The 144,179-nt window shown below is 49.0% G+C and overlaps 1 protein-coding gene across 1 annotated transcript; it reads right to left on the bottom strand.

The window, feature by feature from the left end:
- Positions 1-28,495: 28,495 nt before the first annotated feature.
- SYT6 (synaptotagmin 6) lies at positions 28,496-87,138 on the bottom strand. Its single transcript, XM_067558760.1, has 7 exons — positions 87,095-87,138; positions 71,775-72,111; positions 67,009-67,567; positions 39,456-39,576; positions 37,486-37,657; positions 36,610-36,760; positions 28,496-30,033 (listed from the first exon to the last, which is right to left on the bottom strand). Exons 2-7 carry the CDS (start codon positions 71,942-71,944, stop codon positions 29,962-29,964), a joined length of 1,245 nt encoding a protein of 414 aa, XP_067414861.1. The 5' UTR covers positions 71,945-72,111; positions 87,095-87,138; the 3' UTR covers positions 28,496-29,961.
- Positions 87,139-144,179: the final 57,041 nt, after the last annotated feature.

Genomic DNA, 144,179 nt, shown 5'->3' with positions numbered 1-144,179 from the left:
TCACCAGAACTGTCTCCTGGAAGGGGCTCAGCCAGGTCAGGAGATACTGACAAAGATTGGTAACGATCAGAGGAGGCTGAGGGCATGTGTGAGCACAGCAGCTCTTTGTCCAGGGGAAGAAGAGATCTTACTAGCCAAAAGCCATCCGACCCCTTGTGGAGGGGCCTGGCCAGAGGAGTTGCTGGGGGACGCTATATCAGCAGCCAGTCTATAAGCCAAAGGCTGCTCCATCACCATTGTACCATGAAGCATCTTAGAGTGATGTGGCTCAGTGAGGGGTGTTGTTCCAGCAGGGATACGGGAAGGCCAACACCAAACCTGCTTGCCACAAATGACTTAACGGCGTGTGGGAGACGTGAGATCTCCAAGCAGGAGATCACAAGAATTCAAAAATAAAACTGAAGTTTAGAAAAATGGCAAGGAAAATGAGACCCAAGAAAGAGAAATGTTAATACATGAGTTAATTTGCAATGGAAATCATATCTCTGCCCTCCAGGAAGCTTTGACTTGATAAATGTTGTTTTCCTGACCATGACTATCTGGCTCCTATAGTCCTTCTAATCACTTTTCCTTTTTTAAATTTTTTTTTTACCCTGAAACAAAATCACTTGAAGCTTTGAAGCTCAAAGCATCATAACAGGCAAACTCCATGCAGACTGCAGCCTTACAGCTGTGCTCTGGAGTGACTCGAATGCAGGTGATTACTCCTTGCATTTTGCTCTGAATTGCCAACTCTTCCCTTACGCTATTTTTCCAGGAAAGTGACACTTTAAATGAAAAACCAGTTTTATCCCAACTGAGCCAACTCAACATCAGGGTTATCTGCCGTCTCCTGATCCCTTACAGTCTCCATTCAAGCCCTCTCGAGAAATTTAAATGCTCAGCTGGTTACAGCAGAGAGGAAGGAATATAAATTAAATCTAATCAAAAGGGGTCAGAGCCAATAAATACTGTAAAACTTTGCTCTGACTGGGTCTGTGCATTGTATCAGGTTGTTTATTGGTTGGCCATTTCCCCTCTTCCACTGTCTCGAGGCAAACCGGATAATTCCATGACTGTGATTTGAGCTTCAGAACCTTCCACTCACCAGGAAACATAAGATCTTCCTTCACAGGATGCAGAGAAACAAGCAATTTCAGGAAATGGGAACCAGATTAATTAATATCATGTCATCATCTCTATTGCTGCATCTGTGAACTCTTGATTTTAGGAAAGTAAAACACACTGGCTGGGTCACCACAGGACTGACCCCAGCGTCCCTGTGCAGTACAAGAGGTGGGAACTCAGCAGCCAATGCTCTTCTTCTGGGATTCAGATGGGGTTGGACCTACAGGACACCACGGTGATGACCAGATGCCAATCAAGACCCTGACTGTTTGTGGTCATTGAAGACTCCATCACACATGTCACAGAGTTGGGGTGCTAAGTTTGGTGCCACGTGGGCAATTACCTTCTGCCTCCCCGCACCCTGATTTTAATTGAAGATGTCCTCGTGCCCCTGCCTGAAATCCTGCAGTTAGCTTTCCTGGTGCAGATCAGCTGCTCTGATGCTGGTGCAGTCTGCAAGGCCCTGGGGGTGCATGTTTCAAATAATAATGAATAATCATGGGAATTCCTTGGCTGTCTTCAATTTCTGCACGTGAACAACAAAATATTTCATATCTGACAGTTTTTAAACCAGCTCCCTGCAGACTTTTGATCCTTCCAGCCCTCAGTAGGATGTACTGACTGTGCAGCTTTACAGAGACATGAGCTGAAAGAACACCATGCTCTTGGAGGAAAGAAAGCAGTTTTACTAGCAAACCCCAGAGTGCATCCACTGTGGTTAAATTAGCCAGTAGCTGATTGTTCTGTAGGTAAGATGTGCCCATTATTTTTCTTCACTTGGCAGAAATTAATTTTACATGGAGTGAGCCAGATTCTCAGCTGGTGCAAATAGGTGTAGCTCTTCTGGAGTCAGTAGTCACAAATGGTTTGATTGCTCAGCCAATGTAAACACAAATTCTGGATGCCTCTTTATTCAGGCCAGTGAAGAACTGATGCTATTAGGTTCTTTTGGGGCGACAGAGAGGGAATCACATAACCAATGGGGAGCCCATGCTCCACTTCAACACCACACAGCCCCCACCCCATCACCTAACATTTGGGCCAAAATGGTGTCAATCTGACGTTACTACTGACTGCAGAGGTGTCACTCTGGTTTTACACTGGAGTAACAGAACAGAACGTAGCCCTATGTTTTCGCTTTATTGCAGCTCTGCAGGCCGGACAGTCAACACAGAGCTCCCGTTCAGGGAAATGGGCAATTCGGAGCCTTGGTAGTGCAGAGGAACAAGGAGTGGGGAAGCAGAGCACAGGCTGAGATGGGTCCCTGCTAAAACCCATGGGCGCTTCCTCGGAGCCATGGTGTGCAAGATGAGGGATGCTCTCTGCTTTCACAGCCCATGCACCTTGAAAAGAGAGAGCAGCTCAGAAGGGCCTTCTGACACATTAGCGTGATACTAAAAGTGTCTAGTTCTTGCAGATCATCATGGCAATACCCGCCCTGCTCCTCTAGCCTCTGCATGGAGAAGCAGTTTTAAAGCAGCCTTGTAAAGTCATCCAAGAATGAACACGTCTACCTTTGGCGTGAGTCAAGAAGTCCTGCAATGAGGCATTACCTCTCCAGGCTGCTCTCAAATGAACATTAGCAATTGTCATTCTTTGTAGTTTATTTCTTACAAACTGAGCAAGGGTTGGGTTTCCAGTGTAAGCCAGGACCACTCACAGATACTGAACAAGACAGAGACACGAGGGAAATGTCAGACACTCTGAAGGGGGTAATTTAATTTAGAACCAATCTCGGTTTTCATTTGCAAGCGTACACATTCTAGATGAATTATGGTTTTAGAAAAGGACTATTTACATCCTGTGGATTTATAATCGGAGACAAACTAAGTCCTCCTCCGAGCCATCTTCCAGGCAAGCTACAGAATCTGGCAGAAAACCTTCCCCAGAGAGGGAAGGCTGAAGCACAAGTTCTGGAAGAGGAGCTGTGTAAAATGTCCTGAAGATGGTTTTTCATACAGAGGAAAACATGGTATTTCGCCGCCATCAGTTATCCTCTTAGTCGCCGAGCAGTCACAGTGCCCACAAAGGCTGCCCTGCGCACAGACCCGCTATGTCCCTAGCTCTGGGCGATCGGCAGCAGCCAGCCGGGCAGTCTCTGTCGTCTGCTTCGGAAGACTCACAGGGTGTGAGACGCAGACATTCCAGTGGAGATGGTGGCACCCAGACTAGAACAGCCTTTAACCCAGTATCCCTCTAACGAGAGAGTGACCGTCAGTGGGCACAGGCCCCACACACAGCTCCCGCATGACAAACACATGTACATGCATCCTGAGCGGGTAAGTAGAAGAGCCAGTGGAGAGGGTTTGGACCAGTGCTCCTTTGCCAAGAAACTGCTCGCCATTCCCTCAAATACAGCGAGAGGAGGGAAATGCTCATGGAGACCTATCCAGGTCAAATACATGCAGCAAAAAACCAAATGTGTATCAGGCAAACATGTTTTTCTTGTTGCTTATTCAGTATCCAACTGAGACCCAACCCCGGGCAAAAAGAAAATCATGTCTTCCTTGTGAAAAGCAGTGAAGTAGCCAGTTAATCTTCAGCAGTCTGGGGACATAATTGTCTTGTCTGTTATTTCTAGGACGTATAAATTGCCTGCTAGTGCCATCTTGCTGTCTTTGCTCGCACACCCTCAGAAGTTTCTTCAATTACATTCTCCTCCATCATCCATCAGTTCAATAAACTCATGAAGTATTTCATGCCCTGCCACCTAATTACCCTTTTGAGAGAACCAGGAATAACTGGTCCCTTTTATATAAAATTTTAAGCTGAGGTTTATTTCCTTATTTTTGAAGTGAAGAACCCAAAGAGGCAAAATTAACAGAAATGTTAAGCATACGGGAATAATGGCGAGAGATGTGTGTGTGATCTAGTTATGATATTCTGCAGGTCTCTGAAATAATGGGTCTGATTTGGACTAATTAACCTCACTACAACCAATATTCCATGCACACGCACACACACACACACACACACACAGGCATGCACACACAGCTCTGATAAAGCTCCCATCTGGCCGGACGTTCCCTAGTCTATTATGAGTTCCAGAGGGGTAGCTGTGTTAGTCTGTATACAGCAAAAACAACGAGAGTTCTGTAGCACTTTAAAGACTAACAAATTTAATTTCAGTCTACTATGTTTAGCACCCAGCTCACTGGGCCCATGTGCTCCTTCAGCCCCCTGATTCCAAACAGACTCCAGGCCCTGCCCCCAGCCTGAGTTCCTAAGCATGCTCTCAGGGTGCAGATTCTCTGTCTAGTGCCCTCTCATTAGAGATGGAACCCCACAGTCCAGCTGCCCAGCTCCTGGAACCAGTGCTGACCCCTTAGACTTCCCATGACTTAAACACCCACTGTTCCAGAACTCCAGCTCTGAATTTGCAGGGTAACGTTTCAGGGGCACACAACAATGAAAACTGAAAGACAGATAGACGTTTCACAAGCTTCTAAACACCACTGCTCCATACTTAGATAGCACGAGAGAGTCACAGATCTAGACAAAATAATAAACATTTCCTTGCCTCAGTTTCCTCACCAGGATAGTATCTGTTTCTTGGGGCAGCAGCTGACTAACACTACCCCTTTCTCTATGCCACAGAACCTGTGGGGGTTGACTCCTGAGATGTTCTTGGAAGAATAACTTTTCTATGGAAAGTTGTCACTGGTGCTGAAAACAGTGTAAATGCCGAGGTCAGACAGAGAGACTGCTCCCCAGAGATGGCTGCACTTCGGTTGTTCTCTGTACTTCAGTTGTTTGTAAAGCACTTCGGAAAGAAAAAGTGCTATCTAAAAAATATAAAATATCTCCAATTCCCACCTGGGCAGCCCATTGCATGTAGACAGGAAGGGCCTCAATCTAACTTCCTCCTCTGCTCTCTCTGCCCAGGACTCCCTTCCTTTGGCAGATGTACTCTGCTCTAACACAATCTGCAGGGAAGCATTCAGTGCAGAAGTGTCAGAGCTGCTGCATTAGGGGGCTTCATTAGCAAGAACAGCATCCTCGGTCAGTGCCTGGAGCTTCCCTTCACATTGTCCGTCAGAGACCCATGTCCCCTCCCCTGAGATAAACCCACAGCATTCGCTCCTCTGCGCTAAGGCTGTGGATGATTGCTGGGTAATTATTCTTCTGAACGCAGGTGCTGGGTTCCATTTTGTTTTATTTTTTTAACCCTGGATACACTCAGTCCCCAATCATTTGGGTCTTTCTGTTGATTGAGATAGTGTTGCAATTGTATATTATTGATTAGTCTTTGAAACAGCAACATACATCTCCTGGAAATCAGTGACTACTGTAGTTAATAACCAAAGTTCCTGTGACATTAGCAGCCTTTGGCTAGAGACCAGGAAGGTTACCCAAAGACCATTAAGAGCTACATGAAACAATTGATTTTTTATTCCGCTTTGGCTAAGACTCAATGTTCAGCTCCAGCACCCCACCCCCTTGTTTTGGTAGCTCAGAGCTCTTTGTATCATTCATAACTTTCATTGCATCCCTTCAGTCATTTTATCCTTAACTCCACTGAGAGGAACATAGTTTTTGTAGTCAAGGCACTGAAAATGGACCTCTCTGTCCTGGTGCAAAGATAATGGACCTTAAATTCCAACTCTCCCAGAGAAAGCAAATCTTAGCATCAACATTAAATTCTTATCTGAGATATAATTTAAAGAGACTTCCCCCCTGAAATTGGAATTGAACACTCGTTGAAAACACTGGCTGCTGTGTAATCAGTTCAACACAGCCATGGCAGGAAACATGAAGCTAATGCCTTCTGGGTTACGACTGAACCGGCACTTGGGACGACAAGTCCCTCTGCTGAGAACTCTCCTCAAGCAGGGCTGGCTGCGATGAGCCCCCCCTTCCTCCTCCATGAACATGGACTGGCTCGGGACACTACACCACAGGGGTGGTTCTTCGCAGTGCCTCCGGGCCTAGTCTTGCCTTGCTCTCCTTTCCTGGGCAGTGGCTGCAGACCTGTGAGTAAACCAAAGATTTCCACCTGCCAGATATTCACCAATACACGTGGGTGTTTGCATTCATTTTATCCTGGGCGAGTTTTTCCTCACTTTGCCAACGGATAAAGGGTTGGTTTGTTGGGGGAGGGAGGGTTGGCTGGGGAAAGCCAGGTGTAGTCCGGACCATGCCTACTCTTTTCCATTCATCTGCAGGACACCTGGGGGGAATGGACTTTCATGCTAGCAAAATACTTAGAGGGAGAACAAAAACGATTTACCTTTTTTCATAAACATGATTTTTTGGCTGTCTGTGCCAAAGCCTTGTCCCCATCAGACTGATGTCACTAACCACGTCAGAGAGAACAGCAGCAACAGGCCACGCATTGTCAGAGCACCTTCCATCTGAGGATCCCAGCGCTGGCCACAAATGCTAGTTAACTCTCCCATTCCACAGGAGAGAGGGAGATAATTGTCCTCCATGACTGCACCACCTGGGGTCTGAGGGACAGTCACTGCATCAGGGGATTCTGACTCCTCCTGGCCTATGCTGTTAACAGGTGTTCCTAAACTCACAGCCAGTAGGAACCCATCTTGCACTCTCCTCTCATAGCGTGACTGTGGGTAGATTTGTGTTGCATCTGTAATCTGCAGATGATCTTCGCTATATAGCCTGTTACTGATGGTGTTGTCCCCGGTTGGTTGGTTGGTTGGTTGATTCAGCTAAATGACACCACCTGCTGTGGCTTGTTAAAAGTTGTGTGTCGATTTTTGTATTGATTGTTCACAGGTTTAATAATATTACATTTTCAATAGTTCTTGCGAGGCCCCGAGCGCCCTAGCATTCCAAACAACTCTGCTGTCATCGATGAGGGAGGTGGACTGCGGACCTGCTCTCTCTAGCTGGTGGAGACCACGTTCTCTTTCTTCACTTATGTTGTTTGTTGAGCATGGCTGTATTCATACAGATGGAATATGGGGGGCCCAAAGGCGTTAACATAACTCAGTCACTGTCCAACATTAAACAGAGCTGAACAAGAGCTGGCATTCGGTATGCAGAGACAGATGCTTGCTTGGTTACTTGGTTCTAACATCTCCCCAACACCCCACCGGGCAGAGACATCACAGGCTGAGGTTGAGAGGAGTGATTATAAATGTGTTCATCTTATCTTTGGGTAAAAACAAGCCAGTGAAGAGGTGCATTTGAAAGGGATTTGTTCAGGTTCTGTCACTGCCGCAGTCCAATGTGACGGATAAATGTGTGTTTCATATAATTTAATCAAAGGGCTAGATAATCACTCTGTTTTCCGTCAGACTCGAGTGACGAATATGCTTTCCTGGCTGTCTGTAATGGGAGAATGCTTAGAGGATCTCATTATTTGGATCTCTGGTTCATGTGATTACACCAGTCATCTGGTGATTTACTGTAGCTCCAGAGATGATAAATCTCAGCATGAAGAGGCTGAACAACTAATGCTTGGATCCTCTTGAAATGAAGAGGACGCTGCAGAACCCATCTCGAGACACTGAACACTAGACCGGAAGAGCTCTAGCAAAGGCCCTGGAGGAAGTGCAGTGTCCAGACTGGAGGAGCGCCGGTATTAGGTCTAGAAGGGCTGGATTCAGCTCCTGGTGCTGACCCAGATGCAGGGCCGTATTATCCATTAGGCACATTAGGCACAGTGCCTAGGGCCTACGAAACTTTCAGGGCCTACGAACAGAATTTTTATATAATTTTTTATTTTGATTTAAAAAAATATTTATTAATAGCTTAAAATCAAATTAGTTATTTCGGTCGGGGGGCCTACAAAGGCAAGTGTGCCTAGGGCCTACAAAGGTCTTAAAACGGCCCTGCCCAGATGGCCACGGTCTCAGACACACCAGAGGGAACGTTTCCTTGACTGGCCTGTCCAGTGGGGCAAGGTTTCCAGGACTCTTTGATGACAGACCCAGAGGCCCAGCTGGCCCCTCTGACACAGGGCTGGATCCTTGCCCCAGGATGCTGGGCCTTGGCTCAGCTTGGGTGGTTATATGCTGATCTGCCCTGGTGCTGACGGAAACATGCCTTCATCCCAACCTGGTTGTCACCTTCTCCAGATGGCTGGCAGGGGCTCCCCAGGGGTCCCTGAGGAGACTGGACAATGGCTATGTCCCCATTTCATAGCTCTCTGAGGCCAGTGAACCAATGGCCTGGGCGGGCAATGCACCCCTCTGCTCTCCATGAGCAACTGACGCACAGAGTGTTAGAGAGAAGTGGGGGCAGATGTCCGTCAATAACATCAGGTGACAAGAGGGACTGTTCCTCTGTCCTAATGATTGAAACCAAAACCTGCTGCTCATGGACTTCATCAAGCTGGGCTCCCCGGGCATCTGAGCGTATCTGGTGCATCCCTGGCTTTTGCCAGTTTCTGCCGTTACAGTGAAATCTCTGCAGGTGTGAGACGGGTCTCTTCCGCGCTTGTCGGCACCCAGTACAATGGGGCCTCGATCCCAGCTGGGCCCGCTGGATACGGCTGTAAATATTTATTGCTGCTACTAACAGCGGAATCCACCAGTAGTTTACAGCTCACCTCTGAAACCTGACAGAGGTGGAGTGCGTCTGCATGCAGAGTACTGCACATTCCTTCCCAAAAGTGCCCAGGAGTTGTGATGGGTAGTCACACTCTCCCAAGACCCAGTCCTTCTTGTTGCCCCTCTTGTTCTACATGGGAAAGGGGCTATGGGCTGCTCTGACCTCAGTGGGACACTAGTTTTTATACAGCTCATCGGGTGTTGCTAGTTTGTATGCAGAGGACTAGTGTACACAGATAATGGCTGCTTGCTTTTGTTGTGCTATTCTATCTTTTCTCTTCCCCACACGTGTGGGGCGGATTTGACATGGACTAGGATAGGGAGAAGGGGTTCTGAACCACTAAATGTTTTGTGCTACTTTCAGAGACAAACATTTCCTGAGCTATCAAAAAACCTAAAAACTACCTCTTTTCTGCAGGTTTTCTACCCTGCAGCGTGATTGTCATTAATTCTAGGCATGCAGCTTGTATGACATTTCTTTGGTACTTTCCTTAAAATAGAATAAATAAGCAGTCTCCTTTCAGAAAGGTTATGGTATGGGATTTGAGTAATCTTTAGCTGACTTCTGAGCTGACCTGTGATTTGCATATATATGATAAACTCTGCCATGATTCCAGAACAACTCACAGTGAGGTTGATTGGTGCAAAGTTGGACATGTAAGGAATAAATCTCTCTGTCAGTGACACTTCTTTCTAGCAGGCTTTTAAGAATGCAGTAGACATTCTGCTGGTCTACTTGATAAGAAATCATAATGGCTGTTGCTTTATTAATTAATGCGCAATGAGACTGTACTCCAATGTAAAGAGCAGTCTCCAAGCACAGGGGCTATTCTCTGTAAACCTACCCCATCATGCAGATAAACCTTTAAAATCGAAGTCTGTATCTCTGGGCTTGGAGAAGTTCTGATAATTCTTTTAGTTTCCAAAGTGCCTCCAGAATCTACGTTAAGACCTAGACTTGACTGTTCTGGGTGCCGTGGGACAATCTCATTTTTTATCTCATTAATCCCATGGGAGCGTGGCTCCTCGGGAGAATCTGGAACTTGTCTCGACTCACAGATTGTTGTAAATGTGAATTAATTGCCACATCCCCTCCACAAAGGGGTGGACCCCACAGACATCTTAATGACCCATCCCAGATTTGCCTGCCCATCACAAGATTAACTCTTCGTCAAGGAGGCTAATTTGTAACCACACATTATTGGTTCATTTAATCATTCTGGACCTCCATGGCAGCAGTCTGGTCATTGCCATGACTGTCAATGAACAATCTGATGACTCTAGATGAAGTGGGGGAGTGAATGAAGCTATTTTGTATTTGCTATGAAGGGCAGCAGACGCTGCAGATCATGAGAAGTTGCTGTGAAAACTCTGGGCACCAGGTCCAGGAAAATGATATTAGAAGCTCCCTCACCTATTGCATTGTGCAAGAAACACTCAGGTGATACTGCCCATACTAATGGCATCGCTTCGGAAAGACAAGCTCCAGCAAAGGAGGTCAGTGCTTGTTCCCCGCTTGTTTATTGTGAATATAAATGAGCTTGGCTCATGTTTGCAAAATGCAGTTTGGTATTTCCATGTTTTTTACTCTTGGGACTTCTGTGTTGAGGGCGGGAAAGATGCCACTGTTTGTCTGGGCAGAATATGCGCCATCCATTAATTCCCAATGCCAGATTTAAAGCTGCTGCTATTTTTACATGCAGCTTTATGGTGGGGGGCATGATGCTTTGGCCACATTGTGTCCAATGTACATTCACACGGATCAACCTCATTGCAGAGGTGGGAGGAGGCTGCTCGAAGGAGGCTGGCTGCCAGCACACCAGGCTCCCTCATATGGGGAGTAACAGCCACTCATGGCACAATGACAGTCTACACCAGCTGAGGGGCAGCCTGCCCCGGCTGATGCTGCCTTTGTTGTTTTCCACAAACTCGGTGGCGTGGGAGGGCTGAGCTGAACCACTCTCCTTGACTTTCTAGATCTCCTTCACTTGCTTTGGACGGAGGAACGAGGACTGTCTTTTGTCTCTCCCCTGGTTCACTGCTGGGGCCGAAACAGCTATGCAACCACATGTGGAGAGGGAAGAAAAGCGTCATGCCCTAACTCCCCAGCTGTAACTTGTAGTGCAGCACATTGCAGGGTGGCTTCCAAGCTCACTTACGCCAGTGTAACCCCGTTGGCTTTAATGGAGTTCCTCCTGATTGACACAGGTAGACGAGAACAGAATTAGCCCGCAGTCCATCTCATAGCCTTGCCAATGTCAGCATGCCGCAGCGACCCAGAGCTCTAGCTGAAGGCAGTTGCTACAAAGTGGAGGCAGATCCAGGTATGCTGGTCTCAGGGCTGCTCCCCACCACTGTGTTCTGACCATGACTTAGTGGGCATCCTTGGAGGTGGCTTCTTGGCACACGTAGATGTGCAGAGCATGTTGGTGACTCAACTTCTTTGCATTATCTGGGTCTGGTGCGAAAGGCACGGAGCCAGCGGCACACGAGCAGCCCACCCATGAGAGTGCTACCAAGAGGAGTAATTTGGCAGAGTCCATGGCCAACACCTCAGGACCTGAGTCAGTGCAGGTAGCTGGCCAGAGGAGCACAGCAGAACTTTGGTTTGCCAGGCATCCCTGGCATGGCAGGACAGGCAGCCATGGGGGCACTTTCCTACTTTAATCCTCCCACTGGGGCCCAGAGGAGGTGCCCACCAGAACATTGCCTTTCACATCAAGGGCTGGTGTGCAGATTCCCAACCTATGGCAGATACCAGCAGAGGGTGTAACTTTACACCAAGCTCCTGACGTACGTGTGCAAAGCAGCAGGACTCATGAGCTTGCACAGGGAAGGGAACCCAGGATGGTGCCTCAGACACACTTACTTTTTGCACAGCAAAACCTACCAAAGGCTCCCAAGTGATTGGCTACTGTAGTACATTAGCCCTACTGAGATGGGCTCTCTCTTCATCCCTCCAATTACAGTTATAGGTGTGTTTGCCTGAAGGTCCCTAGTTGGTTTTTGGATGGAACATTTCTGCATTCATGTTCTATCCAGTCAATCATTACATTTCAAATGTGAGACATTAATTCTCAGCTGCTTTCAGCTTGTCTGGGCATCCTGCTCCATGTTAATTTGGAGCTGTTCCTGTGTGATTTTTCTAGGTACATTGAGGCAGGGCTTCCAGGTCTCTCTCCTTTTTGGCAGGGAAAATTCTGAGGCCTCTCAGATAAAGGGAAAACACCTTCTTACCAACCAAGCCTCCTATTTGTTTCCTAGTAATACAGCCAGTCCTCAGTCACTAATTTCAATGCATTTGCAAACATGGACAATAACCGGAGGACTGTGCAGTGGGCTGTGCAAACTGTTACTTAGCTGGGAGAAACCATAGCCATTTCTCTGAAGGTGGATTTTTTACAAAGGAAATGTTCTCAACAAGTCCATTTAGAACAAATTTGCACTTTAAAAGTCCATGATGCCAGGGTCTGTGGCACCACCTCTCTCCTGGAATTCATATTTTTGCCAAAATTTTCATTCATTCCGGAAAGTAATTCATTGTTTGGATGAGATGTAAACCCACAAGCCAGCCCCTGGTGGTCAGGAAAGCTGCCCTGGCTCTCTGTCAGAGTGAGCGAATTCAGGCCCTATTGTCTGACCAAATTGTAGACTGGCCAGTTACTTTGTGTGTCCAAACATTCCTCCTGCAGTTTACCTGCTCACACACTCTTCCCTCTCTACCCTAGGCTGTTGCACAGCGTTACTATATGCTGGTCAACAGAGGTGGCAGAACTTCAGCGATGGGTGATGTGAGTCCTGTATACATAGTGCTTGCAATCAATTCACAAAATGCTTTGAGTTCTTTGGCTGGGTGAAAGACACTATTGCAAACTAGTGTGCAAAGAAGAAAGGAACAAATCCATCCACAAATCACCTACCCATTGTTCAGCTATCCCACAGGGGGACAGCTGGATGAGGGCAGGTGATATTGTCCTCTCGCCCATGGTACCAAGGATTAATTACACTGGGAAGGACAGTCACACACCTTTCCTCTTCTCTAGCTCATAACCCACCATGCAAGCTCTTTGTTTCAGGGTGACTGGTGGCGTCTGGGTATATGTTGAGAAGTTGCCACCCGACTCGTGGCAGGTCAATCCCTCTAAAGCTGCAAACAGCATTACCGCTGTGATTGGAAATGGATGGACAACTCCTTCTGATCTCTTGGCCGAGGGTCCCGGATGGCAGAGCCCTGCCCTGCCCAGCCTGCTCCTCGCACTTGATTAGCTTTGTCAGAGGGGAATACAATTATCCCAAAAGCAGGCAGAGTGATGGCAGAGTGATGGCAGACAGGGCACAGCACGTAGTAATAAGAGTCTTCATTAGATACAGATGCGATTACACAACAGCCAAAAGGTCCTGCTGGTTTTCCCAATGATCTTTGCCTAGAAAATCCATTTGTAAACTTCTTCATCAGTCAAGGCCATGTCTGATAGCAGACAAAGCACAAGGTCATCTGGCACAAGGCCCTTCCTAGGAGCTGTGCCTCCAAACACTTGTACACTAGGATCTGAAAAATGCCACAGCCACCTTGCAACAGAACAGGGGAGGAGACAACACACGTTTTCAGTGTGAAAACAGATATGCGCTGAAGAGGCCTGGGGAGGCCATTCCAGATCACAGGAGCTTGGGGGAGAAGGCACTGACATCAGCAGCACTTGTATTTTAGGTATTATTATTTTCTCTCTAACTCTCTGTAGGGAGCAAACCCAGCAGGCTCCCCATGGACACAGCAAGGCGCCCTGCTCCTCTCACCTGCAGCTAAGATAAGCTCATTTCTTATTTCCATACATACTTGTCCCACCATCCCCAAGACCATCACACTGCTGAGTGGGGATGAAATCCAGCCACACTGCAGAACATGGGACCTGGCTGTGGCTGTGCGACCTGCCCTCATTCAAGTGCCTCCTCATCGACACTAAAGCCAATGCAGTTCTCAAGTTGAATAATGGAGTCAGGAGCAGTCACCCTGCAGGCTCTGACCTGGAGTTTGATTCCAGTGTAACTCAGCCACGACCCAGAGTAGAAGTGGGGTCTCTGTAGGGCTCCACCTATTCATATCATCCCTCCCTGCAGGGAGTCAGTGACTGTGCCAAATGGAGTAGCCCTTACACTCAGCAATCACACAGGCCCGGGAGAAGGGAACATTAGCCAACACTAGATGGGGGAAAGTAGCAGTAAACCTTGGAACTGCACTGCCCCTCACCAGCCTTTGCCTCCTTTTCCCTGTGCTAAGTTTGGATATTTATAGAAAACAAATTGGTTCCTGTGCCTTGACTGGGTGCATAGATCCTTAGCAACAAACTGTGTGATTTCGAGCAGCGATGTAGTGGGAATAAGCGCCACCATTTGTAAAACGTATGATGTGGGGGGTGGGGGACCAGTTCACGAACAGAAACCAAGGCTGAATTCAGCAGAATGATTGTGTGCAATGTATTATTGAACCAGTTCTAGCCATGACACTGGGGGTATTCCTTCCACTTCGAAACTGGAACGGAGCTTTGTTATACATTTGTACAGCATTTAGCACAACGGGGCAGGGGTGTCTAGGTGCTACTGCAACACAAATAATATATAATCGTCCCTAACATTCAACTAGACACAGGACCAGGAGCAGGTAGAAGGAAACCCCACTCATTCCTTATTTATTTACAGCCATTTTCTATGGCACTTGCCATGCTAGTACCTGAGCACTTTGCCAGCTTTGATTAATTTGGCACCCCCGCGGCCCTGCAAGGCAAGTATCATTCAGTAGCAGCGTGTTGTAGGTGGGGAAGACGGAGCTACATGATGCTGAAGTGATTTGCCTATCGCGCTGTGAATGAGCAGCAAAGCCAGCAAAAGAACCATCCTATTCCTTAACTACAGGGCATGAATAGCTGCTCCAGCATTGCTTACACACCCTTTGTAGCACAGGTGTGGCAGTGCTGGATGCCAACCAGCACTCAGAACTATGTGCAAAGGCCTTTTCTTTGCTGGGTAACACCCTGTATGAATGCAGCAAACTCCGGTGTTGTGGAGTCTGAGATTTAGACTCGGTGGGCCTGGACCCCACAGGCTACCCTAGAGCTGAGAGTGATGCATGGCAGATATAAGGCACAGTGTCTGGGGCTTTTTGCAGCTCAGGATTCAAGAAGAAGTGGACTAAGCAGTGTACTAATGAAGACTGGAAACAAGGACTGAGGCAGCTGGGAATGCAGCATTTGGAGGAAATCAGCAGAGCAATCACACAACCCAGCTCCGTTTATGAAAAACAGATTAATTTTATCCGAGTGCCACCACCAACTGACTTAATTAAAAAAGAGTCATTAGTGCTCTTCCTCCCTGTCCCTTCTGGCAGCAAGACTCATTTTCTGAAGCGGTTTGAAATGGAAAGACCCTCAATTGCTAATGGGAGATTAGAAATGAGCTCTCTGCAGTGGAAGTAATTAACCACCCTGAAAGTATTTCATATGTGAGCCTGATTACAGGGTCAGGTTCCCTGCATATTGGTTTGCTGCAATGTGCACCTCACTGAGCCCAGAGAGTACAGCGCTAATGTGCTGTGCAGAGGGCTCAGGGTTTCCTCCCTTCCCGGCGCTCACACCCCTCCAAGACTAAGGAGAGAAATGACCCTTAGCGGCCCACCCTGAAGGCTACCCCCAGGCCCAAGTTCTGGGGCCCAGTGGAATCACCCCTGTTTAAAGTTAGTCTGTGAGTCAGGCATGCCGGTCAGCAGGCTGGCATACAGAACAGCTGGCCACAGCATCCACTGCCCCTCTGAGAAAGTGTAGCAGCTTCCTACAGAACCCCAGAGCAAACAGAACCAGCCCAGGCGCTGACACGGCTAAGGCCAATGGCCACTTATCCAGAGGAGACAGGGGATAATTGCCTGTCTGCTGAGAGGGCAGAAGGGAAGGAATTGTTGCACCAGAAACATCTCCCATTGGAGCTCTGGGAAGAGCAGCAGCCAGCTGAAAACCTGCTAACTCCCCTTAGACTTGTTTCCCATGGGATCTCACCTACCAACTTTCTGAGTTTGCAAAGTCTGCCATCTTGAAATCCATTATCATTATTGTGCTGTTTCCCCCCTACAATTCCCTAGAATCATGAACTCTAGCACTTCCACCCAAGATGCCTTCCACCTTTAAATTCTCTTTGAGTTCCTCTCTATATGTCAAAATCAAATCTAGAGCAGCCTCTCCACACAGCTTTCTCCACCTTCAGAAATAAAAAATGGTTTCCAATATATTCCAAGAACTTGTTGGCTAGTCTGTACCCTGCAGTGTTCTTTTCCTAAGAGATGTCTGGTAAGTTGAAGTTCCCCATCACCACCAACTCCAGTGATTTGGGTGATGTTGTTAGTTTTAAAAAAGCCTCATCCACCTCTTCTTTCTGGTTAGGTGATCTGTAGTAGACCCCTACCATGACAATCCTTGTTTTTTACCTCTTTTATCCTTACACAGAGATTTTAAATAAATCTGTCTCCTATTTCCATCTAAAACTCAGTCCAAGTGTCTACATTTTTGGTATATAAAGTAACACACCTCCTCCCTTTTTTCCCTTCCTGAGCCAAACCCTTCTATACCAATATTCCAGTGAAGTGTATTAGCCCAAGTCTCTGTGATGCATGTTATGTGCATGGAAGAGTTCAGAGGGACATACCAAGCATTAGCAAACCCTGTCCCCAATTGTTCTGCATTTGAAATGCTGCCACAGGAGAAGTGATTTGGACGCCCCAACCCTGATGCCAGAGGAAGAGCGCCATTCTACAACCTGATTGTTTTTGTGGCATGGCCAGATGTAAAATTTCAATAAGAACTGCTCCTATGTGCATGGCAGCTCTTTGATGTGCGAAAACCAGTGGAGCTCTCATGGACCACACAGGAATTAATATGTTGCCCATTGTCTCTCTTACAAGTTAGTGTTTGAATGCCATGGCTCAAGTCTCAAGCAGACAGAATGGGGAGATTTACCCTATTGTTTGCCCTGTTCTGGTGTTTAATCCAATCAGAATCCACATCAGTGGGGTAGGCACCACACAAATGCTTGGGAAGAAACAGCCCGTCCCAAAGTGCTCACAATCTAAATAGAGAAGGCAGAGTAATGGGGATACAACACAGAAGCAAAGTGAACCACACAAGCTGTTTGCAGTTCACCCTGTGCCCTGGCTGAATGTTTAACTGCTCCATGGGTCTAGGTCATGATGGTGTTAGAATGAGAGTGCTTCTCAAATCCCTCCTGTCTGTTTCACTACTTGGAGAAATCTTTGTGCATTTCTTTCTAATTTATCCTGGGCCAAAATCACAGCTGGGAATATCAATCTGGCTACCCCATGCACACAGGCTGTTCACACTGCAGCACCAGCAGTTGCAGACCTTAGTTTGGCCTTAAGCATTCACTCTGCACACCAGTTTCCTCCCTGCATCTGTTGTGTGTGTGTGTCTGTTTAGCAGATCTGTCATGGTGCCTCATCCTAAAGAGAAGATTCCCCTTGGCAGCTCACCCACCAGCACCAGGGAGGCTGTCTGCACTTTGCCCAGTCCCTCGGAGCCCTGGGAACAGAGTTACCACAGGCTGCCCCAGGACTCTGGCAGTTGTCAAGTAGCTGCTTGCTCCAGCCTGATAAGGCTATCTATCAGCACACTGTTTCCCACAGGCAGAGCTGCGTGCACTGCAGCTCCCAGCACTGGGGACCCAGTTTGTCCACACAGCTTTAGTTTGAACTCCTCTATTTTCCAGCCCCTCCATAAAGCAGCTCTCTCCACAGCCAGCCCAGTCCAGCAGCAAGACCCCCTGGAGCAGCAAGACACAACATGTACCTTCTGCAGCAAACACTCCCTCAACAAGTGGCATTTCTCACAGAGGCCTTGCAGCTAAAAGCAGGAGCATGGGGCCCATCACTCTTTAGGAAGAAAGCTGTAATGTGTGTTCCTGCCATTTCCCTTCCCTTCCATTCAGACTCCTAGGTGTAAGTGTAAGGGACTGGGACCTAGCCCGGGCCCCCTACACAGCTACAGACCCTTCCACTCCACTTTGCCCAGCACCTGACACTCTCTCTCTCTAGCAGAGGCTTCAGCACAAGAAAGTAACACTGCCTGCCCCTAGGCACACACAGATTACAGACCCCACCCCTGTGACCCTCCCTATATACCTTCTCTTGCAGCCCAACCCTCAAACACTGCACCTGTGTCAGCTTTAACTGCAGCGCCCAGACATTAACCCTTTGCAGCCTGTGCTCCTAACCAGCTCTGCCCCTGCTCTCTAATTCCTGTGATTGTTCCCTGGACACCTTTTCTCTCTTCCCATTTGTGGCAATATTAGCAGAGACTGGACACCCTCTGTTTTTTTTCCTCCTCTAATTACCTCATGTGGGTTCATGTTTCAAGGTCTCCCAATCCACCTCATTAGCAGACTGAAAGGGTTCCTGCCTCATCCTTAATGCCCTTCTTTAGATCCTTAATTAAACAGACCAGTTGGTTGTATTTTCCCTTGCTGGAACTCACCCAGGAGGGGATTCAGCTATTGCAGCCTAACAGCTTTTTAAATATTTAACCCACTTCTAAAAAGAGATTCCTCATTGCTCTTAGAACCCCAGGCAGCCCTGCCCCAGGGAGGAAGCATGCCCTAGCGGATGGATCCTCTGGGTTAGGGGCTCTGTCACTGAACTTCTGCATGAACTTGAACTAGCCTGCCCCTCTGTGCCTCAGTTTCCCCAACTGTAAAAAGGAGTCATGACAGCAACCTGGAGCAGCGCTTACAATGAGAGCATTGTAAAATGCCGTGTGATCTATGGACGAAAAGGCTTGCAAGTGCAGATATTATTGTGTTGTTATTATTAAGGCACTGGATAAGTCCTCATGGTTCCTTCCTCAGCTATTCTGTTCCCTAGCAGAGCGCCCAGGGACACACTCACATTCTGAGTTACAGGCTGTGCTCTTCACGTGCACGGAGTCCAAGCATTACTCTCCCTCCTGCCCACTGCCCCCAGCGCCTCCCCAGTCCATCTGTGTACTACAGCAGCCAAAACGCTGACAGAGTGTGTCTCTGCACACACCATGTCAGGCCACCCAATACTCCTGGCCTCTGCTCCGTGCTCTGCTAGCAAGTGCATTACTGTGACCTCCAGGTTTCCCCTTCCCTTGGGCAGCCCAGGCTGCTACACCAGGTTAATTACACAATATGTTAGCTGCCATCCTGTTACACTGTAGCTAGAAAACAGGGTTTGGAAGTCTGACTCAGACAGCAGTACTGCTCGGGAATCGCACTGTCACTTTACTAGTGGGGGGAACCCAGATAGCTCCTGGGTCACAGGAGAGCTGAGCTTTATTCCTTAGCCCTCACAGATGAGAAGAGCCTTTAGCATCCTTTCTTCCTTGCAAAATTTCAGCCTCCAACTCTCAGCCATTTCTGCTGTGCTAGATACTAAAGAAATGACCAGAATATTTTTCATAAAGGGGAAAGTATCTTCCCCTCTCTTCTCATGCCAACAAAGAGCTAAACCATTTTTGCTCACACTTAAAAAGCTCTTCTGGACAGAGACCAAGTTTGGAATAAGTCAGCCTGGAGAGCGAAAGTTTCAGAAAGTCTGACAGCAGCAGAGATCAGAGGTTTATCATAGAAACGGTCACACCCTTTCACTAAGAGCTGTCCTGGGCCATGGCAGAGATCAGGCTCGAACACCACAGTGACCTTCTGCGAATTCTGTGGGTGGTTGCCACTGTAACAACCGCCAGGTTGCTGGAGAATATGCACCTGTGATTGGGCTTCTGCTCCAGTAGAAATCCATGAGTAACTCTTGCAGAGTTCTGTGCCAGCTTCAGAAACGGCACCGTCCCACCTCAACATGTGCAACGACGCTGATCACACGTGCTCGAATCACAGAAAACATTCTCCTTTTGACCCATTGCCCATCTTGCCTATTTGAAAAGCTTTGCTACAAAATGGAGAGCCATTAATAGGTGCAGCGGATACGGAGACGGCCCATCTGTCCTCCAGCCTTGTGCATAGACAGGCTGGGCTGTAATGGCCAAGCTTTTGTTCATCCAGATCCATCTCTGTCCTCGAGAGGATGTTTATGCTGCTTTCCCTTACAGGCCCATTGCACTCCAGCACCTCTCTTCCGCACCCACCATTCATCTCCCCCTACTCAGCAGCCTGGAGTGCACATGAGAGGTGGCAGGAAATGTGAGACTCAGTCACTACAAGGGGGCTGGAAATCTATTTTCTAATCATAGTTCCAACCCAATCTGACTTCACAATTTTCTCGTAAGTGAAAATCCAGCTGATTTCTTCCCCATTCCCTCCTGCCACAAACCAATTTCAAAATATTTCACTCAGATATTAATCACTCACCGAGTTTCCAGGGTCAGAAGAGCTGCATTTTCCCAGTCGCTTATTCCTGGTCTGAGATTTCCCAGATTTCCCAATTAATTTGCTTTGGAATAGTTGCACAGGTGACATTATGTAAGTGTGGGAATGGTCCCATTGTTGTAGAGAACTTTCCTGCCTCACACACTGCTGGTAGAGTGGGCAAGTGGAAGGATCCGAGTCCTCGCTCCCACTCCCTTTACCCAGAGGCCGGCCTGACCTTGAGGGCTCCCCGTCCTCCCTCCCTTGTGGCAGAGTCCTCATAACCCCAACAAGGCCGGGCCCAGGGTCCCTGCAGGGCTCGACCCCCAATCTTCTCGTGGTCACTTAGCACAGGGGCGAGAGTGTCCCCACTGCGGGGGGCTCTCTCTACCCTGGACGCTTCCCTGACCCACTGATCACTGCACACAGTTAAAAACAAACAAATACAGTGCATTGAACAGCCACCAACTACAAGATAAGGAGAAATGGGGAAGGTTGAAGGAAAACACCTAACGCCGCCCCGTGGGTCTGGGGACCCCACCCAGCGTTTCTGGGTGTGAGGGACGCCCACAGCCTGCGCCTCACACGGCCCAGGCCCCTGCCCAGGCCCCTGGCTGCAAGGATGCTGAGTTGGACACTTGCTCTGGCGGTGGCCACATGCCCCCAGGCGCTGGGGGCAGGGCCCTTCTCCCAGCATCGCCCCCCGTCGGGGTCACAACCCCCTCCCAGTCCGGCCTGCACGGCCTCTGGGCTGGGGGCGTCTCCCTGCACTGCGTCCCCCTCGCTCTCCTCAGCTGCTCACCGCACCCAGCCCCAGACAGCCCCCACCCCAGCTCCGGCCCCGGCCCCACCTCAGCATGGCCGCTGCTCTGCCTCCAGCTCAGCCCCGGGCCTCTCCCAGCACAGCACAGCTCTGCTCTCGGGCTGCTTCTCCCTGGCGCCGGCTGCCTGGCTCTGGGTGCGACTCTCTCCTTAGCGCTGCCCCGCTCTGCCCAGGCAGTTCCCGCTCACTTGGAGGACGGGACCACTGGCCTGTTGACTCACTCATTGGTCTTCCTGCCCTGTCAATCAGGCTGACCTACAGCGTTGGCTGTTCCCCATTGGTCCTGGGGACTGTCAGTCTCAGGCTCCTGATTTCTCTTTGACCTGCCCCCTGTCCGTTGAGAGATGCCAACCAAAAGCCCCACTGCGCTCTGGCCAACAGTCCCCTTACGAAGGGTTGCAGAGGGACACACAGAAATATACGTACTCAGGTTTTGTTATGTAAGAGCTAGGACATAATATAACTAACACGCACAACCTGGAGCCAGCAGCAGGCTGTCCTTACACACTGTAGTATAAACAAGCAATTACGCCAGGATCCAGCGAAGCACCTATGCATGTGCAGAACTGTACGCAGCTCTCAGGACAAGAGGACTGGTGAGGGGCACCACTCCCCTCAGAAGAGAAATTGAAAAGACAGGTTCTTACCTTAGAAAAGGGATGATGAAGAGGGGATGTGGTAAAAGTATATCAAATAATGTGTGGTCTATTGAATGTCAATCATGAACGTCTGTTCTCCATCTCAGAGCAGAGGAACATGGGGCCAGTCAATGAAAACGAAAGGTGGGAAATTCAAAACCAGCAAAAGGAAATACTCTTTCACACAGCATGTGATTAGACTGTGGAACTCATTGCAACATTATGTAACTGAGGCCAAAAATGTAGCAAGAATCAAAGAGACAGTGGGCATTTATAAGCGTAACAATAATATCCAGAGTTATAAGAGTTAATGCAAACAAAGTTATGGAAAGGATAAAAAAACCCTCCTGTTTCAGAGTTTAAACCAATCCCAGACTATTGGGGTACAGGATGAAACCTTTCTGGGGGCAGATTATCCCACATCTGTCTACTGGGGGAGCTCTTGCATCTGCCTCAGAAGCCACCAGTGCCACTTGCAGGGCCAGATTACTGGACTAGATGGCGCAGAGGTCAGCTCCAGTCCGGCAGTTCCGATATTCCTATTGGCTTCAACGGGAAAGCACAAGTATAAAGTGCTTTGCTGGATCAGGGCCTAAAGTCCCAAAATTCCACAAACCTCTCTCACAGCAACTGCCTTTCCCTAGCCCCTGGCATCGCAGGCAGATTTTTCAAGACTTTCCCAAACTGATCTAGACACTAGAAGAACTTTCCCTCACCCAAGGGCCCCAGAATTGTAAGGGGGGAGGAGTGCTCAGGTACTTACCCGACATTAACAAGAGAGCTGCAATGAGTTAGACACCAGAAGACACACGGCAAGGCAGCACTGCAGTTCATCTTTTGTATTTATTGCTTAGGTCTCTCTCAGATAAATGCACAGCATCTTAATTTATTTCTTACGGTCTTTTAAAGCTGCAGAGGCTGCTCTGGCCTCCCTTTGTTTAATTTTCCCAGCTGTGACAGACTAAAATCAGAGATTAAAGGCTTCCTTGCAATGATAACTATAAACGCTTACGACAAGGTTCCCGGCACTAGCACATCTTGGTTGCTGCTGCTTGCAAGAGCATCACAACACAGCCGCTGACCTGGAATCTGTGGCAGATGGAGGAAGATGCCCAGACTCCCTAACTAAAAAGGCCAAGTTATTCAAAAAGGAAAAGAAGATATTGCAGTGAACGAGGTCTTGGTAACCTGATGGGAAGGAGGGTAACTAGCTGATGGGGTACTTGTCAAACAAGTCTGGTGGATGGGGCGAAGCAGTAGATGTGGTATATGGCATCTCTTGACTTTAGTAAGGCTTTTGATACTGGCTCACACGACCGTCTCATAAACACACTAGGGAAATAAATACAACCTAGACGAACCTACGATGAGGTGGGTGCACAACTGGTTGGAAAACTGTTCCCAGAGAGTCGTTATCAATGGTTCACAGTCAAGCTGGAAGAACATAGAGAGGGGGCCCTGCAGGGCTCTGCCCTGGGTGCAGTCCTATTCAATCTCTTCATAAATGATTTGGATAATGGCATAGGAGTACACGTATAACGTCTGAGGATGATACCGAGCTGGGAGGGGTAGCAAGCACGTTGAAGAACAGGATTAGACTTCAAAATGCTCTGGACAAACTGGAGAAATGGTCTGAAGTAAATAGGATACAATTCAATAAGGACAAATGCAAACACTCAGCTTGGGAAGGAACAATCAGTTGCGCACACACAATGCGAAATGGTTGCCCAGGAAGGAGTGTTGCGGAAAAGGGTCTGGGGGCCATAGCGGATCACAAACTAAATAGGCATCAACAGTGTCACACTTACAAACAAAGCGAGCTTCATCCTGGGGTGTGTTAGCAGGAGTGCTGTAAGCAGGACACGAAGTAATTCTGCTCTACGTCATGCGGATTAGGCTGCCTGCTGGCGCTGCTCCCTCGCCGCTGGGACCTGGCTCTCAGTGTCACGGTCAGGCCATCCTTCCTCCCGTCTCTCCCCAGGTTCGTCTGTCTGCTGGGACCGTGGGTTGCCTCTTCTCCCTGCTGCCAGTCGCCGCCTCGGCTGAGGGCACAGCTCCCTGGCAGCGACCACTACCTTCCCATCTGAGCTGCAGGGCCTTGCTTTTATACTTCCTGCCCCACCCCTGCACTTCCTGTGAGGGGGCAGAGCAGTGCTAGCGGCACCCACCAGGGGGCGTTAACCCCCACCCCCGTGCGGGAGGCAGGCCACTCTGCCTCACCACGAGGAGGGTGATCCCTTGTTCTCCTTGTCCACGGAGGACAGGCCAAGCAGCAATGGAAGGAGATTCACGTGGGCCGCTAAGAAGCTTCCTGTCAGGGTAGTTAAGCACTGGACCAAGTCACTTAGGGAGGCTGTGGAGCCGCCATCATTTCAGAGCAGTTAGACAAACACCTGTCAGGGATGGTCTAGCTCATATTTAGTCGTGCCTCGATGCAGGGGCCTGGAGACGACAACCTATCACCGTCCCGTCCAGTCCTACATGTCACACACCAGCTCATTCCATTACGATCACTGGGGCTATGCCAGAGGTACAGAAGCATATGAGATTTGGGCCTGATTCGTGTTTACACTGAGGCCCCTTTATAGAGCTCTGGGGTAATGAGAAAGCAGCTTTCTATTTCGTGGTCTGGAATTCCCATTTTACAATATATTTTGCTTTCTGTGGCTGTGATCTGCTTTTAAAATAGAGTGATTGTCTGAAGATGAACAAAATCCGCTGTCTTCATTTTAAATGGTTCCTTCCACAAAGCACTGGGGAACCTTATCTATAACCCAGTGAGGGGTGCACGAGACCTTTCTCTCCCATGTTTCTGAACCCTAAACTGCCCGTATATGGTGCAAAATAAAAGCAGGGTTGATGGACGACCACATGACAAGTGTGTTATGCACAAACATACAAGCAGGACAAGTATTTAGCTACGCCCAGGAGTGCATCACGATTTCTTTGAGCCTCATTTTGGATAGTTCCACGGGTGCCATTGGTAATTATGCTGTACCTCAGGCTGCACCACTTCACCACTTTTTCTGCCGTCAATCCTGGCTCTGAAAACCAGGAGCTGTGTGAGCCTGTAGGACAGAGATGAATGAGGCTGAGGTCAGGCCGAGGGCCTGGGACTGCTTGACAGGGTTTGTTTATCGTGGTTCTATTACACTGAGTAAAATAAAACTTGGGGCTGCTGGTCAAAGTTTGCAAAGGTGCCAGTGACTGGTACGTGCGCTGTAAAGAGTGACCTCTCCGGTGTGGGCACCAGGCTGAGGGGGCTGACGGAGCAATCCTTAGCCTGAGGACTACTCATCAGAGACTTGATCCAGCTCCCCTTGGCAAGACTCCCAGTGACTTGGCTGGATCAGGCCCATGCGCTGTCCCCTGATTTGAATGGGACCACTTGCATGAGTCAATGCTACTTGGGATGAACTTTGCCCTTGTACAGAGGGTGCCCATTGGCCTATGAACCACTGCAGTCACACCTAAGGCCGGGATTTAAGTGGTGCATGGCCCTGTCCTGCCCCACTGCACAAGGAAAGAAAGAAATGTTTCTGCGTTCCACATGTGCTGGCTCAAGCTGTTCTCAGAGAACGAAAGCTCCTGGTTTCCCTTTGGGAGGAACGAGACAGATTCTGTGCTTGGACGGTATGTGATTTGCTCAGTCGTGTGCTCAGCTCTGTGGCTTGGTTGAGCACAAGAGCTGCTGAACATACAGCAGGTTGATTTCCCCTCACTGAGAGCCATAGCAAAAATGCAGCGGTTAAAATCTGTGGGTGCTGAGCTGTCTGGACTGTGGATTAGTCAGCACCAGGGTGCCAGCATTTCAGCTGACAATCAACCAATAGTGAGAGGAAGTGGATTATCTGTGTGACGCAGGGATTAAAAACAGAAGCTTTATGCCACATCCCACGTCCATTTTGACTAAGTCCCAGCTACTGAGAGCCAGGACTAAACCTCACGGAGCGTAGCGGATGCCCAGGAACCAAGCTGCGAGGACTAAGGAAGACAGGGACTGCGTGAGAGAGACTGATTCACACAGTTTTCAACGACTGCGTCTTACCATCCAGCTGCAATGCGTACCTCCTCCCTGCAGCTGGCCCTGGGGATGGGCGCCCGGGTCTGAGCCCCTGGGTTGACCTAGGTTGAGTGTGAGCTGTCCAGCTGCACTGTTGGGTCCTCTTGGGCGTGGTGCAGCGGGGCCGGCTGGGAGCACAGCCCATGCTGGTTTGGGCGACAGTGACCTAAGCCACGCCACAGGGAATTGTGGGAAAACGTCACTAGCCTGGGCCCAAGGGGAGGGGTTGGGAGCTTGTGGGAAGGCACTGGCGGGCACTCGGCACACGAGCAGGTTAGCCTGCGTCCTCACTGCAGAGGGAGCGGTCACCCGGCTGCATGCCAGCAGACCCTGGACTCTCCCAGCGCACGCGTCCACGTGCAGCAAAAGGGGTTTCCCAACCGTCAGTGCCAGAGGGACACGTAGGCCAGGGGTGGCTAGTGTGCGGCGAGCAGACGCAGGGCCATGGGCCTCAAGCCTTGCAGGCGGCTACAGGGCAGTGTGAACCTGGCCTGTGCACGCAGCAGGGCCATGCCTGTGTGTCAGCAACCCCACTGCAGCACAAATGTGGGCCGCGTCGCCGGCCTGGTCATGCCTGCAGCCTGCACTGAGCAGAGCAGCACCAACGCAGACAAGATGCCAGGGGTTTGGTTTTGGCCGGGGGGGGGGTGTGACGACACAACATGTCTCAGTGGGATGCGGGAGCTGACCTGTCCCCGGGAGGGCCTATGTGTTTGCTGGCCGGAGGTGTGTGGCTAGAAAGGGGTTGTCAGCTGCAGTGCCGTGCAGCGTATGCCCAGCGTTGGGCACCAGCTGCTTAGCAGAGCCGGGGTTTGTTAACCCAGGACGTGGGCGTCCACACGCGTCTGTTACCCCCAGTTGGGCATCGTTGCAGCCTGGGCCATCAGCTACTACAGTGCCTTATGCGCGCCTGCGGCCGCCCACCCAAGGTAGCCACCCACACGGGTTTTACCAGCCAGGTCTGTTTCGGGGGGTGTGTCGCCGGGTGCCCCACGGGAAACAGGCCAGTTACTGTGCTGGGGGGGGGGGGCATAAACCCATGCCAGCTTCAGCGCCTCCGGGGTCGCCCCCTCTCTGCAGGCAGGTTGCAGCACCGCCCAGCCAGGATAGAGCAGAGGGCGCCAGCTGATGGGGAGGGGCCCAGAGAGCCAATGTGACAAAATCGGGGGGAATAGGCGCCTATATAAGAAAAAGCCCCAACTATCAGGCCTGTCCCTATAACATCAGGACCCGCTGCTCCCCCTAGGTAGTGGAGCTGATCTAGTGAGCAATGGGGGCCATGGGGGGACAAGGTGACACAGGGCAGGGCCTTGTGGGAAGAAGTGGGGCAGAGGTGAGGCACTGGGGCACGAGGTGGGGCAGGGCAGGGCGTTGGGGGAAAAGGTGGGGCAGGGCCTTGAGGGGGTCCAGTTACCAGTAAATAGAAAGGGGGCAACCCTATAGCCCAGGCTACCTAGTAACCTCCCAAAATGGGGTTGCTCCAGCCCTTTGTTTGTGGTGCAGTGTGGGACAATTTTACTGCCCCCCAACTTGAACTGGCCAGAGGACAAAGACGTGGCTCATGAGATCCTGTTGGCAGACGCTCAGCACCTGGGTCGATGGGCCAGCAGCTACACTGCAACGCAGTAGGGCTTGAACCCTGAGCTTGACTCAGGCTGAGACTCTCCCTCCTTGGGCGGGGGGCGCGTCCTAGTGTGATTGGTGTGTAGACAGAAGGGGGGTTGGGCTAGCGCCATTGCAATATTGACATCCTCTCCGTGTCCCCAGAGGGCCCATGGGGGACTAACAGCGTGCGTGAGTTGCAGACGAGAAATGTGCTCCCCTGAAAGCACTTTGTAAATTGTAGTGAATCGCAACAGGTTCCTCACCACCTTGTATCCCTCCGAGAATGGCCAGACTGGGTCAGCTCAATGGTCCATCCAGTATCCTGTCTCCCACAGTGGCCAATGCCCAGTGCTTCAGAGGGCATGAACAGTAGAGGGCAATTTATCAACTGGCCCAGCCTCTGCTGGCTAGTCCCAGCTTCTGGCAATCAGCGGCTTAAGGAGCCCTGGAGCATGGGGCTGTATCTCTGACCATCCTGGCTAATAGCCATCGATGGACCCTATCCTTCATGAACTTAGCTCATTCTTTGTCAAACCCCGTTATAATTCTGGCCTTCACAACATCCCCCTGGCAGTGAGTGGCACAGCTTGAGTGTGTGGTGTGTGACATACTTCCTTTTGTTTGTTTGATACTTGCTGACGCCGTTTCTGTAGGTAACCTCTAGCTTTTGTATTATGTGACAGTGTAAACACTGCTCCTCCATTTACTTTTTCTGCACCATTTTTGACTGGCTAGACCTCTATTCTATCCCCCCTTCGTCCATTGCTTGCTAGGAAAAGGGCTGCACTCTCCACCCCGGTTCAGCTCGCCTGGCCTGTGAGTCGCTATTTTAAGCTGTTAAAACCCTTTCCTGTAAGACTGCCCTGGACATGGTCAGAAAGGCTGTTCTGCCCACCGCTGTGGGGTGCTGGAGCAGATGCTGCCCCACAGTGTCCTGCACTCATTGTCACCCCACGTCGGTCTGCACAAGTGCTGCTTCTTGTTCGAAGCAATGCTCAATGGCAGTGGACTGCACAGTAATGTTTTACTGGACCACTGTCTGTGGATGGAAACGACAAGCTGCTGAGCTTACACAGAGTTCCTCTCTCACATTGGGCCAGTGAAAGGTATTACCTCACCCACCTTGTGTCTCTCACATCCTGACACCACCACAGCTGCAACACTGCCAACATCATTGGATGGTCTCCTTTTCAGCATAATGGCTCCCCTCACATTTAATTCATACTGGGGTCTGTGTGTGTGGGTGGTCTGATTGGTATGAACCTCTGGAAATGAACAAAACACGCTCACTGCTTTCACCTGAGGAACGAGCGTTGGGACCAGTAAAACAAGAGTTATAAATCCAATCTTTTATTGAGTTTCTCCTCCTGTATAGAATTAAGATACAAGATCTGGTGAGAGGTTAGGGAGTTGTGCTTCACTGAACAAAGGCTCCCCTCTCAACGAGCAAAGACATACACAAGTGTAGACCAGGCCGCTCAGTCCATCATGATGCAGGGTGGAGGCAGATACATGGTGTGACCTGTTGGAGAACTGAGGTTGACCTGGAAATGGTGATTGGTGGGTTCAGGTGCCTGCAAATGTGAGTGAACATCCAGGTACAGCGGTGACTGGAGAAGAAGGGGAGGGCTGCCTCTGCAGGGAGTTTTGCCTCAATTCCAAAGCAAAAACTGTTTAATATCAATGAAAGCAAACACTAATATATGTAACAATTTAGAGAACAACATCCAAGCAGAAAAGTCTGAGTAAGGCCCTGATTTGCTAAGGAAGCTCAGCGGACTTTGCTGGATTGAGCTGTGGTAACATTTTCTGGGTCATGCAGCCAGTGCAATTAGCAGCCCTTCTTTATTCAGAACACGGACGTTTAGCTGGGTGTGACATTTTAAACACGTTTCTTGTTAAAAGGCGGCTGACAACTCATGGACGACTAAAAAAAAAACCCACAAAAACTTCAAATAAATCTTTTTTTGTGCTCCTTGTATCCTCTCACCCTGTACGACTAGGACTGTTTATCAAGTAGATGTTCGTGTTCATGCAAGAATTTCACCTGCTCCTCTAACCCATTTCCCACCTCATATCAGAACTCTGCTTATGTCAACACAGTCCCCTTCACTCCGCCTCCGACAAGTGCTGTCACAGAGGAATGAGCCGCAGGAGCAGACAGGATCTTAAGTAACTGTGTTCATGCAAGTAGCCCGAGAGAGAATACAAATACAGAAAACACATTGTTCTCCCTGAGGAATCAACAAACCTTTACTGCAGGACAAAAGGAAGGTGGGGTACACACTACACGAACTTTTAAAGGCTCATGAACATTTCTACATGAATAAGAAACCTGTAAACATTGCTGAATTCATAGTCATCACAATAATAAAGGGCTGGTCACATGTCACAAGAAGTCTAAGTTGAGGCTCCTATTTATGCTGTTCCAATCAGTCAGAAAACGCAGCCACATGCTCCTCTCCATGCCCCTTCTCCTGGGTACGTCATTGATGGTTGTAGAAGCTCACAATGTCTCTGCTATCTGTCCAGCCTCCACACATGCGAACGGCTGTCTTGCAGAGCAAGTTTCCAGCTCATGTTTTGTTCCATCTTCCTCCATCTTTCCTGGCAGCAAATCCATGAAACGAAAGCCACAAGAACATCACCTTGGGAGACGTAAGAGACCAATACAAATTTGACCACAAAATGTTTCTTCTGCCTTTCCCTACGTTGGAACAACTAGATCCAGAGTGTCTCGTGCTGCCACGGCCACTCAGCAACAAGTTGTTCAGCCTGTAGGACAAGTGCAAAAGACCTTGCTGTAGTCCCATTCTACTCCGCTGCTTCGGTGGGTCACGGTGTGGGAGGTGGTTTAGGAGACGGGCAGGAGCCTTGGCTGTCGAAGCTTGCTGCTCGGCCTTGCCACTGAGGGGAGAGACAAAGCAGCACACGAGTGTCAGTCAGCTGGAAAGGGACAGTGTGTTCACACACCCGTTCCCTGCCCAGCACCACTGTCTTGCTTTCCACAGGATTCTCGGCAGCTACATAATTAGGCTTATGATTGATTTTTCCATTTCCATCACATGGTCATTAACTCATCTTGGTGGCAGCAACACCTGCCATTCACCCCCGGGGGATTGCCCGTGGAATTTATTTTATTACTTTTGTAATCCTGCACCCCGGTGCTGAGACTGAGAGCATCAGATAAATCATGAAAAAATCAATCACGTCCATGCACCTGAACCAGCAGAGTTTGCTCTCAGTTTGCCCTCCCATTGTTTCCCATTTTAGCATGCAAAGCTAATTCAATCATTCCAGTAAAAAAAACAAACAAATAAATAAATAAAAAGAATGCGACGCCACAGGACCCACCACCTCAGTGCCAGATCCATTTTTTCAAATTGAAAATCAGCTCAGAGTGGGAATGGACAGTTTAGTATGCAGCAAACGCTTTGTTGTGGGAGATGTCAGCCCGTGAAGTTATTAGCAATATGGCTGGGAGCTGTGAGTGTCGTTTAAAGCAGTATCAATTGAGCTTTTGAGGTCTTGCCCCTCTCTCTCATTTTTATTACATCCGAATGACAAACTCCCAAAACACAGTATTTCACATTGCTCCTTCTCCTTTCGCAGCACAGTCCACCCCAAACCAATTCCCGCCTCTTCCGGGCCAGCACAACTGTGCGTGTCAGTAGTAGTGGTCAAAGTGCATGAAATTCACATAGAACAGAATTCTCTAGCTGATTTGTACCAAATCATGACAAATGAACAAATCCAGGCCAAGTTCACAGCAACTGTCTTTGCCACATGGTTCCCTGTTCCAGTCTGAACATGCTACATGAATGTTATGCTGCTTGGGAAGAACGCTCTCGACCATCACCCAGGCACATGAATCACCTGAGCTGTGCTATGGGAAGAGCATGGCCAAGATCCTGGGGAATTCTGAACTTGCCCTGCAGGAGCTGAGAGGTGCAGTTACTCAGTTAAATTCTAGAGGAACTGCTCCCCCAGCCCAGCGTAAAACCTTGCAAGCGGCTACATTTACTGCCGCAGAGGTAAACAAATGAGGTTCCGTACCTGGTTGTGGATCTCATGTTTACATGATGTCATTCCAGCTTTGGATCTGGATGGTCGGATTCCAGCAAAGTGGGTGGGAAGTGTCCAGTGTGAGGAACACCGTCTGATCACACCCACTGGGCTGCAAGACTTCACTCCTATTCATTCTTTTCCTCCTTCCCACTTCAGAAAAACCAGTGCTGGCTTTGGACAAGGCTTCTCATAGTGAAAAGTGACTCATCAGGCAAGATGCTGGGAAGATGATGGTGACCACAGACAGGGATGAGCAACCAGAGAGAGATGCTCAAAGATATCCTGGTTTCATTTAAATGTCATTAACAAAAAAGCAGAGGGCTGCAGGTGAGACATCAGTGCTGCATAGGGCTTGAGAAGCTCTTTGCACAGGGGTGAATTGCTCTGAACCCCCATGTGCTCTGCAATGGGCAAAATCCATCTGCCAGGGATGATTTGATTTGCTAACTCACAGATTTTCAACACAGCAAGTGCCTGGCCAGACAGTAAGGTCTCCAGTCAGTGCTAAGCATGCCACAGGGCAATGTGCGCTGGACGTGCCCCATCTTGGGTCAGCTGTCTTTGCGGTGTATAGGGAACACTCATATTAATGTAAAGCTAGCATTGCACTGACAGCAGCAGACTTGTTTTCATGACTTACCTGTACAAATATTCATTTTGGGGAGGCAAGAGACAGAATTGGAGGCTTAGGGGTTGTAGTTTACGCTTTTTCCTCAAAGAGAACACAGTTTTAATTTCCAAAGCAACCCATTACACAGCTTTGTATTTAGCACAATGGGTATTTAATCAAGGGTCAGCAGAAAGTATTGTCTTATCAAATACAAACGGTGTGTCTCAGACCTAGGATACCTTAAGGTAACCAAGTCATTCCTCAGCTCCACTGCCAACTCTGCCAGTCTGTTCACTACAACCTAAGCTCCAGTGGAAAGTGTGATGCAGATGTAATCTCAATGATATTACTACCAAACATCAGAAACTACTGCAGAATAGCTCTCCGTAGAGGTTAGGATGTGCGCATTGCAGCGTTTCTCCTGCGTTCACAATAACAACGTTATCTCTTCTTAACAGTGAAGGATGCTCTAGTGAGACAGGGTCAAAAGACCTGTGTGTCTTGAGAAACCGGAGGATATTTTCCCTTCTCTTATTTAGAAAAGTGAGCCATTCATTCTGTAGCAACAGTCAGGAAAATGTCAGTTCTTGGAGGGTCAGACATACTCAAAAGACTAAAAGGAGATTGCTCGTCTTTAAAGAGATGAAGGTCAGTGATCTTTCATTATGGGTTTGATCCTGCTTCTGGTGACTTTTTTCCAGAGAAATATTTTAAACAAATAAATGCCCAAGTGTTGAATGTTGAAACTGCCTCAGAATATTGGAGACACATTTTATAAGTGGGCTGATGATGTTATTCGGTGATCCCAGATGGAGCTCTCTCCTTTCCTACGTAAGAGACAAATCTTGACTTTTCACTGTTCCCTTTAATGTTCATAAAAGTTCACGAATTTAAAACCCCTTCCTGTAAACAGGTTACTTAAAACCTCGACTGACTGCTGTGCTGCAGTTTTTGAGGGAGACAGCAAAGCATGAGGAAGGAGTGGCTGACGCACATCTAATACTTCAAAAGGAAACTCTTCAGATGCGAAGTGGTCCTAGCAAAAGTGGGTCAGAGTGTTGGTTCTTTAGCCAGGTGCTGAGGATTTGAAGGAAGCATGTGTTGCACACCAATTAGTGCAAGGCACGCGCAAGCACCATTCCTGGTTCTAGTGCTAGCCCTATTAAGTTGGTGTGTGAATGTGAACAAGCCCCTTAATCGGTCTGTGCTCAGCCAAAGAAAGGGGGATATCATTTCCTTACCTGAGAGGGTCCTGTAATTAACTGATTTGAAAGGGCCTTGAGATCCTTAGATGAAAATAAGCAAAGAAGTGCAAGCGTCTCCCTTGCTGGCAGCCAAACAAGAAGTGGATAGTGCTGTGGGTGTTGGCAAAGGTTCATTGAGGAGCATTGGGATGAAGGAGGGGAAAGGAAAGCAAAGGTCTTGGCTCATGCAGACTCAGGCCTGATTCACCATTCTACTACTCCGCTGCACGTCCAGACCTGCAGGGACACATCTGTGTGGAGCTGCTGCTATGGCAATTGGAATTGGGCCGTGTGTGACACAGTTGCTGCTTGTTGAATAGTCAGAAAATGACACCTGGAAGGCAGGAAGTGCCTTCAAGGGGACTCCAGGTTTTACACAATCCCTGTGAGATTGCCACTGGAAACCATGTAGCAGTGTTGTGTCTGGGAACAGACACCAGCAACGGGCAACAGCCTTGGAGAAGAAACCTGGGTGAGGGACTAATGCATTTTAGTAATGAAAGATTCCTTCCTAGCAGGAAAATGTTTTTCTGATTATTTATTTGAGGTCTGTGATCTCATTCAAGTGATAGGCGCACCTTTTAGATGGATTTCTGAAAAAACCAACCCCTCCCCCTACAAAATAGGGGCTAGTTGAGTGCAGGTAGAAAATGTAAACGTATTAGCAAGAAATTCTGCACTGCCCAGAAAAAGAGGGGCTTCTTCAATTTACACATCAGCAGTCAAACTGGGCAGGAAGATGAGAGGGCCAGAAGCTTTAATCTGCAGAGGTGGGTAGAAAATAAAGAACTGAATGCTATAAATCCCTTCAAATTCCCTCAGGCTGACACTTTCAATGGTTTGTTCTCAATTCAGATCACTTTAAAATGAGAATTCAAACTGGTTTTTGTTGCTTTTGACTTAAGCTCCAGGTCTGAATTTGGAAAGGAGCTGTCACATGACAGATTATTCCATTCCTTACTGAAGTTAATATTCTTCATCAGAGGGGACAGAACTGTGGGGCAGAGAAAAGGGAACTTACGACTTTCATGCTCTTGTGGAAGCTTCTGAATAGTGAAATGTACCTGAATAGCTGGTCATTATTCTTCCCCACAACAGTGCAAAGGAAACTCATCCAACACTAGAGGACAGGAGGGCGAGACAGCAGCTGCTTTATTGTGACTGTTCACAATGCCCAGGTGTTCTCACCAAAGGGTGTTATAATGCAAGCGAGGACATAGCACAAGGACAAGAATTCACAACCCAAACAAATGCCTGTGTCTTAAGAAGTCTGACCAGAGACCGGATCTCTCAGCTTTGCTAAGACTGTACAATGAGGAGACCAGTCACTCAGCTCTGCTGGTGGAAGGTTGAGCTGCCCACGATCTATCTGAAGAGGCAGATGATGTCAGGCTCTGGAAATGGGTTACCTACCACTTATAGGAGAAGACCTTTCATTTGCCACCCACCTTGTTTTCTATTAACTGTGGAGGTATGTGAAGAGCATAGTGGGTGATGCCCAACACTACACTGCACAGTCATACACGGGATCAGCAAGGAGTGGGAGGAGATGGTGTGCAGGGAAGCAGAAGCTAAGGATAACAACTTGCCACCAGAATGCATCAAGAGATTTTTCTAGCATTTGAAAACCCTTATTCCTCTGCTTTCCACAGTGAAGCCTGTCCTTCTGACCTCTTGAGAATCCTTGGTAGTAAAGTGATCGGCAGATACAGCGGGGGGGGGCGCGCGGCATCGGAGCTCTTTTTATGCTCTAGAGGGAGATCAATCAAAGACATCTTGACCCTAAACTCTTACAAGACTATATTTACTTCAAGAAAACCACCAAATCCATTTCCCCAGTAATTGCTGGTTGGGACTCTGGTGGGTAGGTTTTGGGTTGGGTTTTACTATTTGTTTCTAGAGGCGCTCAGGTACACAAAAGAGTTGCAGAGAGGAGGGCTAAAAATAGACACACAAGTGAAAGGGACCATTTGCTTGCTGGCGAGATGCACTGGGTTGTGGCAGAAATACAGGACTCAATGATGCTGGGCTTATCTAATTGTCCCCCGGATCTGCCCAGCAGCAGGATGAAATGATGCATCTGATTTTTGTTTTCAACAATTGGGTGCCCAGCAGTGGAATTTAATTTCCATTTTAAAAGGGGTGTCGTTTTCTTTGAATTTCACAGTAAAGATCTGAATTTTTCCTCATTTGTCATCAGAAATTTTATAGGCACTGAGCCTTGAAACTGCAACCCGGCTCTTAAATATAATGGAATAAAATTATGCAAACTACCAAGTGGAGAAATGATTCTATCCTCCTGTGTCAGATGCGAGAGCTGGAATCAGGTGCTGTGTGTTTGCTACTGATACTGCAGAGGTTACGCTTCCTGGCTAATGGATCACTGAATACTGCATATTTATCCTGAAACTTGCAACCACTAAATCCCAGCCCTAGCAGTACAGCAATAACTCATATGTTGCCTGCCAGTACAGACAGGAAACAGAGGCTGTGTGACATGCCACTGTTTTAGCATGAGCAGTATATTTAAAAGTACTCCCAAAGTCATTGCTGTTGTCAAAGCAGACTTGGGGTCTGATTCTAGGCTGACTTACACTAAGTTTATACTATTGATTTCACAGTAGTTACTGCTGATTTACTGGATTCAGAAGTGCCTGGGTTATAGTGGAGAGCAGGCTTCAAAGGAGACATACTGGTTCAGACCACTGCTGGGATCCATGGAATCCAGCAGAGCTCAGTACCGGACACGTCCGAGGAAAACAAAACGTTCCTTATAACGCACCTAGCCATTGGCAAAGTCAAGTCTGAAGGACAATGCTTTCCTGGCCCCAGCCAGATGTTATTGCCCTTACGGCTTTAGCTGGCACAGCTATGAATGCTGGCTTTATTTATCACTGCTAATGTGCTACTGATGCGCATGGCACTGTACAGGCAGATGACCGTACCTCTGCCCCCAGGAATTTACCATCTAAATTAGACACATAGCAAAAGAGACCATGAGGCTGTGTGAGGAAAGGGGAGAAAATGGAGAGCAAGGAAAAGTGAAACGTTGTGGATGGTCAAGAAGCTGTCCAGCATGTTTAAGTCCCATCACCAGTCAGACTGAGTGATAGAAAGATGTAGTGAAACTTTTTCCTCTCAAGGTGTTTAGAACAGTTACACTTTTCTGTCTGCTTTCTCTAAAAGGCTATGAGGATGAGTCAACAGAAAAGTCTTTTAGGTGAAAAAGTGAAGACCAGAAACCTGTGGTGTCCCTTCCGGATCACAACAGTGTTCCCTTTTTCGGACTACTCTCACTGGCAGATTAAAAAAAGAAAACCACCACAACATAAATCTGATCTGTAAATGCCATCCCTTTTCACTCTTGCTTTCAAGCCCAAGGAACTATTTCAAGCCAGGGCAGAGATGTTTGTTCTCTTGGGTCCATCTCTGGTGAAAAGCTCCATTCAGCTCATCTTAGACATTCCCAAAGTGAGAGTAGAAGCTTTTTGAAATCCTTGGAGCAGCTCAGTCATGTATGGCACATGCACTCAAAGGAAGGAAGGAACTGACTTCACACACCTCTTTGAAGGATTTCTTTACCTCCACCAATGGGTGCCAGTGTGCGATCGGTTTGCGAGGATATGCCAGCATCTCATTCCAGTGGTCTCTGCCCAGTCCCTCAGCATTGATTCCCACACGGCAAACTCCAATGATTTCATTATGGCCAACTCTAAAAGGCAATGGAAAAAGGGGTGCAATTATCTCGACTAGAAACAAGGCACGCACCCATATTCGTGCGTGCATACGTTGTCTATACAGGCATGCTGCTTAAGTGTGCATTGGAAATTTTATATGGACCGATGAGACAATAAAATATTGTCTTTTACAATGTGTGCATGCAGTTCCCAGCACAATGGGAGCCTGATCTCAGCTGGGCCTCTGGGAGTTACCAAAATACACATACAAAAATCATGCTGATCATTTTATCCAAGCCTAAGTCCGTTGGGATTCTCCTATATGAAGATTCCCAATGGACTTGTGTTCTCATAACCCGGGGGTGTGAGAATAAGTGCTTGGGGCTCAATAATACAGCAATACTTCATATATTGACTGCGCCACTTCAGGGAAAGTGGTTTGCCTCCTAAGAAGGATGATGGCTCAAAATGAAATGCCCCCCAGTCTTCTGCAGGCATGGGGCATGTTCTACGCAGTCAAGAAAAAAAATGACTTGAAAGCTAAGGATCAGGCCTATTGTACTCATGTTCCTAGCAGCATGTATATTTAATGCTGTGGATATCTAAGACAGACACTTTGCAATGCATCATTATAGGACTCATGTGGACGCAAACCAGTTGTGTAATCTAAACAGCAATACCAAAGATGTGAAATGGAGCAAGAAAACCCGGGCTGAATGGGATTTTCCTTTTTTCCTGCTCTCCAGAAACTCCCACCTACCTATCATAATCCATAACCGAGATAAGCAGGCTAACTTGATCCATGTTCTCTGGGGGAATGTCGAAGATTATTGCCTCATTGTAGGTAGGATTAAGCGTGTTTTTCTTTATGGTGGTTTTCTTCTTTTTCAGCCTCCGCCCATCACAAAGCAGAGACACCTTGACATATGGATCTGAAGAAGAGGAGAAGGAAATGTTCATGGAGGATCATTTTGAGATACAAGGATGTAAATGCAATGCATACATCACCTCTGTGGAATGTTTATAACAGGCCATTCCATGCAGCTCATTTATTAAGGAACTTCACCCTTTCATCCTACCCTGAAATATTCCATTTCCCCCTGGCACAATGGAGCTGTACAGTTCTGATTGGGGCCATTGGCACTACAGCGACATAACAATGCCAACAGGAAAGGGAGGTGTCAAAATCACAGGTATTAACGTATTGTAAGTTACTGCTGCCCTGGGATACCCTCCACATCTACTTTTAAGGAAACACACATATGATCTTGTAGAATTGCTCTCTCTTAATTCCCTCTTGCCTCACACCTACTTTATAGTCAATTTGCACTGGGGTAAATGCTGACCCAAAGTTCAGGGCAGTGAAAAAATCATGTCCACATCAGTCAGTTCTCCAGTCTGGTGTGAAAGGCTGCCGGTATGCAAGAAGGCTCCATCTCAAACAAACAAGCCTCCATCAGGAGAAGTTCATAGAGACCAGCAACATTCTGGGTCTCACTTGAATTGAATCTGCAAATCCATTTGACATATAGAACAACCCCAGAACATTTTCTGAAGCAAAACTACAACTTTTTGAATATTTGCAGAATAGAGTAAAAATGTAATACAGCAACCTTGGAGATCAAAATATGGAGTGGACCTTACCGTAAAGAGATCCCTTGTTGCCATAGCTATTTCCGTGCCAATACAGTATACTATCTATAGCTCAAAGCAGGTACTCAGAACGCAGTCTAATTAGATAAAGCAAAGTGCCTTTGCATCTTAGCCAAAATGGTACGATTTCTCCGAGCAGCCCCCTCAGCTCTCGGAAAGTTTGCATGACTTGAACATACAGTCTGTTGTCCAAGCAGTATATCTGCATTTTGAGGAAATGAACATCAGTCGCATAAAGGGTCTGACAGCAAAAAGTGGAGTTTAAAGCCCTTTTTCCCAGTGCAAAAGGGTAGGGAAAAGAAGAGGAGTTCGGATAGCTGTACCTCACTTGCTTGAGCAGTGGCTGATTTTGGCAGAGCGCCTCTCCGTTCTGAGCACAGCTTGGTTGCTATGTAGACTGCTGGGGAAATCCGAATGCATTTGGAAGTGCCAGTAAACATACAGCATGTTACTGCAGAGCTACTAAGCTGTCTTCCACCTGACACTTTGATTCTCCGACATTTTGAACTGCAGCAAGCTCCATTTGAGCAGAAGTGCTGTCTGCTCGGTGATCTTTTCAGTTATTGTTACTGTCTACTAAGAGGTTTGCCAGCAAAATTCAGATCACCTTCTTACCCTAAGGTCTATAGGAAAGTGTTTTCATGTTAAACTCTAGTATTTGTGCAGGGGGAGTTCCCAAGCAGCATTTCAGTCTTTGGAACGATGAAACACTGTCACACTGGAATGCTGGGTGCAGGGCTTGGAGAAGCATTCCCATTCACACAGGATCCAGGTGACTGTGCTCATCATGGGTCAGATCACGGAGGCAAAACTGGCTAGATTCTGGCAGCAAGGGGCTAGCAGAGATGTCCCTTGGCAGAGGGAATGCCCTCACCGGCATAATGCCTGCACCAGTCCCCATCCCCCTGTGTACAAGGAGCACTGAAGGAAGCTGGAGGCATGGAGGGGCATGTCAGAACACCAATCCACCCGGAGCCCACGGCTCCAACTGAGCTGGGAAGGCAACCACACAGCAAGCTGCTGGGAGGGGGAAGGAAAAGGGAATGTAAAACTGTTTCTGAGCAATCACGCAGGTACCTGAGTAGCCAGTAATGTCCATAGCTTTCAGATTTCTGCATTTAATGACGGTTAAGGTGAGGCGACCTGCAGTTGGCAAATAACAAAGGGAAAACATGATCTCTCCCAGGTCCACGCTTTCCTGTAAGAAACGAGAGGACACAGAGTGTCAGAGGTGCGTAAGAGCCAATGTCTGTGCTTTGCATTTGCTGCCTCTTTTACTGATTTTTCCTCTTTCACTCGGCAGAACTGCTTCATTTCTCTCTCCCCCGAGAAATGGACTTCTGGGGAATGCATTCAGAATGCTAGCTGGGCACTTGAATGGGATAGCATGGACTACAACGTCTCCTGTGCTCTGTGGTGAAGAGCTGTTGGCCTAGGTTGGAATCAGAGCAGGAAGCAGACTGGTTTCGTTTTCACAAGAAACCTCGGTTGACCAGAGAATATTTGTAAATAGTGAAGACTTCCCCAAGTTTCTCTAACTCACTAATATGTGAAGGGCAAGGCAGATACCATGATGTCCAATAACAATGCTTCAGTAGAAGGTCTCTCTGGATAGCAGGCAAAGACTTGGGCAGTTAGTCTGAATACTGGGCAAAGGTTTTTCCTCTATGAACCAGTTTGTATCAGTTAATAAAATACAGTGATGGAAGCAAAGGGGCCAACCATTCTCCCCACCCCTTAGACCTTGACACTGATTTTGAGTCTCTCGGTGAGTCATCTAATCTTATCGCTGTAGAGAGACCTGCCCAGACCTAGCTTTTCCACAGCCATTTGAAGGAGGTTTGCTAGACGGCCTCTACTTGGCGCTGGAACCTTCCCTTTCTTCAGACCCCTCCTTACACACCTGACCTGCCAACTCATTCCATCATTTATGGAGGGTGATGAGCCAGGACCCCCTGGACTCCCACAGAAGGGGCCTGGGGGGAGTTGAGATGCAGAGGTAACATGTCATCATTAGACAGTCCAACTGGCAAGGAGTCATGGCCAAGTCCGTGGCTCAGAAATCCCGTTTTAAACAGATGCTGTAACTCTTCTACTCCAGCTCCCTGTGGCAAGGCATCACAGTTGTGCAGCCGTTCGCCATCTCAGCACAGTGTTAATCTGCTAACAAACTGAGCTCCGTCTCTAACTGAGCTGAGGGGCTGCCTGTGGTCCCCACGGACCTAGCACCTAGGCCACAGCCTCTGACTCCATCTGTACTTGGATGGCCCAGCCTAGATCAGGGCCCCACTGTGCTGGGCACTGCCCACACACCTACTTGGAGACAGAGCTTTCAGTCTAAACAGACACCAGTGGGAGGGGAAATGCCCAGAGAGGGGAAGTGACTTGCCCAAGTTCACTCAGCAGCAGAGATGGGAATAGATGCCAGGTCTCCTGATGCCTCCTCCTGTGCCCTAACCATACAGAGATGGAAAGACACCCATCACCACAACCTGCCTGACCCCTGAAACTGCCTGTCCTGGGCAGGACTGCTGCACACCATGCTGTCAATCTCATTAACTGATGTGGAGCTGCAAGAATTGCACTGAAAAGCTTTGCAGACAGCCTGGAAAACACACACTGAGCATCCAAACAGGACTGCAGGCCACTACAAAAATGCTTCTCACCCAGAGAGTGCAGGAATTATGTAAGGTGATTTTTCATTTTCCTTCCTAATTAGATTTCACTGCTCTGGGATAATATCTTGCCTTAACGCTGCAACATTTGGAGAACTTTTATGGTGTCGTATGCAAATGTGCTAGTAGCTGGAATCTTCTTCCTTACAAAACCACTGAATTGCACCAGTGTCCGTGGGGTGTTAGTTATACAGAATGGGCAGTTTCCATGGAACACCACTACTGCTTCACAGGTCATGGGCTGTGCTCCTTTGACAGAAATGCACACTTGGCTTTGAGAAATCCTTGGGATTCGTTTGAATGAGCACGTTAAAGATCCTGCCTAACACACAGTATTTCTGCAATGGATCACAATTCTCAGTGGGGCGGGTTACCACCAGCATAGCGCGTTCTAAGCAACTCCTGCAATCAAGCTGCATTATTAATGTCTGCTCGGGGGAAGTCTGGTCATTTTCAGATCTCTTCTGAGATCCTTTAGAGGCTCTGCCAATGGGACCATCATAATCCAATCACAGATCTTCCCTGGGGTCTAATTCATTGGATTCTGCTCATTCTGTAGGCCTAGTGCCAGAAGGCATCCAAATCTCATTAACTGTACTCATGAGCCTGCCTGTGAACAGGTCTACAACCTATTTCTAACGAACCCGCACCGCACAGCACACGGTGGCTCATTATTTGCTATAGGTATATAGGACGTAAACGAGGTTTCTCAGTAAATACAAGGAAGGGAGACTTAACAGGAAAAAAACAAACAAACCTGAGCAAAGCTTGCCTGACCAGCCTGCATCTATACGTATTTAGTTTTCCTCCACTCTGGCCTTTACATTTCAATCTAACCTTCCTCTGCTGTGGAACTCCCTATGCAGTAAATCTACTGGCCAGTTCATTGATGGCTCACCTTATCTATTTGCTCTTTTTTAAAGGGGCACTGTACATTTTTGCCTTCCCTTTTATCCCAGTTAGAGAAAATTTTATGGTTGGAAAGTAGTCGCTCTGGCAACCCCAGACAGCGTGCATGTGCGTGACGATTTGTAGAGAGATGCCCATAGGTTGGCAATGAGGAGCATGCACTTGATCAACAGACTAATGCTGCCCATTTAATAATTGCAGGAGTGCTTCGTGTTTGGGGCTTCCAGATTGTAATTCGCTTTTAAAAGGCTCTTGCTCCTTAATAATGATGATGGGGGCAGCTGGCTTCAGGGTAGAGTCAGAAGGAAGCCTGATGTCTTGGCTCCTTTCAGCAGGAGCGCTAAGTTGTTGGTAGGGTTGGAGAGAGCTCACTTATCTGGGGAGCAGAGGTAGAACACTGGCAGAACAGTGACATCTCCTGGGCAGCTGCTTGCTACCGTCTTACAGTGTAACCTCAAGGAGCTCAATTGATTTAGCTTAACAGAGAAGGTTAAGGGGTGATTTGATGACAGTCTGTGAGCACCTACCTGGGGAACAAATACTTAACAACGGGCTCTTCAATCTAGCAGACAAATTCAGACTGGAAACAAGGCATACGTTTTTCATAGTGAGGGTAATTAACCATGGGAACAATTCACCAAGAGTCATGGTGAATTCTCCATCACCAGCAATGTTTAACTCAAGATTGGCTCTTTTACAAAGAGATCTGCTCTAGGAGCGACTGAGGGACAGTTCTCTGGCCTGTGTTCTACAGAGGGTCAGACTAGGGGGCTCACAAGGGGCCCTGCTGGCCTCGGGAGCGGTGAATGGATCGCTCTCTAGCGGAAGCAGGAGGAGATCTGCGGCGCAGCACTGAAGTGCCTGTTTCCAGCCCTGCTGACAATCCACGCAGGGGGAGGAAGGCAACATTATACAAAGAGGATTTTGGTGGCTGAAAAACTGAGTTGCAACTATTACATGTGCTGGAGAAAATCAGACGTCTCTGGACCCACCAAGTCCTGCTGATTTTACAGTAATGCGAGAAACTGGAGCATACTAAATACCTTGCACAACTGAGGAAGGCGGCTTTGCAAATTAGGAGATGCAGTAAGACCTCAGAATGCAGATCTCAGAATGCTGTTCCTTCCAGCCTGCCTTGCCCTGCCAAACGCACACATTCTTCCGTTAACATTGCTGGATTTGCTGATCACTTGATACGTAGGCAGGGAAGCTGGCTACAAACAGAGCTACTGGGATCTGTTTGCCAGAAATACACAGTCCTATCTGTAACCTCACCAGAACAATTTCTTTCGAGACGAGCACTGAGCCGGCCAAGCTCTGAAAGGCAGAAGAGATGTAATACTCCGAGGCATTGCCTTGTGTGACTACCAGACTCCAAGAGTCAGAGATGGGAATTAAGAGGCAGCAGAGAATTGCAATTCTGTATCTGACTCAAAGCTCTATTGTGAGTAAGTCACCAAACTGGCAGAGTATAGTTAAAAAGCAGGTATGGATCCAGCCAGCCAGCCTCCTGTACTGTTAGTGCCTAGATGTAATTCAGAGAGAGCCAGGAACCTCTTTCCCCAGCAGTACAGTGGGGACCCATCTCCCAGGGACGTTGGGAGGCTTACTAAGTGACTGGCTGCAAAGTGCTTTGAAACCCTGGAGTGAGGGGTGATGTATAAAGGCCTTAGTTGAGGGTTTCCATTGGCTTTTGTTGTGCTGCATCCGGGGTAATGAACCTGGGAAGTTTCTCTTCATGTTGACCTTTCCGTAGATTGTGAGTTCCCTGAGGCAGGGACCACTTGAGTGTTTGGAGAGTGTCTAGCATGAATGGGTACAACCACGAACAACAAAACATGGGACATATTGCCTACGGCCATGAGGTACAGACTGACGCAAGCATGGCGCAGTACTGACACAAGACAAACGCAGGGCCATCCCTCTTCCTCTGGATGAACGCATGCAAAGACGGCACTAACTTAGAGTCTCGTCCCTAAAGACCACCTAGAAGGAAAAGCCAGTGCCTGTCTGAGTTCTCTCTTCTGAACGCAGGCAGCAGGCAAGCCAATTGCTTCTAAAAATCACTGACTGATATTTGTACAATGAGTGATGGAGAAACTTGGGTTTGTCTGCACACAGGCAGCAGCCGGCTGGAGAGTGTCTGAGGATAGTGTCTTCGATGTGGACAGGGAAGCACAGATGGGAATGCGAGATCCAGCTGTGACCATGCAGAACACTGGGTTTTATTTGGAGATGCCGTGATCCCATTTAATGGGGGTCTCCCAGTTGGAGATGCTCCTAGCCCACATGGACTAACAGGATGCAGAGGGAATTCTTCACTAGCACCTCCGAGATGCTGTGTATTGCACAAATGGGTGGTTGCTGTGTTTGTTGTGTCCTTCCACTGTGTGTATTTGAGCTGAAGAATATTGTATTTCTTGTTCTAGAGAGGGGTGGTACACGAGCAGAGAATAAGCAGCGTGGGCACAGAAGTCTCTTATCTGAGGCTATAATAAACTCAGACGCCAATGACAAAGACAGGGCTATGACTCCTCCAGTAAACAGACCATGCCTAAGTGATGGTATCACACAACAGTTGGATGGAGTTGAAGTGAACAGAGATTTCTGAAACTCCATGCAGCTGTTCCCTGTGAGCACATGCAGGACTAGATTCTAGACTCTTTACTCTTACTGAGTAGCACTTTACTGCACAAGATGCCTTATTGATTTCAGTGGGTCTGCCTTGGGTATCACTGGACAGGACTAGGCCTTAGCGGTGAAGGGAGCATAGGACGTAGGCAAACACCTTCCAGTCAGTTCAAGAAAATGTATTGTTTTACTGTGAAAATTGTCACACGACCTGGAGCACCTGCGTTGAACAGTAAGGTGGGGCTGGCTGGGATACACAGAAAAGTGCGTTTGTGTGCAGCCGTAGCAGGATGGGGATATTAGGAAGAGGCAAGTGATGTCAGCTACTCCATGCTCTGTGCTTGGATTCTAAAACAGTCTATAAATCACTGCAAATCTCCGTTCATAAAAATCCCAGCATCCAAAGCTGCACTGCCTGCTGCCTAGCTCACATTACGTTTGTACGCAACAGGAGGATTGCATTGCTTCAGTGAATAGCTAGAATTTACCACCTCCGTTACATTGTTTCTCCTCAACACCGGTGGAAATGCCTGATGTGATATTTTCTGGAAGAGAAGTAAAGATGGAAGGCCCTTTATTTCTGGCATTTGCTGGCACATGAATTCCTGGTTTATTGGGTTTGCTTCAGACAGACAAACTTGCTAATATATAGCTCTTCTTCAGACCCCCAAAACTGCAGTGGACTGCAGGCCCAGGACAGGGGGCAGAGCGTGAGCAGACTGAGGGAGGCTTTTCTGAATGCCATTGTTGTAAATCTTGCACGTTTCTAGTCAGACTATTTTCCCTTGAGGCATTCTTTGGAGACGGACCCCAGGAGCCTCACGGAGGGCAGAGTTCATCTCCTAAGCAGAGGGCCAGCAGCAGGCTTCTGCACCAGTTCTGCAATGGTTCATCCGCGCTAGCCTGTCCCCTAAAGCCAGCATCAATCTGACCTTGAGGAAGTTGCCCTGCTGAAAGCGTTACGCTACACAAGCAGCTTTTCTTCCTGGAGAAAGATGGCTGTTTTAGAAACGGTCCATTTCCCGACTGGGATTGTAATCCAAGAGACGAGGTTTTCTGCCTCTGGCTAAAAGGTATCCTGCAACCTCTCTCCTGCTCAAGCACGTACCAGGAGTTGTTGGCAGGGTAGCATTTACGCAGCCTCACTTGGACAACTCACATTAACCAGAGCAATTCACTTGAACGTCTCTAATGCAATGTGCTAAAAGCGAGTTGCAATTAAAGTTGACTTAATACCCGGCTTTTTCAGACCTAAATTAGACACAATGTGCATTTTCACATTAAGACCTTTCATATCACTGGAGAAGCAGACTCTGTTTGTGGCAAATGTCTAAATGAGACAAATTGATAGTGTCGGACTGAATTACAAATTGTGAAAGCATCAGTTTATTGTTCACTCAGAATTCCTCGTGCTAGAATGCTGGCCTCAATGTGTCATTTCCCTCGAAAAGCATTAGTTATGTCATCAGATCAATCATGGCTAAATTGCTCAATGAGACCTGACAGCCAGGGAGGGCATTTGCAAAGAATCATTGTTTCTGATTATCTGACTTATGAAGAAGCAAAACAAAATCGAAGAGGATCATTTCCTTTCTCCCCCCCCCTCACATTCCTTAGGACACAGAAAATTTTCTCCTGTGCTGTAGGAAGTCCCATCCCTGCCTCTCACTTTCCCTGTAGAAAATACACCTTTTCAGGAAAGGCCAGACTTCCATGGATATTTTCCCATAAAAACAAAGGGGAGAAAAAAAAATGAGAGAGAAAAAGAACCAAAAAAAGTAAAGACGGGAAAGGGAGAGAGAGGAAAGAGAATGGTGGACAGGGAAGGGAAGGCGAGTGACATCTCACTTTCCAGCCACTAAGAATTAATCAAAGATTTCTCAAAAGTCAGACCAAATCTGTTCAAATTTGTCTGAGGTCCCACTTCTCCAAAGCGTTAGCCAGTCTTTAGCAGCCAGGTCAGCCAAGTGCCCAGGCCAAGAGTCTGTGCCTGGGGGCTGTCTGTCAGCTGTATAAGAAAGGCCAAACATCTACTCGAATCCAGCAGCCAGGGCTACAGTTCTCCATCCTAAGGCCTGCAAAGGAGGAAGACCGGTCCGTGGAGAAGAGTGGCAGCTGAACTCTTCACAGCCGCTCTAGCAGGCAGATGAGAAAACAAAGCTCCGACGCAGGTGCCCCCAGATGCATGAAACTGCCACAATGGCAAACAACAACAGACCGGCGTCTGGGGAATGGCAGGAAGCAAGAGGCAACATGCTGCAAAGGGAGGGCATTCCCCACGCTCAGTAACCTGGGGCTGAGAACATGCGTAGACATTACCAGGCCCCACCAGAATTACATCGGCCCTCCACGTGACTGTCTTTTGGCCCATTTTTATCAACTGTCATTATAACGAAGATCCTGATGATCACAATGGACCATTAAGTTTCCAGTAGGAGGTTGTACTGCAAGGAGTCTGAGCCGGTCCCGCTGGAGCTGCTTTAGAGAAGAGGCTGCTCTGCGGGGCTTGCTTTCCCTTGCTTGGTTTTTATTTTCAAAATAAATGCTAGTACTAATCTAGTGGAAATCAAGACTTGAGAGCATCACTTCCTAACAGAAAGAAGGGGCTTCTTTAACTTCCAAATGGCAGACAGTTCAGAGATGAGCTACCCATCTCTCTTCCCTAAATCCTCTGATGTACGTGTGCGGCAGGGTATTTAAAGAATAGGTCATGGGATAACCTTGCATACAGGAAATCAAACATGAGGCATTTCAGCCCATTTTATCTTTCAATTTTATGGATTACAAGGCCTTAAATCAGATTGATAACATTGGCATTTTAATTTTCCTCATGTAGTTTGTAAGTTCCTTGCCTTTATTTTGCATCCTATTGTAGACTCAGCCAGGAATCGACCTTCTATCACACTGCACCAGATCTTCCCAGGAGACAGAACTAGCTACTGAAATGAGGCTTAAATCAGTCTAATACAAAGAAGAAACAGGTCCAGATGCCACTCAGGGTAATAGAATTGATGCAACATACCTAAACTTCTGGAAGGCATTTGCACTGGTACCTCAGGACATATTGGTTAATCAACTAGAATACAAAATCAACATGGCACACGTTAAATGGATTTAAAATTGAACAACAGATAGGTCTCAAAATGTAATTGTATATGGGGAATCATCACATGGGTGTGTTTCTATCAGGTCCCTCTGAGATCGGTTCTTGGCCCTACATTATTTCACACTGTTTTCTTCCAGGTCATTGTTATCAAAGTCACCCCTGATAAAATTTGCAGATGGCAAAAACCGAGGATGTTGGAACTAACGAAGAGGTGAGGTCACTGATACAGAGCCATCTGGATTGCTTGGCAAATGAACCAAAAGAAATGCATATTGTTTGCAATATGGCTTAATGTAAAGCCATACATCTACTAACAAAGAACGCAGGCCATATTTCTAGATGGGGCACTCTATCCCCGGAAGCAGGGACACTGAAAGAGTCTTGGGAGTCATGAGCTCCCAGTGGCCAAAAGGTCTAACGTGATCCTGGGATGTATAAACAGGGGAGTATTGGGTAGGAGAACAGACATTATAGAACCTCAGTATTTGGCTCTACTGGAATACTGTGTTCAGTTGTGATAGCCACAATTCAAGACAGATGTTGAAAAATTGAAGAGAGGTCAAGAGAGAATCCACAAGAATAGCATAGGACTGGAAAGCATCTCTTATTGAAAGAGGCGTGCGATAGGTTAAGAGGTGACTGGAACACTGCCTACAGGAATCTACATGGATAACACATTTGAGAGTAGAGGTGGGTTTCTTAGTGGGTCACATGTATGGCAGGGGTGTTCGAAGGATAAACACATTTATGATTATGCAGTGCTTTAAGATCCCCTGATGAAAAGCATTATGTAAGAGGTAGGTATTGTATGCAAAATACTCCCTTCTTGGGAGGAGACAAAAAGCAAAATCTAGAAACAGCTCACAAGTATTTATAACAGCCAAACCAAATGAAAGAGTTGGAATTAGGGTTTCCCACCCTCCAGGGCTGTTCTGGAGTCTCCAGCAGTTACATATTAGTCTTTAATTAAATATTACATCTCCAGGAATATGTCCAACCAAAATTGGTAACCCTATTTGAAATGCCAGGGACAATCTAACATCCCTCCTGAATATAGGTGTGAAGAAATCAGAGCTGTTATAACTGCACTGTGAACATACCATTTAAAAAAGTGTCCCTAATATACTGGCCGTTTGCTCCACGTTCTACTGCTCTCTTGGTCAGGGCAAGTGTTTCTCCTCTGCATGTGTATTCATAGACCCAGGAGAAAACCTTTGTAGGCAAGTGACAAAGTAAATAGAAAAAGCTTTTAATAGAAACAGAAGGTTTTGTTTATCCAAGAATATTAAGAATCCACATTCCCCTCAGCTTACAGCACACAATTCAGTAAACTTTTAAGTTCTTAATACAGTTCAGTGGGGAGGGGAGGGAATGACAGAAATCTTAATAAGGCATAATTGGCTTGGCTACTAGAAGAACGTGACAGACAGAGCTGCCGTGCCCAGGGCTGACAGCCGTGGGGTTATGCTGCTGCTCAGAGAGGACTGAAGCTCAGCTGAGAAGCAGGCTTTTCCCTGTCAAGCTGGGATGCGTAGACAGGAGGGCCTGCCTCAGAGGACATGTCCCCTCGCAGCAGGGCATGAGTGTTGCTATGGAGTTACACAGACATTCAGGCCAGAAGGGACGATTACATGCTCCTAGCCTGACCTCTGCATAACCCAGACAAGCTGCTTGTTGTTGATTTTGCATTACTGAACTTTTTACAGTGACTATTAGGGCTCTGGGTGGAGCACCCTGATGATGGCAGTGTGGCCCACTGGGGCAGGCACTGGACTGGCAATCAGGAGGCCTGGGTTCTATTCCTCATTCTGCCACTGGCCTGCTGTGTGACTATGAGCAAATCACTTTTCTTTACCCTTGGGAAGCTGTGTGACCTAGTGGATAGAGCACAGGACTGGGACTCAGGAGAGCTAGGCTCTATTTCGCTCTGCCACTGTTCTACTAAGTGACTGTGAGCAAGTTGCATCCCTGCTGTGCCTCAGTTTCCCCATCTGTACACTAGGGATAATGACACTGATCTCCTTTGTAAAGCACTTTGAAGTCAACGAATGACAAGTGCTGTATAAAAAGGTAGGTGCTTTAAAAGATCTGCTCTAAAAGTGATTTTGCGGAAGTTCTACGGCCTGTTTTATACGGCAGGTCAGGCTAGATGATCCCATGGTCCCTTGAATCTGACATTTTAGCACAGCCAACAGCTGTACCCGTTTTCCCCACTCCCCACAAAAGTGCTTGCCCTGGGAGGCCCACACCTGGCAGTGACCGTGTGGCAGATATTGCCATCACATGCAGTATCTTTAGGGAGTTTATGTATCCCTGCTGGCCAGGGACTGCACATCCGATTGTCTTGTACTCCACAGGGGAGGGTCCCCACTGCTCCCTTCAGGCACTAAAACGGGGGGAAGGGGAGGATTAACGTGAACCCCTCACACTGTAAAAACCCCCAGAGAGGTGCTACATCCAGGGATATCTGCATCATCTGGTTCAAACTGGAAACCGAGGAAGGGCTTTCAGCATAAAAATGCTGCATTTAAACTGCCTCCTGGCCTTCCTTCTAACCCAACAAAATAGACAGGGCCTCCTGCACTAGGGCTTGGACCTACTAGAGCACCACAAAACTGAAGGGTGGCCTTAGGTAAGCTTTAGCATGAGAACAGGAACTTTTATTGGGCGTGTGTGTTTGTTCCCTAGAATGCTTTGGCCTTAAGAAGAAGTGTGCTTGCTTAGACAGAGCTGTCTGGTGACTTGGACCTGCTGCTATACCGTGTTCATAGCCCATGGACAGAAAGCAAAGCACAGGTGCTGGCCTTTAGGCAGACTGGCTTGGTGGGGGGATAGCACAGTGTAAGGCAGGGAGCTGTGCAACCTTAAAGCCCTCAGTCAGAAGGGAGAGGGCCAAGGGTCCCTGCCCAGAGATGGGTGATGGCTGGACACCTGAGACTGAGGGGAACTTCTGCGGTGAACCACGCAGGGCATACAGGGGCAGTCACCCTAAACTGGATGACAGACTTAAGTTGTCCTTGTACATTTCATCTTTAGCTTCTCAGCTGAGGGTACCAGGAAGGAGGCCATTTCATGCCAGCGATGCTTGTGGGTTTGGGGATGTTCAGTAAAATCTGGAGTGAGACCACCATCTGTTTCACATGAAGCCACCCAAGAGCTGTCAGAGTTACAGATCACAGGCATCCCAGCCCAGATTCCAAGTGTTATCCTAGAGGTCTTATCCCATCCCCAGTGCCCCTGGGCACACGCTCAGAGGCACTTTCCCCTACATAACTTGTGAATGGTTGCATTTGTTTTACTCTCTGAACGGAAGAGCCCTGCCCTTCATCTAATATTCCACAGGCTGCTTTTTAATCCTCCGCAAAAATAAAACTTTCAGTTTTTCCACTCACACGTTTTGCCTCTTGTTTGAAAGCAGGGGAGGAAAACTGCATTTGTCACAAGAGGAGTCATGAACAGACCGACCAACCAAGTGGATAGCTCTCCTCTGTGCCACCAATAAAATAGCTTAGCAATATTTTGCACATTCATGGTGCCCTTCAGAAAGTGCTACATAAATATTAATTGAGCCTCAACACCATTGTCCATAATGCATTGATCTGGAACAGTTATCATGCTTATTTCCCATTTCCACACACTGTTATACCATCTGCAAAAGCAGATTAGCCAGATCTTGGAGTGTCTTTGGCTTTGCCCACGGATTTAGGGTTTCAGTCTGTACCGAAAGGGATCATGTTCTGCACTGGCACATGCAAGAGTCCCAAGCAATCAAACTTCTCCCTCAGGGTCTTTATAATGTGACTTGCCTCCTCTCAGCCCCCATTTTATAAACTCCCATTTGTTTAATATTCAGGGTCTCTCCTACCAGGGCCATTTTCCATTTGCTGCGGACGTTTTAAGCGTAGAACCTGCCAGTAGTACGAGCACATTTACACAGTATGAAACTACTGAGCTAGTCACTGACACTGAACATATACATTACCACACACACACACACATGTGCACACTCTAAAGGGGGCCAGAGAGACGCTGGTTTGAGAAAAGCACAGGAGGAGAAGCAAGTGAACTAGCTGGAGTGGGAACAGTAGTTAAGGACGCAATTAGTTGCTACATTTTTGCAGCAAATCATTAGTGAAAGCTACTAGTAAGGGCTGAAGCAAACCCTGGAGCTCCACTGCCATGCTTGTTCCAAGGAAATCAAACAGCTGCATCCTGGAGGAAATGCTAAATGTTTTGACAAATTACAGCCCTTTTACCTCCCTGGTTTCCTCTACCATCAGGTAATCCATTATCTACTTCAGCTCTGTCAGGACTGGATTAATGGCCTCCTGGTCTGTGTCACTTGGTAATCAAAGGACAACTTTAATTGTCTCATCTTATTACTCCCTTCCCCTGTATGCTACACCAAATTCCAGGTTACTCTGCAAACACACGTGGTGCAGCCTACTGCCTTTCCAGCTGCCCAGGCTGCCTGAAGATTTGGTGTGTTGTGTAATTGCAAATCCAAATGCTCAGGTGCAGCTGGGGCCAACCCAAAAGCTCTCCTCCAGCCCGCCTGCCTACTCCACTTCCACAAAGGAAAAGGTCTCGCCAGCAACAGGGACTTCAGGCAACAGGAGAGGCATGCCTGGTGAGCAGATGCCCTGGAAAGAGCCAGCAAAGGAGGCCTGTCAGACAGTGGGATGCATTGACTGCCACGTTTCAGTCATTGCTCCAGGCTAACGTGAGCAAAAGACAAGTCTGTGAAGGAAGACGCGTTTAGGAAGCAGAACTAAAGCAATAGAAGGAACAGGACTGTCACGGCACCACAGCAGCATGACCAGATGCAGTTAAGAAAGCCTTACAGTAACTAAGAATCAGGTCCAGCATGTCTACACCAAGGCGCTGTTACACTGCCAGAGTGGTGAGAGAGATTAGGAGCAGGGGAGGTGGATAGCAGAAAGCAGGAGTAACAACCTACCATGAGAGGGGCAGTCTGCTCCATCCCAGCATCTCGCCGGCCAGGCCTCGGTTCTCCCTCTGAGTCTCCAATGAACTGCATGCATCCTAATCACAGCCCCTTCCTGGACTCTGGTTAATTAAGACATAGCACAAGACTAACAGAATCCATTTGCTCGGTGGCCATGCCATCTGCAAACTCTCTCTTTCCCAGCACAAATAACCTCCTTTACTGCTCCGGACATAATCCTTTCTGCACTGAGATATAGTCACAGGTTCCTTCCCCATTCCTGCTACTGCTTAGTTCTCCCTGAGCCTGACCCAATACTCTCTACCAAGCACACACCCCTCAAAGAGATGGCAGGTGAGAAAAGGCTGCCTTTTATAGTAGGTCCACTGCCAGGCTGCTGTCACATGACTCTTGGTCACCTGATCTAGCTGCAGGTTGCACTGGGCCTTTAACTGCTTGCTAGGAGAGTGCTCTATAAATGAGTAGAATGCTTACGGTGACCAGATAACAAGTGTGAAAGATCAGGATGAGGGGCATAATAGCATCCTATATAAGACAAAGGCCCTAATGCCAGGATGTCTGGTCACCTGAGGAGCGCTAGCTATGTCAATAGCTAGCTAATAGCTAAGATGCCTGTAGATGGTGCTCAGGGATGTAGCAGAGTTCCTGGGTTTTCTAGGACCAATAAAATTTGCTGTTCTTATGCACTGCAAATGGATTCTTGTGTACAGCTCTTTACACAGAGCTCTTAACACCCTTTGCCGTCCCAGCCTGCCCTGTGACACCCTCTGATAGCATATTGTGGTCTATATCACTGTCTGGCTCATTGGAATGTTTTTTAAAAAGTGAAACCAAACTGAGTTTATAAATAGATTGGTATTGTTCAGACAGCGTAAAAACAATATACTTCGAACCAAGCAGAAAAATCTCCAAACATATACAGAGTGTGGTTACAAGTTTGCTTATTACATGATAGGGCAAACTATCCATTTATCATTGCAGAAGGGACACTTGGTTCCTTTCATTGTGATAAAATTACCTCTTGAAATTGTAGCTGTTTGCATCCAAGTGATAGAACTAGCAAGACAAGTATATGCATTGGGGAACCGTAAAATGCCCATGTGTTAGAGGAACAGGTCTTGTTGATGCATGTGATTTATGCCAAATGATTTCCCACGCATTCTCTGGAAAGGCAAAGATTAGGTATTTATTCCACTTAGATGTGCAGAATACCAATGGGCAATGTATTAAAGGCTTGGTTCTTGATGCTAGACTTCTCTTGACTGGCAAATAAATCCCAAATCTTTTCAAACACAAAGCATGAAAGGAGCAGTGAGAGCTAAATGCTTTCTAGATAGAGAGGATGTATGCCCACACTTGTAAGAATCTAAAGAAATATTGTCACAGACGATGCAAGTGAATTGTAAAAGAGTTTCATATACCAATCCATTCAGAGTTTCCTCCATGATCTCACTCACCTATCGAGTCTCCTAAAGACCATTCCCTTCAAAATGACAAAGGTATTTTGGGCTAGCGGTGTGACAAAACACCTTAGTCACAATCTCACTGTCCATGTGCAGGAATGAGCTAGGGAAAGCAGCTGTTGGGTTCTCTTCCATTGCCCTATCTTTAGTGCCTACTGCCGAGGTCACTGGGAGTTGAATTTCTAGCCTTGCAGAACGTTAACAAACGTTTAACGTTTATTAAAGCATCAGAAGGCGTCTCAGCATATCACATGTAGCTTTTAGCACCCCTGTGGCTTCTGGGTCTTGCCTGAATTTCAGCTAATCCCACCCAGCGAAATGAGGCAGGCAGATAGTCTGGAAAGAATAGCTGCTTCTGAGTCAAGTGCCTGATCTGAGAGCGAGAACAGGAATGAACGTCATTGCAGAATGACCAGGACACCTGCAGAAATGTTGAGAGTAGTCTGTTCTGGTTATACCTTGTGCTATCCTCTCCACCCAGAGAAGGGAGCTGACTTGTGGCTTGGGCCAGGGTTCTCAACCTTTTTCATTCTGAGGCCCCCCAAACATGCTATAAAAACTCTACGGCCCACCTGTGCCAAAACCACCATTGTTCTCATATCTAGTAGACTAAAAGCAAAGGCCAGCGTTAGGGGGTAGCAAGCAGGGCAGTTGCCTGGGGCCTCACGCCACAGGGGGCCCCATAGAGCCAAACTGCTCAGGCTTTGGCGGCAGCGTTGCACAGAGCCTTGCACGCTTTGGCTTTCTGCCCTGGGCTCCAGTGAGTCTGATGCCAGTCCGGCAGCCTGGCTCTCTGCTTTACCTTGGTGGACCCCTGACACCTGCTCCCCGTCCCCTGGAGGGCTTGGACCCCTGGTTGAGAACTGCTGGCTTAGGCCGTCCTGCTCGTAGCTTTACTCTCTCGCCCGGCCATGTAATGGCTCGACTCGTGAGTCAATTAGATAAGCTAACCCTCGGTTACCCTGCATTAGCATTAGTTCTCTGGGAGAGTCAGTCACTAGTTTAATGTTCCCAACCCCCCTAAGAGTTACAGCTGAGAATCTACTCATCTTTGGTTTCCCTTCTTTTTTATAACCAGGCCCGGAGACACAGGGTAGCTCTGCGTTACACTCTATGGCTCTTTATCAGAACAGTAAAACAACGGTGCCGATTTTTGGGGGTTTCCATATAGTGAGGCTGTGATCTGCTGTATTCAGCTAGGGGGGGATTAACATGAATGTCTTGACTATGGATCCGAGGACCAGCCGTTGCTCAGCTGTGTGATTTACAGCAGATTCCAGCAAGGGGGCTTGAGGGGGAGAGAAATTTCCAGAAAGAGAAGAAAGGCCAAGGTTGTGTAGCGGTTTTGTTACAGACTGCAGTCCAAGCAGGCGCAGCAACGTAAAACATAGCATTGCAAACTAAAGAAGGATTGTCCATATTCCATCTCCACCGTGACAGCAATGGTAGCAGTATCAGGCCTGTGGATTCAGGGTCAGCGATGCCCATCCGCAGGCTGGATGCTGCGCTTCACATAGCTTTCTACACTGCACATCCCTGACTCCTCCACATTATAGCCATGGTCAGGCAATGGCTGCAGATGGGATGAATCTGCTTCACCTTAAAGAGGCAGGGGTACAGTGGACCACCAGTCCCCTGTGTATGATTAAGAGGGGAGAAGGGCTTAGGTCTGCTTTCATTCTTGGAAAACTTTCCTCGGTTTAATAAAAATTAAGTATTTTGTTGAGGAACCCACGTGGAGTTGTGAGATTCTTTGATACTCAACAAAGCTAACCTCTACAGCCCTCCCGCTGCAGTGACTGGAAGCCTGGGTTTATGGATACGTTCTGCGGCTGATACTTTCTAACCGGTAACAAGAGTGCCCAGCAAACTACCGCCACCATTCTGCCCTTTCCTCGGCAGAGTCACTGCTCCTGTGCTCCCTGGGCGAGGTCCTACTGAGAATATTACCCTGCAATAATATTTTCCCCATTTAAACAAGGCAGTGCACTTTATTTCCCCACCCCCCTGCAGTGTTTGTTCTCACTGGAGGTGTCCTTCCCCGCGTTGGAGGGTAAACGCAAGAGGTTGTGTGTGTGTTTCACAGAGCGGCAAAGCTCAGCGCACACACGCTGGGCCCGGCCTGAATGTAAGAACACACACACAGAGAAAGGCCCTAGAGCAGGGCCGTCATTAACATCACCCGTTTATTGTTCATCTTGTAAGTGACGCCCACCCCGTGCAGAGCATCAGGACAAGACCTGCTCCCCACTTCAGCACCCAGTCGTGCTGGTCCCCGGGGTAACCTTGTATTCATTTGAGCTCGGGTATTAGGCAAACAGTAGTCCAGGTGGGCAAGTACCAGGCAGCCACAGGCCAGAGCCTTGTCCTTCATTAAAAGGCATTTCATTAAACGTCTGGCTGCCAGCAGGCTCAGAGGGTAATACACACACAGCTGGGCACCCCAAACCCTGCTGCCCAAACAGAGCGAGGGACGTGTCCCACCTGCTTCCCTGTCACTGACGCACTACGGCCCGTGGATGGACAAGGACCGTTAAATGGTGAGTACGGGGGCCGGACAGCCCTGCCCGGAGCGGCGCAGGCTCAAGGAGCCACCTCAGGGCATCCCTGAGGAGCTGGAGCAGGTCCCGGGCCTGCAGCGGAACCATTGGCTCCCTCAGTGGGGTGGGAGACACGGCACCACAGGGCCCATCTCCCTGTCACTCCTTCTCTTGACCCCTTTGGGATAATCTGCTGATGCAGCTTAGAATATTATGCTACAAACTCATTTAACTGTGGCTTCCCTTCCCCTGGCTGCAGGACAACCCCAACAGCTTCCCTCCACGGGGTGGGTGCTGGCGGGGGAGTCACACCTGCTCTGCCCCTGGGCTTTGCCCCATGGCTCCCATGTACCCCAGCTCCAGGCAAGAGCTAAGGGGGCTCCCACCCAGCTCCACGGCAGCTGGTTTATGGTTCAAGAGGATGTTCCACAGAGCTTGACCCCCAACCCTGTCAAAGCAGAGACAGTGCAAACCAGCTGCTCCTTGTGATCGGGGGTACAAGCTCCCTCTGCCCCATAGTCCCACCGTAGGAAACGGGGAGGGCACATGCAACAGGGGGCCGGATAAAGGGATGCACGTGCCTGGCCATCTCAGAGCTAGCTGGCCTCTCTTGCGGTTTATTTCACGCCGAGGCTGCACAGCTTGGTGCAGTGAAGGGAAGGAGCAGGGACTGGGGCATTTCAAGCCCCCTGCGAGTCGGCCCATGGCACCACTAGGCATCAGGCAGCCATGCAGACCCAGCAAATAGCTATGCAGACATCAGTCAGGATCCATACCTACTCAGAGCCTCAGTGCAGCCACGACGGGGGAAATGGCGAGGCGCCAACCCAGCAACTACAGCTGAAAAGTGAACAAGGCATTACATCTTCCTAGCACATGTGGGATGGACAGGTTTATATTCTGGGCCATTGTAACACACCGCACAGTAGCTGCTCCTGCTTGGGGGCAGAATGTGTTCAACAGCTCAGTAGAGCCTGTTCCCCGCAGAGCCACTCTCTGCTCTACTCTGCTGACGTAATGGCAGCACGGCCCTTGATTTTAGCCCACGGTCTCTGGGACCATCTGACTGACTTGACAGGGTGCTGTCCGCCTGACAATAAAGACGCACCAAAAAGGGTCAGACTAATCTACTCCTGTGTACCTCTACACCCCCAGCCAGGGTGCAAGGAAGCCCAGCTGTACAAAAACAGCCCCTGCTGCTGTGGGGATTGCCCGAGTAAGTGCAGCCTGTACAAAACTTACCAGAAAAAGAGAGCGTGGAAAGGGCAGCTCAGTAGTGTCTGTCTAACGGCAACACCAGCACCTTGTGCTGAGGACCAGGGCTAGGAGCCAGCCACATACACTCTGTACACCACTTAACTCCCTCGCACTCTTCAGAGTGCATGGCTCCCTACACACAGCGTAGTGATCCCCACTTGTAACCATCATCTAGCTAGGCGGACCAGGTCCATTTACACCCCTCTTTCTGCCCAGGTGGTGATGTGTTTGCCACTTGTTTACACAGATTAGTGAGACAGTGGGGTGGAAGAATTAAACTAGGGTTAGTTTTTTCTTGGTTGCTTTCAGAGGTAGAATTTCACACCTTTCTGAGAGGCAGAGACTGCAGGTGAAGTAGGCGTGCCTGCCAGAGACAATATAACCTCACGGACCCATCCAGGCATTATAAGGCTTTACAGGCCCTGCTGGCTGGGAGAATGGAGATCTTGAAAGGGAAAGTGCCAACTTGATTCCTGTAAAAGGATTACACCATGCACTGCTCCTGCGGGAGTGTTTGGATCCAGCCCTGAACCCAAACCATGCCAATTGCAGGGTGTGCATCTGGGGAAAGGAGAGGGGAGTATAGTTTGGATCTGGTTTAGACCCATCTCTTGTCTATCTCAAGGGTGGTTTCCTTAGTGAAGGACCTGCCCCTTCTGTGGATTCTTCAGAATAAGATCTGGGCAGCAGTTCTGTGAAAAGAGAGCGAGAGGAATGTGACTCAGGGTGTAGCCCAGTGGTTGCCACGATCTCAGGTGTGGCTGTGAACCAGCCCAGTCCATACCGTGTATGGGGCCACATAACTAATCACTGCTGACACTGTCCCAAGGGCCTCCTCAGAAGGATGAGAAGAACTACCAAAGTCGTCACGGAGGCCCAGGTTTTCAAAAGTGAGTGGTAATGGAAGGTTCCTGGCTGTTGGGGTGCCCACTCGGACACCCTGAAGGCAGATGCCCAGCATTTTTTGGAAAGTTGGAGCCCCTGAAGATGTCTCAAGTTGGGCACCCAAAAACTAAGGTTCAGGAAATTACCAGCAGTCACTTTGGAAAATCAGACCTCTATCTGAAATAAGGGGGCCTGCCCCTCACAGATGGCAAAGAGCTTGAAAAAGTCCCACTGCAGGGAAGTGCTCTGCAGGCTGGCGTCTCTGGCATCAGTATCACACGCAGACACCACAGCACACCATGCTCGGGAACAATACTTCTGCTTCCACCGCTCCAGCTCCATCCACACGGCCCAGACACCGCAACACAGGAGTAAGCATTATGGGACATAGCAAAGAGCTTACGGAGCAGTGCTGGGAACCAGAAACTGGGGCTAGACCCATTTGTAACCACCCCCAAGCGAGTGGATAAAGAGCAGGAAAGTATCTGGCTCCGTGCACCTGAGTGAGCGGAGCAGTGTGTCTGCACAGCACAACAGGGGCTGCTCGTGCAGACAGGGCCCTGGGCTGGCCCTGATTCATTCCATACATTATTCACCGTGGTGGCCTGGGAGCAGCTATAGCAGCGAGGCCTGGGACTCAGCCTAGAGGAGATCCCTTTAGAACGAGAGAGCATCCTCCGGGCACTTTCTGCTCCTCTCCTTACGCTGAGACGCTGCAGCGCAGAGGGCACGGAACAGGCATTCCTAGCGCGTTGGCCTGAGAGTTTTACTGTGACCCCAAATGAGACGGCATGAAAAGGCCCCCTTGGGTGGGTTAGTGGCCTGCACATTTTAGGCATTGGACCCACCTCAAGGCAGCAGCTTGGCAGTTAGCGGAAGCTCTGGATCAAGGAGGTTTGCAAACAGCGAGAGCAAGCTACAGTTCATTCATGAAATCGTGGCTCTGCCGTGGTGCTGCCTGGCGGGCTGTTCATCCTCCTGAGGGCCCGTTGTGCTTTCCCACCACAGGAACGATCGAACACATTCTTAGCCACCCCAGCCTTTCCTGGGACTGTAGGAGGAGAACCACATTTATCTTCCCACTTTTCAATGAGGCAGACATGAACCCAGGTGGTTTCCACTGGCTGTGACATGCCTGTCACCACGGCAATCCCACGGAAATGAATGGGAGCACGGATGTGACGGGGAGAGGATGGGAGGAGAGTGCCATGCAATCCTGTCTTGTGGGAGATCTGCAGGGCTTGCTAGGTGTGACAGTCTGTCTGTAGAGCCTGCTCTGCTCATCCCACAGCCAAGGCCCAGCCTTGAATCATTCCCTTGTATGGTTTCTCTGTTTGTTCATGACCTGCCATTAGATAACTCAGTTCTCTCTCTTCTGAGAAAGCCCTTACCGCTTCCTACACGTCCAGCCCTCCTACTACTGCGTAATCTGCTTGGCATTGGCCCAGACGCCCCACAATGATGAGTCCATCCTTTTATTCCCTTCCGCCACTTTTACAATAAAGAGAAATAGGGGAGGAAACTTTTTTCCTTCTTCTGGAGAAAAAGAGAAAGATACCTCTGTGTTTGGGCTTTGATATTCTTTAATTGTGTTGCACATTTTCAGATATCGTGATGGGAGGCGCTATCTAAACCCCATACCCTCTTCCTCAGCTCTGAAGGGCAGAAACCGTATTCTAGCAGATGCCTTTCCCAACCTGGGGCTGGCTTTATTAACAAAGAAAGGAACAAAGTTAAGTTTAAGTCTTCTCGGCCCACATTCTACATCCTCTCACTCCAGAGCGCCGCTTCCTACCCCATTATATGCAGGGGGGTGAGGACTCTTAGTCCCAGCAAAGCCCTGTCACACAAAATAACTCACACCTAGAACCCGCAAATGATCTATGGCACGCAGGGGTCTGTGAGCAACAGCCTCCCAGCGGGCCAGTCACTGAATAAGCTTTCGGGAAAAGCTCTCTCACGCAGTCTATACATATTCGCTTTCTCTTCTAGGTGTCAGGAATGTCTTACATTTAGGTGTCATATTCACAGAAGATAACGGTGGCCTTGTTTGCATCGCAAAATGAGAAGATTGAGAACTTCATTAAGGCCAAATGCCAGCATCCCGGCGCTGCCTGAGACCCGACGCAGATTTGTCATACCAATTATGACTGTTCCTTGCAACAAGCCAGCTCCGTAAAATTAACAACGTGCGCTGTGGTCTCACTGGTTCCCGGGTTCCTGGCAATGACGACATGTATTGGAGGGTTTGCAACATGCAAGACAGTTGTGCAGTCGTCACGAGAGATGTGGAGTTTCACACAGAAATAATGAGTCTGCCCCAGGGCTGGACCTACTTCCATGGTCCAGCAGCGAGGATTTCAAGGGTGAGAGAGAACACCTGCAGGTGATGAGCCTTAAAGATCACAGACACTTTCCCAAAGCAGCCCAATGCACAAAAGGGACTTCAATCTCAAGCAAGAAAATTCATCTGGCAAATGTCTTAGCTATGTATTTCAGTGGCTTTCTTTAAACTCCCTTATGAAATATTCCTTATGAGAAAGCCTTTCAAAGCCATTAGACAGCTAAATTCAATCTGGTCTCAAGCCAGCTAGCCGAGCCTGCGTGGGAAAAGGGCATAACTCGGGCTATGAAATGACCTTATTAACTCTTTGTGTACAGCATGGAAAGATTAGATAGAGAAACCCAACGGTGGGCACAGAAATATCAAACCCTGTGATTACCATGGGAAAAGCAAGCTAGTTCAGAGCAAGGTGCAAAGGATTTCAAAGCAGGGAACTAGTCCCTAGAAGTAATTTGAAGTTTAGAAACACTTTTATGCCTTAAATCCCCACTACACTAGTCATGTCAAATAACTGACGAGCAAGGACGATTTCAGCTGCACACACTGGGCCCCAGAACTTTACCACAGAATCTGTGCAAAACTTCATAGGCAATAGCCAGGAGACTCTCCCACGGAACCAGCTGTGGGGACGGGCGCGTGCAAACGCTGGAGCGAGTGACGGCAGCGCGCTAAGAAGTGGGTTCAGGTACAGCTCTGGGAGTGTCCGTGTGACTGAGTGCCGAAAGAAAAGGGAAGGTGGATGAAGATGAACAAAAGAGGGCTGGTGTTTTGGGTGGGGTGTGGGGCGTTGGGCCGGATTCCCTGCTCCGGCTCCCAAATGTCTTATGCGCTCACCCCAGGGGTGAGGGGCTGCGCTCCTACCCGAGCCTTGCCACAGCGCCCTTCCTTCCGGGCACCTCATGCTTGGGGCACCTTCCCTGTCGATCGTCTAGCACAGAGAGCTCCGTGCCGCCACGTCCAGGGAGCAGATTCACCCCTTGGACGTGCTGCCAAGACACGCAGGGCACGGGCACGGCCAGCCTGACAGCAACCTGCCCACAAGCACGTGCTGCCAAAGTGCTACTGACTGGGGAGAATCGGATGGGGAGCTGCCTAGGAGAAGTGGCTGTCAGTGTGCCCAGGGCAGGCTCATCCGCCCCTGGGCAGCCTGACGGCTGTGCAGATCAGCGTGCCCAGGGCAGGCTCCAGGAACATTGCTGCTCTCACTATTGTGCATTCACCATAATGGTTCTTGGTTACTTTGGAGACTGGAAGCCAAGAACAGCAACAGCCGTAAACTTCAGAGTGATTTATACCAGCAACTTGCCCGAGTGGCACTTCCAGGGCACTCCTCCCTCTCTCACTTACTGCCGGAGAAGAGCTGCTTGAAAGGCGACACAGCTGGCGTCGGGGTGCCCAGTGGGTACCCAGAGGACAGCCGCCTCTCTCGGAGTGTGGTGGATGGGGATGGGAATGGGAAGGGCACACTATCAGATGTGTCAAAGCTGCTGCCCAGGCTGTGCTGGTGCCAAGGGTCCCCGAAACGACTGCCCAGAGGCCAGCATGTCTAGTGAGGCTGCAGGCACGCAGGGGAGACAAGCTGGAGAAAAGGGGGAGGCCACCTCTCCAAGCTGTCACTACTATGTCCTTACCCACCCTCCTCCCGGGGCAGCCCGAGTGCCGCCCAGAATGGGAGATGTTTTTCTCCCCTCTACTCTCCCCCGCAAGTCAGCAGGGACTGGACTTTGGTCTCTGATTTATTTTGGTGTGTCCTGCCTCAGGCCCTGCACTTCCTGGCTACTGCTCCCTGCACTGGCTCTTTCTGTCCACAGTGCGCAAGCAGAGTCAGCTGCTGCTGTAGGCAGAACATGGAGCATGGGGATCCAGAGCTCACTGAGCGATGGGTTATACCTCGCCCTCCTGGCTGTAGCTTTCCCTAAGTAAACAGCCGTCCATCCCAGACCTCACCCCCAAAGGCTGCTGCTTGGTCTGGCTGGAAACATCCGGACTCCACAGATACACGAGGCATTAAAGCAACTTGCTATTTGGTATTCATGAGAAACCTCATCTGATCCAATTTATTCTACCTGCCATTCCTGTATCTGGCTGGGTAATTAGCCGGCTTTCAGGGCACTTATCCTCCTGCTGGGCGCAAACCTCAGCGCAAGTTCACAGCAGTGCAGGTCGCAGTCGAGCTGCAGGCGTTACAGAGAAGCCAGAGACAGAAGCAGAAGCCCCCAGCAAGGCCAATGTGACGTGAACAGCAAAAGAGTGTTGGATGAAGGGGCCATGGGGCAGGCAGCTCTGTTCACTGGATCAGTTCCTCAACCCCTCAACACAATCAGAAAGATAAACTTGGCACCACGGGCCTTGTTCTGAAAATGCCCATTCGGAACCAAGCAGCGGCAGCCCATCAACAGCTGTCAGTTATAAGCAACCACTTCACGCCCTGGCCAGCCCACAGAATCAGCGTGTTGCAATGTGCACACACCCCCCGGCTCCCCATGAGGTTCCTCTGTGCTGAGCTCTCGTCCACACCTTGTCTCACTACAGTGGCTACAAGCGGCACAGCCGCGGTGCTCATGCTGTGCCGTCAGCGGAGAGGCAGAATCCTTCTGTCAGCTGAGCCGCATCTCCCCCAGGGATCAGCTCGACCTAAGCACGGCTCTGGGGCTGTGGAATTTCTCACAGCCCGGAGTGATGTAGCTAGGCTTTAGGTGAAGACCAGGCCTGAAACTCTTGGCAGCTGTCCGGTCAGGATTAGCACCAGCATGGCACTTGGAAGGAGCCATGCTCACAGGCCTGGATTTCTCTTCAGCAGAATGAACTGAATTCCAGGAGGAAGATCTATGCCTAGAGAGCGTCCCAGCCGCAAACAACTCGCATGCAAGGGGCATTTTTGCACCCAGGCGGCCAAGCTACATGCAGACAGTGTAACTGGAGGCAGCCAGAGGATGGATGGTCTGTCCACTGGTTAGACACTCGTGTAGGACTTGGAGATCTGGGTTCAATTCCCTGCTCTTCCACAGACTTCCAGTCTGACCTTCGGCTATTCACTTAGCTGCTCTGTGGCCCAGTTCCCCCCTGCAGATGGGATGGGTTTGTGAAAATCCACACCGTGCAGACTGTGAGATGCTGACCTGCTGTGGTGATTGGGCACTAATCAGTACCTTCGACAGACACAGGCAGGCAGCCCTGCCTTCCCGGGCTCTATCTTGGGGAATCCTGTCAAAGCACCAGCCCAACAAGTCAATGCCGTCAGTGCGCTGGGGTTACTGTCTGGAATCACAACTGACAACTTGCATGTGATGGAGTCCGGAGGTAAAACAGGAACCAGAATGCCCAGCCTCTCTCTGACTCCAACACTTCAGCGGCCTGACTGCTCAGTCCAGCTCCGCTACATCTTTCTACAGAGCCCACACATTGGCTCCTAGCATTGTGCAAATATCTCCCTTCCCTCAGTCACAAGGCAAGGCCACCAGGGTGCATGAGACAAAGCACTGACCCTCACCCGACAGAGCACAACTGTGGGGAGGTGCCATCGGATAAGCCCTGGGTATCTGAGGTCAGCAGATGGTGCCGCACTTGTAGGTCAACAAGAGCCCTAGCTTGACAGGAATGTAAGAAAAGGTCATAATTCCAGTGCAGTGCAGGGGACGTTAATGGCAGAAATGGGTGTATAGCCAGAGACTGAAGGGAAGTGTTGCTAGAGGGCATGGAACAATGCCAACAAGCGTCCTTTAATATTGCTGGGCCCTGTGGAATAGGTATTTCCATGCAAGAGCTCAATCTCTCAGGCAGAGAGAAAGAGCTAAGAGATCAAATAACCCCTGAAGGGAATTGCAAGCTGGATTACACACACTTATTCAGTCCACTTTGCAAGTCAAGGGGCTATGCTAATCAGCAGAAAGGATTTGGCAGGGCCTTTGCTTTGGCCCACAGGAGTATTGAAACCCTATATTCTGCAGCCTCAGAAATAATGATATGACGCGATACAGAAAAAGAGCAAGTCACTTCCAAAACTACAAAGCAAATTGATCTCGTTAGCCCTCGGAACTAAGCATCTGCTAACAGATACTCCCAGGAGATGACATGGGAAAAGCAGAAATGCAGCTATTTATGTGGAGATTAATGGAATCCCTTCTGATCTGAAAAGTCATGTGGGCAGGTAGCTTTCCCAACTGGCTATAACCATAGTTTGACAAGTTGCAGTGGGTCAGAATTAATCCCGTTCTGCGATTTGGTTTTATTCACAGAAGGAATTAAAAGACCCACCAAAAATCCAGCCCCTAACCTGGACTGCGCCTAATGGTCCTCCCTCAGGCTTGCTCAGCTCAGCTGCTAGATCATCTCTCTCTCCAGAGAACCACTCCCATGTCCCTTTTATCCCGGAGGGGTAATGAGCATCCTTTTCCAGTGAGTCAGCAAAACAGGCGTTACTTTCCCCAGCAGGATCATAACCTACTGACAGGGTGGGGAGCTTGGGGCTAACACTGCCAGCTCTTACAGTCAATTGTTAATAGTGTGCTACTCTGTCTCACCATCACCATCACCGCTGGTACTCTCCCAGTGCAGCATAAGGGAGGTAGTGACTGCAACTGTTCCAGTGCCAAAGAGAGGATGAGGGATAACAGTGTGTGAGTCGCAGGGCATCATTACATCCCACCCAGATCATGTAGCCAGCTCAGCTCCACCAACAGCCAGGGGGTGAAATGGGGTCAATGAAAGTTCAAGAAGTGAGAAGTAACACTCCCAGGCAGAGCTGACAGGCTACTAAACCTCTCAGACAATCCCCCCAGTAAGGCCCCAAATCGCAGCACTTCGGTATAAGTGCGGTATCTGAATGAGAAAACTGCTGCTATTGTATAAGCTAAGAAACATTGAATCCACAGAGTCACAGGTTTTAAAGCCAGGAGGGATCATTATGATCCTCTAGTCTGACCTGCATAACGCAGGGAATAGAATTTTACCTAGTGATTAATTCCATAACTTCTGGTTGAACATTAAAGGAGGTGAAATCACGATGCAAACCTCTAACTGAAAAGCAAATAAAAGCCTTGCTTCCCACAGATCCCACTGTGCAGAGATTTCAAGGAGGGCTGGGAGAGATTCAGATTAATACTGAACAACAACGTACGGCTGGAGCGCCTGTCTTTTGATTTTCCAAGCATGGTCAGCTTGTAGGTCCAAGTTTTGTGTTAATTGGTTTTGTTTAGAGGACTTCAAAACGTTGCTTTTCAAAAAGGTAACAAGACAACCTCCAAGAGATCTAGCAGTTCCCATGTTTCAGACATGATGTTTTCTGACACAGTGGGAGGAGGGGCACCTAGTAAATAAAGACTGTAACTTCTAAAAATGGAGATCAGTGATCTGACAGACCAGCATGTTCCTCCAGAGGAATTTATTACTCTCTGCCCTAGGCATATGACAGCCTGCCCACCTGAAGGATATAACCACAGGGCAGTACAGCTCAGACCCAGCTGGGGCAGGGTGGAGAGAGAATGGGATCTGCAATAAACGAGGAGCCCGGCAGAGCTGGCAGGCATGTGCACACAACTGCCTCCCTCTCCACTACGCTTGGGGCATCATCATCGGTGGAGTTTAAACCCTTGGTCTTCAGTGCTAAAAGTACGAGACCCGACCACTTGTGCTAATGGAGTAACTCCGTTAGCCAGCAGCAATAAGCAACTCTTATTTACTGACACAGAGCAGCCAGCAGAGGGGGACAAAGACACACTCTCCTGGTGTGGGTTGGCTACACAATCTGTCCGTTTAATGTGCATAGACAGTGCGTACAATATGGAGGCACAAGATCGGCCTAGATCTCAAACCGTCTGAAGGCCAGCGTGGCGCCTCGGCAGCAGATACTCACAGTTGTCGCGTGCTGAATATCTTTCCAGATGGAGGTTTCCCGGGAAAGGTCTGAGGCCTCAAACAGGTTGTCTAAGATAACTTCCCCTATCATGTCATGCCTGGAGAACCTGTCGAAGTCAAAGACACTCAGGTGCAGTTTCCTGCTGGTCAGCTCCTCATAGGGCACAGGGAAGTGGAAGGACTCATCAAAGGTGGGGTTCAGAGTCTTCCTGTGAACTCGTGTCTGGAATTTGCACTTCCTGTCGGGCAGGAGATAGATCTTGACGTAGGGGTCTGAGCTGCCGCAGAAATCCTTTGCCGGCAGGTCAAAGGCCTTGAGGATCCGCACAATCAGCGTCTCATTCTCATAGTCATATTTGAGGGTGAAGTTTATTTTCCCACAGGTTTTTGCTGCCTCCTTCTTGGGGTCCTCCGAGTCCACAGACTTTTGCTTATAGAGCTCTGGCTTAATCCTGCCAATGCAGGTTGGCTGCTCAGCCACAAGTGGGAGCTCTGTGCCATAGTCCACGCTGGACACGTGCATCTGCCGTGGCAGGTGCCTCTTGAAGGAGATGTGCCTGCAGAAGGAGGAGAGGACAGTTGTACACCTTGCTGGGAGGCATTTCCCTTGCTCGCTCCCGCAGGCTAACCCAAGCAGAGCAGGGGGATGGGAGAACAAGTGGAACAGGTGCTCCTGCTGTCTGTGGGTTATGTGCTATGGACATTGGAGGGATGTTTTCTGATGGTTCGTTTCCTGGATCTTAAATGGAAACAACCCAGCCTAGAGGTCCCAGCTCACCTCTCAACACAGAGCATGTGTTGGAGATTGCAGATCCCAGAGAACATAAGCAGAACCAGGCTCCTTACAGTCCTCCTTTGCTTTCCTTCCATGCCCCTGCTACACACGAGAGCAAATACACAGTGTCCAGGAGAACCCACAGCCCCACGACTCTCCTGCCCTTTTCCATTGCCAGACCCTAGCATTAAACTTCCTTCACCGTAGAGATTCATAGAGCTGTGAAAGCCAGGAAAGCAGACAGAACGAGCTAGGATGGCTGCATCTGGGCCCCTGCTACACCCAACCCTCCTCAACAGCCGTTAGTCAGACAGTGACACAAGCAGCCCCAGCAGGCTGGGTCCTGCCGGCTCCCGCTCCAAGCTAGCCTCAGCATTAAAAGTGTTTCATGCTACTTAAAATGCATTTTTCATGTTTCACTTTGAATGGAAGGTGCGAGTTCAGAGATGCCACACAAATTTAACAATACAGAATCTCAAAGTGTCTCCTGCTGGGATCCTTGCTGCTGTTATTCACTTCTAACCGTCTCTGAAGGGTTGGAAAATCCCACCCTTGGTGATTTGTGAGACTCTCTTGTAATGCTCAGTTCTTCCTTTTACTTTTTAGCTAGAAACTGAAAACTAAAGGAGTCCCCATTCCCAGACTGAACACCCAGAGCCCCACCCCAACACCTGCCTCACTCCCAGATCTGGGAATGCACCACACAAGTGCTGCGTCTTCTCAGATGCTGCAAGCTGCCCGGTGGGGTGTGAGAGGTAGTGTGACAGCAGGGCAGGATTTTCCTGGGGGCAGTAAGATACTTACTGCTGAATCACTGGGGCTCATTACACTTACCCTGACTACAAGGGGGTGGGGGGAACCCCTCTGGCAGAGGGACCTATGGACCCTAGGAGCATCCAAGGCAAGGGAGAAGGCTGAAACTGGCGCTCTTGTAGCTTGGGTTTGGAATGACCCTTCTGGTAATAAACTAGCCCCCCAGAACAGGTGCAGGGAAGGGCTACTACGACGATAAGGAGAATGGAAAGCTTAACCTACCAGAGGAGACTTAAAGGGCTTGGCAACTTCAGCCTAGCGACACCACAGCTGATGGCACATGATCGCTGTCCAGACATGTGCTGGGGGAAGCCCCCAGGAGGGAGAAGCACCATTTAAGTTAAGGACAACGTGGCGCAAGAACAAATAGGGATAAACTGGCCATAAATAAGTACAGACGACATTAGAAGCTGGTTTCTAACCGTAGAATAGCGGGGGCAAGTGAGCCACGCAGCTTTAAGATGGTTCTTCTCAATACGTTCCTGAGCAGGGCTGCATGCCATAGCAGGGGACTGGACTCAGCGATGCAGTGGCTAGGGGGAGTTTTGACTCTGCAGTGAGCATGCCATAATTGTCTGGAGCTGGGGGGGATTCCACCAGTCCAGAGGAGGGGACGGAATTAAAACGTCTGCCTGGTATGCAGACGCCACAACGCTGAGCACTTTGGAAATAAATCCAATAATCACCCCCGCTCCAGCACTTGTCTCTGCTCCCTAGAGGGTCTTTTCCACTATGCAAATCTTGGAACCCTGGGTCAGTTCTGTGTGTGTTGCAACAAAGGCCAATGTGCTGCATTTCTTGTAGGTTCATACATGAGTCTTCTGTGCAGTTCCATACCTAACATACACCTGGTGAAGGCGCAAGAGGGAGACGAGTGACTATCACATATCACAGGATTTCTCCTCTAACTCTCACACTCAGGCTGACTGAGCTTTTACCTTCTCTTGTGAATGAAAGGTGCTGTAGAAGCAGAATGTGTGCGTGCACAACACGTGTGCGTGCAGAGCAGGGGGTTCTGTGCAGGTGCACAGTTTGTGTGTGCACACACTGTGCATGTGTGATGTGTGTGTGTGACTGAGCTGCCCAGAAAGCAATGCAATTCAGCCAAAGACAACACATGGCATAATTCCAGCTGTCATCAGATTAGTTTTAATTCCCCTTCAAACAGGAGACTGTGGTGGGTGTCCTGTATACGGTGTGACAGTACTAGCAGCTTTCTGAGCAGCAGCTGCCCCCTCACTGTGTTGTGGCCAGCACTATAGGCAGAAGGGCTGGAATACAGCCAGGGAGCCTGGACTCAACTTCCTGCCCTAGTTTCACACACTCTGGGAGAAGGTTCCCTATTTCCGGATTCTCCTCCAGACAGCCTCCTGCCAGCAGGAGGTGGGCAGCTGCCGCCAGGGTCCCAGCCCCGCACCTCCCTAGGGATAGCCTGCATAGGCCTTAGGGCTGCGGCTGGGGCAGCCCTGAGGCACTGATCAGGAGCTCTGGCATGCAGCTACTCCCATGCCTGTGCAGTGAGTGACCTGTCAATTCCATTTATCTAACTATCCCGGCTTTGAGCCAGAGAAGCAAGGAGAGCTCAAAGGGGTCTGATTCTATCTGACAATACACCATGTCACGGATACTCCTGTTTGCCTGTGTGTGTTGTAACAAAATTAAAGTGGCCACAAGCATATTGACAGCTTGACACAATGAGGTCGAGTTACAGTAACAGGGTTTGAAGCTTTTACTTTAAATCAAGGGCCCAGAGTGAGATTGGCTTTTAATACAACAACTGGTTCAAAACCAAGCAAAACTTTGGGAAACACTCCAGCATGTAGGTGGGAGTGTTTCCTTCAGCCCCGCTGAGTACATCTGCCTCAGGCTCAGTGAAATAGTTCTTACATGTTGAACAAATAATTAAGAAGACCTAAGGAGGCCGGTTGCTAGAGACGAGAGGAATGCGTTATCACACATTCACAATATCAGAGAGTACTGAGCACAGGGTAGAAGTATCCTCTGGTGTGCAAGTCGGACATGTCAAGTAAAGACCCTAAAGTGATATTGATTCCTTGTGAGTTAGTTAATAGCCACTTTGGAAAGTCTGACTTCCGATTGCTGTGCTCCATGACTGATCAGATGGAATACACCATCCAGGGTAAACCTGAACATGGAGAACCCTCCCATTACACAGTATTGCCATTCTTGTGGAATTCTCTGGTTTGGATAGACATAGGAGGTGGGACGCTGCCTTAGAATAAGAAAGTTGAAGTTCAGGCTGTAGTTAGTTTGCTGTTTTTTAGGGCCTCTCTCTAAAGCTGGGCAGACACTAGAAACAATGGTTCACTTTTATTGGCAGGTCAATGCCATTTAAACGGTGTTTCTGTCCACTGCTCCTTTATGGAAAGGCACCATCTGGCAGACGCAGCAGAAGCCATTTCCATGGAATAGTGCAGTGAGACCAGTCTGGGGAGAACATGGGGCCAGGACCTACATGTGGGAAAAATAACTGAGCAGCCTCTGCCCACACACCATGTCAATGGATACCTACAGCATCTCTAATCTTCTCTGGGTTTGCTGGGCAGGCTCTCACTCTTCTGCAGCCTTTGGTCAAGATTATGGTACCTTCTGTTCATTCAGGATATGACATCACAAAATGGGGACTGATCCACCTTCTCCCTGAGAAACCCAACCTCCCCCTAACAGCTGCTAACTCCATCCTTGACCATCTACTGGAAGAGTGGACAAATGGCCTTTCACCAATGGCCAACACCAACGCAGCTCCACCTCCGGCCACCAGGAGGTGCTGTATTAACAATGAGACCTACATCTCTCCGAAGTGTGGGGCAAAACCATCTCTTTTTGCAGCCTCATGCTAGGGAACATTGAATACGAGCCTGAACTTGAGTCTCTTGCTTTAAAGCACTAGCAGTCTGCAAGGTGCGGGGTGTCTGAGATGGACACCACACAGCGTGCTAAACGAAAGGCTCCCGCTCATCATCCGATTTAGTGGGGGCTGGTCCTGCTTTGAGCAGGGGCTTGGGTTAGATGGCCTCCTGCGGTCCCTGCCAACCCTCGTCTTCTACGAGTCTATGATTTAAACTAAAAAAACATCATTTCAGCCAAGCACGCGGAGCTGATCTGCATGGACACATGCTATCTGCACAGTGAATAGAACACAGCATTGCCCTTACCTGGTGGAAGATGCGGGCTCCGTCGTTTGCCTCTGTATCCGTGTGTGACGCATAACGTGGTCTTTCATGGACATCTGGACCTCTGCTGGGATATCCGGCGAGGTGTGGCTGATCTTCACAGCTGCCTCCAGGAAGCCTATTGTGCCTGTGTCCTTTAGCTTGTCTGCCATGGTCTCCTTACTGTAGTCCACCTCGCTCTGGGAGACAGCAGGGTTAGAAGAAACGGTCTTGTTCCTCCAGGGCACCCAGCACAGCTTCCAAAAGAGAAAGAGAAAAACTGCCACCAAGGCGAGTCCACACACAATAACTATCACCGAAAGGAGGCTGATGGAGAGCTCTATAGGGCAGGAGAGGTGACAGTGACATACAGGGGTGGGGGAAACAGGAGGGTCAGGAAGGGAGAAAAGAAAAGAAAAGAATGGTTGTGAGAAACTGTAAGGTAAAATGAAAAGATGGTCCAAGATGGCTCATCTTGTGCTAACCCAGGTCCCTTTGCAGTTCTGTGAGTGACAGGTGAACACGTACACCATTCCCCTACCGAGTGAGGGACTCAAACTGTCTCTGCAGGAGGCGCAGTGACAAAAAGGGGGGCTGCAAAGCACAGCAGAGTCCATGGCGATCTCTGCTGTGAATGGTTAAGAACACTCAGAAATATTTAGTGGTGAAAATAATCTTGATCTAGTTAATTGGTTTGGTCAAATATTTAGTTCACACACTTCCCTTCATGTCCCTACCAGGCTGACCAGCCTTAAGCCAAACTGGAGAACTGCAGTGGGACTGAGCTTTAATAAGCCACCATGGAAATGCACTTTTCTGCTGTTGTAGCAGAACGTGCCTTTCGCTGCAAAACACAGGCTCTCAGATATTAAAAATATCTACCACCATGATTGTGAATGCAGGATTATTACTGGACTATTGAAGTGCACCTTCCATCCAGCTGTGCTCATATAAAGTAAAAACCACAAGCTGCTGACACAGTGAAGTCAAATATAGAGGGAGATTTTACAGAAAGCATTACATATTCTCCCCCACATTAAACAAACCAGACAAGCCCAAAGTGAAAGCTGACACTGTCCTCTGGCTTTTTGGTCACTTTCCCCTTATATGTTGTAAGTTTCAGGTTTTAAAAGCTCTTCTCTGGAGAGGGAAGCGGCTTCATAGCCTTGGTGGGAAGAATCATGGAATAAATAAAGAGCATGTACATGATATGGGGTTTAATATGATCACACTATCTCAGAACAGGATAGGACAGTTTATTTTTGGCAGCATATTAATGGACAGTGCATTGATATAACATCATAGGAAAATTCCTCCCCATAACCTAGATGCCCCCTGGAACCATGGCACATACGAAGAAGAGTCTGCCCCCACAGAACTGATGTTTGCACTGGATCCAGTGCCTGCTGGGAGAGCTGAGTTAGGTCTGTGCACTGAGTTGCAGAGAACAGTATTGGTAGTTTTGGATTTAAGTAGCAACTGCAAATTCCCTTGCCTAGCTGTGCATCTTGTATTAGTAACCATTAATGCTGCCCTCCTGGCGCTAGCCAAGACTCACAGGTACAAAATGGGTAACAGAAAAAGGGAAAAACGTCAAATGTTCCAAACTGTAGTCTGAAGTGAAATTGTGCGCCGTTGTCCTATGTCTGTACAGACACTCAGGCCATGAGTTGACATGCAGAAAATAAAGCTCACACTGTCAGTACCCAAAGTTCTCAAAAACCTGGGATGCCACAGTATTTTTAAGGTATTTACAGAGCTAAAATTCACACACCAAATACAGAAACCCCAACCAAGCCCTCGAGTTACTAGGAGGAAAATCCCAGATGCCACCTGCTGAAAGTTCAAATCATCTGGCATGAAGTGTGACTGAGAAGATCCATTGGTCACCTGCCTACTTTTCCCATACTGCACTGTGGGGCTGATTCGGAGCTCCTTGCCCAGTTCTCGCACTTACTTCACCCGGAACCGAACCTGCCTGAGCAATGTCAGGTCCTGTTCTGCCAAAGTGCTCCGGCAGCACAACATGGACCAGCACAATGCAGCTCAACCCACTCTATGAAGCAAAGAGACGGGGCTTTCACTGGTCGGAACCATCCTTGTGAGAGCAACAGTAGTTGTGGCCATGCCTGGGCAGGACTTTCCCTCCCTTCCAGGCCAGGTGTTAAGGGAAGAGCCGGAAAGATGGAAAGACAGGGTGAGATGGAGGGGAAGGGGAATATACAGAGCTCGTTAATAAGCTTAAAAAGAAACAGGAGTGGCGCGTGACTGCAGACAGAACGAGGCAAAGGCTGAAGAGACCATCCTCACGTGAGGACATGACACAGAGGCAGCCGGATGGGGGACAGGAGAGTTGGGGCTGGCCCCAGTTCAGGAGTGGTTATTTTCTGCTAGCACCAAGAATTCAGAGACCATGCTGCTTTCCAACTAGCCATTACAACCGTGCCTCTTCAAGAGCTAATCCCAGCATGCCAGCCACATCTGCTTACAAGCGCAACCTGCTGAGAGGCAATGGATTTAGAGGGACAGAGCTTGGCCCCATTCAGGCCAGCACTTAAGCATGTGCTGACTTTTCGGTTCATGCTGAAATGTCATAGATTTACAGTTAACCGTGGGTTTACGGGTCTTCCTGCCATCCCTGCTCTGGTACTGTCGAGTGGCCAGACGGCAGATGGGAGTCCCCAGCTGGTAAAGAGGTTGCTGTGACCCCCTGAGGGCCCTGCATAGGACGCATACAAGGCCCATGACTGGGCTCCACAGCCAACAAGCAAAGATTACAGCAACGCTCCTCTACCCTGGCGCCAGAATCCGGGTGTCACAGCCAGCTCCCCACTCAGCCATCCCGAGGGATCCCAGCGGCAGTCTGAGGAGGTGGACAGTCACTAGTCAATGACATGCCTGTGTATAAATCCCATTCCTAGTAATGAAATTAGGCCCGGACTCACAGCCGGATCCATTCCCACTGAAGTTAATGGAAGCCTCTCCATGGCCTGGGGAGGAAGTTTGGATCAGGCCCATAGGAAGGACAACACACAGCTCTTTTCCCTCTGCTCTCACTCCTGGCTGTTTTACTGCTTTAGTTAACACGGTATTAGGGCGTTTAAAGAAACAGACTGTCTCTGTGCCGAAGGAAGGCACAGAGCAAAATGTTACCTTGGATAAAGGAGCCTGTTTATTGCTGGTCGAGACTGAAGTGCATTGGCAGGAATTTGTTTATTTGCCTTTTTTGCAATCTGCATAACTGTATGTAACTTTCCAATACTGTTTGCACTATGCCTGGATCTGGATAACGCCAACAACTTCTCACTTTCATGAGCTCTCAAAGGTTCCGAGTTCACCCCAAAACTGCAATTTAAAAATAAAATCACTCAAAGACTGTTCTTATTAGGCAGCTGAGCCTTTATCAGACAGACAATCTAGGCAGCTCACATCTGTTCTTCCTTGTAGCTGTTATAGAAATAAGCCTTGAAAATGGTTCTCACCGTAAAATACAAAGTCTTTCCATGAATACTAGTCCCTTTGATTCTAGGTTTTACTTCAGCGCTAGGCATAATTAGATCTTTGATGTTAAAGGCTGGGGGTGGAGAGGATGGGGGTGGAAGCTATAAAACATGAAGGGGATTTAAATTTTCATCTTGACAAAACACCTGAATCTAAATATGAAATGAAGAAATCACTTCTCTTGTGTAATAAGGTAGTAAATTGTCTAGGAACCTGTTCATATTGTTAGCCTTTACACAACTGCTAAATTGAAATAAACAACTCTCAAACAAGTGTCATACATACACAGCGGGATATCTGTACAGCAGTAAGATAGCTCCACTGATGAGAGAGAAACCTCTTCAGGAGATTCTGCTTTTTGTGATTCCCAGGGTTCAATGTATGTTCATTATATTAATGTCTAAGAGATGCAGCCTCATTGCACTATCTATTTAGGTCTGCAGCCTGTCTAGGAGAGCAGGGAGCTTCTTAGCTGCCCACAGGTTAGTTGCCTTGAAGGTGGTGTGTTAAAGCAGCCAGTGAGTGAAGGAGGAGGGTAGGGTGAGGAGAACAAATGCCAACCTCCGAATACTGGAAACCTCCTGCACTCAACTACTCTTCTTTGCCAGCCCCATGGAAAGCCCATGTCTGAAACAGAGTGTACAGTTGATCTTATTCAAGCCATTGCAACCATAGCCTAGGGAGAAGGGTGTATCACAGGCTGGTGAGTGAATGGGTTGTGTCTCATTTAATAATGAATAGAATAGCAAAAGACAGATGGTGGCACTTTCTAGGAGACTTGGCTAATTGTGTTCTCAACACAGCAGAGTTCAGAGACACCACTTTACTGTATTCTGAGCTAAGTCCTATAATTTCTCCCAGGGTTCTCAGTGTCCAACAGTTTTGTAAGAAAACATAAGGAGCCGGGCTGTTTGAAAGTGTGTTTCTATTGCTCCTTTTCTGGCACTTTCCTTTGCAAATGGTTTATGAAATGAAAGAAATGGTGTCACTACAGTTCCTTCAAATCCTTGTCTGAAGTCTATAGCACACACACACACACACACACACACACACACACACACACACACACACACACACACACACACACACACACACACACACACACACACACAATTTGCATCCACAACAAGGAGTTACATGAGGCACATCCCCTGAAAGCATCTGTATCCTTATTACTATCATTCCAATGATTAGCAACACAAATGAGGGTTGAAGGGATAAAGAACACAGGACATTTGTTGCTGGCACTGCCCTAACCCTTAGGGCAGCAGCAGAAGTACCCATCAGCAGAAACGAGAGAGCAAATCCGCAGACAGCTCATCTCGAAAGACGATTTGTGAATGGAGTGACAGGAAGTTTAAAAGAGTTACAAAATCCAACTGCCCAACACGGATGCATTCGGGACCAAGCTGCTTGTTGCGCTCACCTTTAATCAAGCGCACGGTCAGTGCTTAGCAAATACTACATCATAATCCCTTGCCGTAACGTGCAGCCCCTTTCTTTGATTATTTAAACGACAATCTCTGATGCTGTAAGGGAAGGAAGCAGAACTGCAATGCAGAATCTATCACTGATGAAAGTTTCCTGCAACCCAGCTACTTCCTACTACAACATTTCTGTTTACGCCATGGAATTATGTAGCATGCACAAACCAGCTAACACACCACAGCTATTAATGAAACGCTTCAGAAACGATCACTCATCAACTCTGAAAGCTTGGTGTCCACGTGCGATGGATCCACACTTCCCCTTGCTGAGCTGACGTTCACAAGACACAAGACGGGATCTAGGGATGCTTCGATGTATGAGCTCTGAAATCCTTCCTCAGGCAGTTCACATAAAACAAGAGAAAGAGACGGAGTTTACAGATGTATTAAAGAGTCTGCCTCAGAGAAACATCGGCTTGTTTGAAGAGGACACTGGATTTACCACACTATTCAATCGATGGAGTTGGACCATAACTGATTCCCTGCGTTTTAAGCTGGAGCTGTGAAAAGATCAGGTACTTCAAAATGTGCATTGGGCCAACTTGTGTTGGTGAAAGAGCCAAGCTTCTGAGCTTGCACAGAGCTCCTCTTCAGGTCACCTGAAGAAGGACTTTGTGTCGCTCACAAGCTTGCCTCCGTCACCAACAGAAGTTGGTCCAACAAGAGCTATTTCTCCCCCACCCTGTCCCTCTAATATCCTGGGACCAGCAGGGCTACCAGCCTGCACGTTACCTAACTTCTGAACACTGCATGTCTTACCTTTTCAACGTCCTTCCCTGCACCATAAAAATCAGCTAATTCCTTGGCTAACTCACTCCTGGCCAGGGCCCTGAGGACAGGGATATTCCTGCCATCAGAACAGGGGGTGGGTGCCCCAGGAAGACTCCTCAGGAGAGGCAATGGCGACAAGAGGACACTCCAGCCTGTTCGTTAATAATGTCCTGCCACACGCAGCACTTCAGAGCTGGCTTTCAGGGGAGACGAGGGCTGGCCGGTCTGACAACAATGAAGCAGGGCTCCTCCTGACACAAAGCACAGCAGTAGTCGTCCAGCCATTTGCTTTGGCTTAAACAATTCCCCAACCACACGCGCTAATTCCCTGGCGTCTTTCCTCTCTTCCAGCACTTGCTGGGCTGCCAAGCAAGCATGGGGGAGACTAGCAATGTGCTGCTGTCTGAGAAATCTGCAGCTGAGAGAAATTCTAATGTTTCCCCTTAGAAATGACAGTGAATTATGAATTAAGGCAAACTACTGATCTGCCGTCATGACATTTCATTATTGGGGAGGCAGGACTGCACAGCTCCAGAATGGTTTCAGCAATTCATCACTAGGCTCTTCTCTTACTGGGCTATCGCTAGCCCAAATTATCCAGGTCCCTTGTGCGGGACTCCTGTAGGCCTGCACGCGTGCCCTAACTGTGAAAACCTGAAAGTGCGTAAGATGCTGTTGCTGACAAACAGAGAGCACAAAGCCACCCACGTTAAGTGACACAAGAGGAGTGAAAATTCACTACCTGTCAATGTCTTTTCTCAGCAGTTTGCTGGGAGCAAGAGGACATTCCTCCTCACACACGCTCACACTCTCGCTCTGCATCATCTTGGACCTGCTTTTATTATTTTTTAAAGGGGGCAAGGGAACGGTTTATTTGCTGGAGAAAGGCAGGTGGTACCTAGGAAGCTGCTGCTAAATGAGTGTTTATCACTGTTGATGCAGTTGGAGGAACAGTTCAACATCAGAGACAGTGACTCAATGTCTTTGATCTCCCACACCTGCATCTTGACACCAAGGAAACTAATGACTCAGATGAGTCCTCTGCAACAACGAAAAGCTGTCTGGATCAGCTCATTGCAGAGTCACCACTCTGCTCGCCTGCACACGTAGCTGTCACTTTAAGAGAGCAGCTAAGGAGAGAGGCCAGAGGTATGCAGTCAGGAGCGGAGTGTGATCCTGTGAGGACAGCTGCAGCCACCCAAGGAATTGTGACTGGTGCAGAGAGCTTCCTGTAGGCCCCTTGCACTTAGGGTCTCTGCAAGGAGGTGGCCACTTTCTGCTGTTTCTGTAGAGGACCTAGGAAGCTCTAGCCACTCCGCAGACCTCCACCGTCCAGCTGTCAGATGGGGCTGCCTGCCCCAGAGACTGACCTCAGAGCAGACAGTCCATCCCCACCCAGACACAAACCAAACCAAGCATCATGAATCACGTGTTGCTCTTTGCAGAGCTTGGAGTGGCTTCTTTGAGTCTGCTGCCCAGGATGGAGCGCAAGAGAAGTGGCTCACTCAATATGTCCCACTGACATGGTGGGGAAAAACCCTGATGCAAAAAAACCCACCACACAAACCTAGTCTTCCAATGACCTCCCAAAATCCACCACGTGGCCGCTCTCATCTACCTGCCCTCCACACTCAGCCAGCGACCTAGCTGGGAAGTACACATGGCATGCTGTTGCAAGAGCCATTTCCATTTTCAGCAACATCTGGCGTCTGGATCCAGGTTTGCTAACGGCTGCTGAGAAGGCATCACATCAACATGCCACCATTTGGCCAGGCCTGACCCTTGGGCCATGGCACACGTGCTGTGGTGTCAGTCCTGGAATGGGAATGCCAGTTTACACAAAGGGATTTTGGAGACCTTGGCAGAGATGGAGATCAGCCATTCTGGTGACTGAGGCCAGGAAAAACTAGGGGGCTGAGATTGCCTCCAAAAAGCCAAGGAATACACAGCAGCAAGTCCAGAGCACCTCCGAGCATTCTCCAGGTCATCAGGAAATGGAGCACGATCGGCTTCAGCCATAGTATGCACTACACAACACAACAGTGCCTGGCAGTGTCAGAAATAGGGAGCATCAACCCTGAGATTGGGGAGAGCCACGCAAGGGCCATTGCCCTCCCCATCAGGGACAGGGAATGGAATCAGCCCGCATGGGAGGCAGGGACCTGTTTCAGAAACGTGCATCAAGAGGGCAAGGATGAGTGCAGGTCATCCCTAGGATCTCCAGTCGAGCCCTAGGTAACCTGGGGTAATGTTTGGTTGGAGGCTCATGCATTGAAATGTGCTGTAAATAAATCTGTTGTGGAAACATACTATAGAATGTAATGAGTTTAAGCCAACAGAGACCTGCAGGAATGTAACAGGGTTCTATAGAAACGCTGCTAGAAACTTAGAAATGAACAGGGAATGATTTCTCTTCTCTAGTTATTTTTAGCCATCTCAGAGAATTACATTCCTGTTATTGATTTCTATAGTAAATCCTACAGGATTTACTCAAAAGGAAAAAAAAAGCAACCAACCTCTGGAAAGGTTACCATTTTCTATTACATCTTGCGGGCTTTTTCCAGCAGGGGTCCTCTGGAGGTGAGAGGGACCCCGTGGGCACACAAGACAGTTTGGAGAATTCCACCTTCAGTGCAAAAAGCAAGCCTGTGATATTTGCCAAGGCAAGGGAGAGACCTTTGTTAAGCTTGTCAAACCACCCCCATCTAGTCCCAATGCCTTCTGAAGACCTTGAAAGCAGCTCATTAATAAAATGCTCCATTTTGTTTCATCTTGGATGAAAACATGTTAGGAAAATACGATGTAATTGAAATGCAGTTTTTATGTTCCAGGTGATTTTATGTTCCCCAGGCTTGAGTTACCAATGGAGATAATTAGCAGAGTCCAAACAGAAAGAATTAGCGCTACTGACAAAGCCATGACCACAACAGTCTATTCACCACAAGACAATGCTGGGCTAATTATGGCAACACTTACTTGTTACTTTGAAGTAGCTTTCACAATCAGTAAGAAGATTCATAGCGAATTCTTAGTCTGATGTGAAGAGTTCTACTCAATATATCACTAGCTATAATTTAGATTTTCATCCACCCTCCCCGACAGAGAAAATACATGTGGTAGCTCACACAACATTGTAGCATCTATGGGTCCTTCCAGCCATGTGGGAAACTGTCACCGTGTATTGTGGGCTGCCCACATGCCTCCCAGGGAATTGTGGGATGCCTACTGCCTGTGCAACACACTTTTGCCAATAAAACTGGACTCTGTGTGGACACAATGGGCCGGCACAACACGCTGAGTGTGACGTACGCTGCGGAAATAGTTTTGTTGGGGACACTACACTGACTGAGCTTTTGCCAGTACAATTCTCTAGGTGGCCTTGGACTCTGTGTTGAGTGAGAGCGAGCCAGCATCTCTTGGGAATGCTTCTCGCCTGGTAACTTTGCAAGCAGCCCAATGAGAGATGCAAAGTCTTTGCACCAGGAGTGGGTGTAGCTAGCACATTCCCAGTCAAGATTTTCTTTCAGATGAAGAAATGGCTCTGAGCTATTCTGGGGTGGGAGAGCCATCTACTTAGGACCAACAGACTCTGTGGTTTCACTGTGGGAGGGTAAGAAGAGTGAGAGGATCACACATTTCCTTTTAAGAAATCACTTCAGAGGCCTTTGCCTTAATGTGACTCCAAAGCATTTGGATGCTTTCAAATCAATGAGATTAATCAATAATGATCAAAACAGTTAGCACAAGACAGCACTTTTTAGCCTCCCAGCTCTGCAAAGACATGAATTAGTCTTCACAAAGACCTGTCAAGTGACTTTTGATGGCACAAGTGATTACAAAGATGTTCTGCTGCTATGGGCAGACCATGCGGGACATACACTGACAGGGGATTTAATTCTTTTTCCACTAAGAAGCACCAGCAATACAAATCTGAAAAGATGGACTTCACAAGGTGCACAGAAGGAACTACTGGGAATCTCAGGCACTAATGGGTTAACAAAAGATAAGAGGCTCACACTGTATTAATCTGGGAAGCGAAAGGTAGAGGGTCTGCCATTAAATCTCAACTTACACAAAAAACATTCACCATCATAGTTCTGCCTTGTGACCTGTGCAGAGACACCCAAAGAAGCAGGAAAAATATGGGACAGAAACAGAATTTCAACAAGAGTAACAGAACAGCACACGGAGGAATGGCAATCACAGACCATCTCTCTTCGGAAACCGGAACCCAGCTCGGAAGTGGCTCTGGAAACTCAGAGGGGGGGATCAAAGCAATGAGAAAGGAAGACCTCTTTTTACTTATGAATCAGGAGTTCCAGCTCCATGCCCTGCGAAGGGCCAAGTCAGGGTGAGAAGCACCCACTGAACAGGCCATGTTCTCTGGGTGTTGGTAAGGTATGAAAATATCTCCAGAACCTTCTTAAACTATAGGGGTCATTTGTAACTGTTGCTTCAAAGTCTAACTGCAGCTGATTTGCTTTTCACAAGCTATCTAACAGGCCAGGATGCCTGATGTGCATGTATTGTTAAGCACCAAAACTATGCTCCTTGAGAAGCAAGGCCCCATCAGACAGAGGTGAGGGTCACAAGCGATCAGGAGATACTTCATTAAGCTCTCAGCAGTTTTTAAGGAAACCGGTCAGAAAACAAATTAGGGAACAGAGAGAGCTTTCTCCTCCATCAGACATTATCTCATCTCGCATGCTGTAACAAGGAATACAAAGCGGCCTCTCACTCAATGGAGCCTCCATCTAGCAGCCACTCATGCAGCAAAGAGCATGCAATGCAAATAGATATTGTCCCACAGGTTTCCAGGTTCTGAGCCTGGTGCACTTAGTTTTCAGAATAGCCTCTGTTTACACCAGTAACTTGAACACCAGGAACAAACATCATCAGTCACTTTCTCTTTCACACAGTAGGAACAGGCAGGTAACACAGATTTATAACTCCAGACAAAGTAAGGTACTTTAAAGCCCAACCATCTGAGAAACTTGCTACTTCCTATGCCATGTCCTTATTCTCAAAGGATCAGAGCACATTTTCAAAGTTTCACTGCCTAAAGGTGAGTCTTGGTTTCAGCTTGTTCTCCATTATAGAATGAGAACTGAATCCTGCTCAGTTACCCTGGGCATCAATCCAAAGTAACTCCCTAGAAGTCAAAGCAGTTAATCTGGAGTAATCTCAGTGTAAACGAGAGCAGAATTTGGCCCAGATGGCTGGATATGAAGCCTTCTTGCAAGGCTAGTTGTTTGTAGATCTTCCGATGGCTAGCTCGCCCATCCCACAAAGGGGGGCAGCAGAAATTCTACAAGGAAAACTTCAGATCGCCTGCTAGGAGAGGCTCAAGGAACTTTTTGAAACCTGTACCTCTTCCAAGCACAACAAACTTAAGAGATTCATGCAGCGAGGAACCTCCATTCAACTTGGAGCCAGTGCATTGACCCCACCCCTCCTTCCTGTAAGCCTGGATCCCTTTGACCGATTCTAACTCCCACCCAGAAATCCGGGGGCTCTTCAGAGGATGGTCCCATGGAGAGTGGTACCTCCCTGCCACAGACCCAGTGCAAGGGCATTGGCATAGGGATGCAGAGAGTCCCCTTTGTCCCTGTTAAAGGGTGTACCACAACATTATGGAGACACCAAGCCCTGAAGTCAGCTACACCAAAGTTTCAGTTACATAGAAATGACTTCTGAAAAGTTTAATTTCCCACTACAAGATGCTCCTTCAAGGAGAGAGCTTATTGGAATGCAAAGCACCGACTTCAAATGCTGGGATGAATCACAGGATATTTTGAGAGTAATTATATAAGATTATAACATCAAAAACACCTCATTATTTCAGGCTAAGAGTAGAAACAAATTGCTTTCTACAGAGACCTTGGAGGGAGCTAGCGACTGGACCTACCCACCCACGTGCGGCTGCCCAGAGCCTAAAAGGCAATGTCATGTTTTCAGTCCAAATCACCCCTTGTTCTACAGGCAGCTAGAGTTTTTTCCACTCCCTGTAATTCTGAACGGAGGTGTTTATATAGACTCCAGTGTCTGAATGTCACTGACTCAGGGATGTGGCTTTGAGATCCTTTACATGTGTTCTAGAGCTGGTAGAAAAAGTGGAGAAGCGGCTCACTAACAAATTTGTGAAAAGTGTTATGACTTCTAGATCTGTTACTCAGAGGGTGAGATTATTCCTTCATGAATCTGGACATTGGTTTATTAAGTTTCATGAATTTCAACTTAAACTATTGTTAGGGCGCGCAAGACTTTGTAACGTGAAATCAGTATAGTTTGACAAGAGCAAGGCCCTAAAAGCGATGCTAAGCCAGAAAAGCAGGAGTTAAGACCTCTCGGGAGCAGAACCCAGACGCTGCCCTCTGCCCGACCTTAGGCCAAAGGAGGAAGTGTCTTGGGGTCTGGAGTATCCTGAGACGGCCACAGACATTTGCTAATGCTTGATAAGCTAAAAGGTCCCTATTTTAGTAATAATAAAGGAGAAGTAAGACTATGACTGAGTTCTCTTTGAAGTAAACAACTAACGTCACCTTATTCCAAAAGGTCCCTAGCTAACTACCAATAGACTACTAGCAACTAAGTGTTAAGGCCCAATCCCTACTGGGATTGAGATATACGTCATGTATTACTGGGTAAAGCTTGCTGCAAGGTGAGGGGGAAAAGGGTATATCAATCCCCCGAGAACCTCCCCAAGCGGAGACTCCCCGAGACTCCGTGGAAGCCACAGCGGATGCCTCGGCCAGGACGGTTCCCATACGTCACCCGCTTATCAGAACGAAGTATGGGTCTCCCTCGTTCTTGGTGATAAGCGTCCCTGCACATGCTTAAATAAGGCTAGCTTCTTACATCGATGGGCCCCCAGGAGTATATTGCTGCTTGTGCCGGAGCTGCAGTTCCTGTATGGGACAGGACTCCCACTCCTGTCTGTCTTTCTTATGCTATCTCAGGTAATAAATAAGCACTTTGACATCCTTTTGCCAGTGTGCTTCCATTCCGCCACCGAGATAAAAATACCGAACACTACAACTATGATTAATCCAATTGCATAATTCATCATTTCATTCAGCAAACAGACATCATACTACATGGCCTATCTGACCAGTCACAAACCACACAAAATGATTAGCAAACGATGAATAGTTTAATTCTGTCAGTCATGCTTTGGATACAATTGCAGAACTCATCTTTTTCCTCATCACTATGTTCCTCCTCTGTTGCACCATAGCACTGTACAATTGACGTCTTTTGGACTCTGGTTTGGAGTCAGGCATGTATTATGCATTGCTTAATAGGTTCCCAGTTGATAAGTGATTTTTGCACAAAATCTGTCATAATGAACATACCACCTCCAAGTGTTTGTTGTCACTATTGCCTGAGTAAATGACATGTTTCTTCTCTTGCTTGCAGCACTTCATATCCACACTTATAAATCTGCTCGCACTGATGCCCTGGATTCCAGGCTTGGGACCTGGCCACATCAGCATGACTTACCCCTTGTGATAAGCAAATTTAAGCTAAAGTAGGACGAGACAACCAAGAAATGGAAAGAGCAATGAGGAAGCATCAACCAGAATGGTGAAAGATTCATTGAACTGAGCTTGGTTCTGACCTTATTCTTGCAAGTACCCTGTTCCTTCACAAAGATATACACAAAGAAACATGGAAGTCACCACATAGCCAAATGAAAAAAAATCGGTATTAGGGTGAGAGTCAGGTCAGCTGTCCAAGATATAAAGACACATCAAGCAGTAGATATTAGCAGTGACCACAATCTTTGCATTGCTAAACTGCAATTAAAATTGAGATGATCAACTTTAAACAAAAAATGGTAAAGAAAATGATGAGTATAAAACTGAAAATAAAAAAAGAGTACTGTGAGAAATTCCACCTTGAACTGAGGAACAGATCTGAGACAGAGGAAGGTGAGATATAGCTTGATTCAGAGGGAGAATGGGCCGCACTCAAAGACAAGGTAATTCAAGCTGCAGCAGTTCCAACTGGATATAAAAAACTGACAAAGCAAGAACTGGATAAATCAAGAGATGTGGCGTCTTGTGGAGGAAAGAAAAGTACCAGAAGGAAGACTCCTGAATGCTAAGACCAAAGAACTACTGGAGAAGGCAAAGGAGGAGTATAAGAAAGCAGACAAAGGCAGTGAAAAACAAAGCAAGGAAGATAAATGGAGACATGTTGAAGACCTAGCAGCTGAAACTGAAGCTGCAGCTATGACAGAAAAGCACAGAGCTATTTACCCAGTGACTAAAGCCCAGTGTGGAAATTTCAAAACAGGACATGGGCCAATTAAAAGCAAAGATGGAAAGATTCTTACAACAGATGGCAGAACTTTTCAAAGGCGTCCTCAATGGATACACCCCAACCTCAGCCCCAGATTTTAATGCAACACGTGAACTTGATCAAGTTGACTACTACCCTCTCCTTTGCTAAGGATATTTAAACATGGTTTCCATTTCTTGTGTGAGCTACCAACCCTTTTTGTTCATGTTTCTGACTCAGGCCCAATGGCCATTAACAGAAAATTAGGCCAGTATTACAATTCTGCTCTACCATATGCTACTATTCCCCACGCCCTCAGAGGCGCTAAACCAATTCATTATTTATTTTTAATTACAGAGCAGGAACCAAAACACACATTTGTACAATTAACGGGCTAATGCAAAATGGTCTCAGTTCCTGCAGCGTATTTACATGTAGCAACTAAGTGTATTGACATCCTCCAACAGGGTGGAAAGATCCAAATCTGGTAACAACTATAGGACATGGAAACTCAAATACCTTCTTCTTCACAGATAATCTAACCATGTAGCTCCAAGAAAGTTCTCACGGACATTAACGTCCACTAGTACTGGATCTTTTCATGAGAAGACAGGATCTTCACAAGCAAAAATAAAAGGAAAGCTACTACGCCTACCTATTGGTGGCAGTTGTTCACAGGCTGTGTAGTATCTGTTCTGTAGGAAGGCAGGCAGGCAGTGCATTTGGCTGGGCAGAATAGTGGATTAGTCAGCCTGACTCCAGAGTCCTACTCCCCACTCTGACACGGATTCACTTTGTAACACTGAACAAGTTAACCTCTTTCTGCTTCAGTTTCTCCATCTGCAAGTGTAAAGGCGTGGCACCCACCTCTCAGGAGTGCCTCTTCAGCTTGGGTGCATCTACGGCCTTTTAACAGCCCCAGCCCTGGTACCAGGCCATAACCCCAGGGCTTCCTTCCACCCTCTTTGATCTGTGCAGGCCCCAGCTCTCTAGCTGGGCCTCCTAACAGTTCAGTTCCTCTTCCGGGGCTCTCTCTGTCCAAGAGTAGGCTACTTCCCCAGGGGCCTATGGGGGAGACCTGGGCCTGCCCACCACTCCTGGTCCCAGCCCAGGGACCCTAAGAATAGCAGCCACGTGCTGCCATGTCCCTTCAACTAATGGCATTCAGTTCCCTGGGCCATTTTCCCATGGCCCCCACCTTCACCAAAGCTTCACCCTTACCTCAGGGATCATCTACGCCACCTCAGGCCCAGCAGCCAGCCAAGAGCTCATCCTCACCTGCGCTGAGCTGTCTATTGCACTGCAGGGCCCTTCCGCCAGCCAGGAGCACCACACACACCTCCAGCTTCAACAAGAAACTGACTGTCCCTGGCACTGCAGCTCCTTTTATAGGGCGCTCCTGGGCCCTGACTGGCTGCTTCCTGCAGCCTCTCTGATTAGCTGCCTCCCCTGCAGCCACTCTAGGCTGCTTGGAGGACTTCTCTACTGCTCCTTTCCTGAGACCGGTGTAGCAGGACCCTGAGTACTGCAGAAGGGGGTCTCTGGGCCTGGCCCACCCCTTGACAGCAAGGTTGAGACAATACCAATCTTCCAGAGGTATTCTGAAGCTTAATTCAACCTTGTGAAGGGTGTTGAGATCCTCAGCTGAAAAGCAGTGTTATAGACACAGCACAGACAGTATCCATGCATTCATTATCATGGTATTCGCACGGATCTCGGTACTGGATTTCTATTTGTATCTGGAGGCTCATTTTTAAGACGAAGGGCTAAAACTAGCATATCCAGAAAATTGGGGACAACATAGCTCCAGAAGGCCTCCGGCTGTCTTGACATCTGACAGACCCCAGTCCAGCAAAGCACTTATGCCTGTGCATAGATTCAGTGGGATTACCTGTGTGCTTAAAGTTATGCATGTGTTTAAGTGTTTTGCTTTCACTGGATAATTGCCCTGTTCTGTTCATTCCCTCCAGAGCATCTGGCAGCAGCCACTGTCAGAAGACAGGATCCTGAGATAGAGGGACCTCGAAGCTGACTCTGTATAGCTATTGGTACAGTCTTATGTTGCTGGATAAGGCCTTAGGCGCCCTTCACTGGTATTCAGGCACTATAAAATGCATGGGATCCTGCAGTCACAGAGGACAAGGGTTGGAGGTTGTAAAAACTCCATTCATGGCCCTGGTCTCTTGCCTCTGGAACTCCCTAGCAGTGGGGACACTGAACAGTCAATACAAAGGTAAACCCTTGCAAGGAAACTTGCCTGCAATGGAGCGTGCTACCTGCCTTTCCTGATGCCGAAGTTTAAGACAGTGACAATGCACATTGCTTTGAGTCTCTCACCCATAGAGGAGTACTATAAGGTAATGGGGTAGCTTTTAGGTGGCTTTGGGTGGCTTACCTAATATGCTGTCTCCTCTCTTACAGAGGTTTTAGAGGCGCACATGACAGAGCAGGGAATGCAGCTCCTCTAATGTTCATCACTGAGAGAATACAAATAGCAATAAACAAAAACTGTTCTTCAGCACATCCTTGGAGCCCTGAGTGCTCATTAGCATGGCATTTTGCTAGCTGTCTTTCTGCAGAGGTGAAATGCAGTAGCTCCACTTACTTGAGATGAAATTCACTAGGAGCAAACACGGACTATAGCTACAGCAGGTGAACCTGTGCTGAATGTTCAGGTACTGTTTGCCTTGTGACACACACAATGCGGGCTGCTTTGCTGTGCTACTCTTCTGCTCTCTCTGTGCAATGACTGTACCATGTGTGTCCTCCAGTATCTTCTGAGTGTCACTTTTCAGAGAATGGGCAAAGGAAAGGGAGCGTTGCAAGCATGCCACTGCCATGCAGCGCGTAACAGCCCCTCTCACTTGCCCCCTCATGGCTGAGGGTGGCTCTGCGGCACACTGTCACAGTTTCCCCTTGTTTCAGGGCTTTCTCAGACAAGTTCCCTAACAAGCAACACAGCCCTGAGCTGCAGAGCAATAACTCCACCGACGCCTAGAACTCTACACACCACCCTGTCCCCTGCACATGCCATCCCTTCCCTCTCACCTCTCGTCATCCCTGCCTCTTTTCTGAGGAAAGAGGGCAATTGCAAGCCTCAGATCCCCTGCCAGAAGCCTGCAGCTCACCATGGTTGAGCTGCTGAGAACGAGGTGTTGCTATCTTCTCGTGCAGGCTGCAGCTTTCCACCTCACTTGGCGCCCAGATCCTGAATCAGAGCAAATTGTAAAGGAGGCTGGGCAGGGGGGGCTGCAGGTCACTTTGCCATCTTAGCTGGCTGGCGTATCACGTGCTCACGTCCTCTCTTACACAGAGTGGCTACCACATGACACCTGTGCTTGAAACTGCCTCTTCTAGTGCCCAGTATCAGGGTCCATGAGCAGAAGCCTGTGTTCTTGGTGTTTGAATAGGGTGTTTTAGGGACACAAATTAAACACCAAATTGGAGGGAAATAGCGACAGTCACCCTTGCATGACCCAAAGCTTTTCAACTTGTGGCTTGAGCTTTTATAGCTGGAAGAACGGAGCAGTGAGCCCGCTAATCTCCCTGCCAAGTGCTATTCAGGCACAGCCGGCACACGGGCTCGTAGGGGGATTGCCAGCCGGCCCCTTATGCTGTGGCCTTTAAAAAACAAACCCCAGCCCTCGAGGGAAATGCTGAATGTGGATTTCAAATGCAGAGACAGCACAGAGGCATCTTAACTTAATTCTTGAATATCTTTATAACAGGAACTCAGTAGTCTCCTGTCTGGCTCTGGGGTCCCGTACAATGGAGCAAGGCAGGGAAGGGTTTAATTATCTAGCAAAGGACCGTAAACAACTGGCAAGCACAAGAATTCTGCGTGCCTGCTCCATGTATGAAAAGCCTCTGTCTTAGCAGGTTCTGGCCAGGCACAGCACAGCTAATGAATCCTGGATCTCTGATAGAGATCAGAGACGTCTCTGCTAAGCAATAATACCAAATGCCAGTGACAGTGCTGTGGCGGGACATGAATTTTCAAGAGGAGGTAAAGTTAGTTTCTTGCTCATCTGGATTGTGGCAAGTCCAGTGCGTCATCTAGCAAGATGGGGAAATCAAATCATAGGCATGAAAATCAGTCTGCCTTTAGACACCTTTAATTTGCAGGACTCTCTCTGTGTCTGGTGTGAGTAGAATTCACAGGCCACAGCAGGTAAGTGCTTTGGATTTTTGTCCATATGGGGTGGCTCTGAGGTCTGCCCCTCAAGAACTCTGCAGCCATCCTTGACTCAGAGCTGTGCATCACCATTGATCATAGATGTCCTTTATATTTAGACACACACAATGTACAATGTACATCTTTAAAGAGACAGACAGGCCCAAGATGCAGAGTTTAGCTCCAATTGCAAACATCCCCAGACTTCAGGGGTATCTGGATCCAGGCCCACCTGTCTCCAAAAAGGGATGGAGAACTGGCTTCCAGCTTCGGCAGACTATCTTATCTGGCATAAGGCAGCAAGTTCCTTTTCTCTGGTCTCCGCTACGTGCACAGTGAAGCACTGAAAGGTGACCTAACCTAATGTGTTTATAAATCCTGTATCGGGTCGTGGCTGAAAAGCCCAGGATTAGAAATAAGAAAAATCTCAAATCTGTTCAAGTGGGAAATTTCAAGCCAAAAAGGGGAAAATATAAAGTTCAACACTGAGGGCAGAGTGAAATGAGTCATTTATTAATATCGCCACATGGGCTACGAAAAAGTCACAGGCAAAATAATAAGCATACGGTCAGACTTGCTGTACGATGAAATTCCTTTCAGATCTGGAGCTGTTCCTAGCATAAGGGTCCCATAGCAGTGCAGCAAATTCCTCTCCACATCCTGCGTTACATCCCAGGCTGACCCACCCGGGGTACTTGAGGCAGCTAGCCCAGGCTGCTGCAGTCACACCATGATTTCTGGCACACTAGCTCAGATGAGAGCTACTGGGCATGTCTGAGTGAGCTGGGAAGCACACACCCAGCTTGTAGCTTAGACACAGTCTGTCCTGTGTTCAGTTCCCCACCTGTAAACTGGGGACGCCACCTTCCCTATCACACCGCAGCGCTGTGAGGATAAATCCATTAATGACTGCGAGGTACGGTAATGGGGAACACCTAGAGAGAGACCAGCAGACATTTCAATGGGCAGCCACACTAGCAAAATACCAAGGCCCTACATGAATGATACAAGGCATGTGAGACTCAAGAGTCAAGGTTCAATACAAGGAAGACTGAGGTTACTCCCCAGCTAAAGACACTCACACTCCCTCGGGAATTGTTGCATCCTGCATCGGTGCTGCTTACATTTTTGTTGACCTGGAAAAGCAGAAGGATAGTTTCCATTGCAAGATGCAAATAAAGCAAAATATCCTCCTGCCCCCCCAAATTCCCCACAAACCAACCAAACACCACCCCCAAAAAGCACACCCTACCAAAACAAGATACGGCTGCATACACTTCTTCCCCTGGGGAGAGGATAACGATACAAGCCACAGGTGACAGATGTGAGTCGCGTTGCTTAATTCACTCCTAGAAGGTGCTCAGATACTATGGTGATAAGCGTGGTACAAGAACCCGCTATTGAAGAGACCCAGCAAAATATATTTTCCATTATAAAAAAAATGAACGATAAAAAAAAGAAATCATTCTTCCCAAATCCAGGGAGAACACAAATTCCTCAATGATTTAGGATGCTTTATCTTCATCAGCTGCTCTCCAGAGTGCTATAAATGTAGCAGTAACAGTTGTCAATGCTTTACGCCTAACAGATGACAATCTAATAAGCTATTATAAACCATGCTGAGCATAATTATAGTATGTGACTGTGCGCTGACCCCATGGGGCATCTTATCAGAATGTGCTGGAGCCACATCTGTAAATGACTCAGTAATACTGAATACACAGGACAGATGCTCCCTCCCTGGCTCATGTTAAATAGCTGCAGCTGAACATCACAACCTTCCTCCCACAAAATGCCTCACATACTTAGCAGGGAAGGCCCTTGGGAAGGCCAGAGGCCCTTTGGTCTGTGAACTTTGCTGGGAGAGGGAGAGAGGAGAGACACAGTAGTGTCCCCTAAGCGAATGCTAAATAATCCATGCACATCATGTCTCTTTGCCCAGGCCCCTGGGACCTGAGAAGAGGTGGCCAGAGCACAACAATTCTGTTTCACACTAACTTTTGAGGTTTTGAAATCTGTTTCCATTCCAATGTGGAACAAAACCAGAACCTTGGGGCACTTCTGGATCCACATGTTCAGGACTCCGTCTCTCTCGTCAGACATGCCCAGAGCCCTGGACCTTGGAAATCATCCCACTGAAACCTGGGTCAAAACTGATACAGCTCTGCAAAATGCGTTGACTGACAGAGCAGCATGCTGGGACAGCAACACACTTCCTCAAAGCTGTTTTGACCCACTGCTGAGCCGTAAGTGCCCTGGAGGCAGCCTGCTGGGTCCCTTGTGGAGGCAATGCTTCTCAGACCCAGCAGGCCGGGCAGTCACCCAGATGGGTGTTCGGGAAGGACATCCTCACAGCTCTGCCTTTAACTCCCCTTACGGCACAGGCTGGGGTGCAGCCACAGCTCCTGCTCCGGGGTTGCATGCACGGGCTGTACTCAGGGCAAAGGAACTTGATGCAAACTCACGCAGGCACCCCTGAGCTGGGTCCAGGCCAACGTTCCTGCTGGCACCAAGCTCTCCTGCATAACTACCTCAGGACGAGGCTTGATTGGGTGTGGAATCGGGGGCTCCTCCACTGCCATCGTCAGGCTTTGGGGTTCACACTTCCAACTCAAATCCGATATGGGAGGGGAGCACACGGCAACCATCCACACACAGCTGCATGGTGCAACGCTCAGGAAGCATTGCGGGAGCCCCAGGGGTTTGCACTGGAGTGAACCTATGCTGAGCCTCAGGAAAAGCAGCGTGCGTGTAGCGCTATTGGCTTATGGGCAGGTGCACCAGAGCAAGGGTGAAAGTCCCACACCTTGGGACAAAACAACCCAAGGGGCATTCCCCCCCAACGCCTCCTGTGATGGGGGGAGGCTGCAACTGCATGCTGAGGGAGCCCTCTCTTGGCAAAGCTCCGAAGGACACATGGCTGTTTCTGCTGTAAGGCCGTTCTCTGGCTTGGGGGCATCCCACAAGGGGCAGTTTGGCTCTGGGTGGTTTTAGGTAACCGCTGAAGCCCTCTCTCTCGAGTATCAGTGGTGGCGAGACCTGACTCCCAGATGGCACTAGCTGTGGCTGTGCGCTAACACGCACCCCAGCATAAACGTGACTGAAAGTCTCTCTGCAGGCTGAAGAGAAGGATAACCGCCAACCCAGCTCTGTGCAAATGACCCTGCTTCTCTTTGCCCCAGCTCCCCAGTCTGTCGGAGTTACATCGCCCGACCTGCTAATGCAGCAATTATGGAAACAGTCTCTCTTTGTTAGAGAGGCACAGGAGCGGACTTCAGGATCAGCTGATGGACCGAGAACTCTCCACGCCTGCTCTGAATGGCTGGGCTCCTGTTGCTAGATGCTGCTGTTGTTTCTATCAGGTTGTAGCAAAGGCGGAGATCTTTAAACCCCAGAATGTACTACACAGCAGCAGCTGCTCACACAGGTAGGACTGTCTGATCCTGGAAATTTATAGGCAGATGCGGAGCTTCCTTTTCCAATTAGCGATGTCATTCCATGCCATGCACTGTAAAATCCCAGTAAAAAATCAACCTTTAAACCAGAGACCAGGTTCAGCACTTAGGCCAGGTAATTCTGGGGCAGATGCTTGCACACGTCTGACAGTCAAACTACATTGCACCTAGAAAGGGTGCATTCAAGCAGGTTTGCAGGTGTTGACCTAAGACTGTTTCAATAGTAAATGTATTTCCTTGTATCAGTTGCAAACATGGGTGGAAAATCAGAACGATACAAGAGGCATCAGGACACTAGGATTTCTATGCAATCACTGGTCAGACAGGACCAGACTCCCTGGATTTTCTTCCTAGTGATCTTTAAATAGGGGTATGTACAGAACTGAGTTCCTGGCATCCTGCCCGTAGGCTTTGCTGCACAGTTTCCTGTGATGTTGTCAAACACTAGCATGCTGTAGCATAACAAATTGAACTAAATTTCAAGGTGGCTCTAATTAGCATCCACAGCTTCCAAATGTTTCGTACTCCCTAACGAGTAACTTCCTCTTTGCATAGCCTGCATACAATTTCATTCACAAGAGTTCCAAGTCTCCCCCCCTCAGCCCCACTAGGATGCCATTTTGCAATGTGTAAGTATAATTAAAGACACTGCATAGTGCAGAGAAGAGAGGATTCACATCTCCCCCTGAACAACTGCTATTCATTAGTGACTATTATATTAGTGAGTTCATCAAAGTGAAATGAAGTCTGTTGCAGACACATTTGTGTTTACACAATTCCCAGATACAAACAGCACCAATCATTGCATCTGACAAGAAGTAACAGGAAAAATATCAAACTAGACAAGTAAAGCTGACAAAAAATGTCATTAGAAAACAAAGGGGTTCTCAGGGAGAAGATGAAAATGCACCAAAATCTGTGAACAATGAGAAAATAAGAAGGGATAAAAAAGAAAGCACAGGTTAAGCTATAAAGTTAAATGAAGAATTGTGTCAGACAATGAGATCTGCGTCTGATTTTGTTGCTGTTTCTGTACCTCTCAATGAGACATGCACACATGTTGGAGTGTGTGCATTCATTTATGCATAGCAGGCAGGCATGAAAGTGCTGCATACACTACACTGAGACTAGTTTAACAAGCAAAAGATGTCAAGCACAAACAAGCATCTGCAAATATAAAAACACCAGCTCCCCTAGCTCATTCTGCTCAGCAATGAAGAAGAAGAAGAAGAAGATAGAAAAAAATTGCTCTGATTTTAAGTAGTTAAAAGTACATGCTTGGTCTCAACAATCTAGAAAAAAATATTTGAAAGCAAAAGAAAATGTTTCAAAAACAAAGCCGCTGAGGCAAACTGTGCTAATGCAGAGAGTAGATTAGTAATAACGTTAGAAAGACAACAGCAATCAAGAGAGCTACTTTGGACATGTGGACTTACCAACCAGGCTTCTGTCCGTGAGCCCAATTCCTAGCCACCTACCGCAGCCCACTCCACACACAACTAACGCTGGCAGAGATCTGGCTGGCTGTTTCTATGGAGTTTTAGATTCCGAAACCTGACTATGTATGAGGCTACTGCAGCTTCACTGGAACAGGCTCAGAGGTGCACAAAAGTCTACAAATATGATCAGCCTCACTGTATTGCTTCAGGAGTGATTCAGCCAAGAGCAATTAGCCAGATCTAAATCCACATCTGTGCAGAGAGAGGCTAACACCACACACACACCCCACTAGGCTCTGTGTGGGCATGTCATTTACATGTACAAACACACTACGTAAATAGATATAGCTACACACACAAATACAACCATTCATGTGTGAACAGAAGATCCAATGGTCCTATCTGCGTCTCTCTGATTTTGTGGGTTTAATGTTTTTTAATGTCGTTTGATTAAAGATGTAACCTGCAAATGTAACACAACTTACATTTGAACTGGGACCTTCAACATCAGAACAGAGCCCTCTATTGTGTGAGCTAAACGAATTATGTCACCTGCTAGCAGTAGTAGTAGGCTCTTATCCTATATGTGGACAAGCCACTAAAGGGGAATGCAACATACATTTCACAAGTGTGTTACACAATGTGTGGATACAAGTAGGTGCCCATCCCAGTGTCTCACCTGTCTGTTCTTTGTCCCCTAGATGTTACTCCTCACTTGCCAGGCCCCTGGAAGTGAAGGTTTAAGCAAATTATATCTTTGCTTTGGAGAATTAGGGTTACAGCCTGGACTCCCTTTGCATGGCTTTGTTTAAAATATCTTTTTAAATGGTGGTTCGAATGAATCCATTCCATCCAGCATGCTGATTTAATTTAGTTTAACACACGACTGCAATGACAGACCTGCTGATTGTAGCACCACACCGTCAGCAAGGAGCGACATCACAGCCTCCCATCCCGTCTCCCCACTACAGGCACCATCTCAAGTGGAATTTTTTCCCAAAAAATTTCAGAGGCAAGTTGTCCATGTAAAAAAGCCCAAGCGAGGTCCGTCCCCAGCAGAGCCTGTGCAATGCAGAGAGTGGCATTGCAGGAGAAGGCACCCACATGGCTGCATTAAGGACAACACAGCTACAAAGCAGATGCAGCCACGTGCGGATGTAGCCGAGTTAGCATTTATTATTGTTTGTCAGGGGCCAACAGCATGCTTGACACTGTCCAAGGCACGTGCCCTGCCCCCTGCAGCATGCAAGGAACACCCACTGGGACTACACGGAGGGCATACAGCTAAGCACGTGCATAAGTCTTTGCAGGACTGGAGCCTAAATGGACAGACGCCGTGTGCTGGGAAACTGGAAAGTTAGCTTAAGACCTTCTGTTCCCCTTGTTTTTTTGCTTTCCCTGCCCCACCACTTCCTTCCTGGTCTCTCCTCTTTGGTATCCCAGGGGCAGAGGGAAGCATTTTAACTGCAGTGAGTCAGTGAGAGTGGGTGCAGGGAAGAAGTGAGTTTTGAGGCAGGTTGCATGTGTATGCTGTACTGAGGCTAGCTGGGAGTCGCATGCAGCCAGCACTTGGCAGTCATTCATTGACAAAGCTGCATGACTTCCCCAGGAAGCAGTGACACATTCACCGTATGGAGCAAATTGATGTACACAGGATCATGTGCTGCGTCAGTGCCCGGGTTGGGACTAGAGCCCGAGTCCCAGCTCCCAGCCAGCTGCTCTTACCATTAGACAAGATTCCCACTCAGACCCACAAGCAGAACTCAGGAGTCTCAGCTCTCTGTTCCTTGCTCTAAGCCACCAATTTTTTTTCTACATTAAGGCCCATCTGCCAGCCTCCAAAGTCAGTAGCCAGTTCATATTACACGTTTCTCATTTTATTCTGCTAGTTCTCGGTCCAGTATAGGATCAATCTGAAATTCTCATCTCTCCTTGGACTCACCCTCGCAATATCCCTCTGGTCTTTTAGACTCATTCTGACCCATCACATCGATTTGGATTATCTGCCCAGGACTTGCTGGTGACCCTGTCTGCCGGGGACAGCCCTGCTGCCAGAACACCCCAGGCCACTGGAACTTGCTTCCACAGGAGATTAGAAATAAGTCATTAACACAATGCACTGCAATGCTCTGCAGACCAGCTGATTCTCTAACTCATTCTCTGCTGACCAGGGGAGCTGATTTTCATGCTGACAGTGAGGACTACCAATAGTGAAAACCCTGCCCTGCACCCCAGGAGGGGTGGCGTGGATATGACCTCACTAGGTCTTTTCCCTCGGTGGCTCCTATAGTTCAGTGAAATGAACGGTCAGTCTGAGGCTGCCGATTCCTGCTTTTCCAGATTCCATTGACTCCACCCCCCACCCTCTCACACACTGGAGTTATCCCAATCTCTCAGAGATTACACAGCATTGCAGAACATCTATGCAGAGGCCCATGACCTGGATACCTGGGCTCCCCCACATCTCCATGACGTTTGTCTCTGGCCATTGCTTGCCCTGCTGTCCTACCCCGCACTGGATTTCTCTCTCTCTCTCTCACACACACACACACACACGCACACGCGCACACGCACACTGCACATTGGACTCTCACTGCATTAAGGGCTTCTGCTCATTTTACAGAAGGAATTTTCCATCTCCAGGCAAAAAGCCAGAGAGATACAGTGGTACCTCAAGAGTGAGGGTCCCGTCCCGAAGAACTCCTGGTCTTTGCCCACCAACCTCCCAGAATGTGGAATTCCAAATAGAATCGCTGAAATTACTAGCTGCATTCAGCTCTCACTCAGGTCAGACCTGCTGCCTCCATGCACCAACGGGGAAGAGATTCTCTGAAGTGGAGGATTTTGGAGAGAGCTCACTCTGATTCGCAGTCAGCACTAGTCAGTACTAGACCCATGGCCTTTGAGAAGGCTGACAGAAAGGTGGCGTTACTGTGGTGCCGTGGAGCTGCGTCATGGGCCAGGGCCCCACTGTGCTCCCAATCCAAGGACAAGACAAGAAACACAGACTGACGGGGGACTGCCCGCAAGGAATCCAGGAGACAGCATTAGTCAGCATGATGGGCAGTGGTATCTGCGCCAGCAGCCGCACCGTTGTCAAGTTCTTTGTAGGCATCGCTGCAAAGGAGTTGTAAGGGGAGGTTCGAAGGAGGATGTCAGGAGAGAGAGAGGTGGGCGCACTGGGCCTGATGCAAGAATTGAGGCCTGCACCACAGGCAGCAAAGCCAGCCCGTGCTGTGAACCGAAGTCAGGCCCTGTATTGAAGCTGATGCTTATAAGTTTATTGCCTGCTGCATGAGCCGGCCAGGGCCAGCAAGCGTGGCTGTAACACAGGCACTCCGAAGAAGCGACAGATACGGGCTACGTGTGTGAACAGTCTCCAGAAGACGAGCCCAGGGACATCCTGACCTAAGACCAGAGAAGAGGATTTGACAGAGGTGATAAATTGGGATGTTTTGCCCAAGACACCTTGAGCGAAGTACAAGGGGAGGTAGCAGCAGATGTCATGAAACACGTAAGCTGGTACGTCAGCTGTTTGTCTCCGTCTATAAATGTTGGGGTACCTCACCTTAACCCTTCGTATGGCCTAGGGGACAGCAGAGACTAAGCTGCTCCTTGCCACTGCCTGCTCATGTGTCAGTGTCCCTGTGACCACAGAACCACAGTGCTAGGACGATAAACCTGGCCCAGCCGTGCCTGTGGTCGTTCTGCGTAGTACAGTCGAGATCTGCACACGGCTGGGACAGCATGCTGAGAGAGCACAGGTGCCAATTAAGAGAGGATAATTCGTTAGTTTTGTGGATGTTTATGTGGAGCACCTCCCCAGCAGTGGGACAGCATGGGAGGAAGCACAAAGATGCTTCCTTGAAATCTGATTGAACAGGCGGGTGATGGAGGCTGTCATCCTGGGCTGGTAGGAAATGGGAGCTAACATCTCGATAGTGAATTAGAGATCAGTAGGGCGGGAATAGGCCGTGAAAAGCCCCAAAGGTGCAGACAAGTAGCTTACGTCTGATGTGATGGAGAATGGGGAGCCCATGGAGGGATAAAAAGAGAGGTGACAGTCAAAGTAGGGAAATGATCTTCGCAGCAGCATTCTGAATGGTTATGAAAGGGGTAAGAATACATTTGCTGAGGGCAGAGAAGAGCCGTTTGCAGTAATCAAGGTGTGAGATGATGGACAAGCGTTTTAGCTGGGTGGGCGGATAGGAAAGGCTGTGTCTTAGAGACGTCATGCAGAAAGAATCGGCAAGGTTTAGACATAGCTAGGATGTGAGGACCTAGAGAGGTCTGAGTTGAAGCTGATGCCCAGGTTACGGGCCTGAGGGGCAGGCAGGATGTGGTATTTCTCACAATGACTGAGAATGACAGACAGACAGACAGATATATTATCTGGGGTTTTGCAACCTGTGCCACGCTGAGCCAGAACCTGCATGGTGCTGAGCAGCTCCTGAAAGATGCTCCAGGTAGGTGTGCAGCCCACCATTGGTTCGTTGCTCTCGCTGCAGCATCACGTGATGTGCCGAGGTTGCAAAGAAGGGATGCAAGAATAAAACATGGATCAAGAGATGCTTCTGGCCAGCACAGATTCCAGCTCTCCACCTGAGCGCAATGGGAGTGCCACGTCCCCTGTCTGCCCACAGAACAATTCAGTAGCACTGCTCAAAGTGCTTTGTGGCAGGGCCATTTCTGCACACACTGAGCCCCAGGGAGGGGCTCTGGACCGGCCATGGGGGGAGAGTGGGGGAAAGACAGGGACAATCTAAATTCAACAGCTGATTTTCTAACCACGCCGTGCTTCCCCAGGCTGCGGTGGGAGCTGCTTCGTGCTGCTGCAGCAACCCTGCTGTTACTGACAGGAAAGCACCGACTGAGGGATCCCTGGCTGGGGTGGGGTGGCACAGGCTGATCTTTTCCTGCTCTGATGGTGACATGGTGAAATCCCTTCTGCAAACAACAGTGTAGCTCACAGAGGGGAAGGGGGATGCACACCTTTATTTAGATGTCATTTAACAGCTCCCCTTTGACACAAGCAAACACAACTCAAACACGGCACGGGATCAGACTACACAGCAGAGCCACAGCCTCACAACCCATATGCACCCCATGCATGCCACTGACCCGGCAGCAGGACACGGGGGCTCACTGCTTGGCCTCTAGCTCAAGAAACCTGGGGCCCAGTCCACGGTTGCATTTCTCCAGTCTGATGTCAGCAGAGCTGCATCGCTCCCGGGTGACAAGCAATGGAAAGCTGGAGGGGCACAGTGGGGAGTCAGGCCTCTGGGCACGGTCAGACAAAGCGGGAAGGGTGTACCCCAGGAGTTCCCACAACTGCTTAAAGGCCAGGCAAAGCAGGGGTGCATGTCCCCTGCAGATATACCCTGGCAGAACATTTCCTGCGGGAAGCTTGAGGGGAAAGGGAAGCACCCCTTGGTGAAGCATCCCTCCATTCCCACACAGGGCTGAAATTCAGCTGGACTCCGACAGGCTGTGCCCAGAGCCGTGTGGCCTGCCTGTATCTTCTCACCCGGGACAGGAGCAGCAGGTGTTGCCAGCAGCGTGTCACGCTCCATGCCAGCCAGAAGGGATCTCACAGGGCATGGTGGAATCTGACTAGAAGCACCATGGGGCTGCAGATGGGAGCAGGCTGGGCCTGAGACACTGTATCTATGCAGGCATCCACGGAAAAGCCTCCAGACTCTCTCCATGGCCCCTGCAGGAGCATTTTAGGGAGTGATGTCACGGGGGGGTGAGTGGTGCTGATTGGTCAGTGCTCCAAAGTGGGGCAGGAGTGGATGTTAGTAATTCTACAGTATATGGCGCACAGGCCTGGGGCAAAGCGACCCATTTCCTGGTGGACCCTGGAACCCACCATGTCTCATGGCTGGACAATGGAATAACTGGTCAGTTTTGAGAACGGAGAGACATAAATAGTGGTATCCCCCAGGGATCTATACTGGAGCCAGGACTGTTCAACATATTCATAAATGATCTGGAAAAAGGGGTAAACAGTGACATAGCAAATTTTACAGATGATACAAAACTACTCAAGATAGTCAAGTGCAAAGCAGACTGTGAAGAGTTACAAAGGGATCTCACAAAACTGGGTGATTGGGCAACAAAATGGCAGATGAAATTCAGTGTTGATAAATGCAAAGTAATGCTCATTGGAAAACATAATCCCAACTACAACCTGTAAAATGATGGGGTCTAAGTTAGCTGTTACCACTCAAGAAAGAGATCAGGGACAGTCCTCTGAAAACATCCACTCAATGTGCAGCAGCCATCAAAAAAGCTAACCGAATGTTGGGAATCATTAGGAAAGGGATAAATAATAAGACAGAAAATATCATATTGCCTCTTTATAAATCCTTGGTACGCCCACATCTTGAATACTGAGTGCAGATCTGGTCGCCCCATCTAAGAAAAGACATATTGGAATTGGAAAAGATACAGAAAAGAGCAACTAAAACAATTAAGGGTATGGAAAAGCTTCCATATGAGGAGACATGAATAAGACTGAATTAGACTGTAGTTGCATTCACCTTGAGCTTCCATAGAACTCTAAGTAGATAAAATGGAATAGCATCTGCTTTTATATACTGGAGCAACTTCCATCTACAGCTCAAAGCCGTTCCACAAAGTGTCGCTGCATTAAAACCCAGTCATCCCATATTCGATTACTCCCGCTCAAACTGTTTGGCAAAGGTTTCTTTCTTCACAATTGTAGACACTGCTCAGTGCAGTCAGAAGCAGTTTCAGAGGGTTAGGATAAGATGGTCATGGTCTGTGTAACTCTGCAGTTTTGCTCGGCAAACACTGCTCTCTATTGGCTTAGGAAAGACTTTCCTACCGGCCCAGTGACAAACAGTGATGCAGAAGCAGCCATGGCTCATAGCTTTGTTAGTGTTGGTTCCATTTTCTCTCTCTACACACGGTGCAGACTGCACTTAAACACACCAGTGACGAGCACTTAGAAAACCAACGACTAACAGATAAACAGATACAGAAACTGCAAACGCTGCTTGATTCATTCCTTGATTAATTGATTTACCCAAACTATCAAACTCCGCTAGAGAAATGGCTCCCTAGACATTCTGATTAGAGACCGAGTCGATCTTATCTTGATGACAACAGGTAACCCGTTAGAAAAGTCTGCAGCTGCTGCCTCCCCATTACTGCCCCAACTTTTATCTTTATGCTCAAGGCTTTATCGTCTTCACTGTGTGATCTGCAGACCTTGGCTCAAGACTTGGACCTGCCTCGTACTTCACACAAGACCGCCTGGCTCAGTCTGGTCTGTGCTGGATTGATAAGTGACCCTGCGTGGCACAGAATAAGCAGAACCACCATTCCCAAGTCAATGATGGGCTGAACACCCTAGTTCATTGAGCGTACACAGGAGAGTTGCTGCATCTTCTGAGTGCCGTGTGAACAAGAGCATTAGACCCCAGGAACCCGACCGGGCGTCCAATTAGCTCAGCAGCCTCCCTCCAACAGCAGCCAGCAACAGGCACTCGCGGGGAGGACACCAGGGTCCCCCAGTGTAATCGCGTGTTATCCGGAATCACGGCCTAGACCCCCCGGCAGTTAGTGCCTTGAATCAGGAAGATTGAAATCCCTTATAAACGTTTTACGCTCTCTAATGTCACTGGGTTTCTCATTATCAGTATAAATGTCTAATCCATTTTTAATCTTCCCAAGCTCTTGGCCTCAGTGACATTTTGTAGTGGGCAGTTCCACGGGAGAATGTTACGCATTATTAAAAACATACGTCCTCCTATCGGTTTTAAATGTTATCGTTCAATTTCTTGGGTGTTCCTTGTTCTTGCAGCATGAGAAGGAGCACACCAAAGAGCCTGTTTCCCTGCTCCATGCCATTTATCAGCGTACACACCTCACTAACGGCACCCCATTCATCTTCTGAACTGCACAGTCACTTCCTTCAGTCTCTCCTCAGACAGCACTATCTCCCTGCACAAAGCGCTTTCATCGCCCATCTCTGGACCCTTTCGCCTTCTGCGCCATCCTTCGGCAAAAGAATTGACCAGATTTGAGCACAGCATTCCAGGTGGCTGCCAAGAGATTAACCTAGCATAGATCTCTAATGCAAAATGTGTAGCAGCAGGCTTAGGTTAGAGAGACACGGAGGCATACCACACATAACAAACAACAACGGAGAGAAGTTTCTTATCATCACAGCTAAGGCACCAGACAGATTTCATTTTCTTGGACTCAGTTCAATATGCAAACAATTGTTTCCCTGGCTGGAGAAGTTCTGCAGCCAGACATGCCAGACTTAGCACATCGGTGCGCTCAGTGCTCTTTGGACACACACCTGGCCCTGGCCTGCCCCACGCAGGGCCGGAGAGTAGAAGCGGTGGAAGCAGCTATCAGCATGTCCTGTGCTCAGCAGGACCCTTTCCTGTAGCCAGGCTGACCAGGATGTAGTTTGTCTCAGCACCAGTCTGAGCTAGGAACATTGCAGGGATTATCAGACAGGTTTGAACCTTCAAAGGGGTATTGTGCTGCAAAAGGTTAAAATGGGACAAGCCACTGCAAGGAAAAACTGCCTGTAGTTCCAGCTGGGCGTGGACGAATAGGGTTTTAAATGGCTGTATGGATAAACACCAGGTAACCAGGTGCCCCTGTAACATTAATGACCAGAATTAAAATACGGGCACATAGCCCAAGGTAGCAATAGGCAGACAGACAGACAGACACTGGGTGGAGACTCCAGTGCAGTATGGCTGCATTGCTCAACAAGCACAGATAGGATCAGCTCAGTGTAGGGCACAGAGCCAGTGCGAACTCTTCTCCTGTTCATACGGGGAGTGTGCTGGGTGCAGTGGGAAGTGGAACAGGAGTAGCTGGGTGGAAGGTGGCGGCACCATCCCCCCTGTATGCTCCGTGGGGCTCTCCTCTGCTGCACACCTCCACCCCAGCATCTCCTACCACTAATAGCAAGGTCCGAAAGCCCTAAGCCGGCTCATTGCTCTACCTGGGGGACACAGACAGCACCAGCTATTTTACCGTGCCCGGTGCGCAAGGACACATTAGCTCCCTGCCTGCCCTGCTCCTGCCTGGGGGTACAGGCACTCTCTTTGCAGAAACCAGAGCCAGTCCCCATAGCCTGCAGCTCCAAGTGAGAACAATGAGCTGGACCAAGCTCAAAAGGTCCCGAGTGTCAGGCGGGGTCAGAGAAATATCCACATGCTGACAGTCTCTGAACTTACTATCCAGGGCTCTTTGGTGTAGAAACATTTATGGGCAGAGCATTTCCCAGGACTTCCCAGAGCCACTCTGGTTGGAGACAGCACACGTGTTACCTGGTGGGTGAGACGTGAGGAATTCTGCTTGTGGCCAAACCAGAGCCTGCTGACATGCAGGGAAATTTAAACTTTTCCAACCTCCGAAAAGGTTCCGTTCACCCATTCAGTGCAGGTTTAGCCCAGTGACAATCCCTAATACTATGCTCTGAAAATACTCAAACTCCAGTAAGAAGCTGTGAAAGAGACACATGAATTCGGATTGACACTCTAACACCGCAGCGCTGTGGGCAGCAGAACACGTAGAGGGACATGCTAGGTAGCAGGGCTATGACCCATGCATGCACAGGGCACATACACTGAACTCGCCATTGCCCTGTACACTGGTGCCTGGCACGGGCTGTGCTGAACACAAAAGGACCCGTTTAATAAGGCTACAACAACTGCCTTGTCAGCCAGGTTCTGAGCACCACACCAGGACCAGACTGCGAGGCGGGCAGGATTTGGGATGGTCTTTTAGACTCTTTGGTGCAGGATGTGTTTATATAGCATCTAGCACAATGGGGGCCGACCTGGCTGGCCCCATGCCCCAGCACACTGTAAATGTTAAATAATAACAATAACAATGCTTTCAAATACAATTACTTGTTTAAAAACAAGAGACAATGTAGCAAAATACTTACCCCTCTCAGCGATCACTCCATTGAAATGAATTAATTTGGCCCTAGAAGTCTATGAAAGCTGTTTAACAGAATCTGCTCCGGCTGAGTACTGGTGAGTCAAGAACGTTCCCTTTACAGATGTTAACAGACTCTCAGGATCTGACAAACACTACCGAATGTGGAGTCTGCATTTTGTGGGCAACCTGCCGAATTTTAAAAAAGGATAGTGCTAAAATATGGCTCTGTAACCTCCAAAGAGGTTGCCTGGTTGATCTCCTGAGCTGTGGAGGTTTAAACTAGAAGCCCCTAGAATAACCCCTAGAAGAGCCAGCTGGTAGGCAGAGAGGTGCAGGAAATTAACCTCACTGAAATGGTGAAATACCCTTTCGCTGTTAGAGCTGCAGCGCCCAAGTTCAGCAAGTCTCTGAAATGCTAGGGTGTCCCTCTAGTGTTAGCCGGCTGGCAAGGAAGAACCAGGGACAGATGTGAAACTACAACTGCATTTGCTTTTGCTAGAAAACAGATACAGAAAAGTCTATTAAATGCCTCATTTGTTAAAAAAGATCAGTTCATGTCCTTCCTGTCCTCCTTAAATGGAGATATGGACAAACACATCAGGACACATTGGTCATCTAAACCGCTGTTTTGTTTGCTGCACATATCTAACTTTTCAGTACAACATGGGACTTGTACAGAAACTTTAAAACACAGAACTTCTCCTCAGCAGGATTTTCCCTCTGTTATTTGCATTGTAACATCCCCTCCTTCTCCATCCCCATGCTCGCCGTCATCACAGCGGCTAACTCCAGAACTTCCTACTTGCAACAGGTTACTTGGAATTTCCAGCCAGAACATGGCAGCAGAACTATGGGAGGGGTGTAAATGGCCACACATACACAGAGATGGAGATAAATTCTGGGCAGAGATCCAAGCCCTGAGCTCCTGGCTAGGGGACTATCAGAGCTGTCAGCTGGACATTTGTGCCAATTCCATTCCCTTTGGAAAAGTCACCTTCTCCCATGCCAGAACTGTCTGCCTTGGTAGCTCAGTTACCTCCAAGAAGAGTTCTGCCCTGCAGGACAAGGGTTACTATACCTGGCTCTGAGATACTCAAGCTGTGGTCTGAAGGCAGGAGGAGGAACTCCCTGCAGATGTCCAAATCCAGGCTGGGCAGGCTTCTCTTCCGACACAGTTCGGTGACAAGTCGGACTGCGTTCTGACACCGGTTCTCCTCCTTCGTGGCACTCATCTCCCAAACTGCATCCTTCACGCTCTCCCTGCCTGACTGTCTAGGAAAATCAAACTAGGAAAAGAACGTATTTATATCCTCTAGCCCAATTACACCTACCCTGCCCCCCATGCTTCTCCACTGCACCGGCTTCACGGTGCCTCTCTACTGCTGCCCTGGGAGCCCATGGGTCTGAGCCCTCCACAGAGATAGGACTTGACAGACTGAGACCAGTTTCCAGAAACCACCGCTTCCTGCAATCCAGCCAGTGTCTTCTAATTGTCTTATTGCCTCTGAGATCAGATATCTATTTACTGCCAAGGCGTGTACCAGACAAAGAACCTCCTACCAAATTCAGTTTGATATCTTCCAGGCTCCATTTTTAAAGCTGCAGCCCAGATAATTCTGTGTAACCCCTTAGTTGCTGCACCTTCTCTCTCAGCATGTGAGGAGACATTGCCCCTGCCCAGGTGCAAAGCTCAGATCCGAACCCAAACCCAAGAGCTTCAGTGCAGAAAAATGAACGATGAAACCCTCCAGCAAGGAACAGCTTGTCACAGAGAGAGGGGAGAAGCAGTGAGTGTGCTGTACACACTCTGCTTCCAACTGAGAGAGAAACAGGTTTTAGTTACTTGCTGGTGCCGGCCATGCTAACGTGCCAGGCTGCGGACAGCGATAGGGAGTGCGGCCGTGGCTGGGGTGTATAATTAGAGGTTTGGGGTTTTTTTTGTAATTTATGGTGTCACTTTTGGATTCTTGTTACAATTTAACAGACAGGTCATGCAGCATGACAGAGCTACGCTTTTAAATAGAAAACAAATTTGTTAGGCATGAGCAAAGAAGCAGATCACATAATGGGGTAATTACAGTTATCCTCAGTGGAATTATTTCTTGCTGCTTCTGGAGAAGAACAGCTAGCGCCAATAGAAACGAAGGTGCTGGAGAGAAAAGTAGAGTTAAGCTGGCTGGTATGCTACGCCCTGCCCCCCTCGCTCCCCCGGTGGAATGGGAAGTGTGTGTCTGGATCCGTGCCACTGCACGTATTCTGTCAGGTAATTACTTGCTAAAGCACGCTGAGCTACAGCACATGAGGAGCCCCAGTTCAGAGCTCTGCAAGTGTTCTTCTGCAGCTGTATGTCCTCAAACAGAGCCAGCTACCCGCCCTGCTGCAGCGAACCATCCGGGGGTTCCCTGCACGCTCCTGGGGTGCAGAACAAACAGGCATCGCTCTGGCAAATGGCACTGCAGAGGAGGACAAGGTGGTGGCTGTGGACATTTCATCTGGGAACTTTTTACTCCCATGAGGCATCCTGGGAGAGAGTGTGAAAGCCTGTCTTCACGTAGGCCCTATCAAACTGGCGCGAGCTGGGATGGGACCAACGAGGTGCTCGTCTTACAGCAGGGTGTCCCGAAGCAGCTCAGGAATGGCACTTTTCTAAAGCCCGGTCTGCAGGAGAAAGTTGCAGTGGTTTTAAAATCAATGCAGTTAAACCAGTACAAACCTTACTGTCATTGTCAGAGTGGCTCCTTGCAGCATAGTTTAAACCTGTCCCTAACTGACCTCGGGCTTCTCCAATAGGGAAATTGCCCCGCTGTAGTGGAATAATTCTTAAGGCCTTGAATTTAAAATGGAGTAAGCCTGGTTGAATTTGAAATAAGAGTGTCCACACAGGGGTTTGCTTTGGATTAACTGCATCAGTTAAAAATCACAGCGTTAGTTGAAACAGTGCAGCTTTGTTCTGCAGACGAGGGCTCAGGATCCTGTAACGTGCTGTAACACCCCTGGATAGCAACGCTTTTAAACCAGACTTCACGCCCCCACCTCACTGCTCAGTAAAGTCATTGCCGAATGGGCGCTCAGGCTGCCCATCAGACAGAGGATTCCGGACGGCAAGATCTAGACTGTAGAACAGACAGCCCCAAGACAGGGGTGCTGACTTTTCCATACAGGAACCTGCCACCTCCCCATCTAGCCAGGAGCCCCCACCCAGTACTGAGGGGAGGACAGGGTGGTCACATTCCCCCGACCTCGTTTGTCACGACTCCCCTGCTGAGGGAAGCTCTGTCACTTGGAATATTTATTGTCATTTTTCACTGGACTGAACACAACACAAGGAAATGTGCCAGTCCTGCTCTGGCCCCTGGAGGGGGCTGGATACGGCCATTTCTCTCTCTAACTTCTACCACCGTTTGCCATAGGGACCCTTGTGGGTGAGTTCACAGACAACTGCTACCAAAGCTATTTGCTTCGGGGCCCCAGGCGGGGGAGGAAGAAACAGCGTCGATCATGCTGTTGTCAGGCCATGGGCAGCCCGTGGGCTGTGCCTTCCGAGGGCTAGAAAAACCATTGCTTGTCACAGAAAAGATGGTATTTGCAAATCCATGGAAGAGGTTCCAAATATTTAGTTACCTCTAACAACATAATCATTTCCCAGCTCAAGAGCACTCCCAGTTGGGGAGCGTGTGAATGCCCAACTAGTTCACACAGCAGAATGCCATCCAGGAATTAACGAGACACATAACGACTGAGTCCGTGACACAACGCACAATCAGTCCCGTCTGTCAGCTGAACGGCTCACTCCAAAGCGTGCGGTTTTCTGTCTCAAGGGCAGCAGCACCAGCCCCAGACTGAGATGCAGATGCCAATCGACTGCTGTCCGTGACATCGGCTCTGAGGTTCATGTGTACATGTGCGCAGGATTGTCACGGGCGCGTTGTTCTTGGCTCCACATGCCTGGGACAATTCCAGCCTTGCTGACAGGAACCCTTTCACCCGGATGCAGTGAACACGATGGAGGTTTCCCGCAGCCTTGCCCGGGCGCAGGCTGCCATGACAGCGCGTCACCAAGCTCCGCAGCGACTGCACCACATGCAGCAAGCTCCTTACTAAGCGCTTCTCTTTTCAAAATCCCAGTTGCCATGACAACACGATTGAATCCCTTTCTGGAGAAGGCAGTGTCCTGTGGTTAGCCACACACAGACACTGCTAATTAGTCCCCCCGTCCCGGCCAGCGCGGGTGTTGTTGCGAGTGGTTCCCGGAACACATGCAGCACCACCGCCATTTCCGGGGCAGTTGGCCAGGCATGAGGGTAAGTAATAGCGCTAGCGGTGCCAGCAGCCTGCCAGGCTATCCGATGGCGCGCAGGACTTCGCTAGCTATGCCAGGGAGCCCCATATGTGCAACACTGGAAGCCACACTGGCAATTTGCCAGGAGTTTAGGAGTCATCGTAATTTGCATTAAAGTTTACATAACAGACTCACTAAAACCACGAATTTATTTATCTGTTGAAAACCCTGACTTGAAAACTGCAGATTATCCACAGAGCTGGTCTATGTAAGCAAGTATTCCTGCTCATGCCCCCAGCACCCCTCCCCCATTCTCCAGTTTGCATCTCAGCGTTAATTGGATTGTAAGCTCATTAAGGCAGAAACTCATTTTGTTAGGGAGTGTACAGCACCTAGCACAGGGAGTCCTGACTATGACTAGGGGCTTCTAGGCTCTCCCACAACACCAAAACATTAATACTACTACAAATCTCTCCCAGCGGGGCTGCCCATTTGGCATGGAACGCCCTCAACCACTGCATTTGGGGGCTTATTGCTGCCTCTCCTAGTGGAGGGCACTTCTGTGTAAGTGAAGAGGCGCAAAGCCACAGCCATAGGTCCTACGCAAAGTGAAAACAGATAGGCTGTGTGAGGACAGAGTTCAGAACAGCCAACCCACTCGCTTGTACGGACTTCGCTAGAGCGTTTTACGTAGCCTGTTGTAAAACCAGGCAAAATATCTAGGTGAGTTGACATCCCCCTGGAAGACCTCTGCGTACCCCAAGGGGTACGTGTACACCTGGTTGAGAGCCACCGTCCTAGAGCAAAGGGGAGACTATCCAGACACGGCATCTCATGTCTGCAAACTCTAGGGTGACCGAATGGCAAGTGTGAAAAATCAGGACAAGGGGTGGCAGGTAATAGGTGCCTATATAAGAAAAAGCTCCTATTGGCTCTCAGGACTGTCCCTATAAAATCGGGACATCTGGTCACCCTAGCAAACACCCTCAGCCCTTACTGCCACTACAGCAAAACCCAAACGTGAGCCCTAGCCAAATTTCCCTTCCTCAAGGTGAGCAGTGCAGGCACCTGGTGCCCTCCATCTTCCCCAGGCAGGAACAGTGATGTGATCTCACACTCCCTCTCTTATCCAAGCTACGTGCCCAGCAGACGTCTGCCCTTGCATTGCGGTATTCCCAGCCCTTGCAGCTGTGCTCACAGTGTTTGGGAGAGCACAGCCCTTTTCTCTCGTCACTTTATTGCGAAGTGGCTCAATGTTAACTTTCGGGGAAGCAGAGCTGATCATTAAACAGAAGAGTCTGTGCTCAGCACCACATCCCCAGCTAATCCAGAAGAGCTCAAACACGAGAATTTAACAAGTCTCTAAAATGTAAGGTGAAAACTGCCTAGTGGACGTCAGTAACATAGAGAAATGCTTTATATGCAACAATTCAGATGTTCAGATCATCTGTAAACAATCCCTTCAGACAGCACTAAAACACGAACTAATGAACAGGAAGCTCGAGGTGTAATTTGCATTGGATATAGGGCTGCAGACAATCCCCAGCAACCGAGATTAAAGGCAGTAATATTCATAATGCTGCTAGAGAGAACAGGCTCACAGAAGAACGGGAGTTTTTTCTTCCTCAAAGTAATACATGAAAACCAAAGCAAGAATCATTACAATGAACTGTTGAAAGTGTAAACAGACAACAGAAAAATCATCTAACAGAACAGTGGGGCAGGCAAAGCCAATTCTTGTACCTTGAGTTCATTTTCATCTGTATCTGGCAATGTGTGTCTCTAGAAGCAATTGAGGGGAGACGAACACAAGGTACAAAATCCATCAGAAACAAATTGTCACAGTTGTTCTTCCCCCACAGCCCCTCTCCCCCCACCAGTGCGTCTTTATGTTTTGAATATTAATGAATGAGCAATTTTAAGAAGCATGCTGCTGGCAGCTGGCACGTTCCGTTGACTGGTGACATCTCATCTTACCCAGAAAGCTGCATGTGGCACCAACACTGAGTCAGTCTCAGGGGCTGTCTTTCAGGAGCTTGCTGGGGAGGCTCTGAATTCCCGGCAATGCTTGTTTATGTGTAACAGGCCTTTGACCAAGCAGGTTTAGAGTGCAAAGTGGCAGGACAAAGCATGACTCATGCATCAGAGCAAAGGCCCAAAGGGCTAAGGAAACTGGGAAAAGACTCATAGGGCATACCGATGAGTCAGAGAGAACCTTAGCACATGGGTGAGCAACGTCCTAGTCCAAGACGCTCTAGGATCTCACCCCGGCACCAGTGCCCCTTCCAGGGACCATTGAGTCACAGTTCTCCAGGGGCCCTAGAGTACAAATATGTAAAATGACAGTGAATGTTCTTCATGCGTTTCTTTTACTATTAGGAGTCCAATAACAAAAAATAGACCTAGTGCCGTGCGATGTTTGTTTACAGTACAAAATGGCCCTGACTGTGTCAGCGTGTCAGTAGACGTTACATGTAAGGTGTCTGGTCACTTATGGAGAAAAGAAATGTTTGTTATGTGGGAAGCAATTCATGATGTCTGCTTGTCCACCTCAGAGCTTCACTTTTTAAGTAAAGCAGCACATTTTGTTTGCCTTTGCATTAAGATTTCATTTCTTAAGTAACTGAGTCTGGAGAGGGAATAGCAGGATTTGTTCCTGCCAGTTCTAACTAGTACTGTAATATTGTTTATTCTCTCCTTTAATATGATCATTGGAAACAGCTCCAGAATGATTCATAGTGAAAAACTACTCTGAGCTGGGTCCTTTGGCAAATCAATGTGCCATCTGTGTATTAATGTCACATGTATTTCTATTCACCAACAGAGACCACTTTGATATGCAGATAAGCTGGGGTAGCCCCTGCCTGCCTGAAAACAGCAGGTGAGACCAACATCCTCACTTAATCCCAGTGCTCACCCAGGAGGAGGAAGTTAGTGCACTTGTCACTCTAGACACAGAATCTGAAGACAGGAAAGAGTCTAGCTCCAATGATGTAGTTAGTGAAAGCTGGAGTCCAACTAACCTGGAAAAACAGACTGTTTAAATAAGCATCCCTGTGCTCTGCTCTGAGCTGGGGGCCTCCATCCTATTCCCCAGGCAGAGCAGGCAGGCCTTGCGCATCAGTCTCTGCTGCATATTCCTTGGTGACAATGGAATGGAATGGAATGGAACACCTCTCGGCATGGAGGCACTGGTCAAAGTTGAGTTTGGATTTGCACTTAAAGCAAGGATTCACCTCCTTCGCTGTGCGTTTACACACGCATCACTCCATTGCACATGGAAAAGCACTTGCAGAAATGTTCAAGACCTGCTTGTACATGAGCCTTTATAAAAGGAAGGATCTCCAGGAGCTGGGTCCATTGTGCTAGGAGATTATAGAAGCCTTATGAAGGCTGCACTTATTATATAAAACAATGCTAACCACATAAAGGAAACAAGAGTCCCCCAGCTTGCATGCCGGGGAACATTGTCCCCTTGTCACCCACTGTCTGCCCTCCCCATGCTGATTTTAGTTCTCTTTCTATTCAAGACACTCCTCTGCTTGGAAACCTTGGCTTGTAGCAATGTGAAAACCAACCATGGGGGGGGGGGCGGGGGGGAGGGAGAAGACACTCAATGTATTCAACAGCTGCCGCCCAAAGTGATAGCATCTGGACTGCACTGTGAGCAAACAGGTAGACGTACTGTTTGCTGATAAACATCTCATTTATTTCCTCTGCACAATACAACAGGGATCTGCAGCAGCTGGAAAGGCCAGAACAGGAGGGAAAGGGAGCCCTGTCTGCAGGGAGAGGGGGATGCTATTCAGTGCTGATTGCTTTGGCTCAATGAGTGCACAAAGAATTCAGGTCAGTGCCCTGGAAAAAGTATCACTCCCAGAAGGCACTTCAGCTCCCACCACATCCCAGAGACAGAAGGATGCTTGGATGATTTGACTGGCCAGAGTCATTTAGGAATGAGAGTTTGAGGAGACACTGTGACAGCAGGTGACAGTGCTGCTTCTTGGAGAATGGAGAAAGTTCATTAGCTGCAAGCTATTTAAATTCTTGAACTGAACTAATAAAATCAGCCTGGGTCTCTTCCTGGGTCTCAGATGTGAATCCATGAGGCGGTAAAAAGCCCAAACGTGGCTGCAGATTGATGTGCAGCCCTCGGAAGGATTAAGCCAGCCTTACATAAATATTAATGCAACACACTAATGGGTCCCTTGTTCTGAAAACATATTACCAAGCTTCTTCTTTCCTGGTCTCATTTCATTCCTCTGTTCGCATCCAGTAGACAAGTACTACAGCATAATTGGTTTTATCAAGGTACCACTTTTCTCTACCGCCAATAAAAATAGGTGTCATAACATGGAAGATAGATTATTGCTTTATTACTAAATACAAATGGTAAAACTTTGTTTGGGAGTCTCCCTCAGCCGCTATAACTCAGAAGGAGCGGAGAATGGCTTGTTCAAACTCCAATGCAGTCATCTGACTTTCTCCAAGGGCAGTAAAGGTTTCCAGAGCAGCATGAGGTTTTAGCCAATGATTCCCACTGACATCTTAGGTGTTAACCCCACCAGTAAACTCACCTCTGCACACAGCACCACTAATATATGAGCTAGATAACCGTCCATTCTGATTCAGCCCTGGAGTGCCTGATTCAAAGTCATACTTCAACGAAAACCTCGGCTCAAGGTGCAACAATGGTCAACTGGGCAGAGAGAATATTTGGCTGCATGAAGAATGGGATAAAAATAATATGGAGGACGTTATAATGCCAATTTACATAAATGAAAGGAATGCCCTCACCTCGACTGCTGTGTTCAGTTCTGTCTTTAAGAAGATATAACAGAAATAGAAGGGGTTCAAAGATGGGTGATGAAAATGATAATGGGCCTGGAAAGGCTTCCAGAGAAGGATAACATGAAAAGATTCAGGATATTTAGTTCAGAGAGGAGGGGAGAAAATGGCACGTGATGGAGGCCTATAGAATAGTGAGCGGTAGAGAGACAGTAAGCCAGGTACTGCTGTTTGCCCACTTTCAGAGGGTCTGGGATGAAAGTGAAAGGCAGAAAACTTAAAACTCATTGAAGGAAATTCTCTTGTGCACAAAGTACAAAACCTGTGGAACTCATTGCCACTAGATAGCCTTACGGCCAAGAGGCAAGCAGGAGCCAGAAAAAGATAAGGCAGTTTTATGGATAATCAAAACATCCAGCGTTACATGGGACAGGATAAAAATGTACCAGGGCTATAAATCCTCCCTGGCTTCAGGGCATACACGAGCCGAAAACTGTGGGAGTTAGGCCAAAAGGTCCCCTATGGGCAAGTTATTCCACAATTATCTAGTTGGGTATCTTTGCACCTTCCTCTTTGTCAGCTGATTCAGAGACAGGAGACTGGGGAGCTGGGCCACGGTCTGGTCTGGCCTGGCAACACCCGTGTTTCTGTGTTATTTGTAAATAGGTTTAGAGAGAGAGTTTTCCTCAGAAAGACTGCTAAGGAAACGGACAAGAGTCAAGATGTTCCGCCGCAGGTCTGTCCCTCTGCCCTTGTACACTATTGGGTTTGTTATGGTCATCCTACTCCCTCCTCTCTGCTGGCCTGGACACGTCCCAGCTTCCCTTCCTGCCCAGGGCTCTGTCCATGGTGCTGAACAACCAGACGTGGTGGCATGCAGTAACCCTGGGAATTTACTCAGGCACCAGGTGTCCTCGCATTTGGGGGTAGCCGGGCAGAACTGGTCCATCTGCACCTGGTGTATTTCATCCAGCATATATAGTAACAACACCCGGCAGGGAATGCAGGAGGATGGAGATGGCACACCACAGAGGGCATCATTTGGACCTCAGACTACAATTATTTTCAACACAGCAGAGAAGACAAGTAGAACACACTTAATCTGAATATTGGTAAAGAAAAATAGGAGGTATAAGCTATTTTCTTCCCCACTGTGTTTATGAAAGATGTGCCACCTCTTAGTTATTTTTCCAGCACTCCTCCAGTTCCAGTGGAAATACAAGGAATTAAAATAGCTGCATTGCTGTTACAGACAATACAGAAATAATGGCATCAAAAGCAGAACCTCTGAGAAAGTTACATTTTACTTCTCGTAAATTTCCAAGTAAAAAGAAAGCTGTGAGCACTTTGCTACCTTCCTTTGTCGGCCTTGACATAGCATCGTGGAACTGAGAATTACTACATTCCTCATTGCTCCTGCATTCAGCCCACACACACGTCACGGGTGGTGCACATTGACCCCACGTTTGGCAGGACTGCCCAGCTAGGCAGTCTCTCTGAGAGGTGGGGTGCGACTGCATCTTTAGATAGCTCATCCCTAGCATTTGGCATAATCCCATCTGGGAAGATCTCACCTGGGAGCTCAAAGCCACAGTCAAAATAATTCTCTCACTCAAATGTAATCATCTCACCCATTCGTAATCTCATCACCCAGGTCACTGTAGGCAGGTGAGCCACAAACATCTGGGCCCTATGTTCCCTGTAGAGTCTGTCCCCATGGGCAGAGCCGCACGTCAGCAGATCTGAACATGTCATTTCCTGGGATTCTGACAATGCTGTGAGTTGGGAGGTACACCTGCACCCTAGCCACCCCTCCCATGAAGAGAGGGGTTACAGAAATGCTTCATAAACTCTATGTTCAGTTGCATGATGCTTTTCAAACACAACTGGGTATCTGGCTTTGTGCCAGGTCAGTTAAGATGCCTGTGTTTTACTGATATACATAGGATCAAGAGTCATCGTTGTTCCCCCTTGAAGAAAAGGTCACTCCTAAGTAAATCAGGCATTTTATTTAAAGTGACTTCTCCTTGGAAGCACCTAGGACAGATTTGTCATCAGATGCTCTGCCCTCACTGCCCCTGCAGGAGATGAAAGGGCAAGCATTGGTATATATGAAAAGTTTACGACTGGGAACATTCCACCAGCATTTACTTGCATGCACGTCTCTTTTCCTGGCAGGTTGGTGGCCACATAACATTGCCATGAAAAGCTCTGAATTCAGATCATGAACTCAGGGACGAGAAGAGCTGCGAAGGCAGCAGTCTCAGCCCTTTCTGTTCGCCCCCCACCCTCCCTCCGAATTTACATCCAGAGGAAACTATCTGGAAGCCTCCCTGCCATCTTTCAAAGGAACAGGAATATTTTCAAAATCTCCCCGCTGCAGACCAGTTTGCAGGAACTGTGTCTGCAAGAAGTAATGAAGCCAGCGCCTCTGATCCACACACTGCGTGACACGGGAGCCATTGCCGGAAATCATGATTCCTTTGGGGAGACCTAAGCTTCAGTTCACCATTAGTTCACAGACCCATTGCCCAAGCCCCGGTGAGCACTAGAAAAGATTTCAAACCCTGTCAGCCACGTGCTCGGGTTTGGGTTTATTTCCATGTCCAGGGTTAGGACAGGCCAAATCAGAACCAAAGTCCATCGAGCCCAGTCTCCTGTTTCTGACAGGGGCCAGAACCAGCTGCTTCAGAGGAAGGGGTGGGAGCAGAAACACCCCCGTGATCAGGGTGACAGACTGACAACATCCGTAATATCCTGAACAAACCCTAGGGAAGTAAGAGAAACGTAACTGAACTGAGGTAGAGTCGCTTGTGTGGGTGTTACTGTGGCACTGCATGCGCCTTCTCTAGCAGGTGCGGGATGCTAATGTACTCCTCTCTTGACAACCCCTTCCCCTGAGAGGTGCATATATAGTTTAAACCAATTCTCCAGGGACCAGACAAAAAAAGGGGGTTGGATAAACAGCCTGGTTTTCCCCTGGCTCAGGGCCTTCTTCCTGAACCAGCCAACAGGATCCTTGGTCCACGGGGGGAAGGGTGGGAAGGACTGGATGCTTGTTCTGTGCTGAACTGGTGACCACAAGGAATCCCTGGAGGTGGGACTGCTCTTGTCAGAATCCCCGGGAAGGTGCGGGTGCTCTTTTGTTGGTTTTAATGTTTTTTTCTGTAATGCTTTTTACCTTAGGAATAACGTAGGTTTGCATAGAAAGAGCTTATAACTGCAGCCATTACACCTGGAATCGGTCCCTGAGCAACCTGCCTATACTGGGAATTACACAGAGCAGGCAGGGAACTCTCCTGGTCGGAAGGGAGATGGGCCGGGTCTCCACTCAAGAGACGCAACAGCTGTGGAGCTGGACGCCTGAGAGTGGGTGCTCTTGCTGGGTCCCAGAGGGGAGACGCAGTTGCCCTGACCTGCGACGAGCAGTTCTGCAATCATATGCCCATGGGGATAGGACAGCTAACAGCAGCAGCGTCTCAATCTAGGATACCCACGTACAACGATGCTGTGACTATTGTAAGTGGCCTGGTCCGGGAGATAAAGCCACTGTACAGCCATGGCGGGTTACGAGAATTTCCTGTGTGACGACTGGCCGGGCAACAGAGGCTGAGGAAGGAGCAAACAGGAAAGCAACACAGGGGCTCTAGATGAGGTTGCCCCAGCATGCACTTGGAAGACACTGGTGCTAGTGCCCCCAGGACAGACGGACGCTTGTTTGCCAGCCTGGGGCCCTGGAGATCACCGGAGGTGTTAAAAATTGCTTCTTCAGGAGAGAAGGGGAATCAGTTGTCAGCTGCTATCTAGGGGACAGGCTGCCACAGAGAGGGACAGTGCAGGGGTCTACGCCTTCCCAGAGCCAGGGAACGGTGAACCGAAGAGAAGAGCCAGCTCTCTGGCCAGCCTGGCTTATTGTTTTCAAGCTGGTTTTGTTCTGAATCGATCATACTCTGCAGTCCAGGGGCTGCGTGGTCATTGTCTTAGCCACGGCCACGGCCCTGGAGAGAAAAGCACTGCAGGGTCTGAGCCTACATCAGAGCTGCTGAGGCCATCCTGGCTTGTACCCAGGGACTGCAACCAAGACCCGGTCTGGGAATGGGAGAATTGCCTGATTCCACCCGGAGCCAGTGATGGGCAGAGGCCTGAGACACACACACAGACCAACAGGGATGAAAGGCACAGTTCTCATGGTAACTGCAAGAGAGGGATGACACAGCTGAGAAGGGGCAACGTCACAGGAGTCCCTGTACAGGGGCTTGTTAAGACAACATTAGTGCCTGAGCATCCCAGCCCAGCACCTTTCACTGCCGTGGTTCCATGCAGTGACACAGCATGACCTGGAGAGGCTCCCGGATCATGGCCGTGGGAGAAGACTGCTTGGTTTGGGGGGACCGGGTGCAGTTGCCTCCTGCAGCCTGACAATCCCATTGCTGATCCCACAAGGAACCGTTTCCTTGGCGTGTTGCTCTGCGCCAGGGCTGGGGCCTGGCAGTTCTGGACTGAGATGCTCGTGGAACTGGCAGCAGTCCAGCCGTGGCTTTGGAGAGATCTGGTTTGGAGGCTGGGAGGCTTTAGGGATCAGGACATCCACCCACCCAGAGGACGGGCTCAGTGCCTTGGGTTAGGGGCATCTTTAAACCCAGACGTTCTAGGGCACTGGGTCCCTTGAGACTATTTTGGTCCACCCACTGCAGGGACAGTGGCAGGGAGGGTTGTGATTTCGCTCCCCCTCTTGGTGCTGATGGTCCTGAGTCATGGCCAGCATCACTGAGGTGCTGGCTGACTTTGCCAATTGCTTCCATCCCTTTGCTTTGAGGCAGGGACTTTTTCCAAAACCAAGGAAAAAGAAGCTAAGAAGAGCTGCCATTTATTCCCTTTCTATGCTCTGCTCCCATCCACTGGGTCGCTCGCTCAGGTTCCCTCCGCCTGCTCGACTGGCACAGTGGGAATCTAAGTGCCTGAAGAAAGACACTTTCCCAGACAAACTGCCTTTGTCTCCTCCTGCCCTGATTACATGCCATATTCCCGCTACGCAACAGAGCAACAAGGCAGCCCCCACCTCAGCACGTGTCCCCGTCTCAGCCCTCGTGCAGGGAAGCAGATGGGCAAGCCAGCTCTGGAACAGGTGCTCTGCTCCCTGCTTTGATTGCTTGCGTTCACTCCGTCCCTGTGCTGGGGACCGGAGGAGAAGGCATGCTCAGAGCTTGGGTCAGGGCCTGATCCAGTGAAAACAATGGAGCGACTCCCTGGGCGTCAGTGCGGGTTGGCTGGGCCCAGAGTGTGGCTCACTGGCTTCTCTGCGACACCAGCATGCTGCCCTTTTTCACTCTGAGCTCCCCATAGCAGCCGCCTTCCCCCGCTAGCTCCCAGGCCGATCGCACCGCTGGGCGAAGGAGCAGCCCAAACTCACAGCATGGCTCCTTCTGTCTGGGGTGAAGGAAGTGAAATAGCTATTTGCATGAGGCCTTTTTCCCCTCTTTCTGTTTACACCAAGGGGAATCCAGGTATCGCAAGTCGTCCCAGCGCAGACGGTTCCAATTGCCCTGTTTAACATTTGGCTTGCTCTCCCTTCTGTCCCTGTATATAAACAGGCAGTTTCTCTAGCACCTGAGTGGTCTGTAATGATGGAGGCGGGGCAGCAACAGCCCCACCTGGGGTCTGCCACTGACTGTCTGGGTGACCTGGGGCAAGTCACTCAGCTTCTCTGTGCCTCCTCTCCCCTCTCGCAGATGGGGACAATGCGACACCCCCTCCTTGTAAAGCTCAGATTAGAACCACTGGCTGTGTTATTGTTATAACACCACATAAGTATGGTGGGGTTGGGTGTACTTGGGCATAATCTCTGCAAAAAAAGGCTTATTAAAAAGGTATCTCATGTAGCAATTGCCACTTGGCCACTTACACATCGTGCCCTTCCCACGTACATCTGTTGACTGCAAACTCTTTGGGGCATGCGCTATCCTGTCCTTTCTGCTTGGAAAGTGCCTAGCCCACGGTGAACGCTACCAGAACCAAGCACATCATTAATATCCCTACCACACAGCGGTGGGCCACATTTTGGGCCTGGTGTAAGCAGGTGAAAATTAATCAGTTCCCGTGAGGATGCACCCATAGACTACGCATTATTACTACTCCATGATGTCCACATCGGAAAGGGAAAGACAGACAGAGGCCAGGCCTGATTCTGACTGGGGAAAAATCAGGCAGACCCACACTGAAGTCAATGAAGTTTGTGCAAGAGCAGTGCATGTAAGATCAGACTCGAGCTGAGGGGGAGAATGGCTCTTGAAGTCTCCATCAATGCTACATGGCGCTTAGCGATGTTCAGTTCTGCAATGCAACGCAGTCACAAGACTCTTTCATTCAGTTATTCACTGACTTTTGCCAAAACGAAGAAGGAATTTCTACCAAAACCAGCACGTAGGAAGGTGCCAGCACGCAGGCAGAGCTCAGCCAGCCACAGACCACGAGTGCCCGTTCCACAGGGCAGCCTCATGCACCAGCGCAGACCCCACAGGAGAACACTCCATTCTGCAGACCACAAAAACGCAGAAGGGATTTCACCAGCCTGGCCCTGGCCCTGGCCCTCAGGCCCCAAACAGACACAGCACAGCCTGGCATCTTGTCAGCTTCCATCCACCAATCCAGCCACCCACCAAATCCTCAGGCAGTTGCAGGAGTTACAGCTGCTGGTGTCTCTACCTTTGCTGGCTGCGAATTCCTGTTTCCATGGCAATGGCTGTAGTGTAGGCAATGGCCAAAACCAGCAGCAGTGTTCGAAAAGCTGCTGTGTAAAAGTTTTTCTTACCTGCTTTCTGCCAGACAGACTCTGTGAGCTTGGGGATTGGCAGCTGGCCAGCTGTTAACTTCCGCTTCGGCTAAGCACTGAAGAGCCCATTCTAGCAGGTAGCCTACGGACTACAGGGGCCAAAGAGCTGAGAAAAATTCATGAGTTAATTTCAGCGCCTTCAACGTCCCAGAGACTTCAGCAACTTGGCATGAGCTTAACCTGAAGCCGGGAAGGTGCTGCTAACAAAGTGGGGGAAAGGGGCGTCTCCGGGGTTTTGGTCTGTTGCCTATCACCGCAGCAAGATCAGTGCCCGAGACAGTGCCTGTCCCGGTACGTGATGTGAAAGGTACCAAACGCCATCTAACACAGGAGAGAGAAGCTGGTGCAAAGAGGGGAAGGGGGGAGGGGGCAATTGTTGGCAACAGCTATGGAGGAGGAGACTGACCGAGGAAATGTCCAACAGGAGAAGTGCTTCTCCTCTGCCACCATCACCCACCCAGTCCGAGGACAGACTGTCCCTGCAGGCAGCTCTTGTCAGGCCATGGGCGCTCTGCATGCAACCTTCCCATGAAGAAGACTGTGCTCACCACCTGACGGCCGCACCGCAGAACCGGGCCCTCGCTGAGACCCGCGGCAGCGAGAAGGGTTTGTACTGAAATCCCAAACGCAGCAGCAGTAGGTTTGGATTCAGTCGAGCAGGACGATCCTTTCTAAAGGAGCAGCAGCTCGTTCAATAGCTGATCAAGGTGCAGCCCCGCGGCAGGCGTGAATCAGATACCACTGGCCACAGTGGAGTTCTGCCAAGCCATTGTCTCAGACAGATGCATTGCGATATTCCTCCGAGTGCGTTCCTCAGGCAGGACGAGCGGGATGGAGAAGGCTTATTGCAGGGGCGGAGGGTGACTAACCCTCCAGATCCAGCCGGAGTATTATTGAATTATTCTCCACAGATTTCGTTTCCAATGGCCAGCAGCAAATGAAGTGGCCTGAAACATGCAAGCTCTGCTCAGACGTTATAAGGAGGCCAGCTCTGCATGTATCTGGTGGAGGATTAGAGTGACTGTAATTGGGCAGACGATTGAATTGATTTGACATGTCCATGACCGGCCGGCAGCATGATGAATATTGTATCATTTGATGCAGAGTGGGGCTGGCAGATCCCGGGGCCAACACAGAAATCTTTCCACTGCTCAGGGCACCAAGCTGGGGACAAAAACACTTCCCAGGGTAAGGCGCTGAATAGAGGACTGGGGAGACATTCTGATGAATCATGTTACCCACAGAGGAGAACTGACGGACTATGAATCGGAGACACTGGTACCAGGGGGACTTCTAGGGCTCCAGACAGTTTTTCCAATTACGCATCAAAAGAATAACTGAACCGTCTTGGTCTGATTGCCTCAGTCGCCCTCTGTCCAGGCACCTTTCCAAAGGCGGGGAATGATCATCCTCTCCCCTGCACAGACGGGGAAGCTGGCACAGGGCAAGGCCCTGACTTGCCCAAGGTCACCTACCAGAGCTGGGAAAGAGCCCAGGTCTCTCCAGAGCCCCAGCTGCAGGCTGTGCTATTCACTAGACCACAGCCTGGCGCAGCCATTCTTTGGGTGCCAAGGAACGCGGATGACAACCCCTCGATTGCACCATCTTGACCACTAGGAATGCAAGCGCCCGGATGCAGGCCAGGCTGCTGCTGTTACGATTGTTGACACTGCAGCATCCCAAGGTGCCAGGCGAAGGCTCTGCCCTGAAACGCTGCAAGTTCCGAGTCCTGTAAGAGTCAGGCTGAATGAACGCTGAGCGGGGCAGCCGGGACTCGAGCGCCAGAGAGGCAAGGCCAGGAGACCCCACAGCACTAGGAGGAGTTTGCCTGATGCGCGGGTGGGGTGAAAACACACAGCATCTAGTGGTCAGGTGGGCTGAGCACCCATGTGTCACACACGCACAAACCCAGTGCATGAGCACTGCGTCTCGCCCGTCACACTGCCTGTCTGTCCTACACAACCAGCAGAGAGGATCCAAACCCTCCTGACCCACAGGCAGCCCATGGCCCCAGAGCCACCAGCCAGTCTGTAAAGGTGTCCTCCCACCGGCACTGCAGGCGGGCTGGGGTCACAGACACTGTCTGTCATGGCTCACACCAAAACCGACTCCAGCCTCCAGTCCCTGAGGCTGAGGAGAACCCCCTCCCAGCCCGTGTAACAGAGGGGTCCCTCCAGATGGAGGACACAAAGCAGGCTGAGGCGGCCTGGGAGAGAGCTGGGTGCAGGGCCTGCAGCCCCCAGCACTGGCTCCACGCCGAGGGCAGCTTCGTACAGTTGCTATTAGCCCCAGGGATCTTGCCTGCAGGCTACCATAGGTTCCAGCCCTCCTGCCCCCGTTCAGCCAAGGGGTGACACAGATCCGAACGAGCGCCCCTCCCTGGCCATCCCCTGGGACTGCTCAGTGCTATGGATCCACTGGGGTGAGCAAAGCATCTGGAGCGTGCATGCAGTGCAGCCACTACCCCCGTGTCAGGGTCCCTAGGTGCACGCTCAGGGCACAGCCCTACTGTCTGACACCCCCTTCCGAGTGTTGGGCCCGCTGTCCCCTCTGAGCACAGCACTGACCCCTCAGACTCCCCAGAACTTACACACACCGTCTCCCAGAGCAGGTGTGACGCTGCTCGTTTATAGTTTAACTCCCTGGAGGCAGGCAGTAGTTGTGAAGCAGTCAAAACACACATACGCACGCGCACTTTGTGCAGTCTTTCCACCTTACTCTCTTTATGTTTAATCATGTTAAGCCAGGAGAGCCCAGATCACACAAAACAATGAAACACCCTAACGCAGCATCCCTTGCTGGCCCACCCTTCCTTCGGAGATCAGCTGTGTTCCATCAGGCGGGCAGGGTCCTCTGCCCTCTTGCCTACCCAGCCCCACAATAATCTGGTGCAAGATGGCTCTGTCCCCCAGTCCTCCCCATAGACTCCGGCTGGTCTCTCCCACTCCTTTTGTTCTGCTTTTCCCACGGCTCTCAACCCCCCTCCCTTCAGACAAGGGCAGGACGTGTCTTCTCCCAGCCACGGCAAACCCACTGCCCCAAGCAGGGTTTAACTTTGAAAAGACGATCATTGTGTGCTGGTGGCTCACCGCGGTCTCTGGCTTGGCAGAGGCATGACAACCCTGCCAGCTCAGGGGGATCCACGTACGCGAGGCTTTCCATGACAGAGCAATGTCATGACACGATTTCATGAAATCATCTATCATCTGCAAGTTTTACAGAGGGAGCCCCTAGTTCACCAGAGAGGGTGATTAGTAACAAGTGCTGGTCCACGAGATACCATCCTCACAAACAAATTGATCGTTAATTTATGCTGCTGCAAATATTCATTGTGCCTGGAAGGGGCCCAGTACAGCTTCCCACAGGAGTCAGGCTTGGCTACAGGGAGCTGTGGAGAGAGACCAGGATTGCTGGTGCCCAGAGGCCCAGTTTCTGAGTCTCGGAGACCACAGGCCTGCCCCTGTGAAAGTATGAGAGTCCTTGGGACCTGGCACAGTAAAGAGGTCACTCTCAAGGGGCTAATTACAAGCTGGGGCATAAACCAGACCCTGTGGATCCATGACAAACCCAGAACCAAACAACAACAACAAAGCATGTCTTCCTAAGACGGAGCATTTGCTCACACACTATGAAAAAAACTTTGAAGACTGTGTGACAGCACCACCTGGTGACACTTGCCATAACAATATATTTTAAAATATTCAAATCATTTTTCTTCTGAGAAATGATAAATAAATAAACTACGTAGTTTGAAGCATGGCCTACATTTCATGTTCTCTGCATGCAAACAGGACAAGCTGTTAGCTACAAAAGATTTATTCTCCTCTGAACAGTCCATGCTTCATAATACAGATACTGCAGTTCTCTGAGTTACATGCACTTTGCCTGCTACACTGAGTGGATTACACCTCAAATTGCAAGTCAATCTGTCTTAATTTAGCAGGTTATATTTCACCATTAGAGAGGCAGGAAAGGGCAGCGTGAATTGTTAAGTGTTTGGAGGATTTGTGACCTGCTTTTGTGACATGTTTCTAGTTTCCTGTCTGCCTCAGTTGTCAGGGCACTTGGGTCTCACTTGCCATTTGGAGACTCCTAGGAATGTCCCTCTTCTATGCTGTGACATGCCCTCACTGGGAAAATCTGAAGATCAAAGCAAGATCCAAAATGGACCTGTATGCAAAGGAGATCAGAATCTCGGTTCCTCAGTGCCACAGGAGAGAAGGCAAAAGGGATAATTAGGAGTCATTAGAGACAAAATACACTAAGGAAGCCATTTGCTTTTAGGAGGCACCACTGTTCCTTTGCTTGACAAAGTTACTATACAAAGCAGAGAGCGATTTCAGAGAGACATGAGTAAAACAGCTGAGCTGAGACAGCTGAAATAGCTTATCTGGGCTCCTGTCAATCTGCTTCTCTGTATGTGGTGTGGTGAGACGTCTCAGTCTGGGTCCTCAGAAGAGCTTCACACATGGCATTTAGCCAGAGACACTTGACTGGAACCACTCATCTCTTGTTCATTGGCTGAAATTTCAGGCCTCTCTCAGTACTACTATCTTCCTGGCTTGCCTCTAGGACTGTCCGTTCACTCTGCTGCTGCCCTCCACAACTGGCCAGATCCCTCAGCCTGTCTCCAGAATGTAAGAGACCAAATCTGGGATAATGAAGGGGATTCAGGGCCACGGCCTGGGCTCACTAGCTGCAAAGACATCATGGCTCGCTACCTCCTGACACTTCGTGAACCCTAAATCCAATGGCCCCCAAACCCATAGTCTGGAAGCAGAACCTATTGACTCCTTGTCTAATGCCCTGTGGCTTCTCTTCCCCCTCCCCCCCCCCACCCCACAGAGATGCCCCAGTTCTGGGCACATGTTCACCTTTAAGCATGAATTTAAGTCCCATTGACTTCAAGTTCAAATGCTGTCCTGAATGGGGATGTTTCCTGACTCAGAGCCAGAGATTGCCCATTGCTCATTCACCACTAAATAGAGTTCAAAGTGTTATCCCTCAGCGATGCTCTCACTCAATGAACGCCCATGCCCCAGAGGCTATAGTTTTACTGAAGTATTACTTCCCTATATGCTATTGTGTCAAAACAATACTTTATCTTAATTCCCTCGTTTACATAATTCCCAGAATGCAGTGTAGCAAAAATGTTTGGTTTAAGAGGCTAGGTGATAAAAATATCTAGAGAGATTTATACACTTTATGTTGCTACATAAAAATAATATATAATTATGCCAAAGCATAAGAAAAAAGAAAATTAAACTTAAAACTCTCCATAAATAGGAAGGTGTTTGCAGTGGCTGTGATAAATGTGGAACGGCAGCTTGCACAGACATCACAAGTGAAGAGCAAACGATAAGTAACACAGGCTGAAGAAGGGGAAATTTAACAAAAATAAACAATCATAACTTTAAAGTGGCACGGAGCAGAAAACAGGAACGTTCTCATTTAAAAGATGGAATGACAAAACAGTGCAAATCCAGCAGTATCTCCTTAGCAGCCCCTCTCCTTGAAACTGGAAAGTCTGTTTTGGGGACATACAAATCATTTTCTTCTAAGAAATTGTAAATTTCCCTGAAACACTCATTAAAGCAACAGACTGGATACTAACAATGGGCACTTAATGGGAATGGTCTGTGCTGTGTGACTGCTGCAGAACTTACAGCCCCTCTGGTTCCTTCCTTTGCAAATACACTAGAACAGATAACCAGAGCAAAGAAGAAATTCTCTACGTTTGAGGCCTGCTCAGAGGGAGGTTATCACCTTCTGGTGAGAGAAGTGCGCACGCGCACACACACGAAGTTGCTTATCACTTGCACAGACTCCCAGTCCAGCCAGTGAATTCTTTTTTCAAAAGCCAGAATCTCTCCTCAAGCCATGTTCGACTCCAGGCCCTTGATTCAGGCACCAGTCTCAGGATAGGGCTGCTGCTGCGCTTAGATATATTACAGCTTGCCATTTTAGGGTCTCATCCTGCTTCCACCGAAGTCAACAATGGGAACGGACTCCCACACTGCAGGGACTGGAGCTGCATGCAAGAGATGGAGAATGACTGCAGGATTTTGCCTAATAATTAATTCCCAAACACAGGGCTTTACCGTCAGTTGCTATAAGAAGGTGTTGGCTCAGCAGGCTGCTGAAAGCTTCTAGTTTATTTAAATGACTGTGGAACGGGACACCCAAATACCCTGGGAGAACTTGCTTCAACATAGGAGAAAAAAACAACCCTGATCACACATACCATATTGGGGATCATCAAACAATTACAACCCAGACTCCAAAGAGATCACATCCTGAAAGAAATCTTTCCCAAACCCCCTCTTTTGGCCTTCAAACAACCCCCTAAGCTCTTCCCCACAGACCATGGCCCACCAACTCAAAGCAGCCAGAACAGATGCAAAACCTGCAGACATATCTCTACTGCTATGATAATCAATACCCCCACAACTCACTTTCCAAGAACCATGGGTCCTACACGTCCCTGTCACATGTAGTATGTATACCTCATCCAGTACATCAAACAACTCTGGGTGTGAAACCAGACACTCTCAAATGAATTCACGCAGAAAAATAATCAAAGACAAAAACACCCTATCACCTGTGGGCAACCCTTTACACCAAGTGATCATTCTAGATCTGACCTCTCAGTCCTCATCCACAAAGGAATTCTGCACTACCTTAACGTCTGAGTAATACAAAAGGCAAGCCTGGGAACTTAAATTCATAACTCTGCCGGACACTAAAAGCCATGAACTCAACAGAGCGCCTGGTTTTATGGTTCATTACGCTTCGTAACACACCCCACTGCTTGCTAACCCTTCCTTGCCAGCTTGTCCTACAGCATGTGTAGCTCTCTTATGCTTATCAATCCAGATCTCAATTGCCCACTTCATTTTAAGTGGTCTGCTACAATGTGTTTCCTCCTTATGCTTAATCTGCCCAACTTGTGGTTAGCTCAGGCACTGCTTTCCTTCCTCAGACCTCAAGAAAAGCTCTGTGAAGCTTGGAAACGTGCGTCTTCCACCAACAGAAATGAGTCCAATAAAAGATATTCCTTTACCTACCTCGTCCCTTTGAAGTAAGTATACATTATTTGTCTGCACGGGGTGCATTAATGGGCACTTAGTACCTTACAGTTATTGGTGTCAAACTCACATCTTTGGCACTGTCTGATAACTGAAACCTGGACTAAATGAACACCTTTGTCCACAGTGACAGAGTCCTATGTTTTCCCCCACTTCAGAGAGATAGCAAACTTGCCCCATCGTTTTTCTTCCAGCTTGTATCAGACCAATTTGCAAGTGATGAGGCACAGAGTAATATTTCCAGATAACCAGGAACTCCACTTCCAGGCACTGCACCAATAATGGCTACAGTAAAAGGTGAAAGATTTATACGATCTGAAGAGAAACCAGAGTCAAAACTAAAACTTGTCCAGCAATAGAGTATTTCTTTCTTTCGCCCCTACTGAGTCAGACCCGGCCAAGACCACATCTAGTTTAGCAGTCACATTACAGCACATATGCCAGCACTCAGCATTTTTATGACAGTATTATGTTAATTCAGCTGGCGTTAAGGGGACGCACTGATTTTTATACTGTATTCTCTGCTAAATCGGAAGCAGAATGTCCCACATATGCAGCAACACATTTTCATTCTATTCCAACTATAATATCACAACACATTTCATCTGTAATTTAACAAGGAATTTGATGTTCCCATAGATCTTACGTATTTTACAATACGTGTTAAATGATTCAGTGGTATTTAGAGATATAAGAAGTTTTCTAATCCCATGCATTCTTTTATTGTGTGGTGGTTGAAGGTTCTTAAATCAACAAAGCCTCTAATTGTAAAATATAAAACTAGAGGGCAGTCTAAGGGTTTAATTCTCTCTCTCATGGCATAAAGACAGATCCCTTCAAAAACCGACCCAAGTTAGTTTAGCCAATCTCCTGCTGCTCACAGACGTGCCTGCCGAGCAGCACGTCGCCAGGATCCCTGCCTGAGTACTGGAGATAGATCCAACCCTACGTCAGCGTTGAAGGTTTGTCTTAAATGTGTGGCACAACAGGATAGCTATGCGATCAGACTGGCTGGTAAAACAACATTCCATATTTTTCCGTAGACAGCTAGGAACCTTATGGCACCCACAACGCCACAGATTCACAAGCAAAACATGACTGGCTTTAAAGAGACCCAACCATACAACGTACTCCCCAAGAACTGAGGGCGCTTGACACCCCATAGGACCAGGTCTGCATCTGGTTGACCTTTGCCCCTATTTTGCCCTTTACAATCTAGAGTGTAACTCTTTTTAAAGATCATAAATAGTCTGGAACCCACTGAGTTTAAATCTTTAGCAAACGTGAGTATAGTTGGCAGCATGCATAGAGCACCAGAAACCCTAGCTCTGCAGCTCAGCGTAAGGGCATGCTATCTTGCAGCCACCCAAGGTGTCCAAGTAAAAACCAGCAGATCTTAAACAGCCAGTGCACGAGGAGGGGGGCAAGAACAAGAGAGAGAAACTTTGACAGCTCCTCTCCTTCCCAAAGAAGCACCATTGCCAACGCCAATCTGCAGGTTTGGGGCACCTTCTCCTGTTAGCTCACTGCCTGTCAACTCATGGCAGGTGCAATATCTCCTCATCAAAAGCTCAGAATAAAAGCCCTTGTGCGGCTTTAGGAACTCCCAGATATTCCTTTTAAGGAAGCAATTTGCCATTCTCCAGGTTGATGGTGGGGTCAGTGCTGGCGACACAATGTCAGATGAGAAGGATGATTTGCACTGTGGTAGCAACTGGAAGCACCAGGCCAGTCAAAACAGACACGGCAGACAGAGCCAGGAGAACACGGTGCTTTGCCAGCAGCAGGACAGTTCTTATTGTCATCTCATTTCGCCTTATCTAGCTGCCCATCTCAGAGAACTCAGGACCCTTCCACGTTCTCCCTGGTAAATACGTCCCATGCATCAACCAACCATCAGGGAAATAGTCAGTGTCCATATTTATCTACCATGCATCAAGTACATCCATGTTTCCCTTTCCTCCCAATATACGTATCACTGGTTCTGCCTACCCAATTCACAGGAAGATTCTGCGGTGCAAGTTATCCATAGTCAACCCAGAACAGCTACAGCCTGCTGCATAAATCCTTTTTTGATTAATTGAGCCTCCTGTAGAACGCACATGGGATTTTATTCCTCCCTGGTCCCAGTTTACTCTGAGCTGCTGGATAATCCTATTTAAAGCGTTCACTGCCATTCGCATGGTAAGGAAGTTTGCTGCAGCTGGGAGTCTACGTTGTATTTACTTTCACTCTTCCAAAGGACGAGTCACTTTCCAACTCCTCCCAGGTCTATATGCCAGAACAAGACCCCAGGAAAGAGCAAATTTATTCAACAGTTAGAAACATTCAGGGTATCTCTGCTCTCACTAGCCAGTGCAACAATGGGAAACCTGGGGGCTGCTAATGGCTACTGAATGAACCACGACCTCACCAAGTTTTGTTCTGCTAAGCACAAACCATGTGCACGGTGCTGTGCACTCCATAAAACAAAGCCGACCCTGCCCCAAGAAGCCTACAGCGCCAAAGGGAGACTTGAAGAAGGCAGGACACACTTACTCGGGAAGTGGTTGAGGAATCACTAAGCCCAGGGATGTGCAAGGGCCCCTACTTGGCCGGGCACAGAGCTCCCCCAGGGCCGGAGTGGGGAGAGCGAGCTCCTCCTGCCCTGTAGTGGTGCGGAGATGACAGCTCCTCTGGACCCAGGGCTGTAGGGGGACAGTGAGCTCCACCAGCCGCGGGGCAGATGGGGTGGGAAGCCAGCTCCTCTGGCCATGGGGGCCCTCCAAAAGTGGCCACATTTTCATTTCTGTTCACGCCTCTGACTAAGCCTCTTCCCCATGGATTTCTTTGACCAAGTGACTAACTACTTCACAACCCCAAAGATCCTGGGGAGCACGGGGACCCCCAGGGCACTGTAGCAGGGACACCTGCTCTGAGCTCTGCCTGCAGGCTCTGTCAGATCCCAGGGGGGCGATGGCAGGTCTGTTGTGGCACAGCAGGAGGCGACAGGGGGAGTCCGTGGACCCTGCTCTCCTCCCTCCCCGCTCTGAAGGCTCTGCTCCAGGGACTGAGATGGGGACAATGTCTGTTGTAAATGTCTGGTAGAATGGGGGAGGTTACCCAAGAGGAAGGTCTCGCAGCGCGACCTCGGTGCTCAGACTCTGCAGTGGCTGCAGCAGTCAGTCAGTCAGTCAGTCAGTCAGTCAGTCAGTCAATCTTCTCTGTCCCAGGAACTGACTGGCACCTCGCTCTGTAGAGAAGCCACGACAGAGAGGGCAGGTGTCACTGCCAGCTCCGTCTGAGGCCAGCCGCCTCCCACCTGGGAAGGAGCATGACGGCAGGCTCAGCTGTTACCTTCTGTAGGCCACCGAAGGCCTTCAGGCTCATGCTGCGTGACCCACTGTGGGCCTGAATAAAATAGAGGCTGGGACCATGGACCCCGGCCTGGCTCGTCGCACCACACCCCCGGAAAGCCAGCTCCTCCCCTGCCAATGCAGGCCGTTGTCCCTGTGAGCCCCAGCGTGGTTCATCGCCTTCATGCACCCAAGAACACACCCCGAGATGGCGCTAACAAGCCCTGCTGGGGAAAGGGGGAGTGTGCCACAGTGACTGTTTGGCCTTCACAGCCAGGCCAGCTCCCCATCACCATGCAGCTCTTCGCTGAGCAGACTTTCTGCAGCACAGCAGTGGCAGCCACAAAGAGGAAATAGTCTCTCCCCATCTGGCCCTGCCTTCACTCAAGTGGGGTCCCAGGCCTTGGGGATGTTTTGCATTGCTCTGATCTTCTCAACAATGTAATTCACAGAACAAATCAGCCCGGAGGTCTGCAGGAGGGTGGAAACACTTCCCTTAAACTTGGAGGACTCAGCCACTGTGCTGGAGGAATTATTCTGAGGAGCCTTTCATGAATTATGAAGCCCTGACCTTTCCACGCTTCATTAACACTGCAGGGCAAGGGGGCATGTGGTTCCAGCACTGCAGGGTGCGCCGGGCTCCAGGGGGAGGCAGAAAGCCCTGCAGCTGGGGACATTTGGAGCCTGGCACTTCACTTGCATCTCTGCTATGTGGCCCTCTCCCCTGGATCATACAGCTGCACTGGAAAATTGCCCTCTTATTAAGGTCACACCACAGGGCATTGACAACAGGTGCCTGGCTGCCTGACCTTTGGGAGAAGATACATTCCCGAATCCACCTCCGCTTTCTCGCCCTAGCTCAGGCCTCAGGGAAGAGGTTGTTTCCGTATGAATAACTTTGTGCAATTTGATCCTGGTAAAAGCAAGTGCCTTCAAGAGCCGTAGCAGCGACATTCTCTGCAGACAGCCAACTGACGGTAAGAGAAGCAGAGCCACCTCCAAAGCTCTCAGCGCTCCTCAGGCCACATCTCCTTCGAAGAGCAGGCGCTTCCTTCCAATGAGTGCCCTTTGTCACATCCATTAACACCTCAGACCCCACGTGCATTAAACCTGAGAGAGACAGTGTGGTCGAACGGGTAGGACCCTGGGCAGATCTTGGGAGACCTGGTTCTGTTCCCAGCTCTGACACTGACCTGCTGGGTGACCTTGGCCCAGTCACGTCCCCTGTGTTTGTACAGCACCTAGCACAGGGGGTCCCAAACCCAGCTGAGATTTCAGTGCTGCTGGATGGGCTCTGTAGACCACACAGGCCCTTAACTTGGCTGCTGGTTACAGAGTCTCTGGGCTGCAGCCCCGTGCAGTGGGTGGGCCGGGATCCCCCTCCCAGCCTCTGGCAGGGTGGTCTGAGTCCCGAGAAGGGGACAAGGGCATTGGGAAGCCTTGAGGCAAGGGTGAGAGAACAGGGGCCCAGAATGGCACCCAAAGACCCTCTTGTGAGGACACTGGACTGTTTTATGTGGAGCTTCTGTTAGCCCGGAAGGGGGGGACTAAAGCTTGACATAGCCAGAGAGCTGAGAAGAGAGACCAGTGCGACGGAATGACCGTCTACAAGGGGTGCCCGGCAACGAGAGAGACCCCTTCGCCTACTGCAACACGGATAATACCAGGAATACGCCCTTACCATTCCGCCTGCCCAGCGTCTGCATGAGCCAACACCGCAATAGCCGGGGGCAGATCAGAGTCTGGCTCGCAACAAGCAGGTAAATAGCTTAGATTATTCTACAAAAAAGGAAGGCATGAACCCTAGCACTACCGACACACAAGTCAAGTCAGTATCTGCCATGTACAGACAGACAGACACACACACACACGCACACTTGCTTTTATGGCTCTGCGTATACAGGCACATGCTGGTCGCTATCTAAACTGATGCACCTTCTGGATAAACTAAAAATTGTGGCTGCAAACTTTCCTCCTTTGTCAATCGGGCACAACCCAGTTGACTGGCAGAGCATGGAATGGCCCTGGTTAGTGCTGCAGATAACAGCCACGCTGCAATTAGCATACACATCACAGAACCGAGGGCCACTGTGCTGCGTGGCTTCGAAAAAGGTTTTCCTCTCCCTATGCATGTAAAAGGGGTGATATATCCATGCCACTGAGAGACGTCTCTGCACAGTGCGGTTTGATCTGGGATGCTGAGTTTAACATGGACATCTTCCAAATGTCAGCCACTCTCACGCCTCTGCTGGGACATCTCAGCCCCATGCCCTGCAGAGGAGAGGACACCAAGCTGGGAGGTGTTGCAAGCACTTTGGAGGACAGGATTAGAATTCAAAACAACCTTGACAAACAAACAAATTCAATAAAGACAAATGGAAAGTACTTCACTGAGGAAGGAAAAATCAAATGCAGAAATACCAAATGGGGACTAACTGGCTAAGTGGTAGCGCTGCTGAAAAGGATCTGGAGTTATAGAGGATCACAAATTAAATATGAGTCAACAATGTGATACAAGTGTGAAAAAGGCTAATATCATTCTGGGGTGTATTAATAGAAACGTCATACGCAAGACATGGGAGGTAATTGTCCCGCTCCACTCGGCCTCAGCTGGAGCGCCGTGTCCAGTTCTGGGTGCCACGCTTTAGGAAGGATGTGAACAAACTGGAGAGAGTCCAGAGTAGAGCAACAAAAAACGATCAAAGATTTAGAAAACCTGACCTATGAGGACAGGTTCAAAAGTTTCTGTGTTCACAATAAATGTGGCTTGTTGCCTTATCCCCTAAAAAGATCCTGTGATATTTGTTATTTGAGTAACATTGAAAATCTCAATGTAAAGCAGGAGATGAAATGAAGCAAGAGCCCATAACAGGCCAGGCAACTTTCAGAGAGTGAAATTCACCAAAGGCAAGCCTGGGAAGTGCAGCCTGATGTGTTTGGGACAGACCATGCTGTCACTGAGGAAGGGAGTTCAGGGTAAAGGTACATTCAATCCACATGTTCTGCTTGCAGTCCCTGGGAACTACTCTACACACTGTACCGTGATCCTTGCATGCATCCTCCAAGATGCTGCCAGGAGCAGATTAGACGGGGAGCTAGCAACAGAGCACAGCCATCATGCTCAGTAGCTGTGCTACAGGGGCTCTTCTGGACAACACTCACTTTGCTCTGAGCCTCAGAGAACAGTCTAAGAAGGGGTCAGTTCGGTTCCTCCTCCACTGCTTCCTGGTCTAACCTTGCTCCCGCCACGCGGAGAGATGTCCTAGCCCTTGAGCTGCCTTGTGAGAGCCTCCTCCGTGCTTGGCTTCCAGATGGTTCTCCAAATGCTCTCTCTTTCCTTCAGCCAGGCCTGGGTCTGCTACGGAACTCACATTTATCCCCTGCACTTGCCAAGACCCTTCATGACTTTCAGTGGGCATCAGACTCTGGAGAGGTGCTGGAGCCACTTCTCTCCAGCAGTGTCCCCAGCCCAGGCCCCTGCTGCTCCCCTGCTCAGGAGAGGTCAGTGCTTCTGGTGAACGGTAAACCAGGCCTGGCCCAGGAACGTACTTGTGCCATGGCAGCTTGCTCATTAACAGACACAAGGCGGGGAAGAGAATATCTTCTACTGGACCAACTTCTACTAGAGAGAAAGACGAGCTTTTGAGCTACAAACAGCTTCTCCTCGGGTCTGGAAAAGGTCCTCAGAGTGTCACAGCTAAATGCAAGGTGCAACAGATAGTAGATATTGTAAGGACCAATCAAGGTGCAGTGGCAAATTGACATCTCTACGGTCATAGGACACGAAGGGGGTTAGTGGCTTACAGATTGTGGTAATAAACAATAAAACCAGCCTCTCTGTTCAGTCCGTGATTGTTAGTGTCTAGCAAAGTTATGAATTAAGCTCCCAGGCTTATCTTTTGAAGGTGTTGTGCAGTTTGCTTGGAGGATGAGGACTGATAGCAATCCTTCTGTATCTGACCTTTGTGAAATGTGTTCACCCACGGGTGATAGGGAGTTTTTGCCTTTCATAATTTCCCAATGTGATCACGACAGCAGTGGAGGTAAGTCTGCAGTCATGAACTGGTCAGACATTTCCAGCATCCTGCTCTGAAGAGAAGCTGCAAGAGCAAGTTGCTGGATGAGTCGATCTCCCCACACTAACTTTCCCCACCTAGTGTGATTTCCAATACTCAAAACAGCCTGAAGTGCGGAAGGGACATGTCTGCTAATGAACAGCTGATGTTACTCTACTAAGGACAGGACATGGCACTTGGAACCCACTGTGAATGAATAATTACATCCTAATTAAATGCCTCCTTTGGTTCCTATGGTTATTTGTTCAGAATTAAATATGAATGAGGTTTGCAGGCAGGCAGACTTCCGGGGCCTCTCAGAAGCATGCCACGGTAATGTTTCCCCAGGGTCTGTTCAGACATGTATGTTAGCAGGATTTCCTGTCTTCCAGGGAAAGTTTTCCATGCAGCAACTACAAATATCACTGCACTGCAGACCTGCAGCTGGTGGCTGGGCGTGGACCAAGCAGTGATGAGCAGCTAGCATCAACTGTCTCACTGGGCTGCTGGGAGATGTACAAGGGCTGGCATACAAGCAGCACACCAGGTAGGTCCCCGAAGCAGACAGGAAGGCACAAGCCCCAGTGTCCTTCTTCACATCAGGTTTAGGCTTCAGGAACAGGGATGATTGTTAAGTATTTAAAATTCCAAGGGAATGAGACTGTTTCGAGAAGGGGTTCAGGGAAGTGGGACTGTGGCACGACTGAGGCAAAGGCAATTTATCCAGCTGATCTTAGACACCAGGGCAGTCAATAACCATGTGAGCATGAAGATCTGAAAGAAGCTGCAATGACCCCAGAAGGCATCATACAGGCTGCAAAGACCAAAGCAAACCTCCCCCCCCCCCCCGTGCTCTGTGCCCTGCGCTGGCTCCTCCACAATGTCTGGCTGCAGACCTATAAAGCCCTCATTGGGCTGGAGACCTGCTCTCTTGGACCCACCTTTCTCTCACCCAAGGCAACACTCCCAGAGGCAGAGTGTGAGAGGCGACTGTGGGCAGGTATCAGCTGCCAATGGGTGGAAAGAATACCGCATGATCATCACAGAGAGAACTGGCCCGGCTCTTCCTTTCAGTCAGTCCATCGTTATACTATCTAAGTGCAATACTCGTAGATCAGAGAGAGCATTACAGCGATGCGAGATTGCAGCAAGTGGTATTTACTGCACCATGGAAAGGAAGCTGATGCCTTGGGAGAAAACCAAACAATTCACAGGAAATGCACTGAACTTTTCACGTCAAGAAACAAATACGTTTGTTGAGCGGTGACCTTGCGGCTAGTGGGGTGCCAAGCTGTGCTGGTTAGGTTGTAAAAGACAATCTGAGGCTGAGTAGCAGGAACCATCTGTCCCTTTGCTAAAGTCAGCTGGTTACCATTATAACTTAAACAAAACCGCAATGCTGGAATTCAGACGTTTAACGGGTCAAATGCTAGAGAACTTTAAAAATATTCATCTGATGGGGAAAAAAAACCATGATAAACGACGACGAGCATCTGCTAATGTCCTCCCGCTGAGCAGGCGCACTCGGATCACTCGGATACATTATTCATGGGAACCCTGAATCTGTAGTCAACAACAGCCTGATAAAAGCATCACCGACTTGCAGTTCTTTCCTCTCAAGGTGCTGGTTGCATGCCAGGACCTCTAATGACACTCGTGGAGTGAATGGAGAAATTAGCTTTTGCACGGAGCATAACAACTGGTGACTATTCTCCTATCACAACATGAGGTAGGGGTTACTGTAGTGAAGACCCAAAGCATTCAGCCTCAGGGGAGATGGGGTGATTGGGCAAAGCCCGTCACCTTTCTGACTCAGCGTCCCCAGCTGTAGCAGTAGGCCGATGAAATGTGCCCACCTGCGCCTCAGAAAGGAGCGAGGATCAGCTAGCTCATGTCTGGGTAGTAGTCTGAAGACGCTCAGGGCTGTTATCATGCAGGCATTATAGCAGGGACTTCCCCCTGCTGGACAGAGCCTTTATTTGTATTGCAGCCGCACCTACCAGCCCCAGGTCACAGACACATAGTGAGAGACAGTCCCTGCCTCAGAGCTTCCAGGCTATGCAGACAGTTGGACAAAGGGTGGGAGGGAGGGAGGGAGGGTGGATGTAATCCTTTCTTTACAGATGGGAAACAGACCAGAGAGATTAAGTGACTTGCCCAGGGTCACACAGGGAGCTTGTGGCAGAGCCAGGAATGGGCCCCAGGTCTATGCCAGGAAGGTACACCTGTACGAGAGAGCTCCTAGTCACACAGCTGGAGAAAGAGAGCACAAGCCATGGGAGCACAAGATGGAGACACAGCTTTCACCACCCACACCCCAATGCCGTCTCTGTGGAGACACTCTGGGTATCCCTTCCTGCCCTTCCCAGCACCTAGCTCAGCACCCACAGGCGAGCAGCACCAACTCTGCCAGTGCGCGCAGGGCAACAGCCGTGGTTCCACCCCCGGTGCCTAGCGCTCTGGAGGGTACCACAGACAGCGTGCGAGCGCAGCATCAGGGTTGGTGACACTCCTGTCCCCTGTGGCCTGCCTGCAGGGGCAGTGAAGCATGCTGGGGCCAGCCAGGGAATTCATAGGACAATTGCAAGCAAGTCACCTGGGGTACAAGCTTCAAAAGTGCCTAGATGCCAAGGAGCCTACCTCACTGAACGGTATTAATGATAATTAATCGTCAGTTGTAAGGCTGTCGCGCCTCGGAGCCCCAGAACCCCACCGTGCTTGGTGCTGTACAATCCTGACACAAAGAGATGGTCCCTACTCCAAAGAGCTCATGGGTGAAAGGCCCGTCCTCGCTGCAGGGATAACTCGAGCACTGCCTCTCCCCCCACTATCTCTAGCTTCACTGAAGTGCCGCTCTGAACTCCAGCCAAGCCAGGGCGTGGTTTTGCACTGCTCATAGCATTGTGCCATGCTGCTCCAGCGTCATCTGCAGGGGGCTGCCAGGCTCGAGTGGAGCAAGAGAGCTCGAGCAGCGACAACAAGCCTCAGACAGGGCCCAAATCCCACTGAGCCTGTCACTTCTGTACGTGCTCCCCGGCGGCTCCCCCTCCTTACCAATCGCCGGGACAGCCTGTGGACAGCAGGAGAGGTGCTGAGCCGGCTGCCCGGCCGGATTCCAAGATCAGCTGTTTGTGCCGGTAATTGCCTCCGGCTCCTGCACACACGCTTAAAGTTAATGTACCATTACGTCTCAACAGCCGCTCCCCACAGATGAAATCACTTTGGTCTCGGGCCAAGTGAGACAGGGAAACCAGCAGCGTGGTGGAAAATCATTGCCAGTGATCAGGGGACTCATCAGAGCACATCATCTATTTGTGCACGTGCTACAGCGCCAGGACGGGCAACGCATGGATGCCGAATCCCATTCCGCAGCCCAGGCTAGGATGAAACACAGTCTTCTTTGGATGTGAGAGCATGGATTACTAGGCGCCATGTTCTGTGTTAGGGTTTGTATTACAGTATCACCTACAGGCTCCGACAAAGACGAGGGTCCTGGACGCTGCTCACACATAGCAAGTCAGTCTCTGCCCTAAGCAGAAGCTGGCAGGGGGAGAGTGTTACTGCACCAATCTGCCAGATGGGGAAACTGAGGCAGAGAGCAACTGTAACTTACCCAGGGTTACGCAGGGAGACCCTGGCAGAGCTGGGGATGAACCCATATCTTCTGCATCCCTGTTCACCAATCACCAGACCAGACACGCACTTCTGAATCCCTGCTGGACTGCACTAACCAGGGTCCCCTGACTTCTCTCAAAGGACGTTCCTTAGTCAAGCAGTCCAATGGCTATGTGGAGGGGAGACAGTCAGAGCACTTGTCTTGGCTCTCGCCCTCCTCTCCCCCTCCCGCCTTCTATGAGACTGTATTGGGGACATGGTTCAATATGCAGTTGTTTTAGGGTGAGATTTTTAAAAGATTCAGCATTGACCCAACTCTGCTCCAGTTGGCTTCAGCCAAGTGCTCTGGATAATCCACCCCCACGGCTGCCTTGTACGCTCTGAACTTGACTCTCCCCAGCAGGAGTGTGGAGCTCTGCCCCTGGCTGGCTGGTTTTTATGGGCCTGGAGGGCGTGTGGCACCTTCGTGCAGCAGGGCTAGTACCCTCACTGGAACAGGAACCTCACAGGAAAATCAACCCCAAAGCACAAGTCCCCATAAAAATAGACTGCAGCATGCATTATCTCCCTGCAGGCAAGCACACGGAAGAGGAGCTGCTGGTAATAGTCTGTAACAACATCATAACACTGTATGTGTGCTGCTCCCCCTGACCCGCTATCACATGTTGGGTTATTTATAAGACTTCTCTGTGAAAGCACTGATCCGGCAAGAGAGACCTGTGAGAAGAATACACAAGCAAGCAGCACAATAGCTTCCCAGAAGAGCATCGAGGGAAGAGCCTGTCTCCAGCATGGTGTAAATCTTACTTTGCCACAGCTAGGGGTCTCCAGATCAAAGGTCTACAAATAATTAAAATCAGGGAGCTTAGTATGGAGAAGCTGACCAGGCTGGCAGGTGCTATGGAGGAGTCTGAAGGCGTTCCCTGAGGCAAGGAAACAAGCCGCAGGGAGAGGGTGGGACACCTGATGAGCAGCCATGCATATAGGTGTCTTATTATTTTAAGAGGTTTTCTCTGAACTGCTTTTGTTCTAACCAAAGGACGCTTTGCTGGAAGGAGGCGGTGTGGTCACCATATTAACCACTCACACCTGGACAAGGTCAGGCCTGCTGAGCCATCACCGTTAGTACAAGGGGGCTGCAACCCAGGGCCCAGTCAAAGTGGGAGAATGGTGTGACTCCTCTCAGAGCCAGGCGGCAGTCTGACAAGTCCTGGAGCAAGTGGGCTGAGATGCACCAGCGGGGCGAGAGGTCCAGCCCCCAGGAACTGTGGCAGCAAGTTCTCCATGCAGGGATCCTGCAATACAAACTCCTCCAACCCCACGGGACAGGCTAGAAGGCAGCACAACAAAGAGCAGCAATGGGAGCCACCTAGTGTGTGCTGCAGAGAACACACTTGCTGTTCGGCTTGGCATTTCAGTTCAGCAAGGCAAGTTCCGACCCAGGAGTAACCTGAGCACTTCTAAGGCACCAAATCACACAATGAGCAGAAACTAACCAGCTGAGAGTCTGAAGACACAGGGAAATAAACTGCTGAATTAACGAGTGAGAGAAACAGCAGCAACTGAGCCCACCCCAGAGGTTTCAAGGGGGACTGGACGCTGCACAGCAACCTCCATTGTATCAGAACAACCTCCATTAGGCTAGTGGGATACTTTTCTTCCCTAGTTCCCCAGGTAACTAGACCTGTGTGCGATTTCCTCCCTCTATTCTCCTCTCTCCCTTCATGCCGTCACCTCTTTCCTCTTCCCTGGTTTCAGTTGCATCTATGGGAAAGACCACTCAGAGGCAGGTTTCAGGATCAGGTTTTTGGCCATGCAATTTGAGGTCACTCTGAGCTGTCAGGACCGCTGACCCCAGACCTCTGTGCTCCAAGTGAGCAGAGGTGCATCAAAGCAGATTGGAACTGGCTTTGATTACCACATGCCGTAGAAAGTTTGCTGAAATCCATCTCTCGCTTTCAAACAAAGGTAATGATCCCCAACCTCTGCCAGCTGTCAGAGCCCTGAGAAAACAGCTCATTTTTCACGCACTGGAGATGCCTGTGCTGGGAACATTGGCTGTTCAGTTAATTTTTGCCACATTCACCTCCTTGAAAGTACAGCCCAGTATCAGCATCCAGCACAGAATTTCCAGGCACAGCATGGCCCACTCCTCGGGAGCAGCCAGCCAGGCCTGCAAGCAACTACCTCCGCAGGATTGCCTCAGGGTGCTGCAGGCCCTGCACCACGCACAGGCCTTGTCCTTTGCAATGCGCCCTTCACACCTCAGGCTGGTCAGCCGGCAGGAGATCACATGACTCAAGTGTTTGCACATGGCAGGTCTAAGGAAGCAGACTTAGCAGGAATTTAATACCAAACTCCCAGTTCTAGTAGCTGTTCTTACTGAGGTCGGAAAGCCAACAGAAAACTGCCCTACACATTTCTCCCAGCCCATTCACTGCTCTCCTAATGAGGCCGGATGGTCGTGCTGTTGCTTTGTTATTGTGCAAACTCACCATATTGAATTTGTTGCTAAGTGAGTTTTCAGCAATAGAAAAAACCAACCCCTGGGAGCTCGCCACTTTATTAGTCGGTCCCACTGGGGAAGGGAGGAGACTGCCATGTGCCCTGCCTAGTACATAGTCTTGCTGGCTGGCCCGGAAGGGAGCACTAAAGAGAAGTCACTGATCATTCACTCAGTGCATAGCACAGCCTCTGCTGCAACCGATACTGAGAGAGCATCAGTCCTGGGTCCAGGCAGCTAGGCAAGCATCCCCTGTTCCTTCGCACAGGAGGGCAAATCTCCTCTCCACAGAACCTTGTCCTGGAAACATTCACAGTGAGCCAGCCTGCAGCCTGCTCTGTCTCACGCCACTTGTGCTGTTCTCCTCTGCCCACAGGTCTTCTTTAGAAATGCTCAGGCAATCTGTCCCAATTGGAGCCCAGGACAGCATCGTTAGTGCACAGCACCCCTGCCGCCAGCCCAGAGCCCACTTAGGGCCCATCTCCCTGGGCCTGGCAATGCAGGACAGGGTTTGTATGTGTTGCAAACCAAAGCCACTTAGCAGTAATGCCTGTCAAACAACTAATCGTTCAACACCTGGACAATGGGCATAATTAGCTGACAAAGCCCAAGCGGCCAGGTATCCATCACAGCCGAGGCACAGGGGACACTGGTTACAAAGAGCTGAGAGGCTCCCCACAGAGCAGATCTTTGTCAGCTCTCCCATTCCCAGCATTGTGGCAACTCTGCTGGGGAGTCTTGGACTCGTTCTCTGAGCAGGCGTTCGTGTAGTTAAATATTACACATTAGTGCCTCATGCTTCCCTGTGCCCCAGGATCCGTCCTGGCACAGCATCCTCTCTTATCTGGGATGTGTGGGGATGAGCCACCCCTGGCTGCCCTACAGTCACAGGGCCCCGCCTCAGCAGGCATCCCCAGGGGGCTGGGTTTGTAAAGGATCTCGGATGCTACATGGAGACACCAAGGCTCAAACTCCTCAAAGTGGCCCCAGATTTTGAGGCCCAGCATGAGAAAAGCTTCCCGGGGTGCCAAATGAGCAACCACAGCTCCAGATGGAGTCCATGGGAGCCGCAGTGGCCCAGTCCCTCTGATGTTCAGGTGCTCAAAATCTGGGCCCGCTTGGGAAAGTTTTGGCCCGTGGGCCTGACCCCCCACAGCCAGGCACCTACCATTGTCACTGACCCCTCCCGCCTGGGAGCTGCTCTTCGGCCCGGAGCCGCTCTCCAGCCAGCAGTTACTCTGACTGCAGCAGAAGAGTTATTTTTATTCTGTTAAAATATATTTACTGTGAGGAAATCCCCAGCTCTGCAAATTCATCACTCGGCACTGCCTGGGCTTCACAGTCCAGAGCCGTCATTAGATTCAGAGTAAGTCCCTCTCCAAATCCCAACTGCTCCCGCTGAAGCAGCTGGGGTCATTTCATCTGGCTGAGCCTGAAAAAGCCCTCGAGCACATTTTCAATCGCTAGACACATCTTGGTGGTTGGTATTATCTGAGCCCATAGTACAGCTGCTTCGATGTGGAGGTGGAGGCAGATCCAGCATGGAGAGCAGATGGAAGTTTGTGAGGACAACCCCCTGAGAAACCATTTCCCATCTCTCAGGCACTTCCCCTAAACTCCCCTGATCTGGGGCATGGCTGGGCCTGGAAAGACGGATGTCCTCCTTGGTCCTTCCAGGTTATCATGTGTGTAGTGATCAACAAAGCAGAGACTGAGCTCTCTCAAGATCTGGCTATTTTACTTTAAAACAAGATAGTTAGGCCAGAAGAAGCTACGCTGTCTCTGCTATCCACGTTCAGAATAGGTAGATATTTGCCCTAGTGCCATACTCCTGTCACTAAAATTTCAGAGCTTAATTAGTGACTAGTCAATTCAGCTGCATCGCTCACGTGGAGCTTTGCCAGGGATCTGCTGCTGCACAGTGACTGCAGGCAATGCCCCGCTACTCCTGGAGACTGTTGATACGGAATACAAGTTTATTCTGACACCCTGCCGAGCCCCTGAATTCCAGTTTGGTTTCCTCATCTCCATCCCAATGAGGGCAGGCAGCAAACTGCTCATCAGAGAGCTGGAATCCAGCCACGTTTCAGAAGAAGGCTGCTGAACAATGACAGTTTCTGGCACCTTCAGGTGGACTATAAACATTTACAGCCCTCTCCAGTGAGCTCATTAAGAATACCTGCCATAAGGAGTGAAGGGAGCCAGAGGCCTGGGAAGGTCTGTGTGTGTTAATCGATCCAGCAGCTGTAAAGGGGGACTGCAAAGCTTTGGGAGAAAGATTTAATGTGCCAAGTCCTCTTGTCAGCGTTAGGACAGAAATCTGTCAGAGCTGTCTTTGCTTCCTGGGCTGATTCAGGCCTTGTCAGCTAGGTGCAGAAGGCTGGTTTTGTAAGCGGAGGAATGGTCCCGCTATTGTGGGGAACTTTCCTGGCTCATACACTACCCCGGTGGAACTGATTAGCAAAAGGATCCGAGTCCTCGCTCACACGCCTTTTACCCAGAGACCTGCCTGACCTCGAGAACTCCACACCCTCTCCTGTGTGGCAGAGTCCTCGTAACCCCAACAAGGCCGGGCCAAGGATCCCTGGGTCATGGTTGTCATGGTTACTTAGGACAGGGGCTAGAGTGTCCCCACCCTGGGGTGCTCTCTCCGCACTGGACGCTTCCCTGACCCACTGATTGATGTGTATAGTTCAAGGCAAATACAGTGTATTAAACAGCAATCAAAAAAAAGTAAGGAAAAAATAAGGAAGAAAACACCTAACGCCGCCCCGTGGGTCTGGGGACCCCACCCAGCGTTTCTGGGTGTGAGGGACGCCCACAGCCTGCGCCTCACACGGCCCAGGCCCCTGCCC

This window comes from Emydura macquarii, unplaced genomic scaffold (genome assembly GCF_026122565.2).
Source record: "Emydura macquarii macquarii isolate MOO-44397 ecotype Brisbane River unplaced genomic scaffold, CSIRO-AGI_Emac_v2 contig_2184, whole genome shotgun sequence".
NCBI lineage: Eukaryota > Metazoa > Chordata > Testudines > Chelidae > Emydura > Emydura macquarii.
The sequence above is the reverse complement of the archived record's forward strand: the minus strand, read 5'-3'. Positions and strand labels throughout refer to the sequence as shown.

What these genes read in the sequence shown, in the direction of transcription:
- SYT6 (XM_067558760.1), bottom strand. Translation starts at nt 71,944, where the DNA reads ATGGCAGACAAGCTAAAGGACACAGGCACAATAGGCTTCCTGGAGGCA. An exon ending in GGACATTACTGGCTACTCAG is followed by an intron (nt 37,658 to 39,455) that starts GTACCTGCGTGA and finishes CCTCTTCTTCAG; the next exon opens with ATCCATATGTCAAGGTGTCT. An exon ending in TCGGTTATGGATTATGATAG is followed by an intron (nt 36,761 to 37,485) that starts GTAGGTGGGAGT and finishes ATTGCCTTTTAG; the next exon opens with AGTTGGCCATAATGAAATCA.